The sequence below is a fragment of the Xyrauchen texanus genome, chromosome 26 (genome assembly GCF_025860055.1).
Source record: "Xyrauchen texanus isolate HMW12.3.18 chromosome 26, RBS_HiC_50CHRs, whole genome shotgun sequence".
Taxonomy (NCBI): Eukaryota; Metazoa; Chordata; class Actinopteri; order Cypriniformes; family Catostomidae; genus Xyrauchen; species Xyrauchen texanus.
The window spans coordinates 18526438-18660251 of record NC_068301.1 but is presented as its reverse complement, the minus strand read 5'-3'; the positions used below and the strand labels follow the sequence as shown (position 1 = coordinate 18660251).

The following is a 133814-nucleotide window of genomic DNA, read 5'->3' as shown; positions in this document are numbered from 1 at the left end:
ACATAAAATGAGCTATCATTTGAAAAATAGATTTGCATTTCCTGAAGGAATTAAAATTATCTTAGGTTTTAGGCTTTGGTTCTGTGCAAACAAAATGCCATTAGAGCCACTACAGAAGTCATTACACTCAGCACATGTCTTGTTTTCTTGTTTCAGCTATAAACATGAATCAACACAGTCAGTCACTGAGCAGTTTAAAGTGGTTTGGAAGCCATTTAAAGGAATAGTTCACCCAAAAATGGAACATAATTTCCTCACCCTTATGTTTGACTGATGGTTCATCTGACAGAGTTGTTGTGATTCCAATGGGTGCTCAGTCTGCAGTTTGTACTGCAGTGGAATCGAAAATCAATCTGCTAAGGAGTTTTCTGAGAGAAGCTTGCTGTTTTCAGAAACTGAAAATTAGATTTTCTGAGTGAGCTGTTTGATGTTGGGAAACATAAAAAATTATTATGTTTCTTTTGCCAATTTTAACTTATTTGCCTTGGATGTTCTAATAATTGTGAATCTCACTACTTAATCCTAAATGTCCCCAGAATGTGTCTGTAAAGTTTCAGCTCAAAATACCCTGATCATTTATTATACCATGTTGAAAATGTCAATTTTTGGGTGGGAATAAAAACTAGCTGTTTTTGAGTGTCTTTAAATGGAAATGAGCTGGTGCTCCCCGACCCATATCCGGAATAGGGTGGAGTTGTCAGTCATGTCCAATATGTCCACTGGCAGTGTCCATCAACAGTCCGCATACAGCTTTTACTTAGACAGTGCTTATGATTAATGGGATTAAAAAAAAAGGACTGGGTGGATTTTTATCATTATAGGGTGGTTGTGTACACACACTGCCAACACACATGTTCAAACACCATTTGAAAGTGAATTTTGCACAATAGGTCCCTATTATAACAGTCTACAATCATTCATGATGCACTGTATTTATTTGCATGAAATGAATGTCCAAATTTCAAAGATTATCTGGTGGATATGAGTAGATCTTTCTTCATGGCTCTCATTAATGCAACAGACAAAATTCTCATGCACCTATCTGTTCTGCCAGGCAGTGTCAAAACTCTTAGCCTGGATCTTTATCTGTGCTTAAATTAATTTTGTGAGAATGGATTTGTAAACATGTCCACATATCACATTAGTTATATTCTGTGGCCTCAAAACGAGTTTGGACACTTAAACCCCATTTAAAAATGTGTTATTTTCTTTGTATTTTATAACAAAATGGCAAACCAAATGGCATTTATTTTAAAGAGCCCATATTATGCTTATTTACAGGTTCATGATTTTATTTTGGGGGTCTACCAGAATAGGATTACATGCTTTAAAGTAAAAAAACCAAAAACATTATTGTTCTCATACTGTACATTTCTGGTAATCCTATTTTCATCCTCTGGCTAAAATGCTCTGATTTACCTCCTATCTTTTTAAAGCCCCCTTTCTGAAAAGCCCAGTCTGCTGTGATTGGTCAGCCATGTAGAGCATGTATCGGGAATGTAACGACCCTTACATAACTGAGTTTTTGGCTTCCTGAGCAGCTGTAAACACTATTGTAACTATGGAAGCAATAGTGTCAGATTTTGCTGTACCTGTTTGAGTCCGATTATGAAAGTTTGGAAACAAACTGGTCGACCCGAACCACCTTTGCAAGCATGACTTGAGCAGGACGTTTTACGGTGGTAAGTTTTACTTTTGTAGCTTTTTACAAGAACACTGTTGATTATTGTGAACCTAACAAAGCTTCAAATAAAAGACACATAGTGCATCTAAGTTGTTAATCTTTTGCTGGAATGGGTTTTTTCACCCGAGATATGAACGGGGAACAGATTCTTACTCCCGGTTGGACATTACCGGGGTATTTGAGAATTAGTGACCAAGTTAGCCGTGGACTACCGTGGATAGCGGCCATAACATTACAGCTTGTAATTATATAATTATATAAGACTTTTGAGATTGACCATTTTGTTACACAGTTTTAGGTAAAAGTCGGCCCACAGCAAAATAGTAAACCCTTACCAAAACAATAACATTACATAGCAGGTTAGCTGAGCACTACTGTGGATTGCAGACATAAAATTACCATTTGTAAAAATAAATCCATCACCACACTTGATCACTCTTCATGATAGTAAGAACGACAAATAATCTGCATAATTCTACACAATTGTAAAAGTTGGCCGCTGCTGATTAGCAAATCTATTTCAACACAATAACATTAGCTAGTAGGTTAGCAGAGGCCTACAGCTGTGAACTGTGTATACACCATAGCTACAACACAAAACTCTACTTTTGAACTCTTGGTAGCATATGAATCCACAAGTAATCAAGCATACTTACAGATTGTGATCCTGAAGTGCAAGATTGTACCAACAAAGTGGGAAATGCACAATCTTTCTGGAGTAACCATTTTGAAAATCCGGCATTGGTTGTGGTTGTACTGCTAAATAATTCAAATACATTTTAACCACTGATTCTTTAATTTGCCTGCATTTGGAAGTCCAAACAAATAGGTTTTGATTTTGTAGTGAGGAAAACAGCATCTTCTCAACATACCGAAAACACTAACCCAACTCATCCTGGCCTCGGCTATAACTATGATTGTTTGAAGGTGGGCCTTTGAACTTTGTGCTTTGTAACTTTGCAGACCTTTTACATGCACAAACAACTATATCACACTAAAGGAAGTGTAAAATCACAAAAAGCACAATAGGGCCTCTTTAAAAAAAAGATAGCACAAACACTACAAAACAGTAATTCAAACAGCTGACTTTTTGCCCGTCGTGTGTGCTGGCATGAACAGATAGCATGTGTTAGTGGATTGTGCTTTTGGGAATGAAGCGCTGATGTGCTGCAAAAATACTCTGAGCCAGAGGTCACCTGGAATTTCTCCAGGGCCTCAGCCAAGACATTTGGCATTTGTGTGAATCCTTCTCCACCCATCAGTTATTTATCCTGCTCCATTCTTCTCCCCCTCTGCCCTGCATACTGTATGATTTCTTACACAGTGACCTCTGCTGAAAGAAAGAGGAGGGTGACATGGACAAAAAATAAAGGTCAAGTTTTGTGGGATTGTTTTTATGTGAAATTCTAATAGAGAGTTCCCTACTGTATGTATAGAAGCATGCTTTATCTGCTTAATTTGCTATCATCAAAGTAAATGCATGCAATGAATCATGCTCCCAGAAGATATGATCAAAGACAGGGGCTTAGGCCAACTTACTACTGAACTCATAAGATATCAGAAAGAGGCTCTATGCTAGATACAAACATAAATGATGTTAAATGCTCTTTAAAATAATAATAATGATAAAAAAAATAAAAAATATAAAAAATAAAATTTTGTTTAAAATTATGTTCTGATATATATTCTGAAAATAAATTAAAGTACACTCTGATAAATGATGTAAGAATTGGCTAATTGGAGTGTTAAGTTCTGTATATATACTGTATATCAGCCAAAACATTTAAACCACCTGCCTAATATTGTGTAGATCCCCCTTGTGCTGCCAAAACAGCATCAACCTGCTTTTTCTTCTCACCACAATGGTACAGAGTGGTTATCTGAGTTACCATAGACTTATCAGTTCAAACCAGTCTGGCCATTGTCTGTTGACCCCTCATCATCAAGGCATTTCTGTCCACAGAACAGCCGCTCACTGGATGTTTTTTGTTTTTGGCACCATTCGGAGTAAATCATAGAGACTGATGTGCGTGAAAATCCCAGGAGATCAGCAGTTACAGAAATACTCAAACCACCTCATCTGACACCAACTATCATTCCACAGTCCAAATCACTGAGATCACATTTGTTCCCCCATTCTGATGGTTGATGTGAACATTAACTTAAGTTCCTGACCCATAGTTGCATGATTTTATGCACTGCATTGCTGCCAGACGATTGGCGGATTCGATAATCTCATGGATGATTGTTGGTGTCAGACGGGCTGATTTGAGTATTTCTGTAACTGCTGATCTTCAGGGATTTTCACACACAACATTTGTGACAAGGTTGTGGTATTTATAAGAAAGGGGCAGGGTTTAAGTGGACTAAATGATTGGAGAAGTCAGCATACGTCACCAGAGAAAAGAGTAATTTCACTGGAAGATCTAGTTATTACATTTTGATTAAAGATTACAAGGTCAAAAATAAATATGTAACCCCTTTAAATTTAGGTAGTTAACAGACTCTTAATTTGAAGGAAAAAGGTAGTAACTACTATTCTCCACTGGGGGGTGGGGGTTTCTTCGTGATGAGAGAAATAATAGGAAAAAAAACAAGAGAAAGAGCAGAGAAAGAAAAAGATGATTTAGAGTGTAAATATTTTAAAAGAGTGTGAGGAAAAAGTTCTTTTCTAGTGAAATCCGGTGAGTGTTTTGTTACTCCGTTGTTGCTCTGTAATCAGTCATGTTTGTTCAATTAATGTTTTATGGTAAGAAATATGATTGATAACTAACTGATGATGAGTAAATATTGAAATATGCTGTGACGAAGAGATGAAGGATAGTTTTGTTAGTAAACCAATCAGAGTTTAAATCCAATGTGATGTTAAAATCAACTGCGTCACACACAAATTAATGTGCATTGGTTAATGTGCACATGTAAACAGAGTCATTTGATGATAGTTTGATATTGTTAATTAACCCTGGGGATATATTGTTGTCAAAGAATCAGAGTATGTGATTTGATGAATATGTATGTTTGACATTCAGTGTTTGAGTCATACAATATTAATATGTCAGACATTGCTCTGTTTAGTATATTCTCCCAGGATTTTCTTTGTAAAACAAGTTAATGAGTTAATATGCAGTTGAAGAAAGAAAAGAGAAAGATCTGAAATTTCATGTGATTTATATCTGTTGTCAATTCAGATGAAGTGAATGTGAATGAGTGACAAGTTCTCTGCATTATGCAGGTTGTTTTTTCCCCCCTCTTTCTTCTTGTTTCCTGTTGATGTGTACTCCTTGAGTTGATCGTGGACGAGTGAACGGCGAGCCAACATTGTCTAGTTGATGTAACAACACGCCTTCCTCTGGAGCAAGCTCAGTATCCTTAATCTGTCATCAAACAGATAAGAGAATAGCACACACCATATACTTAAGATACTTGGAGTGAAATTGAGTTTAAAACTACCCGGGTAGTAAATCTTTCTTCTGTCACGTGACTACCTCTGCTTCTATTTTTTGACTTCAATATTTCTTTCCAACACAAGTGCCAACACAACGAAAATACTTTCTGAACTGTGTTTCGGGAACCATTTATTTAATTTATCATACTAAACAGGCCTGATTGTATTTTTTTTTTTAGTTTTATGGATTTGTATGTTTACAAATATTGAACTGTGGTGAAATTGCTGTCTCAAATCCTCCTTACGAACCTAAATGTTAACTATATTGTAATGCTACTGTGCCCATTCAACCTGATCAGTTAAGTCCTACACTAGAGTGATGCAATGTGTTACAAATAAATAAAGAAAACATGCATGGATGAATCGTTCACAATATGATCAATAAAATGCATTTAAAAAATAGATAATATACTTTCACATAATATAGAAAAAAAAATGTGTCTCTTTCTTCTGAGCTAGCATCTTTACTACTCCAACCACTGTGAAAACTTGGCAGTCCTATACTGCAGATGGTGTTAAACTTTGTATGACAAATTGCTTGTTATTTGTCTCATTTGTCTTATTTGTCTCACTTTGGATATAAGTGTTTGCTAAATGATTAAATTAAATGTATGTATACTGTGTATATTATACACTGTATATAAATATAGTATTCATATTTCTGTTATTATCACACCAGTTTAAGATAAAGTGTGTCTGAATCAGCCCATATTTATAAAAAATCTAATGCATAACAAATTTACACAAACAAAAAAATCTTTCTCAAACATTTTCATTATGATTTTATTGGTTATCTTTGATGCTTGGTTGCACTAGTACAGTGCTTTTTTAAGAAAATTATTAAGTATATTTGTCTTGCTTTTCAGAGAATTCTGAAAACTATTAAGGATTCTTGTGTCTTCGGTTGTTATTTCATAAGTTAAGGCCTAAAGCAAAGTTTATTTGTGTCTTTCTTCAGAACATTACCATATTTGATCATTTATCTGAGGAATATTTTATGGAAAAGACTCTTGTATCTTCTCAAACTTGGTCTTAGCCATTATTATAATTTTGCCTGCATGTTTAAGGGATATTTGGAGCTTCAAAGTCCTGGTCACCATTCACTTGCATTGCATGGACCTACATTGCTGAGATATTCTTCTAAAAAGTGTTCTGCAGAATAAAGACGCACATACACATCTGAGATGGCATGAGTGTGAGTAAATGATGAGAGGATTTTCATTTTTGGGTGAACTATTCATTTAATAGAAGTACATGTTGGTGGGTGTAATTGATACTTCATAAAACACCCTACTAACAACTTCCAGTATCAATGCAGAGACCTGACAGCCTGTCAGTTTTGTCACAGTGTATTTAAATGAAGTATAAAGCTCTGAAAACTTGCTGTACACCCTCTGTTGTGCGGAGTTCCTTTTCTACAGAGGCAAGAGATTTATCATGGAGATAAATGGAAATTTACTACACATTTTAAAACATTAAAAAAAAAATTATTTCCTTTGTGCTTCTGTTATTATATCTCACACACAAAAATCTAAATATATAATTCTATATTTCCAGGGGCATTCTTGGAAACTTTTACAGCAATTCTGCTTGTAGCTGGTCAGCTTGTGTGTGTTACCAGACTTTTTACAGCAGATCATGCTCCCATAATACCATCAGGCTGTAATAGCCTAAGGCAAACATGTGTCTGTGAATCTTATGAAATTTGTCAGGGATATGTCTAGGTCATATTTGACCTCCAATTAAATTTAATATCTCAACAGATTAAAGCAAAACATTAAAATAAATAATATACTGTATATTTTTTAATGACAATTTTTTAAATCGTTTATGCTAATAATTTTTGCAACTTTATTAAAATAATCCTAAACTTTCCCCACAAAAAAATGCAAGGTGGTGAGTTACCTGAGGTGACAATAACAATACCTTTTCTCAAATCAGAAGAACACAACAATAACTAACTTGGTGTCTCCACAGCTTAATTGTTAAAACATACATGTAAACTCACAAATTACCAACTATACCTTTAAGCAAGACTTCAGATGGATTCCTCTTCACACAAACACCAATAAATTGTAGAAAATTATGGCAGTGAAAGCTGGGGCCTTGGGGGCAAAAGAAAATTGACATTTAATAATGTTCTCAGCCTAATTTTGACTAATATTATTTCCCCTTCTGTCACTCACTCAACGTTGTGTCAATGTAGTGAGCTTTGAAGGCCAATGAGAATTTTCGAGTGGAATTTGCATGCCACTCCCCGGGACATATGGGTATAAAAGGATCTGGCTGCAACCACCCGTCCACTGACGGTCCATTCATCTCGAAGAAGTGTATGCTGTTGGATATATAGCGTATTCCGGCGGCTTTCTCTCATTCTGCACGATTAGTGCAGAGTACGCCCCTGGGCTAAAAAGAGTATATATATCTCTCCGCCTCTGACGGCCACGGGTGCTGCCTCACGTGTCTGGGCCGCGATCACACTGAGGATGGATGGTTTCATGGATGGTTCATGTTCTCCTTGTGAGAACATGACCATGGCAACATTGTGGTCATGGCTTTCCTTCCTCCGGGGGAAAGCCACTCTAGCCGCCCCCCACGCTGGGCCTTCTACCTATGGGAATGAGGCTGGCGCTGTAGGCAATTTGGGGATTCCAATGGGCGCGGTCTTGCTGGGTAAATCCCTGTGGACCTCCCATTCCCCAGCACACTCGTTTGCACCCGTTGAGTTCCGAGATGAGACCAGCTCGCCTCACAGCCAGCTTAACGGCTTTTTTGGGGCTCGCGAGCAGAGTCCTCGATTGCTGCATCGGAGAGCACTAGCAATGTCGGACACGACTGGGCTGCCAACATCGGGTCTGCCCACCCAGTCTGAGGCCGACACTGAGCTGATTGCCATGCTTGCCCGGGCCGCCGTGAGTGTTGGGTTTGACTGGAATCCTCAATCCTCCCATGAGCCCTCGCAGCTAGATAATTGGTTCCTGTGTTTGGGGCGCCACTCACTGCTCACTGTATCTGTGCCTGCAAAACGCAGCCACCTTGCGGGATCACCCTGATGGACCTCCTCTCTCAGGGACGGTGCACCATCTGGCTCCCACTCCCAGACCTCTGGAACCTCCATGTCTGGCCCTTGGATGGGACATGGATGATCTAAATGTCCTGAGTTCATTGATGTCATTAAATGAGTCTGCTTTTTTTGTTCCATCCGTTAATCCTGGTTGGAGGTTTCAGGAAATATTTTGTTATAAGTAGGGTTAAGTCCTACCTAAGTCCCTAGTTTAATTGTGCAATGCTCAAATATTTAGTAGTGCATAAAATGTGAATTAGAGCCCATTTACGCCACATCTACGCTAAGTTGTAACTTATGTATAGCTGGTGCAACAGGCCCCTGAGCTCTACCATTTCACAGTACATGAAGTGGAAAACCCACATTGACTCCATTGTGAAAATGGCCCAGCAGAGGTTGTACTTCCTTCGCCAGCTAAGGAAGTTCAACCTGCCACAGGCGCTGCTGATACAGTTGTACTCAGCAGTCATTGAGTCTGTCCTCTGCACTTCAATAACTATTTGGTTTGGTTCAGCTATGAAATTGGATTTCAAAAGACTACAAAGGACAGTTCTGACTGCTGAGAGGATTATTGGTTGTCCCTTCCCTCCCTTCAAGAACAGAACACTTCCAGATTGAGGAAAAAGGCTATAAAAAATCACTCTAGACCCCACTACCCCTACCCATTACCTTTTTGAACTGTTGCCTTCTGGCCGATGCTTCAGAGCTCTGAGCACCAGAACCGTCAGGTACAGGAACAGTATTTACCCTCAGGCTATCCATCTCATGAACAGTTAAAACTGCCCCATTGAGCAATAAATATGTGCAATTCACAGTCAAATCTTTTTTATATTTATCCAACACATCCAACCTCTTCTGACATTACATTCCCTTGCTTCTGTATATAACAGATTTGTATTTAGATTTGCACTATGTATGTGTATGTGTATATGTATGTATGTATATATATATATATATATGTAAACGTGTAGTCGTATTGTGAATTCTAGATATACTTTATATTAAAATGTTATTTTTATTTATAAATTTGTATTATTTTTATTATTATCTATGTCTTGTTGCTGCTTTGTATTGTTGTGCACTAGAAGCAGGGCTGGACTGGTAATCTGGCATACCAGGAATTTTCGCGGTGGGTTGACACTTTTGGGCCGATTCAGGGGCGGACTAACCATCGGAAGAACCGAGCGGGTGGGTCGGCCGCGAAACGGACCGAATGGGCCGTGATAAGCTAAAATTAGCTGCCGTGTTATGCAGAATGGACCACAAAATGGCGCTGCGATATTCAGAAAAGGACAGCAAGAACCTCTGCTGGTTAAGATGGTCTTTTTAGTACGATTGGTTGCAAAAAAAAAATATTGAACACCTCCACGTTATATAATGATACACGTTGCAGAACATAATGAGCTGTTGCTGTAAAGGTAACATGGTTGCACCCTTATCCAGCAAGACATTTTGGAGATATGGAGTTTGCAGAGCACAAAGACTGACTCCACAGCAATGTTCCTACATGTGGAACAAATATGTACTAAGTACTTCATCTGAGCAGATAAGCCAGAATTAGTAGGAATTAGTAGTAATACAGTGCACTATGGTTGAGATTTAGGCCTATATGATTCCTAAAGTTTTCATATTGCTGTTTTTTTTATGGACATGTCTGATTATTTTGGTTTTAAACAGAAATTTCATAATTTTAGATTTTTTTAGTTTAACTTTATTTTTCTGCTTTTATTACTTAAACAAATGTATTACATTCATCATATTGTTTTACTACTGTTCTGTACAGTAAATATTTTTAATTGGACAGATTCAATTGTTTGCATTCAATTTCTTTAGTACCTGTAGTTTGTATAAAAAATAAAAATAACAAAAAAGCAAAGTATAATTATATTTCTTGACCAAGTGTTCATGGCTATTTTATTTTAAATAAAAAATGTTTTAGGCAGTTGTTATGAATGATCCATTAGCCATTCATATTAACTCTTATGTCATCATATGATAACAGTGTACATGTTGAAAATGTACATAACAAATAATATAAAAATAAATACATATAAATCTCTTAATTAATAGTTTTTTTCTGTAAAAATGTTAAGTAAAATTTTATATTACCACTGTTTTATTAACCATTTTTATTTTCAGGGAGGGCTGTAACACAGTAAGTGTTTTTAGCATGTTTGTCTGTACAGTAATGTAGTTTGCTGTAGCCTACAATAAGCCAAACTTTCAGCTATTTCCTTCCCCTGTACTCTGAAAACACAGCAAGCTTGAAGCACCTAACACCTTTCACTCACAATTGCCAGTCATTAACACATAAAAGTTCCTCACAAGCAAGACTGCCATCAGTCGTCACAACCAGCAAAATGTCCTCTGTAAATTTCCGTCAAACTTTACAGATCCTTTTACATGTCCGCCGAATTGAGGTACGTGGCTTTTTATTTGGTTACATTACTTGGGATAATTTTTTCCCTAATACATCTGACAAACTTGAAGTTAAGAAAGAATATACTATTCCTGCATTTTCCCAGATTTGACTCTTTTCATGCAGTATAACGGATACCCAGATGTCACAGTGACAACTATTTTCAGGAACATGAAGTTGAGAATCATGTTCCATTCATTGCTACTTGAATCCTCTTATTTTGACATTGGGGATCTCCTCTCTTTTAGTTTTATGCTCAGCCACTGCAATTTGTGTTTAACTACATTTATGCAAACCATTAATGGAAAGTTATAATTGTATATCTTTGTTCCTACTGATTTAAGTGATTTTATTTTATATATTCCATGGGGCTTTAGGATTACACAGTTAGAATATCATGATACAATTAGTAGGTGTTTGTAATTCAACTTTAACTTGCTTTTTCTAAAACACAAAGAGATGAAAGAAATTCAAATGCAACATTGTGTTGCATAAAAACTCATGATTGTGTTTTATGTGGCATGTTATGTTAGTATGCATACAGTACCACAGTAGTGTTGTCAAGGGATACTATCATATTAATGTCAAAATACGTGACATCCGCAGTGTTGGTGCTGAATCAAAATGATGTATACAGGTGAATACAGGTAAAGTGGGATACTTTTTTTGATAATGTGTCATTGGTGTCATTTTAAAAATGATGCCAATTGGCTTATTCCATCAAACAATACCATTTTAAATAACTAAAGATATCAACTTCACGATATAAAAGAAAAGAAGAAGAATATTGAATACTACTCATTTAATTGTACCATTTTACCTGCATTCACTATTGTTGTCTGTACAGTTTGAAGATACTACATATCTCCAAAATAAAATGAATATAATACATGATTCACCATGGTTGCAAGGAACAACTCAAAATAAAGCAAATATTGGAGCATTATCAATATTACGAGCACTATTGTGAGAATCTATTAGAAGTCATTTAGGTGAACTAACAAAAAGACAGACCAAAGCGAAACAAATTCATAAAGTGATTGAAATGCTGATCAAATCACTGACTCTCATCTCTGGATCAATAGCAAATGAAACGTTGACAGTATAAAAATGGTTACAAAACAAAATAATTTTCAGAATGAAACTTGAGACATTTTCACAGTGTACACACAGTGTACACACTGCCTCAATGTACAAAAATAATAATTATAATAAATATATATATTTGGATGGCTAATTTTTTTTTAAGCAAATTAATTACAAAGCAGCATTGTTTGTTCCTGTGGCTGGCCAATTCAACATTGGCACACTAGCGCCCTCAACTGACAAACATTATGAATCATAGCCTCAATGATCCGCTTCAAATACAACACGATGAGAACGAGCAAAATGATTGATAGGTGAAAAGCTTCATTGTCCACATTCTGCGGTCACATTTTGTTTGCTGTTTACAAAGATTACAGCTATCACAGAGACTGGTGAGCTATCTCAGAACACTTATTTTATTAATATCTTTAAAGTTGCACTCAGCAATTCCTGAGAAACACTGTTGATATTCGAACTCAACTGCCAAAACAAACACACCCCTCCCTTCAGTACTTCTTTAGAAGCTCTGCCCCAAATTCATGCTCGCTAGACGGTTTTATACAGACCAGATCCGGACACTCACATTTCTCCTGCTATTAAATCTAACTTCACAACAACAGCATAAATAGGTTCTGTTAAACATAGCAAGAATTATGTTACCCACCTATTGAGAAGAAAAAGTTCAACTTCTGCATGTGTCTTCAAGCCTTTTACCTCTTTGAGGTCTCTCCATCACTGAAAAGCCTCGCCGGTGTTAATGCAGCTCCTAGCACTTGACTTATCATAATCCTTCTTTTTTAATTTATATTCGTCTGACCTTTTTCTCTTGGTCTGTTTCTCAGCCATTTGTCCTCCTTGGAGTTTAGAAAATTCACATCAGCCAGATTTGCCATCGCTCGTCTAATTAATTTCCCTCTCACTCTGCCCCCACCCCCTATCCTGTGCACGCACACGAACCACCCTGTTGCTGAATGGCTGGAGTAGTGTTGTGTGGATCGGTCTGTTACACTTTGTTTTTGTTCCATTTACAGAGCCAGGGCTGTGTACAAATACTAGATTTTATACTAGAATAGGCCCACCCACAGAACAGACAGCAAGCAGAATATGAGGAGATATTTGCAGAATTTTACAAAAAGTGTACTGGATAAGAATTACCGAATACTCCTTTAAGGGAGTAAGCCATTTTTTTTTTTTTTGCAAATTAATCGCAATTTATCACTTTTAAAAACATTTGCTGAGAAAGCCCCTAATATAACAATAATTTTATATATAATGTTGAAATAATTATAAATAGTTATATTTAAATAATTACAAATAATGTATATTTATAAGAGCTGTCGATCAATAAAAATGTAATCTAATTATTACATGGTGTGCCATTTAATTAATCGAATGAAAATACATCTTGAGATCCCTAAACTTGGATTTGCGCTCCATCAAGCTGTGTTTTGATCGCCATAACGCGTCCTAGTGTTGCGCTGTCTGGTGATGTGTTGATGAGGTAAGGTAAGCTGTGCCTTGCCTATACAGCTGAAAATTCGCTTACTGCCCCCTGGAGAAAACACGTGGTACTTCAAGCTTGAATTGCTCAGGAATCTTTCTTATTATGATCAGGGGACATAATTAAAGGTGCACTCAGTAACTTTTGTCTTTGTGTCATCTTGGACTTACAGTGACACCTAGCGGCTTGGTTGCAGCATCATTTAAAATAAGTAGTTTTCAGTTTCAGATGCCATTGTAGAAATGTAGTATTCACTGTCAGCCATGATTACTTTATTCGCTGAGTGAAAGTGTAAAATAACAGGACAGTAACTGAGATTATAGTATTCGGCTGGTCATGTGATTCTAACATGGCAGCCCCATGTGCGGACCCTCTCCATGTAGAATAAAACAACTTTTATAAATTTACTGATATGATTGGAGTCTTCATTTTAATGTGAGTGGTCATGATTTCCTACAAAATTACAATTCATGTCTTTAAGAGTTAAACTTTTTTATTGAGAAAAAGAAATACTGAATGCACTTTTTTTTTAGAAAAAGTTAATTGAACTGAACTAACATGTTTAATCGACAACCTTAATATATACATATATATATATATATATATATATATATATATATATATATATATATATATATATATATATATATATATATATATGCATACACTAGTGGCCAACAATATTGGCACACTTGGTAAATATGATCCTTTTGATTTTTGGTTTCTCCAAAACACATTGGTCACAATTATTAGCACCCCTAGAAATTATTATGAGTAAAATATATCTGAAGTATATAGCTTCTTCCTCTTCATATTTTCAAATTTTTTGTGCACCTGGGTGACTAGGAACATGAAATTGTTCAGCCATGACTTCCTGTTTCACAGGGGTATAAATATGAAGTAACACACAGGCCAAATTCCCTTAATCATCAGTCACAGTGGGTTAGATTAAAGAATATATTTCTGATGTGCAGCAAAAGGTTGTTGAGCTTCACAAAATGGGAAGTGGCCAATTTTTGTCTTTCTCTCTCTCTCTCTCTCGTCTTTGTAAGAACAGATGTATCACCATCCTAATATTTCACAATTTTGCGACTACTGCTAATGATGGAAAATTAAAAACAAGTGTCTGTTTATTGAAAGCAGTTTAATCTTATTAGTGTTTTATGAACTTGTAATAAGGTTACAGTTATAGCTTTTGAAATGGACAGAGAGAGGAGAGCACAACACGTGTTAGGAGCAAACAAAGGGCATTTGTCAGTCCTGCACCTGTAGAGACTGAAACTTAGTAGATGTGACACTGTGTATGCCGGAAATATCTTGAACTGCTGTTTGTGGTTCCACACCCCCCGGGCAGATCAAACCAGATCTTCGTCACAAGAGTCAATTAGACTGAATGTGGATAGTCATGATGTTAAGCCTTTCAAATTAAACTGACATGGCAACAAAATATGTCTCTTTTGCTTGAAATGTGTATGCGTTATTAGAGTGGTACAACACCATTTTGCTATTATGCTGTTTTTCTGAAAGGAAAGCTTAATATATTTAAATGGCAAAGAATATTTGGGATGATTCCTTGGGATTGCTCTAATGCATACTAATGTAAAAATATAAAAAAAATTTAAAGGGTCACAAAAAAATTGCTACAGTATAAGAAATCAAATTTAATTTTATGTACTGTACAAAAAAAATGTAGAGTCATGTGGATGAAAGATGTATTTGCATATATATATGGACACAGTTTCAAAAAGGTGAAATTTTGACAGAAACATAATGAGTATTTTTCTGAATGCAAAAATCTTTCAGTGCACAAGCAATAGACATTAAATACTGAAACAAGAAATAACCTTTTGACTTCAAATGTATAACTGTTGCTCATACAAGCTTAATGACTGACTGTATATACACAATGATAAATCAATATCACATTAGACTAACACAAGTACATGGTAAATACCACGTCCAGGATATTGACACCACTGAAATGACCCAACTGTCACAATTTCACCTCAAACCCCTTAAGACACAATACACAATTTACAACAGTTTCTTTGAAATAAAAATACAATGTTTTAATCCAATGTAACAAAAAATAAACATTTCATAGAGAGAGCTTGTGTTCAAAATGTCAGATGTAACTTTCAGCCTTTCTACCTTATTTAACAACTTCACATTATTAGAGAAAGTATATGTAATCATTTTGGGGAAAACATTCCTATAGTGTAAATAGGAATACATTTCCTTAGGAATAAATTAAGTAAATAATTTATTTATTTTGTCTCATGAAATCTTGAAACATAACATATTATATTCTAAATTAGCAATAATAAATACAAATTCAACTTTAATTAAAATTTTTAAAGCATATGTTCAATAAAATGTATATGTGCAGAGTTATAATGGGAATCTTGTGACATCCAATGCAAACTGACAGCTGCCTATCATATCATGCACCCTGGAGGCTATGTGATTTGCGCTTATTTAAGTGCCAAGTGGGCCTTGTTATCCTCACAGTTGTACAGACTCTACCCTTTTGAATATGTGGCAGATAAAAAAAATACTGTTGTGCACCTGTATTGTATCTGTTCTACAAAAATGCTGTTCTATATTTTCTCTTCAGAAAACACCAGCATGTGGGAATAAGAGTGTTTCTGAGGACAAAATGTTATGTTTTACATCTAGGCATTACAACATTGCTAGCACAGCTTGCTTTGATGTTAATGGCATTGCCAAACAAAATCCTTTCTTAAACTGAATTTAAGCTATAAATGTTACACATAATTAATTTTAATGCTGCTTTAAAGTGCTCATTTGTAATTTTATTTTCAGCTAAATCAGTCAAAACAACATAGTCTCATGACAACTAGTAATAACTTGTACAATATGGTGAAATCGTAAGATATCTAACAACTTTTATTCCCATAACCTCCTGAGACCCAGATGTGATTGCTGTGTATATGTTCCATTTCCGTTAACCCTTATGTGTCAATAAAAAAAATATCCTTAGAGGACAAAAATATCTGCGTCAAAAAACTGCCATAATAATATTATATATTAATATTATTTTAATTTATTCAATTGGCCTGTAGTGCTCTATAATAAAGAAAATAGGAAAAAATGATGGCGCCATCTGGACAAAGGTGAGTAAAAATACTCACCTTTGTCCAAATTTATGCCGTTGGCATTAACACAGCCAAATGTTTCGAAAAAACAGAAATGAAATAAACAAAAATGTCCCTAAGGTCGCACAAGGGTTAAAATTAACTAGTAACTAGCAGCACCTGACAACCATTAAAACAAAGCAATTTCTTATAATAGCAAATAGACTGACTAAAAATGTATGTCCTCATATGGGGACAGCAGGTCTATGATTTGAATTTTTTCATTAATACCAAGCAATAGAAATTCTGCTTTGTGTATCAAATTGTTTATTACATTTTCTCTACTCAGGCTGCAAAATATCAATGTTCTATCTCTACATTGTCAAACAAATAAGTGCCAGTGCTGTAGCATTTTAACAATCAGAAATGAACTTAATCAATTCTGAATCAAAGCAATGGTCAACATAGTCCAGTGACTGCCAAGTATGTTTAAATAAAAATTAGCTTCATCAATTCTGAATCTATGTACTGTTCAATGTAGTCCAATGATTGCCAACCATTTTGATCAGTTCAAATGTCTCTGAACCCCTAACCTGAATTAAAAAATTAATGCAATGGATTCCCAATGGTGATCACAGCCTCTAGGTCTTGTAATACCAAAAACTAAAGTCCCAATGTCCTTGTAGGAGGATAAAGTGATTAACAGTGTGCTGGCTTGTAATAAATCAATGAACTGTTCAAATTGACACATCAGATTAAACAACAGATGTTACTCTTTTAACACAAACAGATTTCTTGGGGAAAACATAATGAATTTTCTTACCAGATGCCCTTTTGTTTGGTCTGCTCCCATACAAGCATTTGACTGAAATTGCAACCATTTTGTTTTGTCATATGATTACAGGCTTTGATCATTTAACACTTAAATAAAAGCCTAGAGTCTCCTGACTTGCAGACAGTCAGTTTAAATTCATTTAAATGATGTATATAGCCTTGTGCGACCCCACGTACACATGCGCTATGCTACATTGTATTTTGGCATCACTACATGCAACACATAATTTAATTTAATTTAAAGTGACTGATCTCAGTTCAGGAGACTCTGGGCTGTCAGTAAAGGAGTAAACCTTCGATGGATGGACAAGATGGTACCGATCAGCAAAGTATGTCTTTGGGAGAAACACTATCAAACTACATATGGTTAGAGACCAATTAAGTTTTTATATAGAAACCTATTTGACAGATGCGGCAGCCTCCCCAAGAAAGCACCCCAAGCAAATGTTTGTAACATCCAGCAGATTATCCTCTGTATGAATATTGTATGAAGAAACATTTTCCCTGACAATATTTTAGCAATCATTTGCATCCAGTATTTCTGTCGCCTCTTTAGAATCAGAACTAGTGATGCCCGATTTACAAATGAATTAGTTATTTAAGTAGATTCCTTCAAAGAATAAGTCAAACGGTTTAGCAAAAAAAGAGTCGTTCAGACAGCTCATGCTCTGTATCATTTGGAGCGTTTCTCACTCAGAAATGAAATAAATAGAACAGAAAACAATCAAGTGGAATATTTACTGTCATGATACACAGAGCAGATGAGGAGGTAAACTTAACTGTTAAAACTTTATTAAGTGCACTGCATGTCTCACTACATCTCTCTCTCAGTAATGATGGAGCAACCACGGACACTGCTTTGTAACAACCAGAGCCCTTCTAACAAGGTGAACCTGAGAAGTTAGCAAAAACAAAATAAAATCACTTGGCCATGCCAGGTTTTGAACATATTTAGTGACCAAAGCTCAGCTCCCCTTGTCAATAATTTATTCTGCTTCTTCAGCACCAGCAATCAAAATTCGCTGGGGCAGCCCCTGCTATTTGAGTCAAAAATTTAGAGTCTCTAGTTTCATCTGATATGCCATTTTTTTAATTTGAGTGATTTATCACAAAACGCTATGCTGCTAAACACAATGTACACTAATGTGTACAATAGCACAAGGTTTTCATTAGAAATCCGATATTTACTGTGCATTTTCACATTGAGAAAAAAAAATTGCTTTCAGAGGTTTTATGTGGAGTTAGGATGAAAAAACTGTGCATTTTGAACTGTTCTGAGACCAGTGCAGACAGACAGCACACTGGAGATTAAGTCATTCACTAAATAGGGAGCATCCTACAGCTTTCATATGAAGGCAAGTGCATTCAGTCCAAACTTCCTATCAAAAGTTCAGTTTCAGGCTGCAGATGATGTTTGAAGCACTTAACGTGGTTGTCAGACATGGGATAATGGTAATCAGTACTTAGATTCAGAATTTATAATGTATATTTTTATTTTAACATGTTTGGCAGTGATTGGACAATGCAGGCCATTACTTGTATCAGAATTAATTGTGATAATTTCCGATTGGTAAAATGCTTCAGAACTGGGTATCACTTGTATGTTTGACAGTGCAAAAAGAGAATGTTGAGATTTGTTGCAAAAGTAGAAAAAATAACATTGTAACAAAAGTCAAATTAAGTCAAGTAATATTTATTTGTACAGTTTTATTTGTGCTTTTCCCAGCACACACTGTTTTAAAGCAGAAAATAAGCTGTGATGTCTGTAACGTCTTAAAAACATGAATTACCAACACTTCTGAATTTAAAAAATCTGACATTCTGTGGTTTGATATTATTAAATATTTTACAATTTAGTACCACTATACATATATGTGGACATAAATTTTTAGGAAAACTATTTCCTCTAGAATTAGTTTTTCATGTGTATGAGGTGTTTCAAGTTACAAATCAAAAAGGGAAATGGAAAATGCACACAGCATTCACGCACGGACCTTAAGAGAATCGGGTACAGGGAAACGTCTCGGTTACTGACGTAACCTCCGTTCCCTGATGGAGGGAACGAGACGTTGTGTCGATGAGTTGACACTAGGGGTCGCTGCTGTGGAGCCCAGACCTCTCTGATCTTGAGAAAATGCCAATGAGAATTGGTGTGTGGAATTTGCATGCCACTCTCCCGGAAATACAGGTATAAAAGGAGTGACGCTGCAAACACACATCAGGTATAGCACTGAGGAGCCGAGCCAAAGATCCGGTGCTTTCAGCGGTTGGTTCAGTGTTGTGGGCGAAGGGACACAATGTCTCGTTCCCTCCATCAGGGAATGGAGGTTACGTCAGTAACCGAGACGTTCCCCGTCTGTCACTCACTTGGCGTTGTGTCGATGAGTTGACACTAGGGGTCCCAATGGAAAACGCCACAAGAGCTGAACTGAGTGACGCAGACTGGCGGTGCGAGACGGGCAGACCTCTGTGTGCCTCGTAGCCAGCGCAGCAAGCCATCGCATAACTACCCCCAACACACTGGCAGTCATGAAGCGGTCTCCTGCACCTAGGGGAACGGCTAACTGCTCAGAAGTATAAGGACTGGCTAGCCCAGCCGGGGCCTTCTCTCTATTATTCTCCCCTGTAAATGGAACGAAATCGTTCGGCTGGGGGCCAAATATATGGTCCAAGCTGGGGTGTCCCTCCAAAGAGGAGGACACCGCAGAGACCACACCCGGCCCCGAGAGGGGGATTTTAGGTGGAATACAAACACGGTCCTACCAGTTAGGAGCAGAAGAAAATCATGTGGAGCGGCGTCGTGGTAGATCAAACCAAAGGGAGGAGGAGTTACTACAAAAACGGCGACCCAAGGCAGAGGGCCCTCTGTCCAAGGAAGATGCGGTTTACCGGCAGGGAAATCATTTTGCGGGATATACATCACACGGGGTTGCCCAAGGGGACAACCAGCACATGCGGAGCACTTACCTCAGTATGGGGGCCTAGTGACGCCCGTACCGGGGCGGCAGCGAGCCTCTCCGAAGACTCGACGGCAGCTAGGCTAGGGAGGAAGAACGTCCAGGGTTCGCACTTCCTGCGAACGCAAATAGGGAAAGAGCGCACGTCTTCGCCTCAAGGGAGGGGAAAGGCACAATGCACAAGCGATACACCCTGTTTGTGTCACCTGATAACACACGGGACGAAACTGGCTCAACCCTGAGGTTCTAGATCCTCGCAAAGGTGTTAGGGGTTGCCCAGCCTGCGGCCCTACATATGTCTGGCCCCTCCTCCTGGGGCAGCGCTTGCAAGTTCACCACCTTTTTTAGAAAGGAAACGTCAGTGAACAAAGTTGGATAATCAATCAATCAATGCAGTGCAAATGACTGATGTCAAAAAACTGTAACATGCCTATAAAAGCATCGCTTTAGCACCATCGAGTCATATTTTCTGTTCTTCAATGCAGGATCTCGTCTGGACTGTGTTGTACCAACGACTCAAATCGAAGCAAGGATAATTATTATTCTCCATTTTGAGTGACAACACAGCTCTGTTTCTACAGGTGGAACTGGATTTGTGAGCTATGCAGGCGCGACTGTCATTTCGCCAGTGTCTAGCGATGTTCAGAGTGTTCTCCCTGTGAGGACATTTCACAGGCTTTTGGGGGTCATGATCATGGCTTCCGCTGTCATTCCCCTGAGCATGTTGCATGCGAGAACTTTTCAGTGCTGAATGAACACCACAAAGGGACTTCAACCACTGACGCATACATTACGTCTCTACAAAGTGATGCATGGGTACAACCGAATTCTGTTAAAATGGAAACGGGCCCGCCTTTTTATGTAAAAAGGGGTATTCCATTGGGTGTTGCTGAAAAGTTATAAGGACAGATGCCTCCTCCATGGGTTGGGGCGCTGTATACATGGGTAGTCCAGCCTATAGGGTTTGGACTGTCCAGCGGAAATATTGGCACATGTCTGGAGATGTTCACGGTGCTGCTGACATTAAAGATTTTTCTCCTGGAGGGTCAGGGCATCATGGATGGTAGTGTCCTACATCAATCGCCAGGGAAGAGTGCATTCTCATGCCATGCTGAGACTGGCACGTCACTTTCTTCTGTGGGCATGTGACAATGTGCTGTCTCTAACAGCTGTGCATGTCCCGGGCTGGCTGAATTTGGGGGCGGATCTCCTGTCCAGACAGGGCTTGATGCCAGGAGAGGGGACCTGTTCGCTTCCAGCGAGACATCACACTGTCCCCTCTGGTTTTCCCTCTCTCCCCCTGGCACCACTGGGCATTGATGAGTTGATGCCTCAGAGGCCGACAATGTGTCTTTATATGTCCCCACGATTCAGTTTGCTGCACGCAGTTCAGCAGAGAGTTTGCGAGAATCGGGTTTGGCTTATGTTAGTGGGCCGTTTTGGCCATCTCAAGTATGGTTTTCAAATCTGTTCTCTCTCCTAGCAGCTGCATAGGCTTATGCCTTTCTGCAGAATATCTGACTCAATGGCGCAAAAGCACTTTTAAGCGCTATATAAATTGCCATGATTGCACAAGGGCTTCAGACCACGTGACACTCAGGGTGTGTCCCAATGCGATTACGCTGTGTCTCGTTCCCACTCAGGGAACCAGGATTATGTTTCATACAACCGAGACGTTTCTCTTTCTTCCGTATTAAAATCTGGTTTGGGTTAGGGGTTATATTAAGGAAAAATAGTAATAACATCATTCATTGATTCTCTATGGGAGTAGGAGCCAGTTATTTCTTACAGTTTCACCATTTCATACTAATTACTATGACTTGCCATAAGACTGGGTTGGTCAGTCCCACAAGTATTTTGTTACAAAATAAAGGCAAATCAAAAAAGGAGAATTGTTGGTTATTTAATAAAAAAATTTAATAAAAACAAAAATGTAACTGAATGGATTATATTTGCTGCATTCATCAACGGTGGATTTTGGTTGCCCAGAGGGAAAATGTACTTACTGGTAAAATATCACCCCAAAACAATGAATAGATGCCTCCAGACAAAAACAGACCTATTAAATAAAATCTGCACTCTGAAACATGAGAGGTTATTAAATATATTTTCATCTCTTTTTTTTATACTTTTGTTTTCAGAATAGATTTGTTATGCACAGGTCTATGACTCCACTTGAAAGCACTCCTAAAATTGTCCATTTTGCTTATCTTTTTCCTCCACACCCCCTTTGCAACACAGACAAGGCAAAAAAGTACAGCTGCAAAAACAATAAAGCGGTCAGGAGTTTCACGAGACAGATTAAAAGCTATTTTCAGTTGCAAAGTGACCGTCAGACAGATGTCTGCAACCTTGTTTGACACTTTAACCAACCAGAGAATGAACACGATTCAGGCACAGAACAGCTTTCCCTCCGATAGACATTGAAGTCTATCCTCAGTAGAATCATCTCCCAGGACATCAGAGAAACACTCCATATCCCACAATTCAAGAACGCCCTTTGATTTCTGCAAAGTAACTTTCATCGTTTGCGGCAAAATGGATGTGAAGGGGGCCTGAAACTAGCAGCTTTATTAGACATATTTTTAAAAATGGGTCCTGTGTCCATAGTTTTGTTTTCTTTTAGCTCCAACTCACAAAAGCAGAGCTGTAACAAAGATAAACAATGCATTGCGTAATCTCTCAACAGAAGATTCAAGACACAGGCTTTGATGTTCTGTTGACTCTTAAGTGCTGTCTGAGATGTGGGAGTTTGTGAGCGCTCAGTCAAAGTTGCTTCACCGTAGTCTACATTCTCCAGTTTTATAAAATCTCTTCCTTCCACGAATCTTTCAAACGTTCCTCAAACCTTTCAGGCATATGTCTCACCCATCTTGAGGGCCACTAGCTCTGAGTCTTCGGTTTGTTTACCATTTAAGTGTTCGCTGTTGCAGTCATGGTGGTACATGAAAGCAGGCACCTCAGTGATGGAAGTGGCGGTGTATGAGGTGGAACGCATGGAGCAGTGTTCACGTCTCCGCTGGCCCCACTGGGCTTTGTATTGCATCCACTGCCTCTTCAAAGCTGCCTGGACCTGCAATGGGACATGCCATGTAAAAGTTAGAGAAGTGACACTGCATATTTGAACAAGATAGTTAAAGTTTAAGACAAACTTTGATGTTGCTTGACAAAGCTTGTATAATTGATAGATCACAGGATTACCTGATGAATAATGTCAATCTATGGGATTTTGGTGATTTTGGATAATCTGCTAAGGGAAAACTGTTAGAAAATATATGATAACCCGAGTCAGAAGGACTGTGCCAAGTTTGGTGAATGTAGCTTAAAAGCTCCAGGACGAGTTACGGTCATACATTTTATCTTAGTTTAGTGATTAAAAAAAAAAAAAAGGATAACAGTATTTAGGTATTGTCACATAACACAATGACAAAACAAACTGCGAGTTTGCAGTGTTGGGTAAGTTACTCAAAATAAGTAATTCCCTAAAAATTTATTCAGATTACTTTACTGATTATTTCATCTAAAAAGTAATCACATTACTAATTATTTTACTTTTAAGTTACTTTCAACTGCAATAATGCTTTATATTACTTTCTTTTTACTAAAAAGTAATTAGATTACAGTAACTAATTACTTTGTAATCAGATAGACCAAACACTGGCTGAATTGCACCTTAAAAAAATCCTTTACAACATATTTGTATATTTTACATTATATTAAATGGATTTTAGGAATATTGGATTTACAGTATATCTTCCCTGCTGAAAAAAGGCTGGTTTATTGGTCTTAGCTAGTTTATGTTGGTCTGAAAAGTACCCAAAGACCAGCCTAATAAGCAGGGTTATAAATACAGCAGAAAACCAACATTAATATATGAACTGAGTTTAATGTGGTAATTACAGGTCAGGGTATTTTTAACTCAACAAAGAGGGATATTGGATCAGGCACGGATCTAGAGAAGATGGGTGCACAAGGGTGGGACATTAGACTCCAGAACAAATCATTGGGCTGAGGTAAACAAACACCACCACAAAGCAAATATTATTCTGTGTCAATACACCTTTTATCATCCCGAAACAGGATCTGTGCTTCAGACGCATCCAACAATATTTTGTAGACTTAACTCAACTTTATTTCTAAAGCACTTTCAAAACCACTACACGGACCAAACTGCTGTACAATGAAGTAATGTTAAAACAGTAGCAAATATAAACAAATACAACACCAGACAACAATTTACAAAACATTTTCAAATGCCAGAGATAACAAATAAATCTTAAGGGCCCTTTGGAAGGCACTTGATGTGGGGGAAGTCTTAATGGTCAGCAGTAGCTCATTCCAGAGCCTTGTAGCTGCCACCAAAAATGCCCATTCCCCTTTACATTTATGACGAAATCGAGGAACAGTGAGGCATAACTGATCATTCGAGCTAAATGACCTCTGAGATTGGTGCAGACTGATTAAATCTGAAATATACCCTGGTGCTAAGCCATGCAAAGTTTTAAATACAAATAACAGCACTTTATAATGGATTCTGTATTGTATTGGTAACCAATGTAATGAGGCTAGCACAGGTGTAATTTGATCTTGATTTGAATCATTTCTTGGTACCTGTTAAAAGACTTGCAGCTGAATTTTCACAAGCTGCAGGCGAGATAAGGAGGACTGACTCACACTCAAATACAATGCATTACAATAGTCCAAGCAAGATGATATAAAGGCATGCATAACTTCTCCAAGATTGACATTTTTGATATAGATCTGAGATGGAAAAAGCTGTTTTTCACAATAACATTTATTTTTCTATCAAATTCAGCTCTGAATCAAAAATGACACCCAGGTTTTTCACACCAGAAAGTTTTCTACCTGGCAGAAACCCAAGGATGTCATTAAAATCATCCCAACATCCCTTTTGACCAATGAGAATAAACTCAGTCTTATCCTCATTTAGAAAGTTTTTAGCCAAACAAAACTTAACATCAGCCAGACATTCATACAGAGACCTAATGGAAAGTTGGTCACTGTGTTTTAATGGCAAGTAGATTTGGGAATCATCAGCATACAGATGATAGCAGATGTCATGATTATCAACAATCCTTCCTAATGGAAGCATATATAGAGAGAACAAGACTAGGGGTACTAAAAAAAGTCACATCCAACTGGAGAAAGTTCAGTGAGATGGATCAACTCACCGACATTAAGCCATGTTTCAGTAACAAATAAAAAGTCTAACTCATGTGATAGAAAAACATAATTCAAGATAAAAGACTTGTTAGAAAGAGATCTTGCATTAACCAATGCCATTGTCACTGCAATAGAGTCAGGTGAAGGTTGAAGAGTGGTATTGTGTATGTTTGCCGGCTTTCCATCACCCAGGGAGTGAAGATTTTGGCAACTGACTCCTTGGTCTCCAAACTGCAGGCCTGCGACACTGACAATGATGGTGTCGGGAAGACGGACAAAAGGTATGAATATATCAGATCCAGCATCACTTCTGCGCTATTCGCCACAGAGATTTCAGACCCAGTGAATGGAATCCTCCGGTTCTTTTTTATCTCACCAGGGCTCCAGCACATTTTCCACGCGTCCTTCGGTGCTTCCTCCACAGGCACAAGCACCCAGTCAGATGACAAACTTTCGACAGAACAGATGGCACAAATTGAGGGTGCAATAGCCATTCCTATCTGGGATCACAGATCAGATATTTGCACACCATCGATAGGATATTCATCAAAGTCAATCAATCATACACCAGAGGAGAGCAGACCGAGCGGGTAATAAAAACACACAACAAAAACAAGAACAGGTAATAAAGACAAACAGCAATGGCTAGCCGACACACACAACCTGGCGCCATCTTGTTTTAGTTAACACAGTTAACACAGTAGACGCACACTGATGCTTATGTGAGTTGACTGCTCATGCATAAGCTTATAATTGACCCATTTTCCAGGCCCAGAAATAATTCAGCATGTTTAAAACATGACTTACACATAGGCGGATGAAAGCTACTAATTCATTCCATTCAAGTTTGTGCCAGGAACCCCATGCTGAGTATTCTAATGAAACTGTGTCTTCATTGTCTTGGTTTTGTTATGCGTAAGTGCTCCAAGTCTGTTTTCCTCAAGTCTGGTAAATGAATTTTGACGGGCTTGCCGGTACTTATTGCTGCTTTAAATTCTCAAACTTTCTCACACATTGAATGAGTCTGGCTTTTAAATGGAGGAGTTTGGTGAATGTAGAAAGGCACAGGAAGTAAGAAACTTCATGCGATCGATCGGATTGCATGTGGTACAAAGTTCTGTTAACTGTACTGTCACTCCCTTTTGTTCTCAGCAGCTTCCTTCATGCAGTACAAGTCAACAGACATGTAATGCACGATTCATGACAGAGCACGGAGTAAAGCAAAATCAATCATGTCTGAATCAATGTGTCACAAAACATGGCTAGGTATTTACCCAGAAACTGAATGCATGACTGTATACCAGCAACCAGCACACTGGTGTAGTGACAAAATGCCCAGTTATCCCAACGGTAATACAATACAATCCCAACAATCCTTCAGATGTTGGCTGATTTCTCTTATTGTATATTGTATATTGTATATACAACCCCAATTCCAAACATTGTGTCATAATAAGTGATTAGTAAATTAAATTCACCCTTAGCTATAATGAAGGCGATGTGAAGCAGGAGATGTTAAACAGGTGAGGCAATTGTGTCATAATACTGTATACTGTATAAAGAGCCTTCAAAAACAGCCTAGTCCTTCAAGAGCAAGGATCGTTCAAGACTTGTCTATTTGCCAACAGATGCTTCAGCAAATAATCAAGCGCTTTGTGAACAATGTCCCCAAAGACAAATTGGAAGGATTTGGGACATTTCACACTCTCCAGTGCACAATATAGTTAAAAGATTCAAGGAATCTGGTCAAATATTAGTGCATAAAGGGCAAATCGAAAACCACTTCTGAATGTGTGTTATCTCTGATCACTCAGACATCACTGTCTTAAAAGTCATTATTCACCTGTAATGATATCATGAACATGGGCTTGGAGCTTCAGGTCAACTGGGAAAAGAGGAAGCTCTCTCCGGTTCAGAGCATCTCCTTTCTTGGTTTGGAGTTAGACTCGGTCTCAATGTCTGTGTGCCTCACGACAGAGGGCAGTCAGTGCTTGCGTGCCTTCAATTTCATTGATTTACTTTAGTAAACCTTTGTTAGTCAACACCACTCACCGCTGCATCCACGGATGCAAGTTAAGACTTTACTATGCATAGAAGAAGCCCTACAATAACACTGTCTAGAAGCGCTGCCGACTTCTCTGGGCTCGGTCTTATCTTAAATGGAAAGTAGAAAAGCGGAACTGTGTTTTTTGGTCTGATGAGTCCACATTTCAAAAAGTTTTTGAAAAACACAGCTGTTGTGTTATCCGGGCCAAAGAGGAAAAGGGCCATCCAAGCTGTTATTAGCATCAGGTTCAAAAGCCAGTGTCTGTATGGGCCAGGGGTGTATCAGTGCCCATGGCATGGATAAATCGCACATCTGTGAGTACACATGAATTCAGAAAGATATGTACAAAGTTTGGAGTAACATATACTGCCATCCATCACCATCTTTTCCAAGGACGTCCCTGCATTTTCCAACTTAAAGCCACATACTGCCCGGATTACATGTGCATGACTGTGTAAGCAGAGAGTGCAGGCGCTAGATTGGCCTGCCTGCAGTTCTGATCTGTCTACAATTGAGAATGTGTGGTGCATTCTTAAGCACACCATCCTGCAACAAAGACTGTATAATGTTTGTTTGTGGGAAAATTCCACTTTCGAAACTTAACAAACTTGTGTCTTCAGTGCCCAAATGCTTAATAAGTGATTTTAGAAGAAATGGTGATGTTTCACAGTGGTAAACACTCGACTGTCCCAACTTTTTTGGAGCATGTTGCAATCATCTGATTAGAAATTACTGTAAATAAAAAAAACAACAACGAAATTCACAAGGAAAAATATCATATAATGTGTAGTTGTAGTGCTTTCAATATAGCAAAGGGTGAATATATTTTACAAATCACAAATTTTTATTTTAAATAGCATTTTTCATACTGTAACAACTTTTTGGAATTGGGTATAAGTTATTTTGGGTCCTGCTCCCTTGGGAAATGATCAAATAAAACGTACTTATGTTACGGCCTAAGAGCCTAACCTGAAAATTCTTAGACCTTTTTGAAAATAATTTTGTGTTGTAACACAATAAGCTGACAAAATACTTCAATAGATTCTTATGTTAATGGCCAAACACATTTATATAACACTAGACATTCTGGTGCCCTACATCCCCCACCACTGTCAAACAACTATGTAGCTTTTGTTGTGTATTCATGTATTAATTTTTTTTTATTATTATCATTGGGCTAAAAAGACAAACAAATTAATTGTGTTTTCATCTGAATGTATCAATTTGTCCCACACATACCTCTCCATTGAAAAAGCAGAATATAGTTGCCACCAGCAATCCCTTGCAAAAAAAAAAAGAAAATATAGAGGAATTAATATCATACATTTTTACCTAATTTCTGCATGTGGGAAGGGTTAATCACTTGGACTCACCTGGTAATGCATTAATATGTGCATGATGTAGTCGTATATCTCTCCTGCCAGCCGGTTCTCTGGCCGCCATGGGAAAATGACAAATTGAATGCCCAATAATGGCACCAAAATGAGGGTGGCCCTCACAGCCTTCATATACATGTTAGACTCAGCTCGGTGCGTATCTCTCAGCTTTGTTACCAAAACCCGCACAATATTTAACAGAAAGAATAGATTTACCTACAGTAGAAAAAAAATAAGAATTAGTTCTGATTTTCTCCAAATAGTTCTTAACTAACATGCTTTATTAAGATTTTAATTTCACACAAAATTAACTTAATAAAGCTTGATGAACTGTGAATAACAACTTTTAAATAGTCATTAATGTGATAATTCAATTAAAAAACGAAACAAAAAAACACTAATGAGATGTTAGAAAATGTTCTTTATTTGTTTTCCACTGCATTAAACAACTATTTTATTTTATTATTATTAAAAAAGCATTATTTAAAGATTATTTAAAACCTGGAATACAGCTTCTTTATAAGACACATTCATTTAGAAAATAATGGAATTGATTATTGCTTTTATTATTATTTTAAAAGGTTGCAGACTAAAAAATATAATGATGAAAAAAGATTGTTCAGAGCAAATCAAACATACAGTATACATTATATACATATATGCAAAACTCTATACATTTTTTGACTTACTAATAAAGCTGCCATAATGGGGCCATGAACCACATAGAGCAGATGGGTCTCTACACTCATCCAGCAGCTAGTGAAAAAACAAAATATATCCCATTTCAGACCCTCTGTCCACTGAACCTGGCCTGTCTACTGTATTTACTGCTAAAGATCACAAAACATTACTCACTTGTCATCAAAGTACTTTTTCCGTGCCACAGCATGGATTGATGCAGGCACCAAGGGGAAGCCTGTTCGAAGGAGAATTGAAACATTAGTAAAACATAATTTCTTTCTATTTTTTATACTAGAATGAATGCAAAATGAACAACAACACTTTATCTTGATTTATGGAAGTATTTAAAGCTAAAGGTTTTTTTTTTTTTCAGTGGGGGGGGGTTGATGTTAAAATACTTTCTCCTGTATCAGCTTAATATACTAAGAACTATAAGTAAGCTGTTTGATTTCCACAAAAAATTTTGCTCATCCCAACCAGCCCGACACACCATCATTGGCTCAACTACTGTCATCCGTTTTTGGGGCGCGACAATTGCTTCGTCCAACCATTGCAGATGGGAAAGTGCTTAGGAAACGTGTTTGAAAACGTCATGGTTACTGTTGTAACCTCCGTTTCCCGATGGAAGGAATGAGACGTTGTGTAGATTGTAGTGACACAAGGGGACTCTTCTGAGAGCCTCAAGTACCTCTGAACTTGAACTTGAGAAAAGGCCAATGTCAAGTTGACAGACAGAATTTGCATGCTCCGCCCCGGACATATGGGTATAAAGGGAATGGGCGAGCGAATGCCAGACAGGTTTTCACTGAGATAATTAGTTGAGAAGTGAAAATAAAGATAATTTGTTGCAATGTAACAAGACAGTTAGGGACTGACCTTCAATAAACCATCATAATAAAGCTGTCAATGTAAGCAATATAGTAAACTAGGATGAGGAATTATGCAGCTTTCATGTGGAGTCAGACATACAGTAATTACGAGTTCCATGCACATGAATGACCAATCAGAGTCATATTTATCAGTGGGAACTGGGGATTCTAGATTATTCCCGAGTTGGAAGGCGTGTGTTGACATGATGGAGAAAGATGATGGAAAGCAATGATTATACAAATATATTTAAACTTTAGTGTTTTATTTCAATAATATTAATTTATATATATATATATATATATATATATATATATATATATATATATATATATATATATATATATACAGTGAGGAAAATAAGTATTTGAACACCCTGCTATTTTGCAAGTTCTCCCACTTAGAAATCATGGAGGGTCTGAAATTGTCATCGTAGGTGCATGTCCACTGTGAGAGACATAATCTAAAAAAAATCCAGAAATCACAATGTATGATTTTTTAACTATTTATTTGTATGATACAGCTGCAAATAAGTATTTGAACACCTGAGAAAATCAATGTTAATATTTGGTACAGTAGCCTTTGTTTGCAATTACAGAGGTCAAACGTTTCCTGTAGTTTTTCACCAGGTTTGCACACACTGCAGGAGGGATTTTGGCCCACTCCTCCACACAGATCTTCTCTAGATCAGTCAGGTTTCTGGGCTGTCGCTGAGAAACACGGAGTTTGAGCTCCCTCCAAAGATTCTCTATTGGGTATAGGTCTGGAGACTGGCTAGGCCATGCCAGAACCTTGATATGCTTCTTACAGAGCCACTCCTTGGTTATCCTGGCTGTGTGCTTCGGGTCATTGTCATGTTGGAAGACCCAGCCTCGACCCATCTTCAATGCTCTAACTGAGGGAAGGAGGTTGTTCCCCAAAATCTCGCAATACATGGCCCCGGTCATCCTCTCCTTAATACAGTGCAGTCGCCCTGTCCCATGTGCAGAAAAACACCCCCAAAGCATGATGCTACCACCCCCATGCTTCACAGTAGGGATGGTGTTCTTGGGATGGTACTCATCATTCTTCTTCCTCCAAACACGGTTAGTGGAATTATGACCAATAAGTTCTATTTTGGTCTCATCTGACCACATGACTTTCTCCCATGACTCCTCTGGATCATCCAAATGGTCATTGGCAAACTTAAGACGGGCCTTGACATGTGCTGGTTTAAGCAGGGGAACCTTCCGTGCCATGCATGATTTCAAACCATGACGTCTTAGTGTATTACCAACAGTAACCTTGGAAACGGTGGTCCCAGCTCTTTTCAGGTCATAGACCAGCTCCTCCCGTGTAGTTCTGGGCTGATTTCTCACCTTTCTTAGGATCATTGAGACCCCACGAGGTGAGATCTTGCATGGAGCCCCAGTCCGAGGGAGACTGACAGTCATGTTTAGCTTCTTCCATTTTCTAATGATTGCTCCAACAGTGGACCTTTTTTCACCAAGCTGCTTGGCAATTTCCCCGTAGCCCTTTCCAGCCTTGTGGAGGTGTACAATTTTGTCTCTAGTGTCTTTGGACAGCTCTTTGGTCTTGGCCATGTTAGTAGTTGGATTCTTACTGATTGTATGGGGTGGACAGGTGTCTTTATGCAGCTAACGACCTCAAACAGGTGCATCTAATTTAGGATAATAAATGGAGTGGAGGTGGACATTTTAAAGGCAGACTAACAGGTCTTTGAGGGTCAGAATTCTAGCTGATAGACAGGTGTTCAAATACTTATTTGCAGCTGTATCATACAAATAAATAGTTAAAAAATCACACATTGTGATTTCTGGATTTTTTTTTTTAGATTATGTCTCTCACAGTGGACATGCACCTACGATGACAATTTCAGACCCCTCCATGTTTTCTAAGTGGGAGAACTTGCAAAATAGCAGGGTGTTCAAATACTTATTTTCCTCACTGTATATATGATATCTAATGACTTAACCTTCATCATGTGTTTTAATCAAATTATTAAATAATTTGTTAGATTCCATGCATTAATAAACGATATAGGTTGTGTAAAAGTAATGCAGGTGTATTCACTTACAGCATGCTTTTTCACTGGTACAACAGAAAAATTGCTTTTGCTGTCATTCTTTGCATACTTGTTTTAGTCAAACTTCTGTATTTTGTTTCTGACTTGTATGCTTGACATGAAATGGATAATGTTCAGCCAGCCTGTTGTGATAGCAAAATAAACCCTGACAGAATGATCAGGTGAACCCTGAAACGGTTTATTTTGTGATACCAACAGGTTGGCTGAACATCATCACACTTATTACACAGCTACTAACTAAATAAATAAATACATGGACATAAAATATTTATTTGCGTGTTATTATGTGAGAAGAAAGCAATCGCTAAACAGCTGAATTCCACCTCCGGTTTGCATCTGAATTCTGTTGGTGTTTATTTAGATTCCATCTAATTACTCATTGTCCAATTTATTACAAGACTACTTGCCAAATTAATAAATAAATGGACATAAAATATTGATTTCAGATTAAATTACACTGGTGGCCAAAAGTATGGAATAATATAAAAATTTTGCTGTTTTAATAGGAAACTGGTACTTTATTTCACCAAAGTGTCACTGAACTGATCACAAAGTATAGTCAGGACATAACTGATGTGAAAACCAGCACCATCACTATTTGAAAAAAGTAATTTTTGATCAAATCTAGACAGGCCCCATTTCCAGCATCCATCACTCTAACACCTTATCCTTGAGTAAGCATGCTAAAATGCTAATTTGGTACTAGAAAATCACTTGTCATTATATCACACTCTGCTGAAAGCTATTTGGTTGGTAAAATTAAGTTAGACATTGTCTTTGCATTTGTTTTTGACAAAGGACAAATGGCTTTAACAAGGACAGAAAGAGATGTGGAAGGCCAGATGTACAATTAAACAAGAGGATAAGAACATCAAAATATTAGAGTGGGCCAAGAAACACAGATAATTGGAAAAGAGTGTTATGAATCTTAACCCCCATTGAGATTTTGTGGGATCAGTTAGATTGTAAGGTGCGTGAGAAGTGCCCGACAAGACAGTCAAATCTATGGCAAGTGCTACAGGAAGTGTGGGGTGAAATGTCACCTGAGAATCTGGACAAACTGACAGCTAGAATGACAAAGCTGTCATTGCTGCACATGGAGGCCAGTGTAAGTAATTATGTGCAAAGAAAGCAATCGCTGAGCAGCTGAATTCTACCTCCGAATGCGTCAAAATTCTGTTGGTGTTATTTTGTAAATAATGACCATCTAACTGCTCATTATCCAGCTTTTTATAAGACTACAAAATGCTTCACTGTAACATCGATTTTTGCTTTTTTAAAGAAAAGGAGGTACCAGCCTAAATAATTTTTGTGGTAATCAACATTGTCACAGATGCTGTTGATTGAGATTAACTTGCACTGAACCCGGAATATTCCTTTAAACATAAAAACGCCACTAGATAGCAATTACACTAGATGGCCCAGAGAAATTGAAGAAATATATTGAAAAACTAAAACTAAAAAAATTATTATTTAAAAACACAAAAAAACAAGATTGAAAAACTAAATTGAAAGAACAAATGGAATAAATTAGAAATAAAAACTAAATTAACTACATTTGTTCTCTGTTTATTGTGCAAATGGACATGACTGCAAGCAAATGTATCAAATCAATTATAATAAAAGCAGAGGAAAAACTGGGAGCTGCATTCTGGTCAAGAGGGAAAAGTGTTGCAGGCAAAAACTTACCCCAGCCTAAAAGATAATACCAGTGCAAATGCTGCTCCTCTGCAAAAACGGCCACCACGATGAGAGTGTGCAGGTAAATCCCCTCACACAGCATCCAGAAATAGTTACAGCCCAGCATGTACATGTGGAAGAAGTGCAGCACCTTGCAACCAATCTGTAGAGGGGAAAATGTGAGGGAGAAAGAAGTTCTTTCAGACTGAAAACAGCCAAAAAAATTCTTCCATGAAAGATCAAATAACATATTAAGCAGGATGTTAGGGATAGACAGTGTCAGTCACCATTCACATTCATTGCATTTTCTTTTTTTTTTTTTTATTCAATTGAAAGTGATTGTGGCTTGAAATTACAATAGGTTTGTAAACTAAGCCTTTAAATCAGTCTTTTTTGTGTAGTGTCACTACTTCACAACTAAATCACTTTACATTTATGTTAACTTCCGTTTGTGCACTTTAACATGGCCCATTCATTCCTTTACTCTGAAAAACGTGAGCTGTCTGGGTCCTTTCTAAGTACATGTATGCTGATTTAATTAGAAAATGTTGGTAAAAATCCCAATCTCGACTTGCTGAGCCCTGGATCACACCACCAAACAACCCTTCCGTCTTCCAGATGAACTTTTTACCATATGTCCATTGCCTTACGCTCCCCTGCCTCATGCACCCACAGAACTGGCAATACTTCCACATACATGTTATTCTCTGCACATAACTTTCCATTAAAGTCAAGGCTCCTTCACAGATGTCGTTGATGTTTAAAGGCATTCTTGTACAACTCAGCAAAACTGATATCATAACACAGGGTTTAAGTCTAAACTAAAGAGGCTAAGCCCTGTCTGAAACCTATTCACCTTGAGACCTGAAAATGCATTCTCTACTGACTGTTTGAGCTAGACACCCTGGAGTTGGAAGGAAAGACAAAGGAGCTTGTTCACCCAGCTGAAAAATTAAACATAGAGAATGCAGCCCTCATTCACCCCCACCCCCAAAAGGAATGTGCATTTTACCAAGACATCTGCAATACTAAACTGCCCATGTAAAACAGACATCATTTGGCAAAGGCATCAGCAAGGCCAAATTTGTATCTACTTGTGAAACTTGAACATTGAACATATATAAACTTTGATTGACATTGAATGTGTCTTTTTTTAAATGGGAAGTTAATGGGATAATGCATCTCTCAGACACGAACCAATATGCTCATGTGAGTAAGAACAATCATTATCAACTTCCTAAAACTCCATGAATACGCCCCCGCTACACAGCAGTCCTTTCAAAACATTTAAATCAACGCATTCTCATCCAATTCAAATTAGAGCCATTACAAACCAGAGACCGTAGGGTGCAAACTCTCTGTGTGAGTGTGACTCAGTTTCATGATTTTTCCATATTTTCTGTATCACTTATGTACAATAACAAAAAGTTCATGTTTTTCTTGAAGCACATCACTGCACCGTATTTTACCAGTTTGTGTCCTGAAAAAAAAACACCTCTTAGATCATTCTGAGCATTCCTGTGTGGCAGATTTATGCATTTCTCCACAGAGAACAAAACCTGAAAATATCGTATTCCAAGCAGAAATACCATGCAATGAAAATAAAATGACAATTAAATAGTGCGAAATTATGTGATGTGCAATAAATATGTTTCTTTTGAAGTGTAAAATCCATAACTTATACATGCAAATGCATCATACACTACATAAAATCTCATTCGTAATATTTTTTTACGAAAATATAATACCTAAACAACACTTTAAACAAGAAAAAATTTGCTTCTCAACTATTTTACTTCTCAACTAAATGCATCTTCTTTTTTGGATGTTTAGATATTCGGAGTGATTATTCGCACTAGGTGTACATAACACCTGCCACACAGCGCAGCTATTGGCACTCCAATAGTCTGGTGGAAACACAGCAATTGAAGACAAACTACACCCACTAGTGTGCTTGCAGTGGCATGGGTGTAACAATGGTGTACAGTTTATGTGCATTTATTAATGCAGATGACCCGAGTTCTAATCTGCCTTTTGTCTCACTTTTTCCCATACTGTTTCCTGTTTCCACTCTTAATATTTCCTACAATAATACTATATTTAAAAAATATAAATAAAAATAAAGGTTGATTTCTTCACAGTGATTTGGTCACAGTGATGGTCTCAGAGAGTTGAGAGAAAGCTTTGATCTAGGTAAAATAAACCATGGGTTTACTATAGAAATAATGTTAGAACCATGTTCAGTGTATATAACTTAGTGATCTTCACAAAAATTCAAGAATGCATCACTAAAACATTACTCTAATATCTAAAACTCAGACTCTGATTATTTTTTTCCCCACCCTTTTCATAAATGGAAAACAGTGCTGGAAGTGAAAGTGTTGATGTGGGTGAAGGGGACGAACCGGATTTCTCTGCACCACTTTGGGGTTGTTGACCACAGTTATGAGGTTGACGATAGTGAAGGCTGAGTTGAGCACATATGAGAAGAATAAGTTCTTGTGCAGTGTGATTCTCTGACAGCTCAGACTCCTGTATGAAAGATAAAGAAATATTAATGACAGATCATTTATGACAGGCATTTTAGGTGCAAATATTTGAAGAGTAATCCATTTTGACATGTTATTTCAGGATGGGTTTGTGATAAATATTTTCAAAGATGGAATACTATGTTTATCTTTAGGTGCATGATGCATCTGCATCATTATAGATGTACAGTAGCTGTTCTTCTGTGAAGAACTGATTATAACTTTTTAGAAATTTCAAGCACTAAGCCCACAGAATAGAAAAAATAGCATGGTTTCTCGAATATTCCCCCATCTACCATTTGTTGGACAAACATATAGTCTCGCCCCAAAACTCATGGCCATTGGTTGAGCCAATGCTGCAATGTTGACAACAAAATCATTTAATGAATTACTTATATAGTTGTCAATGCATATTAACCTGGGATAGAAGGAAGGCTTTTTAACATTGAAAATATGACACACGTTCCCTTCAGTGGAACCACAGAAGCTACTGTAGAACCCCATGTTGCCTTTCAAGTGATAAATGTTTTTAAAAAATTCAGAATACAGCTTTGGATATAGTAATTTAAAAAAGCCACTTGTATCTCCACAATTCACTGTACAAAAAATGCCTTCAAAGTTTTAATGAAGTAAACAGTACAATAAATTATGAGCCACTTGAGGCAGTGATCTGGCTGCAGTTCAAATAATGTGATTGTCAGATGCTTGTCTGTTTTTATCATCTAGTGACTGTAAATAAAAGCTTCAATCTGTTTGCGAGGAATTATATTAGTGTTGAATTTATACGATATATACAATTAAGTAAAGTTCTCAAACTGGACTTCAGAGGTAGGATGCAATGATGAATAGGGAGCTGAAACTGCACATGAATTATATGGAATTAAGGGGACATTGTAGGCCAAAACAGATTTCTATAAAAATATCTTAAATTACACAAACATCATTATACAGACATCATTCTCTGAGGTCTGTTTAACCTGCACTGCTACAGTAAACATAATTCATGGCACACTGACCACTTTAGTAAAGCAATACGGTATATGTATTGGTGATTGTAGCTATGTGTTATTAATGTTTTGTGCAGTGTTGACATCTCCACCAAGAAAAAAAACCTTGTTTTATAATATTCTCTAACCCTAATTTCAAAAATGTATTTATTTATTTACTGCATAATTGCAAGTGCTAAATTCTGTTCTGTTATTAGTCAGGAGCTGTTATAATTTAAAGTGATAGTTCACTTTAAATTATATGCATGACTTTCTTCTGCAGAACACAAATGAATATTTTAGAAGAATATTTCAGCTCTGTAGGTCCTCACAATGCAAGTGAATGGTTACCAAATTTTAAAGCTTCTAAAGCATTTTATGTCACGGTTCTGGCATTTGTGCCGGCTCATACTGCTGTTCCACCTGTTCCACCGCTAGCTTTTGACTTTGCTCATCACTGCAACCGGTGCCGGGTGCACCTGTCCTTGTTTACAAACTTTGTTGTTAATAAACTCATTGACTGTTTCCCTCTGTGTTTGGGTCCATTTGTCTCCCCTAACCCTCTCACATTTTAAGCATATGTAGTGTAAAAGTAACCCATAAGACTCATTGGTTAAATCAATTTCCTCAGAAGTGATTGTGATATTTGTGGGTGAGAAACAGATAAATATTTAAGTAATTTTTTTTTTTTAATTCTCCTCCCTGCCCAGCAAGTGGCCACACAAATTGCCATAGACAAAAGAAGAAGAACGTGAAAGTGGGAATTGACTGTAAAAAAAAAGGACTTAAATATTGATCTGCTTCTCACATACACTTATCATAACTTCTGATGACATGGATTTAACCACTGGAGTCTTATGGATTACTTTTATGCTGCCTTTATATGCTTTTTGGACCTTCAAAATGTTGGTCACCATTCAGAGCTGAATTATTCTTCTAAAAATATTTGTTTGTGTTCAGTAGAAGAAAGAAAGTCACAGATCTGGGATAGCATGAGGGTGAGTAACTGATGAGACAATATTCAATTTTGGGTTACCTATCAGTTTAAGGCAAATTTCTGAAGTAAAATAAGCTCACACCTGTAACAACTATCTCTGTCTACAAACACAGGGTTTGTTAAACTTATTTTAAAACAGCCAGAGATCAAATGACATATTCTTAAACAAATGTCCTCAGAATCTTGTACAATCAGCCAGTCAAGAAAGTCAAGTCATTTTTATTTGTATTGCACCTTTCACAACACACGTCGTTTCAAAGCAGCTTTACAGGTAATAATGCATTAACAGAAAATTAAACCATAAAATCATAAAGTCTTCGAGTCATCATTGTGTAATTTAAATATGATTATGAAGAGTGTATAAAAATAAGTAATTAAACAATAATTGAATATTGAAACCCAGTGAGTAAGCCGAAGGTGACTGTGGCAAGAAACACAAAACTCCATAAGATGCTGATTAATGGAGAAAAATAACCTTAGGAGAAACCAGACTCACTGTGTGGGCCAGTACACCTCTGGCTAACAGCATGAATATAATGCCAATATTCCTTATTTATGGGCAGTGCAAGTCATGGTTTAAATTATTAAACTAAGTAAGTGTTAAGGGCCAGTGTTTAAACAAAAATTTTGAAAGAACTGTAAGATTTATAACTAATGTTTTTGAAGTTCATCTTGGATTAACTGCAGAAGTTCACATAGATGCATTGCCCTTTATTAGTTGGCTGATGAAGGCTTTTGTTGGCAATTAATTGATAGTCTATGTATTCCATTTCAAGAGTGTAGTCCATTATTAGACCGAGGTGATGCAGGGAGAGATCAGTGAGGTGCAGTTCAACCGGCCAGCAATGTCGGTGAGGTGTATCCTAAATCCAAGTTTCAGGCAATGGCATATGAAGTATCCCATGTCTTGTGGTTGGAGTTGGCATCAGTTCATCCTCTGAGGTCCATCATAATAGACTGAAGTGATGTCTGGCTGGAACCAGCTGCATTTTGTCATCATCACTCAGAGACACGTAGCAGTGGAGTCCGATACCAAGCAAGAATTAAGCTGGATCCGGCCGGTTCTGGTGACCTCAGGATAGGTTGAGACATGGAAACAAATAGAAAAATATTAGCGTAGATGGCATTACATTTTTTGCAGAGTTATAGATCATGATCAATGCTTCAGGTTCTGGCAGACCTAACTAATGCAGCCTAAATGTGTCGCGAATAATAAATTAGGTGTATGCCTGGCAAAATAGTCTTTAGTCCAGACTTAAACTATTCCATAGTTTAGGAGCCAAATAGAAAAAGGATCTAACTTTTGTGGATTTTGATATTCTAGGGACTATTAACAGGCTAGAGTTTTGTGATCATAATGAACGTGATGCAATATAGCTTGGTAGAAGTTCACTTAACCCTCTTGGGTCGACAGACACATTGGTGCGTCCTGCTGGATTTTTTCGTCATTACAGCGGAAACAACTAAAAATGCTCCGTAATTTTGGAGCATACAGATAAGTGTAAGACATCATTAGAGACTATAAAGGGTCTACTTTTATTTGTGTACACTCACAATAACATCAAAACCTTGTGCTTCTGTAAAATAAAGAAAATAAAAAGGGTGAGCTTTCAGCAGTCTCTGTGTTCACGAGCATATTTCTGACTTGTCTAAAGAAAAGATTAAAATGTCTATTTTTAAATAAAACAATTCAAATTTAAAACAAATATTCTCCTGCAAGGTAATAGGTATAAAACAAAGCAATGTACAATTTCTCCTGGCTCAGCTAATTATCCCTAATGTGATCACACCCACGAGCAGAGGGCGCTATTCATACGGTAAAGTGCTGAGATGATCAATGCAAATGGTAAACGCCCCCGACTGTGACTTAAAAACATCAAGTTCATTCACTTTTCTGCGCGTTTGGAAGATAGCACGATACACAGTTGAGGAAACTCCTGGATAGCGGCGAAGAGTTAAAATTTTCCTCAGGAGAAGAACGGGACTCCGATGAACGTTTGCATTTTGAAGAGTGACTTGATCCGGCCGAAGATACAATTTCAGATGTGTAAGTCATTTAGTTTCACTTACATTAGTTGACATGCTATTTTTAAAAACATGTACATATTTTACTAGTGGGACTGTTTCCAGACTTGCCAGCCAGGATTCAGAGTATTGAAATGTAATAAGCAAGTTTTAGTTACATTTAAATGTTATTTTGGCTAAAGCAGGTATTTAAATTTATGCTGTATGATATAAATATGATATGTAATATCCTAAAAATAATATGAATGTTTAGATTATATTTTAACTAGTGCTTATGCTGTCTCATTATCATCAACGAAGATTGTGCTTGCAAATATGTGTTCGGGTGTAAATGTGTCAAATGTGACGTAAATATGCCAATATTAGAAAATCAACATCTTATAATGATTTCTGAAGGATCATGTGACACTGAAGACTGCAGTAATGATGCTGAAAATTCATCTTCGATCACAAATTGCATTTTACAATATATTCAAATAGAAAACTGTTCTTTTAAATTGTAAAAAGAGTTCACAATATCAATGTTTTTACTGTATTTTGGATCAAATAATTGCAGCCTTGGTGAGCAGAAGAGACTTCTTTTAAACGGTAGTGTGGGTCTAAAATTAAGTAAAGTCTTTATGTAAAGAAAATGTACAGTCAGATTACTTCTTTTAACTTAAAACTTGATTTTGATCATTAAGTCTCCACACATTCATTCTCTTTCTATAACATTCTTCATTGATGGGCCCAGGGGAGGGTCTTGTGAATTACATTAATATTCATGTTAATTCATGCCTCCTCGCATATGACCTTTCTAAAACAAAAAGTGTGTTACAAAAGTTAAATGACTAAATTGTTTTGTATGAATGAGTGATCAGGATGGTTTTCACATCATTTTGTAGCAAAAATTCTAGGCTGCAAGATCCAGTTCTCATAAGTCTTGCGGATAAATGTTTAGAATGTGTTATATGGCCTTATTTCAATTACTTTAAATTTTAGTTTTTTCAAAAACCATGCATAAATGAAATTTTCTCAAAAATACAAACATGTACACACATGTTTCTCACATATTATTGTAGCCCAGTTTGTGCTGAATACAGTGTTTATCAGACTTTAGACATGAATATGTTTTTAAGCAACTGAAAAGAGCACAAATGCAGAGGCGTGTTGCAACATGATTTTTAGTGGGTGCATTACTGAGTGGAAAGAATCGATTGGAAACCCTAACAGGAACAGGAGAGTGGTGTTGCTTTGCTGAGCGAGAATGCCACCAAAACGTCACCCAAACACCCTGCTTCATTGGCTATTCAGCTGGAACCAAAGTTTTTGTGTTGCTCGATGTAGTATCTGCATCCGAAACAGTATCTACCGGCTTCTCTTTCTCACTGACCTCCACTAGTGTTTGGATGTGGTCTCTAACACATTAAACTTCTCTGTCAGCCTGACTAATTACTTTAATTTTTCACATGTGAATCCCTCACTGCTGACGAAAGAAGCTATAGTAAACAAGTGGTATTTAATGCAGGAAGCAATAATATGAGCGGATGCCATGACTTACCGCAATTGTTTGTTGTTGTTGGTTGTTCTTGAGCAGCGAGGGTTCGAGATCGCTGTGAATCCCTTGTGCAATTGTTATGGTTGTTCTTGATAAACTGTGCTTTGAGACTGATGCAATAATCCATGTAACACGAAGGAAAAAAGCTGTAAAATGCACGCAGTTTAATCGCGAAAAAATTGAAAGTGGATGTACGTGAAAAAATGGCAGATATTAAACATAAAAAGCTGAAAAGATAGATAAGTGATGCAAAAAAAAAAAAAGCTAGCCGGATACAAACACAGACTCGAGCTAAGAACCAGCAGCAACAGGAAGTGACTTCATGCTATTCATACTGTATGATTTCACTCAGTTTAACCTAAAATTTCCAGGAGAGATTAACCTGAGTGCAAAGCTGTACCTGGAGCAATAGAGGGATGGGGGTTAAATCTGAGCTCATTTTCCATAGCTATTTCCCATATTCCTAACCAAAAAATGTTGGCATCATTCGGAGGGCATAAATAAAAGCTTAGTGCAGCTGTATCTGCTGTCACATAGCTCTCTGAGTACCACATCTGGACTCAATAAGAAAACATTAAGTCTTTAAGATTTTAGGAGTTTAGACAGTAAATATCACAACCGTACCATAAAAACTAGCATTGCTATGCCACACTTCCAGATATTGTACTGAATTTTCTGAACACAATTTGTTTTACATGTGATGTGTCATGATGTTATTTGAGACATTGAAAACATTTACATTTGTCAGTATATGGAATAATATTTTAAACATTTTGGTCATACTAAGCAAAACTTGATCATATAAAATAGTCCTCCCTCTGAAACGTGTATACTACTGTAACTCAATTCAGTCTACAAAATTAAGCTATACACAGGTGCATCCAAATATTAAAATAACCAAGCTTTTTCTATTCTTTTTCTAAGAATTTTGTATCTTATTTAAGTATGTTAGATATTTTAATGGATATCTAGCATTGTCTGCCCAATATGAAGATAAATACACAGTCTAAAAGGTATGCTTTTACAGGAGTTGTGTTGCTCTGAATGTCTTGATAACAGACTTAATAATTTCTTCTTTACTGGTATTTACATGTATCATTTGAGCACTAATGTTAATATGAGGTTCAAATCCTAATCGTCTTGAGAGGTGCTTTAATGGATGCATTTCCTTATAACGTTGCAATTTTCAGTTAATTGTGTCATTCAAAGGTGGCAAAAAGCATCATGTATTTAAAGTGGAGATAGTGAGGTTGTACTTTATACCTACTCACTGTGTACAACAGTCATACTGTAAGCAATGTATAGAGCTTATGTGCTGTCAAATGTAAAAGACACTTTTTGGCCCCTACGTGTAACTGCCATGGAGTTGAATTTACCTCAGGGGATACCGAATAGAGTGAGGAAGAAAACCAAGACAGCATGAAATGAAACACAAAACCTGACAAACACTACTGATTTGGCTCAGAGCTTAGTGCAGCTCTGTCAGACAAATGGACACCAACGATTTCCAGTCAATAAAACACAATGATGAGAAATCATTCTTTTTGTGACACAGAAGCCAAATTAGCTGCCATTTTTGCCTGCTAATAGGAGTCCAGTTTGAACCATTGGGACTCATTAAAAGTACAGTTTTGTTAGTGTTGTTTACTGAGGCATCACTTGAGAAATCATCCTTTGTTTAAACATCCATTTAAAAAACACTTTTGCAAAATTGAGTAATGATCTCACTTTCTATTTCTATTGCTATTCTGCTCTCAAACATTATACTGAGTGGTTATCTGAGTAGCTGTATCCTTTCTGTCAGCTTGAACCAGTATAGACATTCTATATTGACCTCTCTCATCAACAAGGTTTTTCTGTCCGCAGAACTACAGGATGTTTTTGTTTTTGGAACCATTCTGAGTAAACGCTAGAGACTGTTGTGTGTGAAAATCCCAGAAGATCAGCAGTTTATACTCAAACCAGCCAGCCTAGCACCAACAATCATGTACTGGTCTAAATCACTAAGATCACATTTTTCCCCATACTGATGATTGATGTGAACATTAACTGAAGCTTCTGACCCATATCTGCATGATTTTATGCATTACTCTGCTCCCACACGATTGGCTGATTATATAATCACACGAATAAATATGTGAACAGGTGTTTCTAATAAAGTGCTCAGTGAGTGTATATAAATGATAGTATCCTCATTCCTGTACCAATTCTTCTGGCTCACTCCACCAACACCTTTAATTCTCTTAAATTCTAGAATGTATTATATAATATTAACTTCATTAAGTAAGTAGTCCAAGAGAAATTTAGAGCTTTGAATCAAATCTCATGCTCGAGTCCTCCATCGCAGACAGCAATGAAATTGTGAAACATTTTGTAGATCAATCCCTTTACTGCTATAATAGCTTTCGAGTAAATCTTTTGGGCTCAAAGCTGCTTTGCACATTGTTCAGCTGTGATTTTGGTTAATTTCTCCATGCAAGTCCCTGCTAGTATTAAATAGATGATGCTTATGTACCAGAATTTCAAAATAATCCCACAGGGTTTCAAATGGGACATAAATCTTTTTTGTTGTTGTTACTTAAGCTACCATGGTGCTGATTTTGCCTTGCTCAAGTCAAGTCATGTCAAATCAAGATTTATTTCTAGAGCACATTTAAAAGCAACAGAGTTGCACCAAAGTGCTATACGCTAAAAGCTAAAACATATCAAATAAAAAAAATACAGGAGCAAATACGAAAGTGACAACATTATTTAACAACCTGCGGCATACAAAATAAACAGAGCAATAAACAGAATACAGTCTGTGTAACTAAACCATAAAACACTTCAGCTAAGAATTATCAAAAGATAGAGAATACAGATAAGATTTAAGAACAGATTTAAAGCTAACTAGTGACCTCACAAGAAAGGGCAGGCAGTTCCAATGTTTGGGACTGCAGGGGAGAAGGCCTGACCACCATTAGCTTTGCAGCGACAACGAGGGATGGATAAGAGAAGTTGATAACACGATCTAAGCGTTGGGTTCAATCTCCAGTTGAAAGATAATCTTTCTCCCAAACTAAGTTTTCAGCAGATTGGTTCGGTTGTACAATGTCCCTGTATTCCCTGTATCTATTCTTTTATTTTAAAAACATGTCCATGCTCTTATTTATGTATATCAATTCGGGGGATGCCAGGCTGTGTTTAGGTTGTTTGGTGAAACTTCCTAGTAACTTCCTGGTAACTGAACCTAAAGGGCCCATCCAAAAAATTTAGAAGTTATTTTAACGATTCACAGGCAGAAGGCAAAACACTATTAAATTGAAAAAATGTATTTAGCATTTTCTGTGCATACAAACATGTCACAGAGATCTCAATTTCAATGTATAATTTGCAATTCAGTCAAATGAGAAGGTTAGATATGTTTTTTAGGCACTGTATATGATAATTCAATCAGTAAGCAAGGAAAAAATCCAACTCTTTCTGACTTAAGGGAAGTAATCACCCGATCCAGACTTCTATATAATGGGGTAACTCATTTAACTTCAGGTTGCAGGTGCAGTTTACATTTCTATGGGGCCAGGCCGGCGGTGGAACGCCACAGGTGCCCATCCATCTTTCCTATTCAGTTTGAATTGGCCACTGTGATGAATGGCCTAAGCAATAGCCTCTTGGTAAATCTATCTTTGAGAAGCTTAAATGAGGACTCTGTCAAATAAATAAATCTCAGATGCCAGCATTGCCTCACTGTCATCAACAGCTCTGACAAATGACAAACAGCTTGAGGGTAGACAACACACAGCCCTGCCAAAAACAGGTAAACTAACAGAGTGGCCCATCATCGAGAGGACTATTGATCATCCCGAAGTCACTGCTAGAATGTAGCAAAGATTTCAGGGCTTCTTTATTTGTATTTTATGTTTAGAGACAGTTAAGTTGGGGCATAAACTCACCTGAAATAAAAGAATATGGCCAGGGAGATGAGAAGAGATACTATAGACAGAGCATGGCCCACAATCGCCATGTAATACAATATATACGCCATCTGAAATGAGACAAATAAGTGTCAATCTCAAATACTTAAAAAAAAATGATATCAGCATATAGAGTAGGTTTAAAAGTCCACTTGTGAAAAGGCTTTGATACGTTCATTTATCTAAATATCGATTTTGAACAGTTTGTTGCATGCAAAGGAGGAAATCTCAGTATAGTAAGCAGATTTAACAGTTTCATTGAAAGTGTGTGTCTTATCTTGTTGTGCCTTTTTATATGAACTCAAGTCAATTCCAAATGGTCAGGAGTGAGCTGCAAAGTCTTATTTAATTGAGCTTGCCTGTGCTGACATGTTCTTTTGATTTGTTTATGTGTTTCCCAGTCCTTCTCTTTCTCTAACACCTCTATCCGTCCATCTCAGTTTGTAAAGCAGCAGCTGTACAGCACTGTAACCATTATATTATGAATAATCAGTGCCACTGTCTTCCAAAAAATCTGTTTGGCTAAACCGTAAACTGCTCTGTGTAGACATTCCACTGCTGTTCAGTCTAAAGGAAACACACATGATCCAAATATTCAAATCCAACATTCATTTCCTGAACAGCTGTCAAACAGTCTGAAGACCAGTTATAGTTAGCTGCTTCTATTTTTAAACTTGTTGGAACTACTGTATGTTGGAAAAATGATCACAGTTTCTGGCACTGTTATCTGTTTACCCAGATATACTCAATTAATTATTTGTCTTTTCCTTTCACAATATTTACAGTATGATACCCAACATTTAGAAAACTGTCTGGAGCTTTATGAAACTTATGGACAGGGAATAAAGTGTTTATATTGAAAATCTTTTTATATATATATATATATATATATATATATATATATATATATATATATATATATATATATATATATTTGCCCAATTAAAATCTCATTAAGAAATATAAAGAACACTATACAAAGAGAGCTACAACCTCCTACCTTGAGCTTGTCCTTGGTGTGAGCAATGCACAGGGTGTAGTTGGACCATGTCCTGTTAGTCTCTGGGTGCCTGAACCAATTTCCTGTCTCATCACAATACTTTGTGACCCTTTCTAAATAAACAAAGAGAAAGCTGTGATACAAATTTATATTTGAAGAAAGTAACCCTAGTGAAAGAAAGGCTCAGAGCTTTCAACTTGCTTCCGTGAAGTTTTAAAAAAGACAGCTGTCATGTGCTGTGGAAAACTCAGGAATATGTGTGCTGGATTCTTTTGTGGATTTTATCGTTTAAGAATTAGAGAGGTGTAGCCTTGTGGTTGACACTATGGATTAGAAATGGAAAGTTGTGCAAACTACCACCACTTTGCCCTTGAGGCACTTAAAGGACCCATGAAATCAATATTGGAGTTTTGTGGCTTTTTGTCCATGTCAATTAGCTTTGAGGCCATTTATATGCTAGTGTACACCTAAATGTTTACTAAATGAATTTTTACTAGAAATTGCTATTTTAAATGTATAGTCTTTCTTAGGGATTCTCTGTTTAGAAGTATACCATTATAAGTGTAATAAAAAAAAATTGTTAATTTTACCAGTAGAGTCAAAGTCAGGAAAGTAGTTGGGACAATTTTGAGATGTGTACATTCCTGCTGGAGTGTCATCCCAGCAAAGCCAACCATCCCAAGTCCGGTTACAATATGGACCTAAAGACAAGCACACTAGCAATTTAGGACCGTTTCCACCATGCAGTTGCTCATGGCACTATGTGTGATGAGCATCTGATAATTACATCTTAAACCTCCTCTGTGGCACTGTGTTTTCACACCTGATTTGTTATATGGCAGGTCTCTGTTCATTTTCTCAAAGCATTTATATTGACCATTGATTATCTTCTTCCTCTCCTCTGCTTTCTGAGTCACTACAGGGCTGACCTGACTCTCAGCTGTGGGATCCATCTCTGTCTCCAAAAAGCCATGAACTGGTAATGTCTGCCAGAAAAAAAGGTTGGGTTAGGGTTAGGTTTTGGGGTAAGGGTTGGGTTGGGTTAGGTTTATGATTAAGGGTAAGGTAAACAGTGTAAATACAGATGGAATTAAATGAAGGTATTTTAAATGTAAGTAAAAGGCAACAACACGTATGTACATAATAAGTACATTCAATTAAATGCTTAAAGGTGTTGTAACCGATTTTATCGTTCTGAAGCTTTCACTTGACTGAGACATAAGATTAGCCACGCCCCCCATTCCAAATCCCAGCTCAACAAAGATAATTTTGAGGCAAAAACTGAGCAAAACAGCAGCATTGTTTTGTTCTTGAGGCTGTCAAATTCAACAGTGGCACAATAGCATCCTCAACTGACAAATATTATGAATCATAGCCTCAATGATCTCCTTCAAATGAGAACGAGCAAAATGATTGACAGTTGAAAAGCGTCAATGTCCATGGTCCGCAAACACATTTTTGTTTGCCGTTTACAAAGCCTACGACTGTCACAGAGTCCAGTAAGATATCTCAGGACACTTATTTAATATATATCTTTAAAGGAGTAGGAACATTTGTTTGCATACTTTTCCATGAAAAGAAATCACTTGCAGCACCTTTAAGTACATAGTAGTTAAAGACACCAAATATAAAGTGGGTCCCATATTTTTTTCCATACAAAGAAAGTGAATGATGACTGAGCTTGTCATTAGAGCTAACATATCCTTTTGAGTTCCATGGATGAAGGAAAGTCATATGGGTTTGGAACAACATAAGGTGAGTAAATATTGTGGGGGGGTCTATTTTGGGTACACAATTTCATTAACATAAACCTATTACATAATTTGCTTTACCTTTACTTTTTCCTTTGAGAATGTGAGACAATGCGACCAGGTCTTATTGATGGATGAACTGTGCACCCAGCTACCAGATTCATCACAGTATTTGGTTACTTTTTCTGTAGGGAAAAAGACAGTCCAATGTGATTAACTGCAGCTCTTTGCCTCAGGAATCAATTAAGCTGTGTATCTGTACAAATAAAGAGTGTTGATTATTGGACAGACCAATCTCTATCAGAGAACAAATGAGAATATAAATCTGTCCACCTCAACAAACTACTGTTCTCTTATAGATCTCACTGCTTAGCCTTTTGACCTATAGACACTGGCGGCCAAAAGTTTGGAATAATGTATAGATTTTGCTCTTATGGAAGAAATTGGTACTTTTATTCACCAAAGTGTCATTCAACTGATCACAATGTATAGTCACAACATTAATAACGTGAAAAATTACACTACAATTTGGAAAAAAATTATCAGAACTTCAAAGAGTTCTCGTAAAAAAATCCTCCATGTGCAGCAATGAGAGCTTTACAGATTCTTGTTATTCTAGCTGTCAGTTTGTCCAGATACTCAGGTGACATTTCACCTCACACTACCTGAAGCACTTGCCATAGATGTGTCTGTATTGTTGGCCACTTCTCACGCACCTTACAGTCTAGCTGATCCCAAAAAAGCTCAATGGGGTTAAGATCCATAACACTCTTTTCCAATTATCTGTTGTCCAATGTCTGTTTCTAACCATCTTTGTTTCAAAAGTGGTTTCAAAAGTAGCTTTTCCTGTGCAATTCTTCCCATAAGGCTGCACCCCTGAGTCTTATCTTTAATGTTGTACATGAAACTGGTGTTGAGCAGGTAGAATTTGATGAAACTGTCAGCTGAGGACATGTGATGTGTCTATTTCTCAAACTAGAGACTCTGATGTTCTTATCCTCTTGTTTAGTTGTACATCTGACCTTCCACATCTCTTTCTGTCCTTGTTAGAGCCAATTGTCTTTTGTCTTTGAAGACTGTAGTTTACACTTTTGTATGACATCTTCAGTTTTTTGGCAATTTCAAGCATTATATAGCCTTCATTCCTCAAAACAATGAATGACTGATGAGTTTCTAGAGAAAGCTGTTTCTTTTTTCTTTTGACCTAATATTGACATTAAGACATGCCAGTCTATTGCATACTGTGGCAACTCAAAAGCAAACACAAAGACAATGTTAAGCTTCATTTAATGAACCAAATAGCTTTCAGATTTGTTTGATATAATGGCAAGTGATTTTCTAGTACCAAATTAGCATTTCATCATGATTACTCAAGGATAAGGTGTTGGATGGCTGCTTGAAATGGGGCCTGTCAAGATTTGATAAAAAATTATTTTTTTCAAATAGTGATGGTGCTGTTTTTTACATCAGTAATGTCCTGACAATACTTTGTGATCAGTTCAATGACATTTGGTGAATTAAAGTACCAATTTCTTTCCGAAACAGCAAAATCTGTACATTATTCCAAACTTTTGGCCGCTAGTGTTATTTCATTTTTTGTAGCAAAACATGTCGATGGATTTTTTCTTTTAAAATCAATATTAAAGTATTTCCCCTTTGATTTCTTTAAATGTTTAAGACTTGTTGGTAAACTTACGGACAGTTTTCTACTGAAAGAAGAGTAAGTGTTGTACAACTTAATGTTGATAGCATCAAACAGTTGAGGAGTAGATGAAAAACATTTCCAATTCAAATCTGGACTCTGACCAGGCCAAAACATGAGCCTGATGGACTTGTTCTCAAGCCACTTCTTGGTGGTCTTTGCAGTGTGGGCAGGAGCATTGTCTTGTTGAAAAATAACATTGTTCCTTTTTAGAAAACAACTTTTCAATTGTGGGAAGCAAGCCTTTCTGCAATATTCTCCTCTACTCCAAAACATTAATTGAATTTTCACAGTGAAGCAGCTCTCCAGTACTAGTAGCTGAAAAGGCTCCCCACACCTTAACATTTACATTTACATTTATTCATTTGGCAGACGCTTTTATCCAAAGCGACTTACAAAAGAGGAAAAACATAAGCGAATCATCTTAAGGAGACATTTGTACGAAAAGTGCCATATTACAAAGCTTTACTAGCATCAGAATAGCATTCAAAACAGATTTAAGTGCAACTTTTTTTTTAAATATCACATCTTCCTCCATGCTTCACTGTGGTAGAAATTCATTCACTATTGGATTTCTCACCAGATCTTCAAAGACACCTATCTGGAGCCTCACCATGCAACTCAAATCATGATACATCACTCCACACAACTCTGCTAAATCAATATGAATCAAACTTTCCATATTCTGCCAAAAACCTCATTCTGTCTTTTATGTTTTTCTGAGACAGCAATGGCTTTTTAACACATCTTCTAGACACAAAACCTGCATTAAATAACCTTCTGGTTTTTGTTCTTCTCAAAAGAGTCTTGTTTTCTGAGGTCTTGAATTCTGCTGACAGTTTTTGTAGACTTTTTCCTGTCTTTGAGAACTGTAAATTTCAGCAGGTGGTCATCCCTGCATCAAGAGACTTTGGGCCTTCCAGATCATTTCTTTCTGGAAATATCACCTGTTGTTTCAAAGCCTTGACCTATTTTCTTAATAGTTGATAGAGAAATAAGGATCTTCTCTGCCTTTAGGGTCTTGTAAACATCAGAATAGCTCCAGTTGGCCTGATGCAGACCAGCTTTGCAGTTTCTGACAGCAACGCCTCATTGATATTTAGCTTTTTTGGAGATTATCTCACATTTACCTTGAGACTCATAACACTGCATATTGTAGATCTCTCCCTGCTCTATCACTCCTAGTTCCATTTATGAGCTTGTTATCAGGCATTTGATGGGCTGCAGATCAAAGGGTATGGCAGAACACCAACTAATGACTATCCTTTAAAGAAAAGAAAAAAACATCCCAGAAGGTAATTTTGGAAAATGTTGTACACCCAGATATAGTTTAATCATTATCATGATTTAAATTTTACATATAAGAATACAATAAAAATGAATTTCCCTGTTTCCAGATTGTTCCCCATTGACTTACATAATATTTCTTTTTTCATACTATGGAAGCCAATGGTGCCCCACAACTGTTTGGTTACAAACATTCTTCAAAATATCTTCTTTTGTGTTCAGCAGAACAAAGAAATGTGTACAGGTTTGGAACAACTTCAGGGTGAGTAAATGATGACAGAAGTTTCATTTTTGGGTGAACTATCCATCCATCCATCCATCTTCAACCGCTTATCCGAAGTCGGGTCGCGGGGGCAGCTGCTCCAGCAGGGGGCCCCAAACTTCCCTATCCCGAGCCACATTAACCAACTCTGACTGGGGGACCCCGAGGCGTTCCCAGGCCAGTGTGGAGATGTAATCTCTCCACCTAGTCCTGGGTCTTCCCCGAGGCCTCCTCCCAGCTGGATGTGCCTGAAACACCTCCCTAGGGAGGCGGCCAGGGGGCATCCTTACCAGATGCCCAAACCACCTCAACTGACTCCTTTCAACGCAAAGGAGCAGCGGCTCTACTCCGAGCTCCTCACGGATGACTGAGCTCCTCACCCTATCTCTAAGGGAGAAGCCCGCCACCCTTCTGAGGAAGCCCATTTCGGCCGCTTGTACTCGCGACCTAGTTCTTTCGGTCATGACCCAACCTTCATGACCATGGGTGAGGGTAGGAACAAAAATTGACCGGTAGATCGAGAGCTTTGCCTTTCGGCTCAGCTCTCTTTTCGTGACAACGGTGCGATAGAGCGAGTGCAATACCACCCCCGCTGCCCCGATTCTTCGGCCAACCTCCCGCTCCATTGTCCCCTCACTCGAGAACAAGACCCCGAGGTACTTGAACTCCTTCACTTGGGGCAAAACTTAATTCCCTACCTGGAGTACGCACTCCATCGGTTTCCTGCTGAGAACCATGGCCTCAGATTTAGAGGTGCTAATCCTCATCCCAGCTGCTTCACACTCGACTGCCAAGCGATCCAGTGAGAGCTGAAGGTCACGGACCGATGATGACATGAAGACAACATCATCTGCAAAAAGCAGCGATGAGATCCCCAGCCCACCGAACCGCGACGCCTTCCCCACCTCGACTACGCTCGATATCCTGTCCATGAATATCACAAACAGGATTGGTGACAAAGCGCAGCCTTGGCGGAGACCAACCCCCACATGGAATGAACTCGACTTCGTGCCGAGGACCCGGACACAGCTCTCGCTTTGGACCCCCCCACCCCGTACTCCCGCAGCACCTCCCACAGTCTCTCCCGGGGGACCCGGTCATACGCCTTCTCCAGATCCACAAAACACATGTAGACCGGATGGGCATACTTTTTTTCATAAGGGCACACAAACCTCTCCACCACGATAAGGTGCTGGTTCCCGGAGAGGTGGGTGAACTATCCCTTTAAAATTTCCCATTTTGGATTTGGTCCTTTTTTTTTTTTTTTTTTTTTGCCCAGGAGTGTATATGTACATTACATGTATTGTACATATTACAATGTACCTATTATGATTATACTGTATGTACTATAATATGTCCATGTCCACATTTTATATAAATCACCCTTTCGCCTTACTAGTTTATTTTAAATGATCCTGTGGTGTGACAAATGAGTTTTTAAATGTACAAAGATTGCATTTAGTATTTCAACTAATACTAAGAAAAGTTATACACTAAAACTAATACATGAAAGTTCCATGCATAATAATTATAAAGGAATTTGCTGAGTTCTTAAAAAAATACAAATATTAGATCAACAGCATAGCAGAGAGCATGTAACATTCATATCAGCTTTTTAAAAGTATTTCATGTCAACTACTATTTTTTACCAGAAAAAAAAACTTTTAATAAACAATATTTGACACAAAATGTTTTACTTTGTATAGCAAAGATATTCGTTCTCTTAGAACAAAAAGTGATTCCCAAATAAAAGTAAAGAAACAAAGAAGGACAAAAAGAAACAGAAGGAATGACAGAAAGAAATACATACATTAGACAGATCAAGACATTCTTGCATCGCTGCCTGCACTTCTCTGTCAGCAAATAAATTCTGAATAAAATCTCATAAGAAACTTTCCAGACACTCTGATATTACCACCTCTGTTTCACATCTCTTCATGATAGAGTGCTGTCCATGCTTTGGAATTCCAACAGCAACATCTTTTGTTTATAAGGCAGACCGTAGACATGGAACAGATGTCATGCCTGCTGTAGTGTAGAACTGTATTGATTTGCAGGGTGAGGAGTGCTTTGATACTCACGTGTGACAAAACCAGATGTGATTATACTGTCTTACCTAAGGGGTCAAAGCTGGGGTAATCTGGGCAGTTTTGAGAGGCATAGGTTCCAGCTGGGGTTTTTTCCCAGCATAGCAAGCCGTCCCAGAATCTGCTGCAGAATGAACCTATAAAAATTTTATAGACATTTTGAAGTGGTAATAACATGGGAAAATATTTTTTTTATTGATGTTTAGTGATAAAAGAGATGTACCATGAAAACATACTGTAATCAGAACTTAAAAGTTCCTCCCCAGTGAAACAAAGTTCCTGGCTGTGTGTAGCACCTATTTCTTTGCATATCCTTCTGAAGGATTCTAATGTTAGAAAAGATTAGTCGAAGTTTATATTTAACAATGTCCCTGATTATTTTAGTCTGATATTAACAGTTTGAGTGGCACGTTTATTGGTTTTGTGAACCTGTCACAATGCAATGCAGGCTTTGCAAGAGGCAGCTATCGAAGGAAATGGAAATGAATAACTACTTTATATTAACCCTGTATATGACATACAGGGTTAATATACAGTAGTTATTAATTTCCATTTCCTATTTGAAGAGGGTGTTTGCATAGGAGACCTAAAGGCACATCAGAACAGCCTGTTTAATTCTAAGGGTCAGAGAACGGTGGAAAAACTTCATAAAGATTGAAATTAGGTCTAGATAAAAATATAGATATTCCGATGCATTGCAATCTTTTCTTAGACCCCAAGATAAATCTTTCACTTTATATGGCAACCCTCTTTAATGGAAGTAAATCACTTGCATGTGTGACTAAATCTTGTGCATAGACGAGATCCACGGGTTCATATGTCATTGAGTAATGTCTTTGTAATACCCTTTCTGTTCTTTACAGTCAGTTGTTGATTAAAACAACAACAGAAACATGAAATTCTAATCACACATGGATGATATTCAGAAATGCACGTCCTCTTGTTATATGTGCTTACTGGCTGATGCCGGTAGTCTTAAACAGACAGCATGTGTTCTACATATCAATGTAAATACTTAGGAAATAGTACAAATTATGAAGGTAAATAATACAAATTTATATTTAATATATACAAATATATCAAGTATACAACATAATATATGCAATTCAAGACATTAATTGATGGAATAGACTGAATTGTTTACATTTTTCAAAATCTAAAATCTGCACCACTAGCAACTCTAAATATAAAATGCAAATAAAACAACTAGGGCTGTCAATTAATTAAAATGTTTAATCAAATTCATTACATGATGTGCCAATTAATTAATCATATTAATTTCATATATCGATGTAAGAAAATAATTTATAATTCAGTATAAAATCATAAAAATAATTATAAATATATAATACATTATAATTCAAATACATTACATCACATAAATACAGTATATTGTGGCACAAAGTTAACATATTGTTTGTTTTATTTCTATATGAACATAACCCTATTATTGGCCTAATACAATCTGTGCTATTTTTATTTGTTGGTCTATGTACTCATACATCAGTTGGGTGCTTTTGGAGCATCTGTGGTCGTGTTATTTCTCACAAGTTTTCAGCACCTCTAGTCAAGAGAGGACACTATCTCAAGTTAAACATAATAAGAAACATTGAAAAATTGTCTCGAAATCCCTGTAGGCCTATTCTGTTTTTGAGCACAAAAGCACATCATTTGTGGAAAGCTGTGCTGTCTGCCCTTGTTGGTTTGACAAAGAGTGTTGCCTGTACAGCTGAAGCGCTGATTGCCCCCTACTGCCACAAACTCGCAAAAACATGGTACATCAAGCCTAAATTATACGATTTGGGAGCATAATTAATTGTGTAAATTTTTAAACATGTTATTTTTCATATAAATAATCACACCAAATTAATGCATTAAATCGACAGCCATAATAAAGACTAATTTCAAATTGGTTAATTACCAAACGTCAAAAGTGAATTACCACCATCATCTTTTCTACCTGTTTTATTATGGGGTCCATCACGGCTCAGAAGCTCCAGACATTTATACTGAGACTGAGTCATGATCTGCCTTTCTCCCTCCACTGCCATCATGACAGGCATAAGGGATAATTCTGTGGTGGGTTCTGCTTTCATCTCTGTTGTTCCAGCCACCTTAACACTCTGCAAAGTGAGATGAACTTGAGCTCAGCAGAGACACATGATCACACCAGAGTACTTTACTGAAATGAACTGGTACTTTCACCAAAAATGAAAAGGATTAAAACATTTTTATAACACTCTTTTTTACACTTCATGGGCACTTGAGATTTGAAAAGCATAGCGGAGTATAAGTTTAGCAAAGAGAACTGACCACAAACATATTTGTGCTCATATTGGTATTGTGTAGATAAGAAATCCTTCAATGAAGCTTTTCTAGAAAAAGGTTCAAGGGATAAAGCTTCATACACAAAGAACAAATTGATATCAAAATTCAAAGCACATCTCTAAGCATTGTGCCACTGTTATGAGTCATCTCATAATTCAATGGGAAGTCAAAGAGCCAATTCGAAAAGTGCTTTACTTTTTCCCCTTTTAGACACCTCACAGTTATGAAATCTACATTCATTTACCACTAAGTCCTTGATGGCTTTGTGGAAAGAGCTTTAGTTTGGCAGTTCCTCTCAAACCCACCATCTCATTATTGTCATCAGGAACATTATGTAAAAGTTTCTGTGGCAGGCTCTTCAGTGCTGTGCGTCTGTCTTACCTTGCACATCAGAACACATTTAACAACTTGAATGTTCATCTGTGAGGTTTCTGATGTCCCATGTAGCAGTTTAGCAGCCGTACATATGATGTCACTCCAAACATTGAAGTAAATGACGTCATACATACGACCACCAGGCCACCACCCATGCCACTCAGGAAAACCATTTGTCCTTCAATGGAAATTCAATGTCAAATATAGATGAAACCATGTTTCATAAATTACAGAGAACAGACATTGTGAAGAAAGCAGATTGGATGAATTTCTACACTATTCAAAGTAATTAGAATCATGTTAAATTAAACAACAAATTAGTCAATACTATCATCAACACTATATGGCTGGATTACATGTAATATAAATGTAACTTTATAATATCTTTTTAGAGGCGTTAAGGCAAATTCACACGCTTTGGCATCAGTACAGACCTGCTTTTAGTTTCTGTTACTGTACTGTTTGGTGTGGGCATCATCCATGTCAAACTTTAATTGCATGCTATTTCCATTACACTTTTAGATGCAATGAGCTATTTTGCAAGCTCATTAATATTCCTTTAAGTCGGATTTATGAGCAGTCATGTGAAAATAGCTTCGAGGTCAGAAATAAAGTGAGAAGACTTCATGTATTAACATGCAAATAAAATTAGGGAAGTGTGGTATTGCCTTGTTTGAAACTGCTTTACAGACTTTAGTGTTGCATGCAGAGGGCTTCATATGCTCCCATATCATTCTGACAAAGTGCCAGCTGCTCTGACTATTCCAGCAGTGTTGGAGCTCTGATGAGCCACTATTTCATGGCTGAAGAGTTCTTTGGGGTTCGGGTCACCTCCGCTTGTACTGTAATTACCAAACTGGATCAATTAGTGAGTAATGGACCTTTTTCTAGTGGCTGTTTTTTTTTTTTTTTTTGGAGGGGGGATCATCAAACCACAATTTACAAAAAACCAAGACATCTTTGGGGCCCTATAAAAGTTAGTGTCAAGGAGAAAAATTTTGCCATTTTGCAGTTCAAATGGGTTAAATGTCAAATTCTTCATTGATTTATAGATGATTTCATAATGAATTTACATAAATGTGATGTTACTGTCCATACTCACCGAAATAAATGATGTCAAAAGCCATAGGACCCCTTGCCAACCCATGCTCTCAGATCCTGACTTTATCTGTAAACACAAGACCATAAAGACCTGTCTGAGTATCCTACAGACTGAGAATGCGAGTAAATATACGAGTAAGATATATCAATGCCTGATTATTCCTCTGATGCTGACTGTTTACCAACATCACTGGCATGTCAAAACAGCTTTCATTAATCCTGACTGCCATGTAACAATTTATATACAAAGTTGTAGGTCAAATGAAATTGTGCAGATCGACCGAAGTCTGCCAACTTTTCAACAAACACTGTGTAATATTGCTGTTATCAGCCTTAGAGGATAAGCTCTCAGGAGTTCATGCAGACATTTTACCTCTGCTCTACTGTATTGACACATTTCTGACTGAAATTACAGAACTGAATGAATTAACTTTGGTTCCCTGAAAGGAGGGAACGAGACTCTGCGTCAGCAACTGACGCTGTGGGAGCTCCTCCTAGGGGTAGTGACCTTGAAACCCTATACCATTAACGAATTTTTATTGGCACACCATCCTATGCTTGCAGGATCAAGCCCACCATTCTCTGAATCTGCCGCAATGGCAGGGTTCTCCCCAGCTTGAACCTTGTCAAGTCTAAGAGAATGGATTGAATGTGTTCACCGCTCAGGTATGCTGACTACCGAGTATGGCTATCAAGTATCATTGCTAGGAAGGAAAATTGCTCAGTGGGCAATAACACTCTCTTTGTCCAGTTGAGCCTGAAGCCCATCTGATTTAAATGTGCCCATCTGTGCTTCCGATTAAACTAGCAGCAGCCAATCATTGAGGTAATTTAATACACATGCGCCACTCAGCTTCAGCGGAGCGAACGCCACAATGACACATTTCGTGAATGTGTGAGAAGCCAGGAAAAACTGGAATGGTTCGACAAATGTAACAGATCCATGCGCATCGATCATAGGGCACAGATCATCACAGGCGAACCGAAACTGGTGAAGACCCTGTGTATGAAGGAACAGACATCTGTGCTTGCATGCCTGTGCTTTCATGCCTGTGCCTCTGATTGAGATAGCAGCCACCAATCATTGAGGTAATATAATACACGGATGCCACTCAGCTTCAGCAGAGCGAGCGCTGCATTGACAAATTTCATGAATGTGCAAGGAGCCAGGAAAATCTGGAATGGTTCGACAAATGTGACAGAACCATGCGCATCGATCATAGGGCACAGATGATCACAGGCGAACCGAAACAGGCGAAGACACTGTGTATGAAGGAGCATGTTGTCCCTCCTTCATGTGGTCTCTCGGGGGGGCGCAGAAGGAGCAAAGTGGTAGGAAGGGGAACCGGCTACATCTTTCTCTATAAAAGTTGACCCCACAAGCACTGCTTCAGCATGAGCCCGGCCCAAGCATTAAAGACAGCACACGTGCTCGTCGGACAAAGGTATATATTGCTCATGAGGTCTAAAACCCTGGCAAAAGATTCCTGTTTTAAAAAAGATGTTTCAGCAAATGGCTCTTTAAGTATCTTTAATACATTCATAAGAAACACAATGTAAACAAACTTGCAAATACACAGAAGCGTTTTAAGGATATGCTTTATTTGCTGGAGCACGTAGGGAAAGAAGTTCTACTTGCTGACCAGGCAAAGTGTTGGTTTAAGGTTCCAGAGGATGAGAGATGTCTACGCGACCCTGAAAGGGGAAAATTCTGATGGTTTGGTGCTGGGCTCCTGCTTATATGCCCATGATGATACAAACAAAATGTGGTGCCCAAATGACACCAGCCAGTGATATAGGGTTTCAAAGTTACCGCACCTAGGAGGAGCTCCCACAGCGTCAGATACAGACTATGCATGAAGTTACCGACTTGAAAGGGAACTGAATAATGCCCACCACTCTCCTGTGTAACTGGGCTTCTTGTGTGACTGTTTGATCTCAACACCTCTTTGCAGATCACAGTGGGGTATCCTTATCCTTATATTTAGCTACTAAACCTCTGTATCCACTCAACTGTGTTGACATTACCTAATTTGAACAGTAGCCAAGACTCCACAGGCTGCCTTGATGTGTGTGTGTGTGTGTGAGCGTGTATTTATCACTTTGTGGGGACCAAATGTCCCCATAAGGATAGTAAAACCTGAAATTTTTGACCTTGTGGGGACATTTTGTCGGTCCCCATGAGGAAAACAGCTTATAAATCATACTAAATTATGTTTTTTGAAAATGTAAAAATGCAGAAAGTTTTCTGTGAGGGTTAGGTTTAGGGGTAGGGTTAGGTTTAGGGGATAGAATATAAAGTTTGTACAGTATAAAAACCATTATGTCTATGGAAAGTCCCCATAAAACATGGAAACACAACATGTGTGTGTGTGTGTGTGTGTGTGTGTGTGTGTGTGTGTGAGCGTGTATTTATCACTTTGTGGGGACCAAATGTCCCCATAAGGATAGTAAAACCCGAAATTTTTGACCTTGTGGGGACATTTTGTTGGTCCCCATGAGGAAAACAGCTTATAAATCATACTAAATTATGTTTTTTGAAAATGTAAAAATGCAGAATGTTTTCTGTGAGGGTTAGGTTTAGGGGTAGGGTTAGGTTTATGGGATAGAATATAAAGTTTGTACAGTATAAAAACCATTATGTCTATGGAAAGTCCCCATAAAACATGGAAACACAACATGTGTGTGTGTGTGTGTGTGTGTGTGTGTGTGTGTGTGTGTGTGTGTGTGTGTGTGTGTGTGTGTGTGTGTGTGTGTGTGTGTGTGTGTGTGTGTGGTATAAAGGCTGATTTATTGAGGTGCAGGGTGTATGTACTGCCTTAGGCCTCTCACAATGTTCAGTCACTACATATTTCACATACAGTGAAGACATTTGGCTCAATATTATTATTATTCTCTAAGAAACCAGCAGATTGATGACTACAACATTACTTTGGTAAACTGGCATTAAAGATCTGGTATTAAAAAAAATAAATGTTAATAACTAAAACAGATTATTCATGAAAGCTTTTTGAAGGATGCAAAATGGCTCTCCTTTACTCCCTTAAAAGCTTTCATAAATATTAATAATGTTTGTTTTGAGAAATGACTACTACATATTTTTTTGTTGTTGAAACTTTTTAATCCTTCAATGACTGCAAAATCCTCTCTGATGTGCTTTGTGGCATTTTAAAACTTCATTTAAGCCAAAAAAAGGATTGCTTGGTGATAAACCAATTAATCTTCTATATATCCAAGATGATTACTGAATAATTGATCCACACTACTTAATCTGATTTATCCTCCCATAATTCCTCTTAACTTTACTGTTAGAGTTTCTTATCCCAAATGTGGAGTGACAAAAATCATCACTCAAACAAAACAAAATGAAAAGTGGTGCAGCAAGAAAAGCGCTTTTGAAATTTGACCATGTCTCTGTATCAATTCCTCTAGACAAAAAAGACAGATTTTGGGGGAAGACAAATGACAGAGTGGTTTGCATCAATACCATCTCCCATTTACAAAAATAATTGTGTGTACGCCAAACTTGCAAAACCTTAAAGCCCAGAAAGTCAAGAACCTCTTGTAGTCAAGGGCCATTTTGGCTCAGTTGGTAATCCATCCCTGCTCTTTACTATGCATTAAGTAAAAACTATCGAGCCTTCTGAAGTACAGCTGAAACACATGGATGCTATACAATTAATTCAGCCCATATAGTTGAGTGTATTTTATTACATGTAGCACTAGATTCTGAATCATTAACCCAGGTAATTTTGTCAGTGAGCAAGATACCCCAGTACAGCAATAAGCCATTAGCTGCTTTTAATAGGTGTGGTATTTAAACAGCTCCGAAATGGACTGGAGTGATGTCAAATAAGAGGACAGGAAAATGCACTCAGAGAGATATCCATAATTCAGACACCACTTCAAATACTGTATCACGGAGGTGTGCTCAGCTTTTCTCCGATTACACATCAGATTAGACCCTAAAGGGGTCGGCAACCTTTTTAACATGGAGTACCATTTTTTATTTTCCTATTTAAAGGCTGTGCCGAAATCCTAAAACTTTATTTCCAGGTTTAATTTATATTTTGAACAGACTTCTCTTTTAATCTTTTAATGTAATTTTGAGTGTGACTATGCTTTAAGGAGAGTGTACCTGTATGCTGAGATGGAAATTTTCCTTATTACATGGCGTGTTGTTCTGAAAGCAAAAAGAAACGTAGGCTGTCATCCGCGCAACCTGACCAAAGGGTGCAAAGCGGGCGCGTTTACTCACGTAATTAACCGAAAGTGAAGTGCTGCTGGCTCGTGATATGTGAATGGCTAGTCTGTATACTGCAGTCTTGTCACATTTCACTTTTTGTTTAGTCTCCCATTCAGCTCCTGAAAACATGCTGCGTGATCATGTGGAAGGATTACATCAAGATGTAGATGGGAAAGCAGGTGAGAAATGTATATAAATAAAATAGTCTATTCTACTCTCGCCGTTGCTGATGTGCCAGTGATTACCCCTCCACACACCAGCATGCCATAGGTTGCTGACCCCTGCCCTAAAGGCTGCATGTTCTTAGCAGTAGTATGAATCAAGAGTAGACACTAGTGTTGCACAACTTCTGATTAATAGTCCACAAGTCGAGCTCATTAGTCGAGTTGAATTTTGACTAGTTGTAACGTCATCCTCATCCCACATACCCGTGTGTCAAGCTGTGACATAGCTAAAAGTGAATATAAGTATCTGAACATATTTTAGTGTAGCCTGGACTTGCTGACACTGCTGGCAGTTCCCCCTTCTCTTGCAGCTGCTTGTACAGATGATTACAGGAGGACACAGGATCTAGCGAGCAGGATGGTGATGCAATAAGTGAAGTCATTGTACTCCAACTTTAAGCATGAAAAGCCAGATTTCCAAACACATAAAGTTGCACTGATCATGTTGAAAATCACTAATTGGCACTAGCACTAGTATTTCTATTATATTAGTTTTTTATATTTGTTATATTTTTTATATAACACCCACTGGCAAGTTTCCGAAGCATAGGATAGCATTTATATTTATATCATTTATATTTATAACCAAAGTGATAACTGATTGGACAATTCAGTAATATTCATCAAGAAAGTGCAACCTGATTAGTCATTAAAACTATAACCCAACCCAAATGGGCTTGTTTTCAGAGAGTGAATTCCAATCGAAAGTGATCAATCCTATGGACAAAATGCCATTTTGAAAACATCCATAGAATGTATCTAGAAAATATGTATGTTTTGTCTTGTGGCACTGGCAAATATTTCACATGTTTGAAGTATAAACCAGCAAAAAAAGTGAGAAATCTACCAGTACCACAAGATATGAAGAATTTATTTTGATTTAAGTATGTTCAGATATTTTTAATTTTTTTGGAAAACAAGACCAAAATACAGATTAAGAATTTTTTTTAATTGTAATAATAATACATATTTCTGTAATTTTCTAATACAGTGTTGAATGACATTACGCATCCAGACTAAACATCCATTCCAGTGTGATTTTGAGACAAAACAGCGTAATCACTTCTCAGCCAGCACAGTTCTTTGCACTAAAAATGTTTGCAAGTAATTCACACCCTGTCAGAGAGATGCAACTGAATGGCATGTGGTGACAGACGATCAACATTATATGAGACGGCTAAGGTCTATGAGACCTTGTCCTCTGCTTCCCTCAGGATAGAAGATTGTTAAGAAAATGCCTCTGTCCGTCTTGATATTCTATCTGCATTCTGCACAATATAGCCTACCTCTTTACCTAGCTGGGTTGATACATTTGGTTTCCCATGTGTACTGTATATTGAGCTGCGATTATTTTACTGCAACCACTATCATCAAACAGACCCGGTCACGTCCTTGCATCTACCCGATTTAACCTCCATCTGCATATGTGTGGTTTCACTGAAGGGAAGCCACACACCTCTTATATATATACGTATATATATATATATATATATACGTATATATATATATATATATATATATATCCACTCCAAATCGAGCCCTTTGTTGTGACGAGGTGCATTAGCACTTAATCCATCTTGGCCATTGAAACTGGAGCCAGCCAAGTGCCACATGTGCTCCAGATGTTCTTGACACAAGCCTGACAGCATGAGCTTTCAGACTCTAGCTAGTTGGGAGCAGACTGCTGGCAATGATGTTAAAATAGAATAAATGAAAATGGAGCGACATAAACACAGCAAAAATAAATATATATTTTCTCAATCTGTATTTTTATCTTTGAAACAAGATTAATTCAATTAAGAAGCAAAATATTGTTTTATACAAATTGTTTTCAGAGAATATATCTTGAATTGTTCTTGAAAGTTCAACCAAAAATTTTATTTTTCTTGTTGTTTATTCACCGTTCTAAACATGTATGACTTTCTTCCATGGAGCACAAAAGTAGATTTTCAGCAGAAGGTTAGGGACTGACAGCCTTGGTCACCATTCACTTTCATTGTACGGAACAACGATGCAATGAAAGTGAATGGTGACCGAGGCTAATAGTATGCCTAACATTTACTTCTGTGTTCCACGAAAGAAAGAAAGTCATTAGTTGATTTGGAACAACATGATGACACAACTGAATTTTTTTGGTGAACTATCCCTGCCAGAAAGTTTGTTTTTATTACCCCTTTGGAAAATTGTTCTTTCTTGTTTTAAGCATAAACCTCACACAATCATGTTAGATTTATGCTAAATTGGACATGGGGCAAGAAAAATAAACTTACCTCAAGATATAATCTATGAAAACAAATTATAAAATTGTATGCAATTTTTTGCAGTAAGATTGTCAGCTCTTCAATGCAAAATAGCTTCTATTTATGGCTATAGTTTCCCTTCTGCGAGATACACAACACACCACTGACTAAGAGAACAAAGCACAGCCACTGCTTTGATAATGGATCTATAATCTTTTTGGCCTTTGTGGAGTCAAATAGAGTTCAAAGAAAAATGTCAAACAGAGTCTTTGCAGTCACAGTCTATCTCAGCCATAAGTCTCTCAATCATTCACAACTGAAAATTGGATTTGTACATTATTTTGCTCAGTATAGGTTGTAAAGATTGTACTACTAAATGCAATTATAAAACTCTGCCTTCAGTCTCTCATGCAATAATGTTTCCTCTGGGGATCTAAAGGTTTCTAGGTGTGCTTTCTTTAGTCTATTTTAAAAAGTGAACCTTCTAGATGTTTCTCAAATGATGGGTCACAACCAAACAAAGGACTGCAGGTCTGACAGGGTTGATGACAGTATGGGAAATAGCTAAGGGACAGTGGCTAAATGCAACTAACCGTATAATCATACATATCCCCGTGCGGCCCCATGCGCTACAAATGCGTGGACATTATATTTTGGCTTCGCTATATGCAACGCATAGTTTCATTTCATATAAACCGACTGATCTTAGTTAAGGAGACTCTAGGCTGTCAGTAAAGGGTTAAACCTTTGATGTCCGGAGTCATGTTACATAACCGCCTATCACAGCGGAGTTTGTCTTTGGGAGAAATTCCAACAAAACTACATCTGCTAAGAAATCTAATTAAGCTGTTACACTAAAACATGCTTGAGTCAAAAGATTTCATCCAATAAGCCATTTTTAAAATTTTTGTGATTTATCACGAAAAGGCAGCGGCTGATGCGGCCTGCTCCCATGGTAGTTACGTCACTTCCCCCCCTCAGGGATGTGGGGGATTATATGACGTCTTTTTGGGACATTGTGGGAGGTTATGTGCAGACTGATTCACCTACTATTATGCACAAAACAGCATTCTTGTGGGGGGGGAGTCCGCCCCTGATGGACAGTCCGCCCCCCCGGGAAAATGCCCGGTATGCCAGATTACCAGTCCAGCCCTTAGTGCACCTGCATCAGCAGGTCCCATAACAAGGTTCTATAGGAACCCCTAGTGCCACTACATCGACACAACGTTGAGTGAGTGACAGAAGGGGAATGTCTTGCTTACTGTCGTAACCTCCGTTCCCTGATGGAGAGAACGAGACGTTGTGTCCCTTTTGCCACAACGCTGTACTAGCCTCTGAAATGGCCGGACTTCGGCTGCTCAGCACAAAACCTGAATGAGAGCGGGCATTCCTTCTCCTTTTATACCCGTATGTCCATGGGAGTTGCATGCAAATTCCACTCGCCAGTTCTCATTGGCATTTTCTCAAAAGCATAGAGGTGTTCGGGGCTCTCAAGAGCAACCCCTAGTGTCACCTCCATCAGGAAAAGAAGGTTATGACAGTAACCAAGACGATTTTTTTTTTTGGCAAAGTAGAATTTTTTTTTTTTTAACAAGTCAAATCAAGTCAAATGATTTTTATTTGTATAGTTTTTTATTTGTGCTTTTCCCAAAACCTATTGTTTCAAAGCAGCTTTACAAATAATCAACTGTGATGACTTTTACTCAAAAACTTGAATCACCAACACTCCTAGAAACATAATAAACAATTTGATTAAAAATATCTGATTTCTACAGCTTGGTATTATTTATAATTTATAATTATTTATAATATGTGGACATTAATTTTTAGGAAAACTATTTGGTAACTAATGGTTTTATTTTATGAATTATTGGCTGCAGAGATTAATGTTATTTTTGTAATTATTTTTCTTTAATATTATATTAATACAATCAATATTAAATGAGTCAATATAAAATCTATGTTTGATTCTAAGCACATTTTGTTAACTGCTGTATGATAAACTATTGTGTAACTATGTTTGGTTACCATTTCATTTAAATGTAAAATCTAGGTTCTGAAGCAAAACCAGTTGAGAACCACAGTTCCAAAATTAACATCTGTTACATAAAATCTTTTCAAGTGCACTTCTATCCTTGTCTACGTTATGGTGTCTACGTTATGGTGTGCATGGTGAATGAATGCATGTCTCCTAAAATATTCTAGATTAAGACTGAGTCAAGCAGAAAGACTAGCACTATGGGAGGTGCAGGTATGAGCACACATCATTGTCTTAATCTCCAACTAAATGGGAAAAGGTGGCGGCGCCCTCCTCTTCAATACATGCCATTTGACCTTCCTCAGAGAGCCCTTGATTCTTATCACAGTGGCCTGGACTTCTCTGTTCACACCAGTAATCAACAACACCATAGAGAACAGACACCGCTATGAAGCTGCTGCTGCTACTCCAACCAAATGCCAGGCTCTGTCAAGCGGAGAAAATAAGAGTGGGCATGGAGCGCTGTTGCAGCATTAGGATGAATTTCAAGGCTTTCATTCATGATGTAACAGCTAAAGGATGGGCAAGGAGGAGGCGGGAATCGGCTGAACAATCAACATAAAATTTTAATGCATATATGAACTTAAACAAACATAAAAAGACACACATGCAACGTGGCCACGTGTGTGTGTGTCTCTCTGTCTCTCTTGAACTGGCGTTTCCGGCTGCCACTTATCTCATGCTTCCGCTGAGAAGCTGATTCAGCGCCGGCCGTGCTCCATCACGGTCCGGCCACGCCCTCCTCCTCATCACACTCCACCCCGGCCCGATTGAAGCCGTTGAAGTGTTTCAAAACTTTTTCAAACCAGTAGTGTATTTCCAAATATCATTTTCATCAGTTTATTTCTCGAGCATGTCATTATATATAAAAGCGCTCATTAATTCTGACCTAAGTTCGTGTTTAATAATTGCAATCAGCCGTTTTTGATCCTCGCTGTAAATTAAGCTGACTTATATATTTTTCTATTTTCCCCATATGTCACATATGGAGTAATCCATCCCTGTCTGAAAAGCTACACAAACAAATGAGAATTAAATTTTAATTTAATCTATGATCTGAGTGGAATAACCTCACATTTTTGACAGTTTTATTATTTTCACTGACATTTACCTTTTTCCATTTGATACAATAATTTTTATTTCTGATTCTTACAGATTTTTGCATAGATAAGCAAATGAGTGTTCAAGTCATGGAAGGAAAAACAAATGCCGCTTTATCTGGCACATCCCAATCTGTTTATGCCAGATTTTTATCATTCCTTTAATTTTACAATTCAACTGTCAAGAAAAAACCCTTCATCTTTTTGTTTCCATAGGTAGACAGAGAGAGGATATATTTTTAATGCCACCTTGAGTCATTCATAACACTGTTTTCTGATTTGCCTTAAAAATCATAAAAACGCATACAGATCACAAGAAAGACAAGCTATCCGTTTATTGCTCAGAAGGTCAAACATGTGTTCTTTAATAGCTTTTGAAACAGCACAGACTCTTTTGGCTCCAGGTGCTTAAACTAACGGCACGATATAGAGAAATATGGAACATGAGTAATATGGCTATGCTCCAAAGTCCTCTTAAGCAGTCCAGTTGATGGCAATGTAAATGGATTAGGCATGATGGGGCTTAAAAGACACTGTTGTGAAAGCACTGGTTGTATAAAGAACTTTTTGGAATAATCAGGAACGAAAACCCCAATAGTAAATCTGTACAGAAGCATATTTTTAGGTTAATGGAACAAAGATCAGCTCTATAAATCAGATAACAGGGCAAAATATGGCTTAACTATTCCAAATTTCACATTCTTTTCCTACATATTTTCCAAGCCTGGAAAATCATTACATGCAATGAGATGAACATTCTTAGCTTCTCAGGCTAAATTTCACATTTCACAATTTATATTCAATATTGTACCACCTCAAGATTTAAATCTAAGTAATGTACAATTACTGCCCACATTTAAGTCTAACACAGCCATAATCTTGTTTGTGAGTTTTCATTAAATGTCATACTGTAAGGTGCAAAAAATGCAATTTCTTATGCAAATTTCTAGGAAGCTGTCAAGCGTGCATTTTACAGATACAAATTGGATCTGTTGGCAGTAATCCATAGGAACTGAGTGTTCATTATTCCACGGCTCTGGCTTGTGTCAATCAATTCACAGCATTTATTTTTATCACAAAATTAATCAAAGCAGGCAATGCAAATTCTTAATTCTTTTCCTGGGACTTTAGATCTAGCTAAAAAAAGGACAATCAAATCCCTCATTTAGCAGATGTAAAAGAGGAGCGCTGAAAGAGAAGATTCTTTGCTTCATGCAACATTGAGAGACCTTAAATGTGACCATTTTTTTACCAGACAAGTAATCCTTTCCTTCAGAATGATAATAAAATATCAGTCCTTACAAACTCAGCATGTGTTATTTCCTTGATCTATATAATTAATATGATTTTAATGCAGTGCGTTTCGCAAAAGCATCATTAGACAACTATAGTTACAAGTTTCAACATTACCAGCATAGTTCAATGATTTGGTGATTCGTGAAACCGAAGTTCCAACAAACATTCGAAAACTGCATCGCAAGTGGTTCAAACTACAGCTCTTTACCTGTGGTTAGAAGCATAGTTCAATATTAGGTTGCTGTGTGGACATAATTTCACTTTGCTGAGGCTTCTTTATCTTTCATTCCATATATATATATATATATATATATATATATATATATATATATATATATATATATATATATATATCATTCTGTCAACACATTGAACACGTTTACATGCATTTAAGAAATGCTTATTCTGGGGGCCTGGGTAGCTCAGCAAGTATTGACGCTGACTACCACCCATGGAGTCACAAGTTTGAATCCAGGGTGTGCTGAGTGACTCCAGCCAGGTCTCCTAAGCAACCAAATTGGCCCTGTTGTTAGGGAGGGTAGAGTCACATGGGGTAACCTCCTCGTGGTCGAGATTAGGGGTTCTCGCTCTCAATGGGGCGTGTGGTAAATTGTGCATGGATTGCGGCGAGTAGCATGAGCCTCCACATGCTGGGAGTCTCCCCGGTGTCATGCATAACGAGAATCGTGATAAGATGTGCAGATTGACAATCTCAGAAGTGGAGGCAACTGAGACTTGTCTTCCGCCACCAGAATTGAGGTGAGTAACTGCGCAACCACAAGGACCTACTAAGTAGTGGGAATTGGGCATTCCAAACTAGGGAGAAAAGGGGATAAAAAGAAAAGAAAAAGAAATGCTTATTCTGGGGTTTTGCTGAAAGTGGCCTCCTTAAACGTCAAATGAAGGCTGTTAAGAGAAAGCGGACATGGCTTTTATGTGTTGATGTTAATGCATAAGTACCATTTATATATTTTTGAAGAGTGAGTATGTGTGTATGCGCTCAAGTGCATTGGGGGAACCCCGAAATCTGATGTAAAGGGAAACCCATCTATTGAAATGTATGTATCTACTGCACCTTTCCTGTCTTCAGAAGATTTCTCAAATTAAACGGCTTTCTGGTGTACGTGTAAATGAGCTATTATAATTTAATAATCACAGAAGTTATCAATCCACCCCTGCATAATGTCATTAACGACAGCTCTGTGTTTTTGAATCAAAGTGGTGTCTATCTATCTATCTATCTATCTATCTATCTATCTGTCTGTCTATCTGTCTGTCTGTCTGTCTGTCTGTCTGTCTGTCTCTCTATCTATCTATCTATCTATCTATCTATCTATCTATCTGTCTGTCTGTCTGTCTGTCTGTCTGTCTGTCTGTCTCTCTATCTATCTATCTATCTATCTATCTATCTATCTATCTATCTATCTAGTTAGCTAATTAGCTAGTTAGTTCAATATTTGAGAGTAAAAGCGAAATAGTGTTTAAAGAAGAGGTTTCCATGTGTACAATTTGGGTTGTGGGACAAGTCTCACTCAGGTTATTTAAAGACTTGTACTAAGATTGATTGTCTAACCTGAGAATTCAAAAAGTGACTTAGGTAAGGGCAAAAGAGAAAAGAGAGAGAGAGAAAGAAATCTTTATCACAGCACTTCTAAATTTGTCATTAAGTAAGCGAGTATTCTTACATGTTAAAACAGACAGTGAGAAATCTTCTAGCAAAATATTGTCTAGAAAATATTTAATCCTAAGATTTACCCTTTGATTTAATTTTTAATAATGTTTGTAAAAAAAATTGTCATATAACTATTATAATATAATAACACACACACACACACACACACATACTGTATATATGTATATACTGTGTTATTATATTATAATAGATATATTAAAATTTTATAGATGTGTGTGTGGTGTGTGTGTGTGTGTGTGTGTGTGTGTGTGTGTGTGTGTGTGTGTGTGTGTGTGTGTTATTATATTATAATAGTTATATAAAATTGTATATATTTAAGTAATATCACACGAGCAAGAGTGCGATATGGCCCTACATCAGCACTGCTGTGATTCGGCCGCACGTAGGTAATTACAGCAGTGCTGATGTAGGGCCATATAGCGTGATTGCGAGTGTCCAATCTTGTCCAATCAGATTTGTGGACCGGAACTAACTGTTGTATATATATATATATATATATATATATATATATATATATATATATATATATATATATATATACAACAGTTAGTTCCATATATATATCTGTTAGTCATGGTTTACATACAAACAGCGCTCCTTGATCGCTCGTATTACTACTACATTACTTAAGTTATGACATTGTTTTAAACAGCTTTAAATGAACAACTTCAGCATTAAGGCTCATTACAGCTGAGAGACACAACAGACTGATTGATTACAGAACTCTAGGCGCTTACCGCTTATCGAGATTCCACACTGGATACACACTGTTTAAAATGGTGGAGGACGTCGCTGTTTCTATAGTGAATAACTATTCGCGGCTACCACGAAATAGGGAGAAATACCCCTGTTTGGACTATTTTTTCACTGAGAAAGCTGACCTTCAGAGAGCTGACAGCATCTCTGCTTGGGAGTGGCAACAGGTGATTGCACACTCTCCGTCTCTCTCTCTCTTTCTCTCTTTCTCTCTCTCTCTCTCTCTCTCACACACACACACACACACACACACACACACACACACACACACACACACATATCCATCCTTGTTTATCCAATAACTTGTTAGAAACAGCACAAGCCATGATACTATTTCTGAAGTAAACATTTTTAATTACTACCGGATGCTTGGAAGCATCATTTGTTTTGAACCAGCAACGGCAGATTCTGATCCGTCACGTAAGAGTGTAGTTCCACAAATGCATTTTTTATGACCGTACTTGGTTTATCCAAATTTTTAAAAATGTACTTGTTCATTGAACTGTTGCATATAAGCAATATCACACTCGCAATTGTGCTATATGGCCCTAAATCAGCACTGCTGTGATTCGGAAGCAGGTAATCACAGCAGTGCTCTATTTAGGGCCATATAGCAGAATTGCTTGTGTGATATTACTATATATATATATATATATATATATATATATATATATATATATATATATATATATATATATATTGCACAATATGCAAAGTACACTCAGTATAATTCATCCTGTCATGCTGATTTTTTATCTCACGATTCATTTTTATTGTTTTTATTTTTTACAGCCAAAAATGAGTTTAAATATAACGCCTTCACAGCTGTGTCTTTCTTTCCCTGCTTAGAAAATGTGCTGCTTGTTCTCCAGAGAGTCTAAACACAACTGGCGGAAAAGCAAGAGTGGAAGAGCTTACACAAAATAGTGAAGACTGGATTGCCCCACTTTAACTTTTTTAGTGTGTAAATGGAAGCAAACGCATTTTATAGCACAGCTCAACCTTCTTCTATCAATTCCAAGAATAAAGAATAGGTTTATTAGTGTCTTGCCCTATTTTATTTAAATATTGAATAAATGCATTTGTGTCTGTCAATTTTAGGACATGTTGATAATGTACTATGCAGAATACATAAAAACTTTCAATCCTATTCAGTCACAATAAAAACGTACCATCCTGTTTTCCACTTAGGGATTGTCTCAGGGATAAATGGTAAGTTAAACATTTTGGTAAATATGCTTGGGAGAGACAAATCTGCCTTGGGACAGATCAGAGTTTACAGCATGTTCTTAAACACAGAGCTATGACCTGATGTCTCTGAAGCCCTCTGCAAAATGGAAACATGTAGTCTTTGGAAGTATTGGATTCTGCAGTGTTTCTAGGGATATTTGTTTTTCTTCACCATCGAGTAGAACACGATGTGATGAGATAAATGACATAAAGCTTGATAATAGCTTAAGAGCTGGTTTATATATGAATATGTTTATATTAAAAAAATTATAATTCTTGTAATTTTGACTTGTAGGTATAGGGCATAAAAAAACATGTAAGCACTGCAACTGCAAACCTGCTGCATTGTTGAAAAATATACTAAACAGATTTCATGAAAGCTTAAAAAGGGCACTGTAAAAGTAGGAAAGGTTAAAGTTAAAAAAAAAAAGATTTCTTCATGTAGTCTCTCCAATCAAGCAGCCATTAAAGAAGCCCTCTAGAGCCAAAATGTACACTACAGGAGACTATAATGTGTCGATTTTAGTAGGGACACACCAAATGACACAAATTATTAACCTAAAATGTGCTTTATGTGGTAACATCTAAATGAACTGCTTTGTTCAGTTAATTCATGTAAAAACAATATTATTTAACTGAATCAACTCGACTACATTAGCTTACAGCAACAAAACTCATTTAACGTTTAGATCATGTAGAAATAGCTCCTCAAGGTAACAACTGCAAATTATCACTTTTAACAGTGTATGTGGTTGATAAAGTAAACTAAATCTCATGCACAGTTAATGATGGCGTATAGGGTGCAAGTAGCCTTTCGACAGCGTTCCTTTTTCTTTCTTTTGCTCCCTGTGGTTATGATTCGCCTTAATGTTTCTTTAATAAATTTAATTTAATAATTACACACATTAAAAGGATTTCATGGTTACCCATTTCCTAAAACATTATATGAATTCCTCTGTCTGTCATGATTGTCAGCCATCACAAAGCAATTCAGCCTTTAAAAAAAAAAAGCTTTATGGAGTGCATTGCAAAATAAGCGTAGCAGACTTACAGTATCTCCACTGAGAGTGCAGCCAGTACAATATGTATTTGCAATATTTTGTCATATCTGAGTGTGTCCAGATGAGAAATATTATGGAAGCATATTAGTGCAGTCAAACACCATAGTATTTATAAAGGGATAGTTTACCCAATAATTAGTATTCCTTTATCATTTACTCACCCTCATGTCGTTCCAAACCAAATGACTTTCTTTTCTCCGTCTTTTTTCCTATAAAATTAAAGGAAATTGTGGCTGAGGCTGTCAGTCCTTAATATTCTGCCTAACACCCCTTTTGGAGGAACTATCCCTTTAACCGATTAAGCTCTGATGGTGTTTCAACGGCATGCCCAAAATTAAAAGCTTATAACTCGACAATAAAAAAAGGAGGGTCAAGTGTTTGGTGTCATTGTAAAGAAAACATTAAAAAAAAAATTATGATATAGATAATGATAAATGGCAAATCTATGATAAATTCTCAACAACAACAAAAACTTTTAACAAAAGAATTTGAGCTGAAACGTAACCTTTTTTTTAACTTATTTTTCTAATTTGGCATTATATACCTCAGGGTGTAAATAAGGTGGCTCCAAAAAACTGCTTTTGTTTTGTTCCCAATCAGGTTAACTGTGACAGAAAATGTTTGTGTTGATATTGAAAGTTAAAGCAATTGAAAGTTAAAGCATTACAACAATAATTTTTCCAAGTGTCCAAAAACGTCTCCAAGTGCCAGAAAGTCTCTCCAAACAAATTAAACATTATAATGTACATGTCAAGTCAAGACATAAGGAAGTCATTTTTATTTGTATAGTGCTTTTCAAAACACACATCATTTCAAAGCAGCTTTACAGGAAATCATACATAAAATGTTTTTTTTAAAATGTAATATCTATAAAGACTTAGAGTGATCATTGTGCAGTTTGATTAAATATGATTGTAAATTGTGTACTAAAATTAAATAATGAAATAACAATTGTATTAACACTGAAGGGTGAGGGTCAAAATCCCTTGGCTCTTCAGATATATCAATACATATATATATATATCCTTTTATATCAATATCTATCTGTATTCTGTTGCTTAACTTCTTTAATAAAGTGATGAATTAACTATATGCATGATCACATAATCAATTCTATTTTCTTATGCATAATTGAAATATACTTTGAATCATATGTGTGTTGAATGTTAATTAGTCTCTTTTAGGAACATTCCAGAGTCTCTCTGTCCTGCCCGTTGGCTGAAGGTCTTTTGGGGGATAAGCTTATTTGTGACGCTCTCCAGCCTCTCAGGGGAGGGGGTCAGGGGGAATGCGTTAAACATGTGTTCCAGATGTATTCTGTGTTTGATTGTTACCTTTCCATGACTAATTATATGGTTTAAAGTCCTATGTAATAATACCTGAATAGTAGAAGTGTGATTTTCTCTTATTATTTCTTTAGGGAAGAAATGTATGTTATTTCAACCCTCTCCTCTGCCCGAGGAGTGAATATTTTATCTCTCTGTTTTGGTTCAAATGGCCTGATAATGTGTGCTCTGGCTCTCTTGTGCCCAGAGAAGAACTGTCGTTAGTCAGTGTTTTGTGTGTGCATTTGACCTTCTACCCAGTTTTTGAACCCAGGGATGCACACCAGGCCGACTCGAAGACGCCCCGCGACCATCTGCGAGGTCACTTCAGATGTAAATCTCGGGCTCGGACGACAAGTGCGCTGATTAATGTTGATAGGCCGCATAGCTGTCTATATGTTGTGACTGTATGTTCTTTTAGCCAATCAGGAGTAAAATAATGGAATGTACGTCCTTGCAAATGGTATAATTGATGTAAGATTTTGTGTAAGGTACGAGTTGGCTTTCGATCTCCTCGTGAGACTTTGCCGCTGGCTCTACCAATTTCACTGCAGACTATACTTCAGTAAATTTTTGATTCTTTAATTGAACTTCTCGACTCCTGGTCTTCTTTCTCCATATCTGGTCCGGGTCATAACTGTTATACCCCTAACAACCCCTATGAGCAAACTAAAAGTGATTTTGTGCAGAGTTCTTTTGGAAAGCACAAAAGCACTGGTTGAGATGCAGACCAAAAATAATTTGTCAGATCCCGGAGCACTGGCATGAATTTTGAGAGATATTAATCCTTAGAGGAAGTAAGATGTGCAAAGCACCAAATTAAAATGAATCTCCATTATATTTAAGTGCACCATGTGACAGTTTAATCATACATAATTTGACAAAAACCCCCTTTTAAATCAGATTTATCACTGGATAATTAAGGCCAGCCAAGATAATCCAAACATGGTGAAAATTATTCTAATTTGGTCATCGTTTGAGAAACAGTCACTCTATGTACTGAAGGTATAGTCAATGCATTGGGGATAAAAGGTTTGCACAAATTACAGTCAAATTTGTTAGTAGAATCAAAATGACTGTGTCAGAAAGGTGAGTCATGTGGATGGACTGTGGTATTCATGCTCAGGAATGGATCTCTCCAGCTTTTTGCATGTGGTTTGAAAAATATGACAATATAATCTCCTTCTAACATTATCTTAACATTACAGTAGCTGTAAACACACTCTGCATCGAACCATACATTTCTTCATACTTAATGAAACGATTAATTTTACGTAACCCATCTAGCTTTATAAATCTCTACTTGCACTTTACCCTTCGCTAAGCCCCACCTTGAAAGCACTTCTGACCAATCCTATCTTAACAATTGTTGCTCCTCTGCCATTTCTCTTTTGCCTAAATACCTTTTAAACAATAAGAGCCTATGGGAGTAATGTGTGTTTGAGTGGTTTTAAGCCGGATTTTAAAGAAATTCCAAGAGTGACACGAGGTACCTCGTATTGGGAAACACGCTGAGCCCAAAAGAATCTGTGATACACGCAGTGATTTTTTTTCTTTCTTTTAAAAAAATCTTTAAATGGTTATGAAATGCTATTTTTTTTATAATTGTATTATCTTCACTGAGTTCATGAATAAAACTGTATACTCACAGTTTTGCAAGTCCAAGTGTTTTTAACTGTCCCATTCTTCAATAACAGTTCCTTTGCAAAGCTTGAATTGTATTATGACTGGTTCACAAGCAGTCCACGCTGATATGAAATGCACATGCACAGTTTATGGCACTGTGAAACATGACGCACACACATAGATGCATTGAGGCGCAGATTGCCAGAAAAACAACCAAACGGTCAAAGACGTCCAGCTAGTGCTTTTTTACATACACCAAGTATTAAAAATAGCGAAATTGAGCAGAGCAGCTAACTGAATCGCATCTCCTTTTCTGACTTGTAACTTGACACTGTGTCTTTTAAAAGTGCAGCAATAAATATAACAACGGTCAAAGACGTCTGTCTAATGCATGTTATATGAAACAACAACAACAACAAAAAACTTCAAAATTCCATTCGTTTCAAAATCAAAAACTAAACAAAATTAATTCTGCCCCGAACCCTGGCCCTTCAACTCAAAGGAAATATCTAAAAAAAGTTTTGTTCTTTGATTATTCGTTTTGTTCCAACAAACAAAAAAGCAAGAAATCAGCCCATCTGCCACCTCCATTGCTAATGGATACAAAATCAATACACAGCTTGAACATCTGACCTGCACATGTGGGTGGGTCTGAAACGCAACCGGCCAACCTGCGCTGTCATTTGTCCTGCCTCAATCAAACCCATCAGAACAAGAGCTCAACATGACACAGCTCTGCAGATGGATGGATTAATCGAATTTTCAATCAAGACTCCTCCAAACGTTCGACAGCCGCACATTCACTACAACTCTACTCTCCCACAAGAAGCAGAAAAACAATGGATCCATCCAACAGCCCACCAACTGAATGAAGCAACATACAGTATATAATGATATAGCCTGAATACAATAATAAAGTTTTGTGCTGCTAAGTATGACAAATTTGTCAAAATGATAATACAGGTGAAGTGGAACACGTAGGTTTTTGTATGTGATATTTCTTCATTTTCATCTCTAAGGTGTTCTGGAGTTCTTTAGTTCAGAGTTCTGCACATGACGGGTGAAGCACTAATATTTGATGAAACAGGTGAAAAAATATTTAAGTTGTCATTTGCAGGTCAGGCTGCAGGTCAAAAAAAGCCCATCTTTGTTGTCTAGGGTTTGGGTCCTTTTCTCTTCACGCTGTTAGTGAACCACGACAGGGGCCCCCTTACCCACATGTACCTCTATAAAATGTGCAAATAAACGTCTATTTATTTAAAAATTTCAATTTCAGAAGTACAAAACTGAAAGAACACAATTATTTTATTTTATTAAAATTACCAAATTAAGACATGGTACAGAACACTTGCTGTAAATAGTGGCATATGGTATTTGCACCCTTGTGTATAATAAAATATTATAATAAGTAGGTTATTGTGATGGAACTTAACTACATTGCTGGCAGTGGGAAGAAACGCACCTGATGTGTCACATAATGGTACCTTGTCACTGTTATCTTCAAATGCCGAGAGTGGTCTCTTCCGGTCCAAGAAACGTGTTACCGCGACCCTCGTTCTGCTGGCCCATGAGATGTCAGACCAGCAAAAGCGTGTGTGCTCCCGTCCACCACCTTCTCTGCACTGCCTAAACTTTAATGATCACAACGAAAATGCCACGTATATTTTCGGTGATATCACAGTCCCCTTAGACACTTTATTTAGACCTTTTGTGTTCATTTGAATTTAGCGTGAACTGTATGTCTTAGCTTACATAAATCGATAAGGGTAAAATACTGAGATTGGCAAAAAGTGGACTCAAATCCGGATCACCCACACATCTAACCAGCTGTTTTACTAATGTCATCACATCAGATCTTAGGCTGAAGGAAATTCACATACTTATCTCTCCATGTCTCTTCTTCAAAGCATATGCAATATTTGTAATTGTTTTGACAGGCTCCATCAGACTATTGGCATGCATATAGCTGGTCTGTGTGCCCAGTGCTATTTTCACTTATTGCAAATAATTATAATTGTAACAATTGTATAGTGTATTGCCATTACTGATTTAGCTCAACATTGCTAGCTATAGGTTTTTGTGATTTTTTTCTCACTTCAGTTTTCCGCTGACAACCTGGCTATTTTAGACATACCTTTATTAGATAGTTTAGGGATTGACTCACTAAACATTAGCGTTTTTCAATCAGTTTTCAATGAATGAAACGTGATTACCCACTACTGATCATGTCTCTTCTGTGCCATCTGATGCCACATGCTTTTTTTTCACACAATCTCAAAGGCAACATCTGTATTGTATTGTAAGGAGCAAATCCATTTGCCATTATATTTTACAATTTCAGCTGCTTTACAGTGAGCAGAGAACAACCGAGCGAGTGCACAAAGTTTAAAAACAGCATTAACAAGTAGGCTATTAATTCACTAATGGGAGTCTAATTATTTATAATGTATTGAAATGTGCAAATTTATGGTTATGTTTGGTAATTTACATCACAACATTTTACAATAATCTATACCCTGCCTTTTAAAATTGGAGGTACGGCATCATAGCAAGTTATTGCCGCGTTAAGTTGGTACGTTGCTAGACAAATTGATTGTCTGGCTGACCAACAAGCGACAACAGAGTTGCAACAAATATGCAGCTGCCAAAACGCCCAGAAGAATGTCAATGCTCCGAATTCAAAATGAGATCTATCTATCTGCAGAGCTGCATCATGCCGAACTCCCACCCTGATGGGCGTGATCGAGGCAGGACAAATGACAGTGCTGACCAATCTCCTTTAGGCCCACCCACATGTGCAAATCAAACACTCAAGCTGTATATCCACTCCACATCCATCAGCAATAAACACAAGAAATTAGCTCATCTCTTGATCCTCTACTTTCCAAACAAAACGAATAATCAAAAAACAAGCCGTTATTTCTTTTGCAATAAAAAAACCAAATTCAAAACACAACCATTTTTTTTGCCTTTTTAATTTCGATACAAATCCAAATGAATGCAACGTAGACTGACCTATTTTATAGTTTTCAATATGAATTTCATACATTTGAACTGTAGTCATGTGGCATTTAACAAAATCCCAGCAAAAGAAGAAATCCAATATTTTAATATTCAATATAGAATTAAATATTCTAACATTCAAAACGCAGAAATTCAGATCTCACAGAAAGTAGGCCAGAGGTCAAGCATCCATGTTCCACAGGGAAAAGTAGAGGATTTCAGAGAAGTCAAATGCAGCAATGGCAATTCCATCATTTGTAGTGAAAACGTAAAATTGAACATTATTCAAGTACCCATGACCAGTTTATATCTAACCATTTAAATGAAGTATTATATAGCCCTTTTCAAGGGCGGGTTTACGATTTCTTTGGCCCCAAGCAACTGACCAACCTGAGACCCCATTTTGAAAAATTTTGCTTAAAAAAATAACTATTTTTATTTTAAATCATAATTTTAAATTCTTCCTATCAGCTGTTGTGGCCAAGTACATTCAAAATGTTTAATAAAATAAAAATCTTGTTAAAGATAATCAATACATGTATGAAAACTAATTACACATGAAAACACAACAATGACTAAAGGTGGGGGCTTGGGTAGCTCAGCGAGAATTGACGCTGACTACCACCCCTGGAGTTATGATTTCGAATCCAGGGTGTGCTGAGTGACTCCAGACAGGTCTCCTAAGCAACCAAATTGACCCTGTTGTTAGGGACCCTGTTGCCTGATTAGGACCTACTAAAGCCCAAGAGTTAAATGGTGTATCTGTATAGTGTATAAGTATATATGGACCTGGAATCATACATTTCTAAATGCATCTAAATTGCTCTCATATGTGTGTAAAATAAAGCTTATAATTCTGTGCAAAAATTTGACATGCTCATATGTTGTCCCAGCCTCAGCAACAGAATGACTAAAAATGAAACCTGCAATGATGGTCTCTGCAAAGCTGTGACAAATAACCTCACTTTCATCTTGGGAAAGCAATTAAGATTGTTCTGTCTATTCAATGACTTATGCAAAGCAATCACGAAACACCACTGACGCAAAAGCAGCAGTGAATTGAGCAGACAGCCCCATGTGATGCCAAAACACTTCTATTACATACAACACACAGAGGCAGAGGGAGAGAGAGGGAGTGAGAGATCTCAGCTCTGAACCAGCCATGCATTGCCGGCTGTCACCCTCCGCTGCCTGCCTGCCTGCCGGTGCAGGGAGCCACTCAAGAAAATAGAGAGAACCAAATAGATTGCAAAAGAGCCCACTAGATAGAAGATGAAACAAAATTGCTATAAGAGAAATTTAGCATGTAAAATTTGTTAGTGGGATGACAACAAAATGGGAAAAAATAAAAGTAACACATGTAGAAATGAGAAAAGACATTATATACAAGACTTATTTTAGAAACCATTTTGCCCTATCCAATAAGCACTAGAGAGACAAATAGTTGAATTTAGATTTTTCTTTCTGTGACTAATCCTTGAGAAGCCATTCATGAAATGCAGACATTTTCAAGTACAAGAGAACAGAAAATTCCTCACTTACATCCAAGTGTAACAATTAGTGGTTTGTGGCAGATTAATATAGAAATCCTAAAATCAAATAATTTCAAACAAGCAAGATATTGAATATTTGATTGAAAAACTTTTCCTTCCGTTACAGTAAATGAACTAAATAATGGAAAAAATAGGCCATGTATCAAGTATTTACTCGTGAATAATAGTACAACTAAACTACTATTTATTTATTTATCAAATCACATTTAAGAATACAGACATATCAGGTCTTTCAGCAGAATTCTGTACTCAACTCAAATTTTTCAAAAGAATCTTTTTCGTATTCATAACATTTATTTGTGCTATTGTAAATTATATTGTGTATTTAAAAAACTAAATAAATGTCCCAAAACATACATAGCAGTCCTCTGAATGCCTCTTTATAGTAGAGAACTCTAGATCGCTTTATAGCAGTACATGATTGTACGTTAGCTCCACCTACTGATACCTCACAACTCACATGTAGAATTTCCCTGTATATCAAGAATAAGCATGATGGAACAATGAGTGTATTGTGCATTGCAACCTTGCAAAAGTTAAATAAAAATCTACCTTATGGACAAACATGTTATTCTGTTAAATTTACACAACATTTACAATGCAAAAGCTGCAACAGAAATCTGTAAAGATTTTTATATTTAATATTGACCTAAACCATCAACATGCTACTTAGTTTATTAATATAGTATAGAAAGATTATTAATATGGCCTACATCCTAAAGGAAGAAGCACAACCAAATAAATGGTAAGTATAACAATAATGCGCAATCAATATTCAAAATGTCCAGGAAACTTAATTACAGTCGATTACTGAAATGTATTATCCAGTCCTTACTTAGAGCTTATTTTATTACAAGAGGTACTTCACTTTCCATGAGAAGTAAACAATATTCAGTTACCCCTAATGCTCTCTGACCAAACACAACAAATGGGGTTTCAAATCAACCATAATTTTTGTTAACAAATTCAAACATCTACTTATAGCTAGCAATGTACTGTACAATTATACTACAGTGGAAGCCGCAATCAAATAGAATATTACTCTTCCATAGGTCAAGGGCAAGTATTGACCTTCAGGTAAATTATAATGTATTAAAAACTGCAAACATTTAGACATGGCCTAGAAAGTCAGAAATACACAGGAGAATAATGGATGAACCATTACCTGAATTTGGAACCAAGCTAAACAAGTGAATGTCCGTGGCCCCATGGACTGGGACTAGTACCTTCATTACATGGTCTCTATGGTAAATTGCTATCTGTGTTTGGTTTCCTTCGTCATGTGGGATGGTTTAAGTGCTATGATCTGTTTGAACTTGCCAAACTGATCATGAAGAAATCCCAAATGTGAAAGCATTCTTCGGACTCAGTCAGTATCTAAACTCCCTTCTGTCTCCTAACTGTCTCTGCTCTGAGTCCAGCTCAAATCAGTGCACTTAAAAGAGACATGCTTTTTCTTCAATTTGATTATATGAAAGACAAGCCCTTATCTCTTCAAATAAAAATAAGTCTTTGGGAGTTTTTATGATTTATTGCTTTTTTCTGTACATTTTTCAAGAGAATACTTGTAGTACACACTGCAGTGTTAGTTTCAAAAGGGTAAAAAGAACATAATGCGTCACAATTACCTCTAGACAGAAAAAACACTTTCTCTTTAAAGTTCTCGCTCTCTCTCTCTCTCTCTCTCTCTCTCTCTCTCTCTCTCTCTCTCTCTCTCTCTCTCTCTCTTTCTCACTTTACATTATGACCAAATTAACATCAGAAATAATTTCTTCCATCATTTTTCAGCTTTCCCAGATCCATCTCTTTCTCCTATCAGTGGTGTATACATCGACTCCAATTAATCCTTCTGCCATAAAGGAGATACCTAGAACTACTGTTTCCTGTACATAATTTATATAATCAGCCAAGGCTCTAAATAAGTGAGTGTGGTTACCATATTCATAATCAAAGAGGATTTAACTAGACCAGTATGTAGCATGGAACTGACAAAAATAGTTCAGTTTCAAGGTGACAGCAATCAGCATCCTGTCATTATCTAGCTGGATATCTGATAGTTCAAATAGATTAATAGTTCACTGTGAGGCGCACTCGTGTTATATAATTTCTAAAATAGAATAACTGATTTCAAATTAATCAAATTAAGTTATGAACCTATGATTTTCTGGAAATATTTGTAAAGTCAGAACCTTTTTTTTTTTTTTTTTTTTTTTTGTCTAAAAGTTCCAAGTGTAAGCCAATAAAGTATTTTGGAGCAATATATCAGTGTGCGGAAACGCACCATTTTTTCTTTGATGTTTGCATTGTGTCTTGCACCTGTGCCCAGCTGTGCATACCTTTTATTAATTTTTCAGAGCCATAAACTGACCGTTTATTTTGTGCAAATTTAGAACCACGTGACCTTTTATATTCGGGTTCTGATTCACTAGTAGCCTATATTCAATTCAGCTTCATTCACGTATTTAACAACTAAAACAAATGGAAATAGAAGCTCAGCTAAGCCTAAAGTACATCACGTAAAGGTCACAAATCATAAAAGAAAAAATAAATTATATACAAATTAAATACAATAGCGCGCGAAAGTGTTTATTCTGTCATAATATCTAAGTTCACATCTTACCGTTCAATGGAGAAGAATGTAAATCCTTCGAGCTCTTCACTTTCTCACACTGGAGATCTCAATGTGAATTCCATCGTCTGTGACTCTAATAAGTGTGATGCTTTCATTGCATGTAATGTTTTATTTCTTTCTGAGGAGAATATCCACTCGTTTAAAAAGACTCGTTAAAAAGACGTGCAATCAAAAACGTCACTGTTTTATGGCAACTGCACATTTTTATGAGCGGTTACGTTGTTTCAATTCAGCAGCCGGTAATCCAAGTGCATCTAACTGCTCCTCGTCTCGCGCATGAAGCAAGTGGGCTCCTCCTCGAATTACTGACAGCGGGCTCCATCACTCTTAAAGACACATTTAGGCTGTGCTCAAAACAGTTAGCTGCCTATCTTGGCAGCATTTTGGGGTTTTACCATGGGTGCATTGCTAGAATGCTGTCTAGGAAGGCAGCTCATTAGGGTGGTAACACTTTATATTACTGACACATTTACTGTAGGCTGCGTCTCAAAAACTTGTGAACTGCCTTCTTAGACAGCATTTTTGGGCATCACAGGTAAATTAAGAATGCCATTTTGGTAGGCAGCTCACTGGTTCTGAGACAGTAACACTTTATATTATTGGTTACATTTTAGGCTGTGCCTTAAAACCTAGTGAGCAATTTGGGGTTTCATTTAGGTGTATTCCTAGAATACTGTCTATGAAGACAGCTCACTATGTTCAGGGCCAGAAACATTTTATATTACTGATACTTTTTTAAGCTGTGTCTCAAAACCTAGTGAGCCGCCTACCTACACAGCATTATTTAGCATCATGGGTGCATTCCTAGAATACTGTCTAAGAAGGCAGCTCACTAGGTTCTGGGCCGGAAAGATTTGATATTACTGACTGGGCAACAATTTGATGTTTCATCATGTGTGCCTTTCTAGATTACTGTCTCGGTAGGCAGCTTACTAGGTTTTGAGTTGGTAACATTTTATATTACTGACACATTAACTGTTGACTGCGTCTCAAATCCTAGTAAGCTGCCCTCTCAGACAGCATTTTTGTGCATCATGGGTCCATTTAGAATGCACCGACAAATGCACACGGGAATCCACAGGCAACAGAGCTCCAGTCTACTTACTCCAGCACTGAATAAGATGATCAGGGTGAGAGCAAGATAAAGGGGAACGCACTTTATCAGAGACGCCAGTTCGGGAGAGAGAGAGAGAGAGAGAGAGAGAGAGAGAGAGAGAGAGAGAGAGAGAGAGAGAGAGAGACGCACTCGGCCACGCTTTGTGTGTGTGTGTGTGTGTGTGTGTGTGTTTGTGTGTGTTTGTTTATGTTGAGTTTTACTATTACATTTTATGTTGAATGTTATCCAAGATATAAAGAAGTTCTCTGACTCCGCGTTGGCCGTGCACCCTCACGGCTCGGCCACGCCCTCCTCCTCGTCACAATGTCACACCACCTTTAAGAAATAATTTAATATGTGACTTAGTACTAAAGATTCAAATGGTTGTGTTACTTAATGAAGTGTAGAAATTGCAATATAGTGTCTTTTTCCAGCTGAGGTATGAGTGCATTTTTTTATAATTTTACATCACGTTAATCTTAAAATTAACTGTAACAGCTGTTTAGCTGTGGCTCAAAACCTAGTGAGCTGCCTACCATGACAGCATTTGTGGGCATTATCATTAAGTTCTGAGTCAGTAACAGTTTATATAACTCAAATTTTTTTAAGCTGTGTCAAACACTTGTGAGCTGCCTACCTTTAGCACTCACTAGGCTCTGAGCCAGAAATGTTTTATATGTCTTTATTTAAAAAAATAAAATCAATTCCAAACATTTACACATTCATATTTCTTTATAAAATTGGGACCTACGCTGACCTACGCTGACCTACGCTTTTTTTTTGGTGATTGGATGTGCGTTCTTTTTTCTGTTATTTTATACTTTAAATTTCTGACAAATTTACTGTATGCTGTGCCTAAAAATCTAGTGAGTCACCAACCTACACAGCATTATTGGGCATCATGAACAGTTAAAAAATGCCAGGAATTTACAAGAGTTAACAGAAATTTCTGACAGTAAATTACTGTTTTCAATATTTTACAGTAAAATCTATGCAGGCTATGTCACTTTCTGTCACAACAAAACAAATTACTGTGAAAAACTACATCTGAATATCGCACTTCATTATGAGAAAATGCTGTATTGTTTGAAGTCACCATTATGGTGATTAGTGTTCCCTTTGGATGGGAACCTTATCTAATTTATTTCTAATTAAATTTCTACCAGTTGGTGTTATTGTGTATTCTGTATAAAACACAAATTATTGTACTTCAGTGTATGGAGAAAATAGGTAATTTAGTGGTTTACTTTATATCAGCCCATGAAGTATAAACTACACCACATAAGATGCATTTGAAAGTACAGAAACAGTATAATTTTAAATGAACAATGAGGAAACATTTTTTGCAAAGCTAGGCTATAATATGGTTGGTTTTATCACTAATTCAATTTTTATCATGTGTTGTCAATCAGTCACCAAGATAACAACACTCAGCATACAAAACTCAATGATGGTGACAATTAACAAACACTGTAGATAAAAATGTTTTAAGATTCAGATGATCTTTGTGATTCACAGCAATGCTACATTACAGTAATTTGTTGGTCCTGTTCACTGTGAAGTCACAGTATCCAGATGTCTAAAAAGTAGGCTCAAACCTAGTGAGCTGCCTACCTACAGAGCATAATACTTTGTATAGTGTCCATGTTACACATGTATCACATATATTATTATGAATCAAAATGTGTAATTATATAAATAATTAAATAAATAAATAAATTTAATTAAAATAATTAATTAATTAAATTGAAATCACATTAATGCTATGTAATTGCAAACAGACACTAGAAATAATTACCAATTAAGTGTGCAACAAGTTATTCATTATCTATGTAATTACACAGTGACTTAAACACTCATGCAAATTGTAACCAAATAGCCTCCAATCATAGTGTCTGTTGTAACTCTGAGATACGCAAAAGTAAACAATTAATCTGAAAGTTTCCCAAAAAAATAAACTGTTTTCTTGTGAGAAAAACAATATTGGGGTACACATTACTTAAAGAAAAATTATGTAACACTATACAATACGGTTGTATTTGTTAGCATTTTGTTAACATGTATTAATGTTAATTTCTACATGTACTAATGCATTTTTTACATAAAAAGTTGTATATGTTAACATTAATTAATGTATTATGAACTAACACAAACAAACAATGAACAATTGCATTTTCATAAATTAACATTATGCAACATTAATAAATGCTGTAAAATTGTATTGTTCATTTTTTGTTAATAATACCTAATACAGTGTCTTTTGTTCACAAATAGAACCTTATTGTAAAGAGCTAAAAAAAAAAAAAAAAAGTTAAATTGGACAAAAAAAGGGTTTAAAGATAATTTCATCGATGCTCAATTACTTGATTATGTTTATTATTGCTTTAAGATGCTTTATTTACTTGAGTCAAATGCCACAAAAGCTGGACTTTGCATGCAGAAAAGAATAAATCCCTTTTGGGTGACAACCATCAAATGTGATTCTCTCTTTCTCACCAGCATGTTGCTTATGAGTTTTGATACCGTCTCTCACAGTGTGTGAGCTAAAGAAAATTTAAAGGTTGCTGCTGTAGTTCAAGAAGCTGGAAAATTGATTTAAAAGTGACAGAGATTATTCCAAATGATGATATAGGTGAGAAAAATATCAGTGAGGCTGGGATGTCAATAAATCTAGAATTAAACTTGACTGATTTTGACAGCTTTCTGATCATTGACCTTAGGTCAAGATTACGTCCCTTAGTTATGAATTGACAAAAAAATCCCAATTGCGTCCACAATAATTGGGCCTAACTTCCGATATTTGAAAGAACTTTGTCAAATATGTGTTGAACTCATTTGAATTGATGGTTTGGTGTAGACACTTTATCTTGTATTGATCTGTCTTTAAAGCATGGCTTTATGTCATAAAACTATGAGATTCATGCACCATGACTCTTACGTGAACCAAACGCTTTCTCTCTCTCCATCTGTCCATGCATGCATTAACTCACACGCACATATTCACACACAGACCGGAAAAGATTTGACGAGCATGAAGAAGCATATTTATGACACATTAAATCTGTCAAAGAAGATATTCTTGTCATCTCTATGGCTCAGAAGGACTTAGACTGAACGTGGCCAATTAAAATGCAAAGAATAAAAGATTGCATGTGTGTGAGAGGTGTATCAATCCATATTTTTCTATCTTTGGAATTATCAAAATTTTTGCTGAACACAAAATATCCTTCTTCACTAAACACACAGTCATTGTATTTTAAAAGGATAGTTCATCCAAAAAAATGTCTTATCATTTGCTCACCATCATTCCATTCCATATGACTTTTTTCTTCTGCTGAACACAAACATGGATTTTTAGAACAATTTCTCAGCTATGTTGGTCCATACAATGCAAGCTAACAGGGCCCAAAACTTTGAATCTCAAAAAACCTAAAAAGACATCATAAAACTTCAGTGGTTAAATCCATGTCTTCTAAAGAAATATGACAGGTGTGGGTGAGAAACAGATAAAATTTTAAGTACTTTTTTACTGTAAATTCTCCTCCCTGCCCAGGAGGTGGCAATATGCACGAAGAATGTGAATCGACAAAAACAAAAGAAGAAGAATTATTCAGCGAGAAGAGAGCATATGAGGGTTTAAACAAAGTAAAACATAGACTTAAAATCAATCTGTTTCTCACCCACACCTATCATAAAGCTTTGTTGTCTGGCATTGTATGGACCTACAGAGCTGAAATATTTTTTGTTTGTGTTCAGCAGTTTGTTTGTGTTTACACATCTGGGATGGCATGAGGGTGAGTAAATCATGAGGTGAACTATCCCTTTAAAGGAGCATTTAGTAATTTTTGTGTATGTGTCACAAGGTTTAAGGCAGTAGCATTTGGCTTATTGACACCTACCGGTGTGGATGCAGCATCACGCAAAATAACGTTTTCAGTTACAGAAGCTATTAAAAAAATTTGCTGTTTGCAGTTCGCCAAGATTAATTTAATCCAAAGCATCCGATAATAGGCCAGATTTCAAAATACGTTAAATAAATTAGTTGTATTGAAGTGGTCATGTGATTTCAATATGTTGTTCCTCACGAGGTGACCTGCTCCATGTAAAATAAAATAGCTAATATCAGTAGCCGTCTTACTCTCATGTGAGTGTACAAGATTTTAAACAAATATTTAAAATAAAGTGAGTTTATTGAAAGCAGATGCCTAATGCCTAATTTGCAATTTAAACACTATGTTTTACGAATTTAGTGCGTTCTTATCATTATAACATAACAAAAGTTTTCCCTTGTTTTCTCATGTTTTTCTTCCGTATGCAGAAGAGATGTGTTTCACAGTACCGGCCTCATGTAAAGGTTAAACAGCAGGAAACACAAAAAGCTGTCCTTACTTGCCCTCACAGCCTCTATCAAAACCTGTTCATGCCTGAATGTAAACGCAGAGGAACTGTGACAACCATGTATATATTTTAAAAGATGTGGAAAACAGGCCATTGTCCAGAATATTATCCATGGTGAAATGTAGAAGAGGTCACATCATATTTGTTTCACAAGCAGCCATGTTCTCCATTGAACAATGATAATTCCATTAGGATTGAGTGTCTCTCTGCAGCACAAATGTGTCAGACAAACTCATGGTGACCCAGGAAGACCTCTGGATCACTGTGGTGGCAACATATTACAAAACATTGTGTTAGGAACCCCTCAGAGGCAGATGATGTGGAGATCATCCACATTTATTATTTAATCTGATCCTAATCATTATGGAGGCATGTTTTTAAATATACATTCCACCCATAATATCCTTTCTTTGCAGAGATTTGAAAAAATTTAATCTGAGTGTAGTCTCCATAACAAACCATTTGTGATAATTAGACAGAGTGCTCATCATCTTGTCTAACGCATGCTCAGGCAAACTTGGCATGTACATTTTAATTTGTAACGATGCCACCTTCACTCCCTGTGCCACTGAGCAAATACGAAACAGGCCATGCTGTGTGCCACAAACCCTCCCAAACCCAGTAGACATTCCCCTTCACCCAAAAACAACTTATTTTGCATGGGAAATTTTAAATCAGATTGAAGTGAAGATTTCAGTTCTTCTGACAGCTCTGAGCAATGGTGAGATGTGTTTCAGTAAATCAAACAATGGGAGCACTGATCAGTTAATTAAATATATCTTGTCTTTAAAATGCAGGGACATACACTCACTGAGCACTTTATTAGGAACACTATGGTACTAAAATGTGGCAACTTGGTCTTCTACTGTTGTATCCCATCCGCTTCAAGGTTTAACATGTTGTGCATTCTGAGATCCTATTCTGCTCACTACAATTGTACAGAGTGGTTATCTGAGTTAACTGTCAGCTTTCTGTCAGCTCGAACCTGTCTGGCCACTCACTTGATGTTTTTTGTTTTTGGCACCATTCTGAGTAAATTCTAGAGACTGTTCTGCGTGAAAATCCCAGGAGATCAGCAGTTACAGAAATACTCAAACCAGCCCGTCTGACACCAACAATCATGCCAAGGTTGAAATAACTGAGATTAAATGTTGATATGAATATTAACTGAACTCCTGATGTGTATCTGCATGATTTTATGCATTGCACTGTTGTCACACGATTGGTCGATTAGATAATCATATGAATAAATAGGTGTAGGTGTTCCTAGTAAAGTGTTCAGTGAGTGTATACTGTTGATAATTACTGCTTCAACATGTCTTTGATGAAAAGGTTAGATGATGTGATGCAATTGTAAGTATTTGTAAATATCCAAGTATGTTACACTTTGCATGTTTTGGACAGTTATGTTTCACAAAGTGAAATATCATACATACACAGCTTGCATTTTTATCTATTTTGACTATAACCCTTTTTTTCAGTGTGTATTTAAAAATATATGTTTTACAAGAACTAAAACGAAAAACACTTGGTTGAAATACTTGGTTGATTCAATGTCACTTAAGGGCCCCACCTTGAGTGACACTGAAACTTCAACCAACAAGTTACAAATGTGGTGTTCTGCCCTACTAAACATTTCTTGGGTTTTGTGATCTCCTCAGTATTCTGTCACTTTCAATTTAAACGTGTCTTTGAAGAGAAATGAAAGTTCCAGATTTCTGATTTACATAAATCACACCTTGCTGGTGGACTGATTTGAGCATTTATTTCCAGAGGGTACCCTGTCACCTCTCAGCAATCATAAATAAAATATCATTTTACTATGCATCAAATTCAGTTGTGCCAGTGTGCAACCTTCCAAACCTGCTGAGAGCCAACAAATCTCTTTTTAGTATAAAACTATTAACCTTTGCAGACTTTAGTACAGGAGATGCAGTCTCTGCTCAAAAAAAAAAAAAAACACACTTAAGATTGTCATCTAGCTCCCTATATAACTGACACGAATGCAAGAGGCTAACTGAGTGTCTGAGTTTTTGAAAATTGTTATTGGAAAAGAAACATCAGTTTAATTATTATAGTCTCTATTTAAGGTCTCCAACCTCAAGGGATGATGTTGCCTTAGTTTTCCCTTTAATTACAATGTCTTATTCGGACTGGACAATACTTGCTAAAATGTAATGGCAAAATGGCAAGATTTTCTGAACACAAACAAACAAGCAATACCACCTGTGTATGACAATCAGAAAATATGTAGCAGCCAGCATATTTTAAAGGAGAAAAAAATATTTTGCATTAAAGGTCTAAATGGAATCATTCACACCAAATTCATTTCTTAGAGGGTTATAATGGCAAAACATGAAACAATAAACAGAACTCCACCTTGTGGCTGTTTTAATCATTCTAAATCCGGGGCCATTGTTGAGTTATTGTGACTGGCACTTAAGATATTTGTAGGATATTAAGCTCCCAAACAAATTCATAATATGTCCGTTTTGTTTATCTTGCCATGAAATTATATTTTCCATGTGACAGATGCTTCACCTTATGTCTAATATCGATTTCAATTGTTTGTCTGGCCAAACAATTTCTCTTCTGTTCTTGATAGATAATTACACCAGAGGGTGCTATATAGACTTCTAAAATAATCCCAGATGGTAATAATTTAAGCTTAATTATATACATATTACTTTTCTGCTAGGCTCTTTAACAAATAGAGAATTTCACAACAATAAAGTGAAACAGTCATGTTTATTTATATATCAATTAATAATTGAATTTGATGATGGTGCCACTGCATTTTAGTGGCTACGAATGGATGTGCAAATGGAAATGTTAGTACATTTTAACCCTTGAATGCATGGCTGTTTCACCAAACATTACATTCTCAGGTCTTTTGTGACCAAGCATTAATATCTATACAGAAATGGATCAAAAAAATGCTAATTTTCAAAAGATTTTCAAGGCAGTTCAGAAAATAATAGAATAGAATCTGATATATTTTAATGTTTTCTTTTTTATATATCAAAGAGATGATGCAAAAAATAAAGAACAGTATTTATTACTTCCGTACTGAAATGTCATGAGATGCAACTGGTTGTCAAACACATACTGAGCTACACTTGAATTACACATTAGCTAGACATACAGTATATATCTCAGAAAGTTTGGAATAATGTACAGATTTTGCTGTTTCGAAAGGAAATTGGTACTTTATTTCACCAAAGTGTCATTGAACTGATCACAAAGTATAGTCAGGACATTACTGATGTAAAAAACAGCACCATCACTATTTGAAAAAAGTCATTTTTTTATACAAATCTAGACAGGCCCTATTTCCAACAGCCATCACTCCAGCACCATATCCTTGAGTAATCATCCTAAAATGCTAATTTGGTTCTAGAAAATCACTTGCAATTTTATCAAACACAGTTGAAAGCTATTTGTTTCGTTAAATGAAACATTGTCTTTGTGTTTGTTTTTGATTTGCCACAGTATGCAATAGACTGGCATGCCTTAAGGTCAATATTAGGTCAAAAATTGCGAGATCAAATAAAGATATCCTGCAGCTATAATTTAATGTGATGATGGTAATGTTAGTTCATACTGATGTGTGTTTAATGGTGTGTTTGCACGTGACAGATCAAATTTTATATATATATTATTCTGAATCAAGATTTAAAACATGAATTGGTAGTGATCATTAATACATCTAAAAATGTTACAAAAAAGATTTATACAAATTAAAGACTCGCAAATGCTTGTTAATTCTGGGTAATTTAAAGCCAGAAGTAGGTGTACATTGAAATGGGTCATGTTCTGTTTATTAATACAAAAGAATAACATAATTCCACACATTTATTTAAGAATGGAATTTGTATTTACATAAAATCTATATAAAAATGTCACCCAAGGTCAGTGAGAGCTGCATGATAAACCATGTAACTCACTCTAACAGACAATATTGCTTAAGCGCGACCAGCCATAAAGTCACCAAAGATTGAACACAGCACAATCATTTTTCATTCTTGTCCTTGTCACTTTAAGTGTCACTAGCATTTTGAAATGACTGTCATGTTACTTCTGCTAGACTTGAGATGATAGCAGCTGCCAGCCTTAGTTAATCAAGCATTCTGGTTAAAGAAAGAGCTCAAATGAGCTATCTGAAATGCAATGTCAGTAACATTATGCTATATCACTTTAAAAAAACAGTGTAAGACAAATACTTTTTTAATAATGCAAAAAAATGCACATGTGCAAAATCCATGGAAATATAAAACAAAAATGATTAACTAAGAACATTTAATATCATATGTACACAGAGTGATCAAATAATAATGGACACAGATGCCTATTTTGTTGAGAACATACTGCCTGTTTGAATAACCTCAACTTCTATAAACTACTGTAAAATAAGTGCAAGAATCTTTGTCAAATATGTGGCACATGACTTCATGAACAATTATTTGGCCTGTTGCACCCTTTTGGGCTGATGCATTGTGCGTTTTATGTACTTTTTATGAACTCTTATCATTGGTTTTTTCCAATGTTTAGCCCCTGAGGAAAACAAAACACATTGTTAGACATTAAAAATAATATTGTTCCACTGTATAAATGATAATCATTCTGTCATAGTAATTTCAAACTGAACCAAAGCAATCAAACATACCAGTGATACCGCACACATCCATGCAGTCTTGTTTGGACTTGAAGTTGTTGCTGCTTCTTCCACATCCCTTGTATATGAACTCCTGGCATGTCTTTGTGGCAGAGTTGTAGTAATACCTCGGTATGGAAGCTGAGCACTTCCCTGGGTCCAAAAAGTCTTGACAAATGACAGGGACTGCTGAAAAAGAAGACCACAAAAGAGTTGAGAGCCTTTAAGATAATTCTAAGAGTTATCTTAGATTTCTCCAATGTGTTGTAGGTGGAACCAGGGTCCATTAACTAAGCAAAGCAGGACACTGAAAAACATTTAGAGAAAATGGCCATTAAACAAGTTTGTTGTGTTGATGATTTGAAAAAATGAGAATACAAATGCCTTTATTTGTTCCGATGAATACAATTATTGGCTGAACAAGGACACAGGTCCCTTAATGTTCTCTGTTCTATGTCCCCCATTTTATAACATATCAATTTTCTCATTAAAATATTATCAAGTTTCAAAGCTACATTGCTAGTAGGCTCTCTTTAAAAAGACTTCTCCACCATCTCATCTTCAAATAAATCCTTTTTTTTTAAAGACCTGCTTAGATAAAAGGTTTTTATAAAACTAGTGTCTCTATGTACTTACTTTTTGGAGGAATGCAATATTCCACACATGCCTGAATGTTTTCAAAGTTGTTTGCATTGCCATGGCATCCACCAAAGTCGAAAGGTTCACACTGCATTGAGGTCATATTGAAGAAGTAGTTCTTAAAGATGGCACGACAGGGCCCCTCATCCTTTTGATAACGACAAATCTGGGGAATTTCTATAGTGTGTAAAAAAAAAAACGCTTAAGTTATTGTAATTGTATTTCACATCAATTGACTGATTGTATTTCAAATCATTTGGAAAAATTGCTATAGCAGTACATTAAAAAACTAAACCTAAACATTTTGATTTGTGTGGTAGCATCTAAATTTGGAGGTTTGATTCAAGTAAAAAATATTTATGAATATAAGTTAGTCCAACAAAACCAATTTTAAAGATCAGGTCAGGCAGTATACAGTAGCTCCTTAAGGAAGAAGTTCCAGGTGTTAAAAACACTTTTTACAGTATAGAATGATCAAATAAATGGTTATGTCCAGTAAAATATTATTATTTTAACCATAACTGCTCTTAGAACTCTATAACTATAACTATAAAAAGTTAAATTGTTTATTTAAATTCCATATATATTGTTTACGGAGCATTTAAGTATATGTTTGGTTCTGTAAAAAGTGGTAACCTGCAATTGTTACCTTAAGGAGCTGTTACTATATAACCCTTAATTGTTTAAGATTAGATTTGTTGTTATATCTTAATATAGTTAGGTTCATTCAGTGATGTTAAATAATGTATTATTTCAGTATAGAGAGTGTACATTTAAAATGAACCTACTTGGTATCCTGAAGCATGTTTTCCTGCATTCTATTAGGGATTTAAACCTGTTTAAATTTCCTGCACAACCGCTATAACTGAATTCCTCACACTGTTGGGTGATTGTATTGTAGTAATAACGCGTTATGGCGTCATCACACGGTCCTTCATCAACTTGCAACAGGCAAACCTCTGTGGGGAATAAATACGAATTACAAAAGTTGTGACATTCTCAAGCCATTAACATTAAGCTTAGTTATATAGCCTACAATATCATGCAAAACAATAGCATATTTTGTTTTTTTTCAAATGCAACTTTTAATTGTTTTAAGTCGAAAGTTTCGTCAAGAAAACGCATCTGTGCCATATTAACTACAGTGTTAGGAAGGAGACTGTTATCTTTACCTTTGGGTTGTTGACCGACGGCTCTCTGCAGTACAGTAATAATAAACAAAAGACTTATCAAAAGACTTCCAGACGAGTAAAGTGTCATTGTGTTGAACTTTGAAATCCAAACTCACGAGAAGCCCGATGTGTATCTGTTGATTTCTCACAATCGTTGCCCTTATAAATGGAGATTTCTTTCTTTTTTCTTTTTTTTTTTGTCGGGGTAGATTTGGAAGGGCGGGATGTGCTTAGTCATTTCCACGAGAAATCCGCACAGTTCGACAGCAAATTGCGTCTATTCCCAGAGTAGGAAATAAATCATAAATTCATATTTCACAACCTTATATTTGTATATCAGACTGCTTGGTACATAATTAGACCATTTAATACATAATAGACCTAAGAATAATTATAATAATAATATCCGAAAATCTTCTTAAAGGAATATTCCATGTTCGATACAAGTTAAGCTCAATCAACAGCATTTGTGGCATTTTGTTGATTACTACAAAAAAATATATTTAATCTTCTGGCCTTTTCTTTAAAAACAGCAAAAACTGAAGTTACAGCGAGACACTTACAATGGAAGTGAATGGGGCCAATTTTTGGAGGTTTTAATGGCAGAAATGTTAAGCTTATAATTTTATAAAAGCACTTAATTAAAGAAGCAATATACTTTGATATCAAGTGTTTAAAATGTGTACAGCAGTTCAAATTCAAAATGTTTGAGAGTTGTCTCCCCATCAGGCTCGAAGCTCACTTGGGTTGCCAGGTTGAAGACAGGCAACAGGAACGAGCAAACTGACAATGGCAAACGAGGAGCCTTACACTGTAAGTTGATCAGCTAATGTATATGTTTGTAATGATTTAATTGTTTACAAACAATTATAAACCAGCTCTGTCAATGTTAGCTAGATGTATTTCTAGATTCCATGGCTGCAGCATGCCGTATTTGCCTGCTAACTAGTTTATTATCTGGCAACCTGGGGTGTAGAAATACTATTGGTGAGTAGGTAGTGGGCGGGATCACACAGGCCAAAACATAAACAGAAATTCCGCCCAGAACGAACATTTCAAAGTAGAATATACAGAGTATAGCATTGTTTTGGGAGAAGCCATTATTTCAACCTAGCATGTTTCCTAAATCTCTGATAACATATTATGAAATGCTTTAGTACAGTAAATATATTAGCCTACATATTGCACCTTTAATTCTTCTGTTAAAACTCATTCGTTATTTGAGCTGTAAAGTTGTTTAAATTGTCATTTTTACAGTCGTTTTAGTTTTTTTTTTTTAAATGACATCATCATGGCAATGAAGTTGTAAAATTGGCTAAAACTTTACACAGAAAAAGTTATTAAGCAATTTTATTACACTAAAACCATTTATGAATAGGCCTATTGTTTACATCTTATGGCTATACTATACTATGGCTATCCAGCATAGAACACACCACTAATTAAGGATTGTGTGCAAGAAGAAAGCACTTGTTAATATACTGTTACTGTTCTCTTTGCCTTCAATCCACATGGTAAAAAAGTATCTTGAAAATATGCAGACCTATTTAAACCAAGCCAAGTGTTTCTGGTATGTCTACATCATTTCAACTTTGTCCTGGAAAGAGGAATCAAGTTCCATCAAGCTCTTATTGATTTAGTGGGTGCAGACAAGAGCATGTTTTCACAATAAGACCCCATTATCTCAAGCCGTTGGCTCTGAATTGTTTTTTTCCTTTTTTTACGAAGAGAGTTTTTTCACAGAGACACAACTGACTATCTATCCATTGACTACAGCAGATTACTTTAAAACCAATACTAATACTAGTAATTTCTAAATATGAATAAAGTAGTAAATACTAATAAAAATTAAGTAGTAAATTCTAATAAAATTAAATGACAAATTCTCTCCCAGGATTCCTTTAGCCAGGAGTTTTATTTTATTTATTTATTTTGCAGGTCATATTTTGCTGATATGTTCTGTGTCCCTTGACCTACTGTATACTGCCACCCCAGTGTCTATAAGTGAAAAAGGCTTCTCATTTCAATGTATTTTTCTTTGTAAAAATGTCAATGTATTTTTTTTTGTAAAGTAATTTGCTATATAAAATGTATATACTTTTTTTTTTTTATGTGTAATAGTTCATGAGAACAGTCTAACCACAATTTACTTTTCCTGCTGAACATGGAGAAGACTGTGGAAAGACTATGATATAATAAAAGTGCTTGCTTTCATAAGATTAAGAGATTACATTAATTATATCAGATTACTTTATAAACCGGATTGATGGAGAGGTGCAGAATCTATACTTTATAACTGAATCTCTCAAACATTAATAGCTAACCACATGTGATTGTTGAATGACTGTTTGATTTGATTTCACACAGGAAATGCCGGTTATAAATTTAGATGATCTGACAGACCTGGATAAGGCTATAATGGAAGTAACCCAGCACAAAGTTGAGGTGAAGCTTGAAAGGGCGAAGGTAAGCTTGTCAATTGATCACATATAATTTAACGCATGGCCAGATCGCACAAAATTAATCATATCAAAACTGGATGGTGAGCAATTTAATTCTGTACATGGCAATGGGACACTATAGTTTCTGACTGAAAATTTTTGAAACTCTCAGAAACATAATTGGGTCTGGTTTACAGTTTTGTGTGTGTGTGTGTGTGTGTGTGTGTGTGTGTGAGCGTGTATTTATCACTTTGTGGGGACCAAATGTCCCCATAAGGATAGTAAAACCCGAAATTTTTGAACTTGTGGGGACATTTTGTCGGACCCCATGAGGAAAACAGCTTATAAATCATACTAAATTATGTTTTTTGAAAATGTAAAAATGCAGAATGTTTTCTGTGAGGGTTAGGTTTAGGGGTAGGGTTAGGTTTAGAGGATAGAATATAAAGTTTGTACAGTATAAAAACCATTATGTCTATGGAAAGTCCCCATAAACATGGAAACACAACGTGTGTGTGTGTGTGTGTGTGTGTGTGTGTGTGTGTGTGTGTGTGTGTGTGTGTGTGTGTGTGTGTGTGTGTGTGTAAAATGTCTCTATCTCAGATTAGTGAAACGTACCATGGTAACCATAGAATGTTAACTGCCAAAACATTTGGTACTCCTATTCAATAATCATCAATGAATATGGGATCTCCTTCAAACATGTTAAAGGAATATTCCAGGTTCAATACAAGTTAAGCTCAATCGAAAAATTACCACAAAAAAATCTTTCCCCGAGGGGGGGAGGGGGGTAAACATGTGGAAAATACGTCACCTGCGTCAAGGGGAGGAGCTCTACAAACACAGCGACTGGGCAGAGAGAACTGTGCCCAAGGGAAACGTGGGTCTACCGAAGGGAGACTGTGCCGCGGAAAACACATCACCGACACCTGTGGAGCACGTACCCCAGTACAGGGGACATTAGCACACATACTGGGCCCGACTACGAATTTCTCTGCTGAATTCGTGAGCCAGAGGGCTAGGAGGAAGGACATCCAGGATTCACAGTCCGTGAACTCACATTGGAGAAAAGAGTGCACAACTTCACCTCCTGGAGGGGAAAGGTGCTATACACAAGCGGTACACCCGGCCAGCTGCCCCGCATTATGAAACTTACCTGTTCGTACCTGAAAGAACATGGGACAAAACCTGCTTAACCTAGAGATTGTAGAATCTCACGAAGGTATTGGGTGTTGCCCATCAAGGTGCCATTGGCCAGTGCCTACGAGGATGCCACACTCCTTGTAGATTGTGCTTGAACCCGCAAGGGGGCTGATCAAACATGAACCGTAGGAAGGGTCGGTGTCAAGGTAAAATCGAGACGTGAAAGTACGCGTCCTTCAGGTCTACTGCCGCGAACCAATCTTGATGCCAGATGCACGTCAAAATGGGCTTCTGCATCAGCATCTTGAATGGGAGTCTGTGCAAGGCCCGGTTCAGAACTTGCAGGTCCTAGCATTATCACAGGCTCTATCGCGCCCTTCTGCAGAAGGACTACGATCTCTGCATGTAGGACGGTGGCGTTCTTGCGCTTCACCGCCGTGAAGTGAACGCCGCGTAACCAAGATGGTCGTCTGCTGAATTGAATCACATAGCCGAGTCAGATGGTTGTGGCCATCACATGTGATGGGTTGTAAAGTGCTATCCACGCATCCAAACTCTGAGCAAGTGGCACTAATGTAAGGATCAAATCTGACATACCTGTGGGTGGGGCCTCGCAGCAGGGAGGAGCAGGGAATGGAGGGAGCGCTCGGTGTGTGGTTGCCGTGGAAACGTTGACCGTGTACACCGGCGGTGTGGCCCAAGGAGAGAGGAAACTGCTCTTTTTTTGACAATGTGGGTACTGAAGTCCGTCAGGGGTGTGGTAACATAAAATAAAAGATTCTTCTCCCTGCTCTCCACCAGGAGAAAGAGTGGTCTGTTCACCAGCTCCCGTGTTCCAGCAGTCATCTCCATCCAGCAGTCATCTCCATGGGGTAGCCCATCTCAGGGGCGCTTAGGAGCCCTCTTGGGGGTCTTAGCGGCGGGTCCTGTGGGGGGCTCTACGCTAGGGACGAGAGCTTGGCTCAGGATGGGATGGAGCCGCTTGGACCTGTGTCACCGCAGGGGGACGTCTTCGGCAAACAGATGGGTGCGCACTCTTGAACCACTTTAAGTGAAAGTGAAAGTGGAGATTTATAGTAAAAAAAGGATTGAAAAGGAGTTGTATGGATTACCTTTATGATGCTTTTTTGTGATTTTTGGCCTGAACATTTTCTTTAAGGAAAAGCAGACTGCTTTATTATATAAAAATGTATAAGGATTTTTCCCCTCAAACTGTATAGACTTGGCGGGGTTGCTAAACTTGGGAAAGGAAGTCCTGTCCTCTATTCCCAGTGGTTTCAAATGTGTCAGTATCATGTAATGGGGCAGTATGAGAAAGTGGAAAACAGAAAAAGAAACGGATAATGAGTACAATGCCCGAATGTGAATTTGAGGGACAGGTTTTTTTTTTTAAAGATATCACCAGAGAGTGCAACATTGAAAACAAGTTTGTTAGGAAGCTTTTGATTGCTCATGCTGAAAGTATTTTCAAATAAAATGCATTTCTTCTCAAGATGACCTCTTCATGATTCCAGTTAAATTCTTCTCAGTATTAATCTTGCGTAACACTTAAGTCATGTTAGATATGTTCAGGTTGAAATAATGAGTGTATCTTGTGTTTCGTGCACAAACTAGGGTTACCACTTCCGGAAACATCACTTACTCTGTTATTCTGGTTAATTGAATGGCCATGTCTCTTGTGTGCATAATGTGTTGACAAATCATTAATCTTAGTTTTGGATCTCACCAAACAATTCTCAAATCTGTACGTCAGGAGTAAGATGGAATGCATTAATAGTCACCTTGTGGGTACAGTCAGGGTGAGAACACCCTTCCTTTTTGGCGTATTTTTCCATCACTGTCCTTTTGGGTTTTGAGTTCATTTGAAAGAGGTGCTCAGAATGGGTATTTTCATGTTTCTTGTTATAGAACACAAAATAATGATTGAACGAGACTTCCAGACTATGTCTCATATATCTTAGATTTTTCCACTGAACTTGAAAATGGTGTAGTTTATAATGTTATGTCACTCATCTATCAGGAATGTATGTTTTTGTCCATGCTTTTATATAGTGAGACAAATGTACATGAGAATTGCTGGTAATGCTCAATACGTTTCACAATGGTTATGTTATTACAACACAGGATTCTCGAAGTGACTCAGAAGGAAGCTGTGTGCCTGGTCAGACATGTTTACTTTGGCTATTTTAGGGCTATTATACACTCACCTAAAGGATTATTAGGAACACCATACTAATACTGTGTTTGACCCCTTTCAGCCTTCAGAACTGCCTTAATTCTACGTGGCATTGATTCAACAAGGTGCTGAAAGCATTCTTTAGAAATGTTGGCCCATATTGATAGGATAGCATCTTGCAGTTGATGGAGATTTGTGGGATGCACATCCAGGGCACGAAGCTCCCTTTCCACCACATCCCAAAGATGCTCTATTGGGTTGAGATCTGGTGACTGTGGGGGCCATTTTAGTACAGTGAACTCATTGTCATGTTCAAGAAACCAATTTGAAATGATTCGAGATTTGTGACATGGTGCATTATCCTGCTGGAAGTAGCCATCAGAGGATGGGTACATGGTGGCCATAAAGGGATGGACATGGTCAGAAACAATGCTCAGGTAGGCCGTGGCATTTAAACGATGCCCAATTGGCACTAAGGGGCCTAAAGTGTGCCAAGAAAACATCCCCCACACCATTACACCACCACCACCAGCCTGCACAGTGGTAACAAGGCATGATGGATCCATGTTCTTATTCTGTGTACACCAAATTCTGACTCTACCATCTGAATGTCTCAACAGAAATCGAGACTCATCAGACCAGGCAACATTTTTCCAGTCTTCAACTGTCCAATTTTGGTGAGCTCTTGCAAATTGTAGCCTCTTTTTCCTATTTGTAGTGGAGATGAGTGGTACCTGGTGGGGTCTTCTGCTGTTGTAGCCCATCCGCCTCAAGGTTGTGCGTGTTGTGGCTTCACAAATGCTTTGCTGCATACCTCGGTTGTAACGAGTGGTTATTTCAGGCAAAGTTGCTCTTCTATCAGCTTGAATCAGTCGGCCCATTCTCCTCTGACCTCTAGCATCAACAAGGCATTTTCAGCCCTAGAAATGGTTGAGCGTGAAAATCCCAGTAACTGAGCAGATTGTGAAATACTCAGACCGGCCCGTCTGGCACCAACAACCAAAATTGCTTAAATCACCTTTCTTTCCCATTCTGACATTCAGTTTGGAGTTCAGGAGATTGTCTTGACCAGGACCACACCCCTAAATGCATTGAAGCAACTGCCATGTGATTGGTTGATTAGATAATTGCATTAATGAGAAATTGAACAGGTGTTCCTAATAATCCTTTAGGTGAGTGTATGTCCAAAATAACAACATTAAGGAAGCTTTTTATTTTTAGCCAAAAGAAAAGTTGTTTCAGAGGTGGCACAGGCAGGCCTAATTGCATTTTAAAAACAGATTATAAAGTCTGTACAAGCAGCTTTTTAATTTGGAATAACATCCCTGATGAATTGTGCACAGTAAGAACAAGAATGTGCATTATGAAAGTAAATAGGGTACATTTTGGTTTCATGTTAAATATGAAAAGGCTTTGCAGTGGGAAAATACTTGTTAGATATATTCCCTGATAGTGGGAATGTCTGTTTAGCATTTCATTAATCCAATTCCTCATTTTGTTTTGATGGGTCACTTTAACTTTATAAATTCTGAGTGGTTCTAAATGACCTATGAAATAAGGTGGAATAATTTTTTTTAAAGATTTGGGCGTTACTGGGTTAAGGTAACTATATAAGGCCAGAACATTTAGACCATGTCACAGTTTCTTTTGTTGTTCTAAAGCACTATATCCTGTGTGTCATGAATGTATTCTTTGCCTGCGAGTTTATTCCAAGATATCTTGCTTTGCTGGAATCAATTTTTAAACATTGTTATACACAATTCCCTTTCAAACGTATAAACATTGGCTACTTAGCCAGGTCACATTCAGATTTGTTTACATTACTCAATAAAGGTATACTGTTCTGTGTTTGAATGTGTTACAGATAATCAAGAGATCAACCCTTAAGTAGACAAATGGGAGGAAGAAGGGCAATTTCCTGCCCATAAGCTCTTCAAGATCCTGGGTAATGGCGGATTTTTGGGAGTCAACAAGCCCGTCGTTGAGCAGATCTTATACTTCAAACTTAGATTAAAACAGCAGCCTGAAAAAAAATGTGTGAATAATATCTGACCTCTTTCACAAGAAAAGTTTCTAGTTGAAGACATGAACTATAACTTTTTGTATGAGAAGGATAAATTTAATAACAGCAGAGTTCATTAAAGTTCTGAGTAGCCATCTTCACAAAAGAAGAGAAAAAGAAGGGATTGCAGGGTGCCCTTTAAGAGCCTTAAGACTTTGAGTACAGATGGATTCATATGAAAATAGTAACAATAACCAGCATTGAATATTACCAATAAAATATAAATGTATCTTCTGAACTACATATACAGATGTTCATTCCAACAAAAGATTTAATAAGCAGAAAAGAGGACTAGAAACTGATAAGAAATAGGACAAGAATTAGGAAGTTTATTTATTTATTTAATTGCAGCCTTATAATAAAATAATCATTTTCAGTTGGGCCACTTGGGGAAACGGCTATATAAATCTGTAGGTCAGAGGAGAGGGAACACCTGTATTAAGAAATGCTGACACCGACATTCTGAATTAGCAGGCTGGATTAAAACAGGGCTTGTGGAGGCTGTCCTAGACAGAATATTATTACTCAGGGCAGTGCCTATGTAATGTTGGAGTAACGAGGCAGACGAGGAGTTACGGATCCAAACGCAGCTGAGGCTTTATTTGAATAAACAGAAGAGAAACAAACAAACAACCCACGATGGGGAAATAAAGCATAAAACCGTTAACTAAAACACGAAGGATCAAACGGAGAACTTGGGCAGGGAACACATACCGGGTTTACACCAAACAACGATCGACAAAGACAGAACAAAGACACGGGGTATAAATACACAAACATAGGATAGGTGGCCAATGAAAGAACAGAACTCAAACAGGATAACAAGGTGATTAACAGAAACCAAAGGCAACTTAACAAGTGCAGGTGTAAACAATGAACATGAGCACGAACGCTAACAGAGGGTTATGGAATCAAATACGGGACTAAAGTGACAACTAAAAGAGATAAGGAAAACAAGAGGGCAACAGTGAAACAAGACAGGGTGGACTATGGAGTTAAATAAGGGAACAAAGTGAAAACTAAGTGAAAAAGTGACAAGATGGAAAACAAGAGGGCAACAGAGAGACAAGACAGGGTAATCATTACATAGCCCCCTTAAGGATCGGATTCCAGACGATCAAAACAACAAAAGACGAAAAAAGACCCACAAAGAAAAACCCAAATGAGGGCACCAGGGGCAAACAGACAGAGACAAGTGGGCACATGGGCGGACCAGGGGGGTACACTGGGCAGGCAGGAAGTCTCGCGGGGGCCATTAGGCAGTCCAGGGAGGTGGAGAGGGTAGATAGATAGACCATGGAGGCCGAGAGGGCAGGCAAGCAGTCTATGGGGGTGTGTCAAGGGACCAGGGTCAGGTGGCCGCAGAACAGAGGCCGGTTTAGATGGCCCGGGAGCTGGCCACTTGGCAAGGACAGGGACCGGGTCGGGGGCCTGGGAGGAGGCCACTGGGCAGGGACTGGGTCAGGAGGCCAGGGAAGAGGACTCAGGACAGGAACAGGGGCAGGAGGCCTGGGTGGAGGCCACAGGACGGGAACAGGGTCAGAAGCCCTGGGAGGAGGCCACAGGACAGGGACCGGGTCAGGAGGCCTGGGAGGAGGCCACAAGACAGAGGCCAGCTTCGGTGGCCTGGGAGGTGGTCGTGGGCCAATGGCCGGTTCAGGGGACCTGGGAGGTGTGGCCACTGGGGAGCTGGCGGAGCCACGTGAGGCGGAGCCAAGGAGGACCTCTGAGGCGGGGCAGTCGAAGACTTGGGTGGCGGCGCCGCAGGAGGCATAGGCAGGGCCGCAGGAGACCCTGGGGGCGGAGCAGAGGCAGGCAGAGCCATGGTGTACCCTGTGGGCAGAGCCGAAGAAGGCTTGGGAGGCGGCGCCGTGGAAGGCTGGAGGCAGAGCCGAGGGAGGCTCGGGAGGTGGAGCCGGGGGAGGCGATGGCGTAGAAGGCTCAGAAGGCGGAGCTGAGGGAGGCTCAGGAGGCGGAGCCGAAGGAGGTTCTAGAGGCGGAGCCCTAGAAGGCTCTGGAGGCTCTGGAGGCAGAGCCGTAGGAGGCTCGGGGGGCGAAGCCCTGGAAAGCTCAGGAGGCGGAGCAGAGGGAGGCTCTGGAGGCGGAGCTGAGGGCGGTGGCGCCGTAGACAGTTCTTGAGGCGGAGGCCTGGAAGGCTCCGGGGACGGAGCTGAGGAAGGCACAGGAGACGGAGCCAAGGAAGGCTCAGGAGACGGAGCCGCTGGAGGCGGAGCCGTAGGAGGCTCTGGAGGAGGCTCGGAAGGCAGAGCCGTGGATGGCTCGAGAGGCTTGAAGGGTAGAGCCCTGGAAGGCTCGAGAGGCTTGAGGGGCGGAGCCCTGGAAGGCTCGAGAGGCGGAGCCCTGGAAGGCTCGAGAGGCGGAGCCCTGGAAGGCTCGAGAGGCGGAGCCCTGGAAGGCTCGAGAGGCGGAGCCCTGGAAGGCTCGAGAGGCGGAGCCCTGGAAGGCTCGAGAGGCTTGAGGGGCGGAGCCCTGGGAGGCTCGAGGGGCGGAGCCCTGGGAGGCTCGAGGGGCGGAGCCCTGGGAGGCTCGAGGGGCTTGAGAGGCGGAGCCCTGGGAGGCTCGAGAGGCGGAACCCTGGGAGGCTCGAGAGGCGGAGCTCCGGAAGGCCCGAGAGGCTTGAGGGGCGGAGCCCTGGAAGGCTCGAGAGGCTTGAGGGGCGGAGCCCTGGAAGGCTCGAGAGGCGAAGCCGTAGGAGGCTCAAGAGGCTCTGGGGGCGGAACCGTCAGAGGCTTGAGTGGATCGAGAGGCGGAGCAATCGGAGGCTCTGGAGGCGAGCCGTAGGAGGCCCCGTAGGCGGAGTTGCAGGAGGCTCGAAAGGCTCTGGGGGTGGAGCCGTAGGAGGCTTAGGGGGCGGAGCCCTGGTAGGCTCGAGAGGTTCAGGAGGTGGAGCCCTGGGAGGCTCGAGAGGCTTGAGGGGCGGACCCCTGGTAGGTTCGAGAGGCGGAGCTCTGGAAAGCTCGGGTGGCTGAGCTCTGGAAAGCTCGGGTGGCTGAGCTCTGGAAAGCTCGGGTGGCTGAGCTCTGGAAAGCTCGGGTGGCTGAGCTCTGGAAAGCTCGGGTGGCTGAGCTCTGGAAAGCTCGGGTGGCTGAGCTCTGGAAAGCTTCGGGTGGCTGAGCTCTGGAAAGCTCGGGTGGCTGAGCTCTGGAAAGCTCGGGTGGCTGAGCTCTGGAAAGCTCGGGCGGCTGAGCTCTGGAAAGCTCGGGTGGCTGAGCTCTGGAAAGCTCGGGTGGCTGAGCTCTGGAAAGCTCGGGTGGCTGAGCTCTGGAAAGCTCGGGTGGCTGAGCTCTGGAAAGCTCGGGTGGCTGAGCTCTGGAAAGCTCGGAAACTCGGGTGGCTGAGCTCTGGAAAGCTCGGGAAACTCGGGTGGCTGAGCTCTGGAAAGCTCGGGAAACTCGGGTGGCTGAGCTCTGGAAAGCTCGGGAGGAGGAGCCCTGGAAGGCTCGAGAGGCGCTGGCTCTTGGACGGTCACGGCTACTGGCACTGGCTCTTGGACGGTCAAGGCTACTGGCACTGGCTCTTGGACGGTCGTGGCTTTGGGCACTGGCTCTTGGACGGTCGTGGCTTTGGGCACTGGCTCTTGGACGGTCGTGGCTTTGGGCACTGGCTCTTGGACGGTCGTGGCTTTGGGCACTGGCTCTTGGACGGTCGTGGCTTTGGGCACTGGCTCTTGGACAATCGGGGCCACAGGCGCCGGCTCAGGGACGGTCGAGGCTACAGGCGCTGGCTCAGGGACGGTCGAGGCTACAGGCGCTGGCTCAGGGACGGTCGAGGCTACAGGCGCTGGCTCAGGGACGGTCGAGGCTACAGGCGCTGGCTCAGGGACGGTCGAGGCTACAGGCGCTGGCTCAGGGACGGTCGAGGCTACAGGCGCTGGCTCAGGGACGGTCGAGGCTACAGGCGCTGGCTCATTGACATTTGGGGCTACAGGCTCTGGCTGGGTTACCGTGGTTGGCGAGGATTCGGGCTCGCTCACAGTGACATGCGGGTGCTCTAGCTCGCTCACCGTGACATGCGGGGGCTCTAGCTCGCTCACCGTGACATGCGGGGGCTCTAGCTCGCTCACCGTGACATGCGGGGGCTCTAGCTCGCTCACCGTGACATGCGGGGGCTCAGGCTCGCAGACCGGGGCTGGCGCGGGCCGGGAGGCGGAAGACCGTCTTCTTTCCCTCCTCCGGGCAGATGCAGTGGGCCGCGCTGGCTCATGGAAGGCGACTGGCGTGGGGGCAGGCTCGCTGACAGGTGGGGCTGGTGTGACAGGGTGCGGTGAGCTGCACGCTAGTAGGGTCATCTCCAGGTAGTCGCAGAGAGTGCTGCCGGGCGTTGCCTGTGGCACCTGCTCCCTCAGCGAGGGATTTAAGCTATCCCTGAAGAAGACCATCAGCGCAGAGTCCGGGAAGTCAGTAGCGTTGGCCAGGAGGAGGAAGTAGCGAGCGTGGTCTACGAGCGGGTAGTGCTCTTGCTGCAAATTGAGCAGCAGACATTTGGCTCGGATAGCTGCTGGATCCATGTGCGGTCGATCGTTCTATAATGTTGGAGTAACGAGGCAGACGAGGAGTTACGGATCCAAACGCAGCTGAGGCTTTATTTGAATAAACAGAAGAGAAACACAAACAAACAACCCACGATGGGGAAATAAAGCATAAAACCGTTAACTAAAACACGAAGGATCAAACGGAGAACTTGGGCAGGGAACACATACCGGGTTTACACCAAACAACGATCGACAAAGACAGAACAAAGACACGGGGTATAAATACACAAACATAGGATAGGTGGCCAATGAAAGAACAGAACTCAAACAGGATAACAAGGTGATTAACAGAAACCAAAGGCAACTTAACAGGTGCAGGTGTAAACAATGAACATGAGCACGAACGCTAACAGAGGGTTATGGAATCAAATACGGGACTAAAGTGACAACTAAAAGAGATAAGGAAAACAAGAGGGCAACAGTGAAACAAGACAGGGTGGACTATGGAGTTAAATAAGGGAACAAAGTGAAAACTAAGTGAAAAAGTGACAAGATGGAAAACAAGAGGGCAACAGAGAGACAAGACAGGGTAATCATTACAGCCTAACACCATATGATAAATGCAGCACTTGATACTCCTGTAAGTCTTTAAACAGTGACATAAAATCTATTCAGTTGAATTGCCTACTGTGGACTAAGATCTTTTTCTCCAGCTATTTTTGCTCTCTATTTTTTAATCTCTGTCATGTGTATTCACTCTATGAAGTTTTTTGTAGCTATTTTTGTGTGTTTGATCAAATTCAACATCACCAGGGATTGCATGGGGGGGTACAATTATTTATCCTTGTTCCTTTCTTACTCAGGCCGGGGCAACATCCGGCCAGCCTCCTCCCTCCCAACTCCTGCGAGAGCACCGCCCAACCCCATGTCAGATGCATCCATCTGCAGAATAAGACGGTTTTATCTGGGCGCTTGCGCGTTGCCAGGGTTACAGCTGGCCCGAAGTTAACTTCCGGTCTGTGTTTGTTTATCGGTAACAAAGTATGGCGCCGACTACAAACGCAGTTAAAATTAAGGTGATGAGTAGACTGAAGTTGGGCTCAGGTTGTTGTGCTGTGGGATGCAACCTGACCTCTGGAACAAATACCTTATCGAAAATAAAAATGTTTCGGTTTCCTAAAAACGAAGGGAGATGGCGAGCATGGATCACCGCTGTGCGAAGAGAGGCTTGGCAGCCAGGCAAGAATTCAAGGATCTGTAGCACTCACTTCGTTACAGGTAACAAATTCATGATAAGCAACAGATAATAGCTAGCTGACCAGTAACAAGCCTGCAATAGTTATGTATTAACTAAATTGATTACTACACACGTAGCTAACATTGTATACAATAATTTTACACAGTAACGTTAGCCCAATGTTGTAGTTGATACGCTTTAGATATGATTTAAACTAGCGTTATGATACCTGATATCTATCAAACATAAGAGCCACAATGTTTTTCCATCAATGCTTTACAAATAACCTACATTATTTAACTAACAGTCGCCTTTGGCTTGTTCCCTGGGGACATAAATACAATAATGCTGAATAAAGCTCTTCTAATGAAGCTTTAAATGAAGTACTAAATATGGACTTTTACTACATTTTCACTGATATATTTTATCTGTTAAGCAGCTTTAAAACGATGTGCATTGTGAAATAAATTTGACTTTGACCTAATTTCATTGTACTAGTAGGCTACTAATATTTTTTTAAATCAATAAGTTGTAATCAATATCATGGAAATGCACATGAAACCAGAAAAGTTATGGATTATACCAAGCATGTATGTATGATGCTTAGCAAGGTGCAATACTGTCAACACAAACTGTTTCTGTCTTTATTTTAGGTGTGCCATCAGTGGACCCATGCCATCCAGATTATGTTCCATCAATTTTCAGCTCATAAAAACACCATTGATGGTTCACAGAAGTTGGAGCGATACCAGAGGAGACAGAGGAGACCATCTGTGGTTGAGTCTATGGATTCACCTTCCTTAGAGGTCACCCATGCTGACCCTGAAGAAGGATACACTGCTGTGGGTACAGATCTGTCAATGGCAGACATTGACCAGCTACAAAATGAAAATGTTGAATTAAAAAGAAAAATGGCTTCACTGGAGAAGAAACTGGAATCTCAAGAAAAACGACTACAAGATCATATGTTTGGCAGTCCGTCCGATTTTATTTTAAATGATAACAAGCACACTCATTTTTACACTGGTCTACCATCTGCTTCTGTGTTCTTCACCCTCCTCACTTACCTGACAACAACATGTAACGCATCATCAACCATACTTACCCTTCCCGAGCAGTTTCTTGTGGTCCTGATGAAGCTTCGCCTGCTAGCTAATGTAATTTGCTTGTTTCTTTTACTGTCTATGAACTCTGTTGTTATTGATTCTACCGGAAGTTACGTTTTGGCCACTAAAGCGCGCATGCGCAGTAACGTTTGTTTATGTTGTTGCCAGTGGGTTCAAATGTGTCAGAATCATGTAATGGGTCAGTATGAGAAAGTGGGAAAAAGAAACAGATAATGAGTACAATGCCCGAATGTGAATTTGAGGGACAGGTTTTTTTTTTTAAAGATATCACCAGAGAGTGCAACATTGAAAACAAGTTTGTTAGGAAGCTTTTGATTGCTCATGCTGAAAGTATTTTCAAATAAAATGCATTTCTTCTCAAGATGACCTCTTCATGATTCCAGTTAAATTCTTCTCAGTATTAATCTTGCGTAACACTTAAGTCATGTTAGATATGTTCAGGTTGAAATAATGAGTGTATCTTGTGTTTCGTGCACAAACTAGGGTTACCACTTCCGGAAACATCACTTACTCTGTTATTCTGGTTAATTGAATGGCCATGTCTCTTGTGTGCATAATGTGTTGACAAATCATTAATCTTAGTTTTGGATCTCACCAAACAATTCTCAAATCTGTACGTCAGGAGTAAGATGGAATGCATTAATAGTCACCTTGTGGGTACAGTCAGGGTGAGAACACCCTTCCTTTTTGGCGTATTTTTCCATCACTGTCCTTTTGGGTTTTGAGTTCATTTGAAAGAGGTGCTCAGAATGGGTATTTTCATGTTTCTTGTTATAGAACACAAAATAATGATTGAACGAGACTTCCAGACTATGTCTCATATATCTTAGATTTTTCCACTGAACTTGAAAATGGTGTAGTTTATAATGTTATGTCACTCATCTATCAGGAATGTATGTTTTTGTCCATGCTTTTATATAGTGAGACAAATGTACATGAGAATTGCTGGTAATGCTCAATACGTTTCACAATGGTTATGTTATTACAACACAGGATTCTCGAAGTGACTCAGAAGGAAGCTGTGTGCCTGGTCAGACATGTTTACTTTGGCTATTTTAGGGCTATTATACACTCACCTAAAGGATTATTAGGAACACCATACTAATACTGTGTTTGACCCCCTTTCGCCTTCAGAACTGCCTTAATTCTACGTGGCATTGATTCAACAAGGTGCTGAAAGCATTCTTTAGAAATGTTGGCCCATATTGATAGGATAGCATCTTGCAGTTGATGGAGATTTGTGGGATGCACATCCAGGGCACGAAGCTCCCTTTCCACCACATCCCAAAGATGCTCTATTGGGTTGAGATCTGGTGACTGTGGGGGCCATTTTAGTACAGTGAACTCATTGTCATGTTCAAGAAACCAATTTGAAATGATTCGAGATTTGTGACATGGTGCATTATCCTGCTGGAAGTAGCCATCAGAGGATGGGTACATGGTGGCCATAAAGGGATGGACATGGTCAGAAACAATGCTCAGGTAGGCCGTGGCATTTAAACGATGCCCAATTGGCACTAAGGGGCCTAAAGTGTGCCAAGAAAACATCCCCCACACCATTACACCACCACCACCAGCCTGCACAGTGGTAACAAGGCATGATGGATCCATGTTCTTATTCTGTGTACACCAAATTCTGACTCTACCATCTGAATGTCTCAACAGAAATCGAGACTCATCAGACCAGGCAACATTTTTCCAGTCTTCAACTGTCCAATTTTGGTGAGCTCTTGCAAATTGTAGCCTCTTTTTCCTATTTGTAGTGGAGATGAGTGGTACCTGGTGGGGTCTTCTGCTGTTGTAGCCCATCCGCCTCAAGGTTGTGCGTGTTGTGGCTTCACAAATGCTTTGCTGCATACCTCGGTTGTAACGAGTGGTTATTTCAGGCAAAGTTGCTCTTCTATCAGCTTGAATCAGTCGGCCCATTCTCCTCTGACCTCTAGCATCAACAAGGCATTTTCGCCCTAGAAATGGTTGAGCGTGAAAATCCCAGTAACTGAGCAGATTGTGAAATACTCAGACCGGCCCGTCTGGCACCAACAACCAAAATTGCTTAAATCACCTTTCTTTCCCATTCTGACATTCAGTTTGGAGTTCAGGAGATTGTCTTGACCAGGACCACACCCCTAAATGCATTGAAGCAACTGCCATGTGATTGGTTGATTAGATAATTGCATTAATGAGAAATTGAACAGGTGTTCCTAATAATCCTTTAGGTGAGTGTATGTCCAAAATAACAACATTAAGGAAGCTTTTTTATTTTTAGCCAAAAGAAAAGTTGTTTCAGAGGTGGCACAGGCAGGCCTAATTGCATTTTAAAAACAGATTATAAAGTCTGTACAAGCAGCTTTTTAATTTGGAATAACATCCCCTGATGAATTGTGCACAGTAAGAACAAGAATGTGCATTATGAAAGTAAATAGGGTACATTTTGGTTTCATGTTAAATATGAAAAGGCTTTGCAGTGGGAAAATACTTGTTAGATATATTCCCTGATAGTGGGAATGTCTGTTTAGCATTTCATTAATCCAATTCCTCATTTTGTTTTGATGGGTCACTTTAACTTTATAAATTCTGAGTGGTTCTAAATGACCTATGAAATAAGGTGGAATAATTTTTTTTAAAGATTTGGGCGTTACTGGGTTAAGGTAACTATATAAGGCCAGAACATTTAGACCATGTCACAGTTTCTTTTGTTGTTCTAAAGCACTATATCCTGTGTGTCATGAATGTATTCTTTGCCTGCGAGTTTATTCCAAGATATCTTGCTTTGCTGGAATCAATTTTTAAACATTGTTATACACAATTCCCTTTCAAACGTATAAACATTGGCTACTTAGCCAGGTCACATTCAGATTTGTTTACATTACTCAATAAAGGTATACTGTTCTGTGTTTGAATGTGTTACAGATAATCAAGAGATCAACCCTTAAGTAGACAAATGGGAGGAAGAAGGGCAATTTCCTGCCCATAAGCTCTTCAAGATCCTGGGTAATGGCGGATTTTTGGGAGTCAACAAGCCCGTCGTTGAGCAGATCTTATACTTCAAACTTAGATTAAAACAGCAGCCTGAAAAAAAAATGTGTGAATAATATCTGACCTCTTTCACAAGAAAAGTTTCTAGTTGAAGACATGAACTATAACTTTTTGTATGAGAAGGATAAATTTAATAACAGCAGAGTTCATTAAAGTTCTGAGTAGCCATCTTCACAAAAGAAGAGAAAAAGAAGGGATTGCAGGGTGCCCTTTAAGAGCCTTAAGACTTTGAGTACAGATGGATTCATATGAAAATAGTAACAATAACCAGCATTGAATATTACCAATAAAATATAAATGTATCTTCTGAACTACATATACAGATGTTCATTCCAACAAAAGATTTAATAAGCAGAAAAGAGGACTAGAAACTGATAAGAAATAGGACAAGAATTAGGAAGTTTATTTATTTATTTAATTGCAGCCTTATAATAAAATAATCATTTTCAGTTGGGCCACTTGGGGAAACGGCTATATAAATCTGTAGGTCAGAGGAGAGGGACCACCTGTATTAAGAAATGCTGACACCGACATTCTGAATTAGCAGGCTGGATTAAAACAGGGCTTGTGGAGGCTGTCCTAGACAGAATATTATTACTCAGGGCAGTGCCTATGTAATGTTGGAGTAACGAGGCAGACGAGGAGTTACGGATCCAAACGCAGCTGAGGCTTTATTTGAATAAACAGAAGAGAAACAAACAAACAACCCACGATGGGGAAATAAAGCATAAAACCGTTAACTAAAACACGAAGGATCAAACGGAGAACTTGGGCAGGGAACACATACCGGGTTTACACCAAACAACGATCGACAAAGACAGAACAAAGACACGGGGTATAAATACACAAACATAGGATAGGTGGCCAATGAAAGAACAGAACTCAAACAGGATAACAAGGTGATTAACAGAAACCAAAGGCAACTTAACAAGTGCAGGTGTAAACAATGAACATGAGCACGAACGCTAACAGAGGGTTATGGAATCAAATACGGGACTAAAGTGACAACTAAAAGAGATAAGGAAAACAAGAGGGCAACAGTGAAACAAGACAGGGTGGACTATGGAGTTAAATAAGGGAACAAAGTGAAAACTAAGTGAAAAAGTGACAAGATGGAAAACAAGAGGGCAACAGAGAGACAAGACAGGGTAATCATTACAGCCTAACACCATATGATAAATGCAGCACTTGATACTCCTGTAAGTCTTTAAACAGTGACATAAAATCTATTCAGTTGAATTGCCTACTGTGGACTAAGATCTTTTTCTCCAGCTATTTTTGCTCTCTATTTTTTAATCTCTGTCATGTGTATTCACTCTATGAAGTTTTTTGTAGCTATTTTTGTGTGTTTGATCAAATTCAACATCACCAGGGATTGCATGGGGGGTACAATTATTTATCCTTGTTCCTTTCTTACTCAGGCCGGGGCAACATCCGGCCAGCCTCCTCCCCTCCCAACTCCTGCGAGAGCACCGCCCAACCCCATGTCAGATGCATCCATCTGCAGAATAAGACGGTTTTATCTGGACGCACGCGCGTTGCCAGGGTTACGCGCTGGCCCGAAGTTAACTTCCGGTCTGTGTTTGTTTATCGGTAACAAAGTATGGCGCCGACTACAAACGCAGTTAAAATTAAGGTGATGAGTAGACTGAAGTTGGGCTCAGGTTGTTGTGCTGTGGGATGCAACCTGACCTCTGGAACAAATACCTTATCGAAAATAAAAATGTTTCGGTTTCCTAAAAACGAAGGGAGATGGCGAGCATGGATCACCGCTGTGCGAAGAGAGGCTTGGCAGCCAGGCAAGAATTCAAGGATCTGTAGCACTCACTTCGTTACAGGTAACAAACTCATGATAAGCAACAGATAATAGCTAGCTGACCAGTAACAAGCCTGCAATAGTTATGTATTAACTAAATTGATTACTACACACGTAGCTAACATTGTATACAATAATTTTACACAGTAACGTTAGCCCAATGTTGTAGTTGATACGCTTTAGATATGATTTAAACTAGCGTTATGATACCTGATATCTATCAAACATAAGAGCCACAATGTTTTTCCATCAATGCTTTACAAATAACCTACATTATTTAACTAACAGTCAGCCTTTGGCTTGTTCCCTGGGGACATAAATACAATAATGCTGAATAAAGCTCTTCTAATGAAGCTTTAAATGAAGTACTAAATATGGACTTTTACTACATTTTCACTGATATATTTTATCTGTTAAGCAGCTTTAAAACGATGTGCATTGTGAAATAAATTTGACTTTGACCTAATTTCATTGTACTAGTAGGCTACTAATATTTTTTAAATCAATAAGTTGTAATCAATATCATGGAAATGCACATGAAACCAGAAAAGTTATGGATTATACCAAGCATGTATGTATGATGCTTAGCAAGGTGCAATACTGTCAACACAAACTGTTTCTGTCTTTATTTTAGGTGTGCCATCAGTGGACCCATGCCATCCAGATTATGTTCCATCAATTTTCGCTCATAAAAACACCATTGATGGTTCACAGAAGTTGGAGCGATACCAGAGGAGACAGAGGAGACCATCTGTGGTTGAGTCTATGGATTCACCTTCCTTAGAGGTCACCCATGCTGACCCTGAAGAAGGATACACTGCTGTGGGTACAGATCTGTCAATGGCAGACATTGACCAGCTACAAAATGAAAATGTTGAATTAAAAAGAAAAATGGCTTCACTGGAGAAGAAACTGGAATCTCAAGAAAAGCGACTACAAGATCATATGTTTGGCAGTCCGTCCGATTTTATTTTAAATGATAACAAGCACACTCATTTTTACACTGGTCTACCATCTGCTTCTGTGTTCTTCACCCTCCTCACTTACCTGACAACAACATGTAACGCATCATCAACCATACTTACCCTTCCCGAGCAGTTTCTTGTGGTCCTGATGAAGCTTCGCCTGCTAGCTAATGTAATTTGCTTGTTTCTTTTACTGTCTATGAACTCTGTTGTTATTGATTCTACCGGAAGTTACGTTTTGGCCACTAAAGCGCGCATGCGCAGTAACGTTTGTTTATGTTGTTGCCGTTGAAACCGCCTGTAAGTCAGGTTTATTTAACAGTTGCCCCCCCACAATGTGTGGACTTTACCTTAAGGAAAGCCTGTCGGCACGACTCTGTCTGCTGGACCGGATTGGGAGCTCCATTTTTAGTAAGGTCAGTCAAAGCTGGTGACATCAGAATAACTAGGCACAAACCTCCGGTAGTAGCCAGTCAGCCCCAAAAACTGCCTTACCACCTTTTTGATCTTGGGTTTTGGGCAAGCTGCAATCACTGCAGTTTTATTAACCTGTGGATGCATCTGCCCGTGACCCAAGTGTTATCCCAGATATGTAACTTCCACCCTCCCAATTGCACACTCCTTTGGGATGGCCGTGAGTCCCGCCTGCCGCAGCATTCTCAGGACAGCCCTCAGATTTTGCATATGCCGCCTTCAGTCATTACTATAAATGATGATATCATCTATATATGCATCGGCAGTCTGAGGATCTTGTCCATGAGGTGCTGAAATCTGTCCAGGGCTCCAAACAAACCGAACGGAAGCGTCACAAATTGGTGTAATCCGAATGGTGTGGAAAAAGCAATTTTTCAGGATATTGGAGTTAAAGGGATCTGCCAATAACCCATTGTTAAATCCAGCATTGAGTAAATCTGATCGAGTAACTCGTCAATTCGTGGCATTGGAAAAGCATAAAATTTGGACACTGCCTTCACTTTCCTGTAGTCAACATAGAACCAGAACGAGCCATCACTCTTCGGTACCAGAACTACCGGGCCGGCCCAATCGCTGGGTAACTCTTGTATTAAACCCATTTCCAGCATTGCCTCTATTTCTACCTGAATAATATTTTTTTTGTGTTCAGGAAGACGATAGGGGCGGCTACGAACCACCACCCCCAGGGTGGTCTCAATATGGTGCTCTATGAGGTTCATGCGACCGGGAAGATGTGAAAACATGTCTGTGAAATCAGCTTGCATCCGGGCAATGTCTGTAAGTTGCAACAGTGAGAGGTGGTCTCCATAGGAGACCGGGGTGAATTAATTTGTTTTGGGAGTCAACTCTGGACCGAGCTGGATCTACCATCGACAAGGCTACAGGTACCGCCTCCCTCCATGGATTGAGGTGGTAGATTTGATGTGCCCCTCCCCTATCCGTTCAGCTAACCCCATAATCGAGATCTCCAACTCATCGTGTGACCTTAAAGGGTCCTTGCCACTTGGTGAGTAATCTGGAGCATGAAGTGGGCAGCAATACAAGCACTTTATCTCCCTGTGCAAATTCCCATAGACGAGTGCCCCTGTCGTATAGTCGGTGTTGATGTTCTTGCGCTTGGAGGAAATTCTCCTGTGTTACCTGCCCCAAAGTGTGGAGCTTTGATATAAGATCAAGAACATATTGAATTAGTTTTTTGCTATTCGAAGTCCCTTCTTCCCAAGCTTCCTGTATGACATTGAACACACCTCGCGACCAACGCCCATACAGTATGTCAAATGGGAAAAACCCTGTGGAGGCTTGCAGGACCTCTCGTACTGCCAACAGCAGGGGTTTGAGCCACTTATCCCAATTCTATCCCTATTGTCTTCGTGTACGAAATACGAATCATGTTTTTCAAGGTCTTATTAAATCGTTCAACCAACCCGTCAGTTTGTGGGTGATAAATTCTTGTGCCAATTTATTTAATACCTAATAATTCATACAGATCGCGTAGTGTACGTGACATGAATGTTGTGCCTTGGTCATTGAGGATTTCTTTTGGGATCCCCACTCAGGAGATAATTCTGAAGAGTGCGTCCACAAAACTGTGTGCTGAAATGTCGCGTAGGGGCACTTCTTCCGGATATCTCATCCACCATTACAATGCTGGCGTGCAGTCCGCTCTAATGGCCTGAAGAGTTCCATGCCAATTCTCAAAGAGGACCTCGATCAACAGCAGAGGGTGCATGGTTCTTTTTGGGTGGCCGTTGGATACACCAACTGGCACACCATTTGCGTACGTCGGCGTGAATGCCCGTCGGAAAAAACGGGCCATTATACGATTCAAAGTCTTTTCATGACCTAAATGTCCAGCCATTTTGTTATAGTAGTATATAGTGAGCCGCCTAGAAGAGTGTTTCCCGGCAGCTCTTTGGTACTAATAGCTGAGTTGTATTTTCTTTGGTCTGAGTGTCCTGCATCACTCGATACAACCGCTCTTTAATAATAGAAAAGAATGGATATGTGAGCTGGAGCTGGAGCTGCTGACCATCAATCACTTTCACTTGGTCAAAAGCGTGCTTGAGGGACTCATTATGCAACTACTCTAGAGGGAAATCCCCCTCAGGGAAGCCCCTGAGTATGGGAATTCTCCGACTGTGTCATCCTGACTCGGAGCAGAAGTCGACAGCCCTGGCACCACCTCTCTAGCCATAGTGTCACACACCGCTACAGCACTTTGCAGGACCCATCCACACACATTACCCTCAATACATTTTTAAAATCAAGCCAATTGGTTCCCAGAATTAGTGGATGGGTGAGGCGGGAATTAACCGCAGCCCTTAATCGTATATTAATGGTAACCACTGGATACTTGTGAATGTCACCATGCACACAACTCACCCTCACCTGTTTATTCTTACCCAGTGCTCCGCCTTGCACCAAGTGCTGGTGGATAGAGGTTTGGGAACAACCAAAATCCACCAAAGCTTCAGATGGGTGTAGTTAAGGAGGCTGGCGGCAGGAAGTTGCTATGCTGCTAGCTGCGCCTCCCCAGAGAGTAAGGGTATTAGGCGGGCCGCCCTCTGGTCAGGAGGCCACTTCCATACTTCGGTTGTCCTCTCGAACAGGTCGAGAAAGGCCTCCAGATCATTATTTGGCCCCATTATCATCAGGACCACAGGTGGGGTGTGCTCCGGGGAGGTCACAATGCCAGCCCCCTTTCTGGTGATCAGGTTCCGGAGCACCTGTCGGTCCTCCGCTTGTACCTGGAGCATGACTTGGAAGTGCTGTTCCTGCTCCAGGCGTACCTCCATGAGGGCTTGATGTTGGTTCTGCTGGATGCTGGCGAGGGTCCTGAAGATTTCACACAGTGATGAGGACTCCATAACGGCGTTCTCCTCCAAAGCTGGGTTTTGGTTTCACTGTGATAAAGTTAAGTTCAGGGGAAATGGAGGAGTCAGGAGACAGTGAACAGTTGAGTGTTTATTCACATACACTTTAGCTTCACATACACAATGAAAATGTATCTTAGTGGCCAACTCAATATAGGGCTTTGAATGAACACACTCTCTGCCTTTAGTTGCCGGTCTTTCCTCCACTTTTGCTCTGAGCCACTCTCTCTGTCCTCTGAAGATCTTATCAGGTCTCCCTCTCCTGCAGACAGACACATGACCATGCTCCCCATAACACAGTATATGTATATTTATATATATATATATATATATATACTGTATGTACATTCACCGACTATATATATATATATATATATATATATATATATATATATATATATATATATATATATATATATACACACTCACCAACCACCTTATTATGTACACCGGTACACCTACTTATTCATGTGATTATCTAATCAGCCAATCATGTGGCAGCAGTGTGATCCATAAAATCATGCATATATGGGTTAGGAGGTTCAGTTAATGTTCACTTCAGCCATCACAATGGGGAAATGTGATCTCAGTGACTTCGATCATTGCATGATTGTTGGTGCTAGAAGAATGAGCTACAACAGCAGAACACCATGTCAGGTTCCACATCTGTCAGTTAAGAACTGAAAGCCATCAGCTCGAACCAGTCTCAAAGTTAAAATATGGTTTCTATAGTAAAAACCATCCCCTATCATTAAATGGGAAAAATATTCTACAAAAGTGATTGGTTACTGAGCCTGTCAGTCACGAACATTTCTCCTTTTTGTGTTCCAAAACAGAAGAAAGAACGTCATGCATGTTTGGAACTACATGAGATGAGTTAATGATGACCCATTTTCATTTTTATGAACGTTTCCTTTAAATTTGGAAATTAGAATCTTAAAATGTAATGGAAAAGTCACAGAAATTTCTGTATTGAATAATATATTTTGTCAAGCTATGTTGGGCTTTAATATGTTTCATTAGACTAGAAATAGTTTTTTGTGAGCGTAATCTACAAAGTGATTTAAAAAAATCCTTATCCAGTATTCACACGACTGTAGAAATCAATGAAATGTATTGGTCAAAAGGTGTTGAAATTCTGTATTAGGTTTGGATTTTGATTATTTTAATTATTAAATAAAATAAAAATAGACACATTTTATTCTGATTTATAAGAGGTTTGGTGGTTTCAACCTCTGCCTTTAGCAATCACAGCTTTTACAACTTGGCTGCAACTAAACAATATTAGAGAACACTGGTGTAACAACTCCTGTCAACCTCAACACAGATAAGGCACTAAGGCTCCTTTCTTATCCAAACCGTCCAGTCCTCTGACATTTACTCAAGTAATGAAATATGTGGACCCTTGTGAGATTACACTACTGAGAGAATCATTCTCCACACATCTTTAATGTTGGCCATGGCACAACTGCATACCTCCCATTAACTAACATCTCCCTAAAGCTCTGTGATGATTGTTGGCACTTGACATTAAACATCCTATTTCCTTTTTTTTTTTTCAACTGGATATCATAGTATTTCATGATAAATAAACTGTATATCTGACTATTACACAGTATTCGTAAAACATTTTAGCTAGTACAGTGGTTTGCATCTAACTCCGACCAAGTGACATGAATTTCTGCCAAATAACCATACAGTTAATAACATCAATAAAAAAAGAAATGGAAAAAAAGGTACTCTCTTCTTTAAGTCTATTAACTTTACTATTGAAACTATGCACGTTTATATGGTTAGTTGCATTTTATTATTTGTATTTAGCATTGTATTTTCCCTGCTTTAAAAAAGAGAAACAGACCTGTGACCCACCTGTTAAGATGCCCTGTTTTAGTATGTGGATCAGAGTACATCAGTAGAAAAGATTTGGGATTTGTGATTGGCTCACACATTCTCCACTTAAGACTATTTTATGGTCTTCAGGATCATGTTCTATAGGGTTTATCTCACCTAGCAATGAACACTATCACATTGTATTGGACTCATTCTCTGGTTTTATTAAGAGTTATCTGTCTAGCTGTTTGTTTTACCTCTCTGCTGTTAAGCTATTCCTGTTCAGCTGTATCTGTTTCCTCTGCTCTCTGGCTTCTCCTTTCCTTATTTTGCTACAGCAAATCTATCCCATAACCATCCCAGGGCCTTATGAAAGAATACAACAGCCTATATTGTTGGGGACAGTTGAGTGTAGAGTTCATGACTGTCATTACAGGACTTCTTTATTATTCTTATTGCTTCAGCCAAACACAATCCTCTACTTATTTTCAAAATATTTTGTCATCTAAATGACATAGAACATGGAACAGCATGAATAAATGCATGACAAGACTATCCTCGGAAACTTTTATTCTTTATTCGCCTACTCAAGGTCATATGAAATAGCTTATATGGAGTTTGCGTTACACATAAGAGTTATTTATAATAGTGGCTAAATGGACCACAGGGATGTGAAAAGGACATCTCAAGTTTTGCATAAATTACTGGAAAAATTTAGACGACTCTTGCATGATGAATATTTGATCAGTGTATCAATACTGAGGTTTTTATTCTTCACCCAAAAATTAAGATTTTGTTATAATTTACTTACCCTTGTGTCATTCCAAACCTGTATGACTTACTTTCTTCTGTAGTACAAAAAAGGAAATAATTAGCATGAGTAGCACCATAAGATGATCATTAAAGTTAACTCATGCACTATTTAAGTCTTCTGAAACCATGACAGCTTTGTGTGTAGAACAGACTTGGATACGTCATTATGCAGACAAAACAAACTTGCTGGACAGCCTTGGTCATCATTCACATTCATTGTACTAAAATGAGCAGATTTGACATTCTGCAATAAATAAAAAAGTTTGAATTCGGAAGAAAAAAAAGCCATACAAGATTTGAAAGGCAACTTAAATCATGATCATTAACAAGATGATCTGTTTGCTGGACAGATCCAGCCAGAGGTTTGGGGCTAGACTTCAGCTACAGTGTTGCTTAAGAACTGGGAAACATCAACTGTGGAGGAATTCCCATGGCCATTGGAGTTCAAAGTGACATAGCTACACCTGCACTCGCAAGGTAATAGACTCCATGCACGGTCACTTCTACATTATGTAAGCAGGGGTGCATTTAAATCCGGTGCATAGCTGGAAGCTATTTATTCCTATGCTGACAAAATGCAGTTAAGATGACATGTTCTGCTGATGACACTGAACAATGTCCATCACACCTTGAGACACAGTGGTGTTGCTTTATCTAGTAAAAAGGAGAAGGGCTTTAACAACGTATATTTCAAGTTATATTGACAACTATGAGGGTGCATATTCACAAGCCTTTGCTGACATGGACTGGCTTAGCAAAGTCCCCGTTTCTGACTGTATATACTTATACATGTTGTTAATGTTTTTCATTTTCCTAGATAAAGTATATGCAAGATGTTTTAATTAATATTTCAGTCCCTCTTATCAGTAAAATGGCAGTGGATATCGCCTTACTTTAAAGCTTTAAAAGCTCCCAAATGTATCATAAAAGTAGTCTGTGTGAGTTCCTGTGTCATGTGACTTGTGTCTCATATTCCAAGTCTTCTGAAGGCATATAGCAGGTTTTGATGAAAAACAAGTCATTTTTCAGTGAAAATCTTGACTGATAAATTACTTATCCTAGATTGTTTCTCACCAAAACTTATTGTATGTCTTCAGAAGACTTGGAGTATGACACAAAATCTCATGGGCTACTTTATGATACTTTTGGGTTCTTTAAGCTTTAAAGTGAGTCACTGTCTACTGCCATTGTATTGAGAAGATGGAGTGTGAGCTTCATCAAAACATCTTTTGTGTTTCAAATAAGAAAGAAAATGTCAATCGGGTTTGAAACAATGGAAAGGTGAATAAATTGTGACACAATATTAATTTTCGAGTGAGCTATTCCTTAAAATAACTGGTTAAATCTCCTATCATCGAATGGGCACTAGAGTGGCTATTTTTCACATTTGACATATTCTGACACCTGCAGGTTGTTCTAAAGTCATCAAGTTGATAATCATGCACTGTGTTCACTCTCTGGAAACACTCATTTTAGCTGTGCATATTCGTTTTAGCTCTTTGGATTAAGAAAATCAGGTTTTACAATTAATACCCTTTGTGATTATGCTGTGTTGAACAGTTTGTCTGAAATTGCCTTTGCTGGTAATTAAAAGTAAATCTCTACTATAACACATGCTGCCTTATGAGATTTCAACTGATTAATTTACAGTTGGTATGACACTGACGAAATGACTGCTGGATAACTGTGAGGATGTGACTGTAACCTTTGCGCTATTGTAGGTTTGGCTCTGCAGAACTCAAAAGAGAGTTTCTGCTGCCCACCATAATGGGAGACAAAGTGGCCTGCCTCGGGGTGAGTGAAGCAGAGGCTGGCTCTGATGTTGCAACTAAGTTTTTGTCTGAAGCAGATACCGTATCAAAAAGAAAAGACACATTGCCAAGGGTGTCTTTAAAAGAAGATGTAAACATCACAAGAGGCAAATCTAAATATAATAACTTTTTTAAATAAAGTCTTTAAAGTATTTTAGGCCATGTAGTTGCCATGCTGAGCTTACAGACACATTTTTCATGTGTTTTGTAATGAAGTAAAAGCCAGTTAGTCACTCTGAGCCTTATTACTCTAGCCCTTAATAAAAAGGGTACTCTTTCTGCCAGTGGCTTAGCTACAACAGGGTTATTAGAGTTGCAAATGAGTTCCGAACTTGTTTTCAGGGTGAAATCAGAGTCAGGGTCCCCACGGTCATGGAAAACCTGGAAATATCAGTGAATTTACAAAACAAATGAAATTTTATGCCTGGAAAATCAAGGAAATTTCCATAGTGAATATATCTTTTTCTAGTTTTACTCTGCTCTAAAATATATAATCAGATATTGTTCTTTGTGAGGGAGTAAAACTTACCCAAAAGCAGCTAATAACATCAGTCTGTCCGTTATTGGAGATATTTGTGCACTCACTGATAATTATAATTATTTAAGGATGTTAAATCAAAAGATTGTCACCTGACAAGCATTGGGTGTAACTGATTACAAAGTAATTACTTATTTCAAAAAGTCATGTAACAAAAAATGTGTAACTCCTGTAATCAGATTAGTTACTGACTTTCAGTTAAGTTAATTATTTTAATGTACATTACTTGGGTTACACATATTTATAAAATAGTATTGTTTATGTATAATACATGAAAAACATGAATTATTTTGATATGTACTTCTGTATGCATTTCTGTGATAACTGAAGGGTGTGTGCCCCTTAATGTCATTGTCGGGAGAAAAGTGTAGTTCTGAGTGTATAACTTGAGTGCGACATTGAAATCTAAACATTATTTTGAATTTGTTGGCTGGAAAAGTGTTTTAGAGAGTAACTTAATAAGTTACTTAGAAAGTAATTAGTAATCGATTACATTTTTAGTAAAAAAAGAAAAAAATTATATGTAGTGGATTATTTATTTCTTGAGTAACTTTCCTAAGAATATACCTGACATACGAAATCTTCCCACTAAAATTATTTCTAAAAGAATCCTTATCTAATTCACCCTTAAATGCATGGGAATTTCACCAAATACTCTTTTTTTTTTTTTTTTTTTTTGTCTTTAGAGACCTGGCACGTATATCTATCATAAATTGATCTACAAAATGCCCAGATAGTCAAATTCTCAAAATATAAGAGAATTAGAAAATGCTCAAATAAAAATATTTTGATATAGTTTGATATTTTATATTTCATAGATCAAAGAGGTAGTAACGCAACAAATCAGAACAAATCTACAACAGGATTCATTATTTTTACGCTGAAAGTTCATGAGACTAGATCAGCCATATCACCCTGTAGCTCAAGACTGGTTGCCCACTGAAGCAAAGGAGGGTTAAGCCTGGCCAGTACCTGGATGGGAGACCTCCTGGGGAAAATTAAGGTTGCTGCTGGAAGAGGTATTAGTGAGGCCAGCAGGGTCGTATTCACCCTGCAGTCTGTGTGGGTCCTACTGCCCCAGTATAGTGACGTGAGACATTAGAGGTGTTAAACAGAGGTCCTTACTCTATGTGGTCATTACAAATCCCAGGGCACTTCTTGTAGAGTAGGGGTATAACCCTGGGTCCTGGCCAAATTCCACCCATTGGCCCTTCTCAATCATGGCCTCCTAATAATCCCCATCCATTATTTGGCTCTATCACTCTACTCTCTCCTCTCCACAAATAGCTGGTGTGTGGTGACCGTACTGGCACACTATGGCTGCCGTTGCATCATCCAGATGGATGTGCTATATAAATGAAACATTCATTCATAAAGACATGAGGTATACATTTTAGGTTTAATCAACTTTAAAAGTCATTGAAAAGAAATTCATAGGACGAAAAGTGTGGGAAAGCTGGGAGCTAGATTTTTTTGTTTTAAAGAAATTGTGTCCAGTTTGAGAAATATACTCTCTCCTCCAGGCTAAAGCTGTGTGCAAAGAAGATGAATATGTAATTGATGGGGGAAAGATGTGGACCACTAATGGCACCCAAGCAGACTGGATGTGCCTCCTGGCCAACACAAGAACAAATCCCTAATCTGTTTACCCATGAATCTACCTGGTAAGACTGTATACAAAGCTAAAAACAAAACCTTCTAAACTGTGGAATTTTTTAAAAAGTGGTCATTTATTAGCTAAAAGGAAACATGTCAATTTTTGCCCTATGTTTGCAGGAGTTCATATTGCATGCAAGATAGATAAAATGGGGATGCATTCCTCAGATGTAGCAGAGGTGTTTTTCGATGATGTGCGGATGGCTTTTAAAAATGTCATAGGGCAGGAGGGAATGGGCTTCATGTACCAGATGATCCACTCTGGGGGGGTGGCCAATAGTAAGTAATCCTTTCTGCCTCCCACACATAATATTGCACGTCAAACATTTCTCGAGTTTAGGGATTGGCAAGGGCATGACGTCAGCATGTCAATGTTAGTGTTGCAAGAGTGCGTATAGTGAAGCCAAGTTACTTTTCTCAGGGAAAGTGTATGTGCGTGTGTCTGTGCACGCACGCATGTTTAATAAATATCTGGCATTTCCTCTGAGTATTATATATATATATATATATTTTTTTTAATTACATTTTTTCCATTTTATTTCAAATTTGTCCTTCTAGTTTAGCTTTTGTTAGTTTTTACTCAATGACTTTTAGTTCAGTGTTTTTTAGTTTGTTTTTGTTTTATTTTTCAGTATATTTTTTTATTTTAGATTTAGTATTTAAGGACTGGTAAATTTAATGCGTCAACTGATTTAATTTAACATGTTTAACACTTACATTTCTGTAGACATATAGCTATCTAGTGGTATGTTTCTTGTCATAAAGGTTTAAAATGTATTTACATTGTATTAAAAACTAAAAATGTAAGTAATTGTCTTTAAATTTGACTTTAGTTTAACATTTATTTTATTTTCAGTTTTTCCAATTATGTAATTCTGAAAATATTTTAATTTATTTTATTATCAATAAAAACAATGGTTTTTATAGACATGTTTTGAAATGACCAGCCAACACATTTCTGCCTGCTTCCTGTCTAGATACTGTCAGGATTGACAATCCTTTAAACATTTCCTCTATCATATAATTTGTTGAAGACACACTGGAATCTTTCCCTTTGGTATAATAAATTGAAATGCCTTGACATTTTCATACTTTCAATAATTATTCCAAGTCCTAACAATGATGGAGAAAGTTGTCCAAGAGTCCATTAATTACACCAGGCAGAGGAAGATCTTCAATCAGGCAATTCTGTACCACCAGTCAGTTGACTTCAGGCTAGCCGAGCTAGAGACAGAGATTGAGCTGTTGCGCTCCCTTTTGCATCGCGCCACAGGTTAGTTCATCTCTTTCCTGAATTATTTCAGAATGATTTCATATGCCAGTTATCCGTGATGGGGAGCAATGCAATTTCATGGGTTTGGATCTGGCGACCCAAAGTCTCAGAGCAGCTGACTGCAAGGCTAACAATTGCCAAATCAATAATGGAATGAAATGGAGTAAACACTAGCTTGCAGTCATTCCCTCTTGCCTATTAACTTGACACCTCTGTCAAGTTGTGAAATTAAAATTTCAAGCAGTCCAGAAACCTCTGAACATATGCCACAATAAACTGAATGTTAAATGCCTGTGATGTTTAATAAATTTTTGTGTACTGACATTAGCTCTGTACATTAAAGTAAATGATGTAACAAAGTTGGCATCGATGGCCAAGCTGAAGGCAGGAAGACTGGCTTGTGAGCTCGGCGACAGCTGCCTGCAGTACTGGGGTGGCATGGGCTTTACCAGTGATGTCGAAGTCAGCAGGTTCTACGGGTCAGATTCTCTCGTTCACTAATGTCTGTACTGAGGGGAACATGCATGCTTTTGCCCTCAATCCTTAATCATTGGCTCCCAGAGCTGCAGTGACACCTAGTGATGTGACTTATAAAAGTAACAGGTTTGGACTTGCATGTGTCTTTCAGGGTTCCTCCACCTTTTTTCCAATTAATTTCCATGACGTTTTTTTAGACATTTGTATTTACTGGATATGGATTTCTAACATTCTATAAAGATTGCACTCAGGAAAAACAACTACTAGCTGATAGCATTTTTTTTTTTTTTTTTTTAAAGAGTTAATGGAACAAAATTTGCATTTACTATAGAAATTTCCATCACTTCATTTTTTCAAATATTTTTAACAATCATTTTATAGAGATCACACTCAACAAAAACAATTTCAAACCCAACTTAATATTTTAGAGCGGAGAGAAAAATGTGCATGCCTTTTTAAGATATTTTGTATTTCCAGAACTTTACAAGGTCTGGAAATCACCCTTTTAAAAGTTTTTATGATTCAGGAAAACCTGATCTTTGAAGACCAATAATTCAAAAATAATTATTTTCAGGATTAATTCATTTTGGGCAAAAGTGCACTTAAAAGGGAATTTTTAATCTAAAATGAAATGCATCAATAAGTTTAAAAGCTTTTATAGTATTTTTTCACATGGAGCATTTATGACTTGCAGCCAATTTATTGTTATTATACTCCTTCATAACAGTGCATATTGTTGCCTTAACAGAGACATAGTTGACGAAAACCTGTGTTTGTGTAAATTGTAAAATAGAACTAAGTGAACTCTGAATATAGCTGTACATGTCTAATTTTGTTAATATGCATAAAAAACATTAAAGGAGTCAAGACATGCTTTTTTTTTTTTTTTTTTACATGTTCCTTGAGGTTTAGTAAAGTTAAACACAAAATCAGTCATATAAGACATAAGACAGTCATATATTTGCAAAACATGATCATTTTCCACCCTCATTGTGATCCCAATTTAATAAGTTAATGAAAACAGGACTCAAGCTTTTGGCAACATAAGGAAATGTTTATGTAAATATTCTCTCATAAATGTACATGTATGTACAAATTAGTCTCTAAAAATGAAACCATGCATTATCTTAACCATAGAAGGAAAAAAGGGCTTCAACTAGAACATCTAAAAATTATGTAATACATATCTGAAATATACAGTGGCAAGACAAAATTATGTGAACTTTGGAATTACCTGCTAATGTAAAAAATCATCTTAAAATCTGGTTTGATCATCTAAATTACAATAATGAACAAACACAATCTTATTTAACTAATAACACAAATTATTGTATTGTTCTTATACATATTGAATATATCATTCAAACATTCCCAGTGTAGGTTGGAAAAAGTATGTGAACCCCTAGGCTAATGATGTCAACAAAAGCTAAAGCTGGAAAGGTTATTTTGTCCACCATTAGACACATTGTCTATAAATGTATAGTTTAGTACTGTGTCTGGCTACTCTTCCTAGAAGTGGCCGTCCAACCAAGATGACTGAAAGGGCACACCACAGAATGCTCAATGGAGGTAAAAAAAAGAACCCTAGAGTGACAGCTAAAAACTTGAAGGAATCATTGGAACTGGTTATCATGATTCTACTATACAGAAAACATTAAACAGGTAAGCAGCTGCTTCACGAAAGAAGCAGCTGCTTTGCAACAAAAACATTGCTGCGCACCTTAAATTTGCCAAACAACACCTTGACACTACAAAGCTACTTGGAGAATGTTTTGTGTACTGATGAAACTATGGCTGAATTGTTTGGGAAGAACATGCAGTACTACGTATGGCTTAAAAAAAAAAGGTGCTGCATGCCAACATGAAAACATCACCGCAATGAAGTACAGTGGAGCATCATGATTTGGTGCTGCTTTACTGCTTCGGGGCCTGGACCACTTGCCATCATAGAGAAAAATTAATTCCAAGTTAATTAAGATATCTTACAGGATAATGTCAGGGTGGAAGCTCAGTAGAAGTGGGGTGATGCAGCAGGACAAGGACCCTAAACATTGAAGTAAATCCACAAAAGAATGGCTTCAAAAAAAAGAAAATTAACTTTTTGGAGTGGCTCAGTCAGAGCCCAGACCTTAACCCAATAGAGATACTGGGAAATGACCTCAAGAGAGCCCTTCATGACAGACATCCAAAGAATATGATTGAGCTGAGGCAGTTCTGTATGAAAGAACTGTCTAAAATGAATTGTGAATGTTATTGCTGCCAAAGGAGGACCGATCAGTCATTAAATCCAAGGTTTCACTTACTTTTTCCACAGCACTTGAATGTTCAATGAGATGTGTTTAACAAAGACATTAAAGACTATAATTGTTTGTGTGTTGTTAGTTTAAGCACATTGTTGTTTGTATATACTTCAATATATAGTCATACTTTGTCTATGTGACTTTGATGAAAATTAAATCACAATTTACGACAAATTAATGCAGAAAACCAGAAAGAGTTCACATACTATTTCTTGCCACTGTATAGGATTTTGGGGTGATTTCAGATTATTATACAGTATATTATTTGCACATAAACTCACATACAATATCTCAGCATGGTTTTCACAATCTTACGTTCAGACCTTTTAACACTATATATATACGGTTTACACTACCCAACTTCAGTTAAAATTTAAAATGGTTTCAAAGTGCTTATGTAATAATAATGGTTGATATAGCCTTTTAATTTATTAAAACTGTATGCGCACAAACTTGTAGGCGAGTAATCCCATTAAACAGGCCAGTATAACTAAATAAAATGAGAAGGGATGGAGAATACTAATTATGCCATATTCTTCAACAGTATTTGTCAAGTTACCTTTGTATTATCCTTACAATAGGGTGTCACTAATTTTGGTGGGTTAGGACAGGTTTAAGCCATATTGCGCATTGTCTCTCAATAGTTCTGTCTATTGTCCAATGGAGAGCACCCTCACACTCCTTAATTATCTCAGTCGTCATCACTGCAAAAGATTCTCATCCTCTAGCCCAAATGAGCATGGCAAGTAAGGAAGAATGATCCTCAAGGTCCTGTATCTCATCAGTTCTGAGATCACCTCAGTTTAATCACCCAGTACAGGACAACAAAAACAAACAGGGCAAAGAGCAGCATGTAGCAATACACCTTGGTTTGGCTTCCTCTGGAAAGGAGCTTCAATCTACCCATGGTGGCTCCCAAAAGACCTCCAGTTGAATCAAAGTCTGAGTCCTTGAGGGGACACAAACATGAGATGTTAAAGCTATTCGGGTGAGTATTTTAATTAGAAGACTTAAATGAAGTGTCTCATGTCTGCGCCGCTAGCGTCGCCATAAGGAATTGCAAAAATAAACATTGGTTTCCTGAAAACTCCTCCTGTCTTCCGTTGGTTGTTTTGATAGCGTTACAGACTGGGAGGGGTTCTGAGGAATCATCCTACGAGTATCACCTTTAATAGTTAAGATTCTGACCAACTTAATTTCTAACCACTTACCATTTCTCCCAACAAATTATTCTGGTATTTGACTTCATTTCCGATGTCAATTGATAGCTGTAAAAGAAATATAAAGTAGCCAATTTTAAACTTTGGGATTTTTTTTTTAACTTTTAGGAACAAACTTGGTTAGAACTTGTTTATGTACTTAAGGAACATTGAGAAAACAAGTTTTTAATGTCAAGCATCACTCACATGTTTGAGTGCTTTTACTTTAGCACTCAGTCCCTCCTGTAGATGTTCATTCTCCTCCTCGTACACGCTGTATCCGCTTGCAACGTAATTCCCTTGAGGGCCCCCCTCACCTATAGAAATACAATAAACAACACTATTTTCACCATTCATACTCTGACAGTCTACCTTAAATGTCTCTATATACTTATAGAACCTGATCGACTATCTAATTATTATTATTGACCGTTGTCACACAGGTAGAGTCAGTGTTTTGTAGTGAGCCTCGTATTTTAGATTTACAGATTTATCTAGAATTTCCTCATGTCATAACGCAGGATTTGGTCATTGAATGTAAAGTCTAATATCGGCTAACGAGCTACTGAGTAATCTTGATTTGAAAAAAATAGCTTAGCTTTAGCTTTTTCAGACATATTAACGTGGAGATATGCTTACCCAAACCTGCACGCCTCATTATCAACCCAGGAATCTTTTTAACAATATGATTATGATAAACGACCACCGTAGTTTAAGCGTAATAGAACAAATGTCTGTCTGCTTATCCTTCTATTTAGAGTCGCTGTACTTTCGCCTTCCTACTCAACAAGCGCCACGACATCCTACGGAAGCCGTGGAGGATTACGTCATAAGTGAAGTTAGAAGTGTTTCTGGGTAGTGACGTTTTTGCAGTGAGAATGCCTGAAAACCAACCAACGAACAGCCAGTAACAGCTCTGATGTTAAATTGTTCCTTTCAAACTCCTGTTGTGTTGCCTTTTTAGTTTGTCATATATTTGTCCCACATTTTCTTATATGTCATATGCTGCACTAGAAATAACGGACATAGTAGTATAGGTCAGTTGACATAGCGCCAAGATACGGCGTTAAAGGGAAAGTTCACCTAAAAATGAAAATTCTCATAATTTACTCACCCTCATGCCATCCCAGATGTGTATGATTTTATTTATTCTGCTGAAAACAAACGAAGATTTTTAGAAGAATATCTCAGCTCTGTAGGTCCTTTCAATACAATTTAATAGAACAATTTTACCAAAACTTTGAAGCTAAAAAAAGCACATAAAGGCAGCATAAATGTAGTCTATAAGACTAAATATGTATCTTCATAAGCAATATGATTAGTGTGGATGAGAATCAGATCAATATTTTAGTAATTTTTACTATCAGTTTCCACTTTCACATTCTTCTTCTTTTGTTTGTGTGCATATTGCCTCCTGATCTGAAGACATAGATGTAACCACTGGAGTTGTATGGATCACTTTCATGCTGCATTTATGTGCTTTTGGAGCTTCAAAATGTTGATACTCATTCACTTGCACTATATGACCTACAGAGCTGAATTATTCTTCTAAAAATCTTTGTGTTCAGCAGAAGAAAGAAACTCATACACATCTGGCATGATGAGCAAATGATAAGAGAATTAAAATTTTTTGGGTGAACTATCCCTTTAATATTTACGTGAACGGATAAGGGAAATTCTACATTTTGGTCATAATGTCTTCTCTTTTTCTCACAATTTTCAATCAAATTTTAGCTTTATTGCAGTTTACTGAAATAAGCCTACAGTGTTAGAAATTATTTGTTTTTAAAGTGCAAATATGTAGTCTCTACATTAATTTCAGGCCATAAATTACATGTTTAATAATTATGCAAGAAATTCAAAAATAGCTTTAAATATAGCATATCATACACACATATTCTCAGGTCAACACAAATACAGTACACAAAGCTTATACATAAAAAGTCGAAAATAAACATAATAATATGGTGGTCGCTAAAGTTTGTGAATGTGCAAGGAGGGCTAGATTGATACATTTTCTAATCTTATGTCGGTATAGTTACATTTTATTGTTCCCAAAGTATGCTTGAAGAATTATAACAAATCACGCATGTCAACATACATGATGAAACTGCAGTATATGTCTTAATTCCACAGTGATTAAGACTTGTGGAGGAATACACTCT

The 133814-nt window shown here is 38.0% G+C and overlaps 4 protein-coding genes across 5 annotated transcripts; 1 reads left to right on the top strand and 3 right to left on the bottom strand.

Annotated features, from left to right (window-relative positions):
- Nucleotides 1-19865: 19865 nt before the first annotated feature.
- LOC127619750 (calcitonin gene-related peptide type 1 receptor-like) lies at nt 19866-82519 on the bottom strand. The gene is made up of 16 exons (XM_052092729.1): nt 82485-82519; nt 57930-57995; nt 56085-56247; nt 54154-54261; nt 48868-48971; nt 47859-48021; nt 47626-47736; nt 47036-47148; nt 46015-46106; nt 36415-36541; nt 34019-34172; nt 29551-29611; nt 29385-29451; nt 28693-28911; nt 28559-28600; nt 19866-23161 (listed from the first exon to the last, which is right to left on the bottom strand). Exons 2-16 carry the CDS (start codon nt 57972-57974, stop codon nt 22940-22942), a joined length of 1791 nt encoding a protein of 596 aa, XP_051948689.1. The 5' UTR covers nt 57975-57995; nt 82485-82519; the 3' UTR covers nt 19866-22939.
- A 9700-nt stretch (nt 82520-92219) lies between these two features.
- Nucleotides 92220-96084, bottom strand: LOC127619756 (tissue factor pathway inhibitor 2-like). 2 transcript variants are annotated; one of them, XM_052092738.1, is made up of 5 exons: nt 95911-96084; nt 95527-95697; nt 94736-94915; nt 94112-94285; nt 92220-93999 (listed from the first exon to the last, which is right to left on the bottom strand). In XM_052092738.1, exons 1-5 carry the CDS (start codon nt 95996-95998, stop codon nt 93905-93907), a joined length of 708 nt encoding a protein of 235 aa, XP_051948698.1. In that variant the 5' UTR covers nt 95999-96084; the 3' UTR covers nt 92220-93904. The 2 variants fall into 2 exon arrangements, with proteins under 2 accessions (XP_051948698.1, XP_051948697.1); XM_052092737.1 differs by having other exon boundaries at nt 92225-93999; nt 94112-94288; nt 95911-96081.
- Nucleotides 96085-99147: 3063 nt separating this feature from the next.
- zgc:85777 (uncharacterized protein LOC405871 homolog) lies at nt 99148-128174 on the top strand. The gene is given in 12 exon segments (XM_052092332.1): nt 99148-99299; nt 100296-100521; nt 110115-110307; nt 113499-113614; nt 120968-120977; nt 122758-122872; nt 124117-124226; nt 126263-126361; nt 126364-126408; nt 126521-126679; nt 127512-127673; nt 128002-128174. Coding segments are annotated over 12 exon segments (1560 nt in total).
- Nucleotides 128175-129066: 892 nt separating this feature from the next.
- bet1 (Bet1 golgi vesicular membrane trafficking protein) lies at nt 129067-132450 on the bottom strand. The gene is made up of 4 exons (XM_052092742.1): nt 132289-132450; nt 131857-131966; nt 131662-131718; nt 129067-131399 (listed from the first exon to the last, which is right to left on the bottom strand). The coding sequence occupies exons 1-4, from the start codon at nt 132305-132307 to the stop codon at nt 131244-131246; spliced, it is 342 nt and encodes a 113-aa protein (XP_051948702.1). The 5' UTR covers nt 132308-132450; the 3' UTR covers nt 129067-131243.
- Between the last annotated feature and the right edge of the window lie 1364 nt (nt 132451-133814).

Excerpts from the sequence above, each read along its gene's own strand:
- bet1 (XM_052092742.1), bottom strand. Across the intron at positions 131,719-131,856 it reads AAGTAAAAGCACTCAAACAT|CTATCAATTGACATCGGAAA; the intron begins GTGAGTGATGCT and ends TTTCTTTTACAG. Across the intron at positions 131,400-131,661 it reads ATAATTTGTTGGGAGAAATG|GACTCAGACTTTGATTCAAC; the intron begins GTAAGTGGTTAG and ends TGTCCCCTCAAG.
- LOC127619750 (XM_052092729.1), bottom strand. The coding sequence starts at position 57,974 with ATGGGTTGGCAAGGGGTCCTATGGCTTTTGACATCATTTATTTCG. Across the intron at positions 56,248-57,929 it reads TTTTGACATCATTTATTTCG|AGTGTTAAGGTGGCTGGAAC; the intron begins GTGAGTATGGAC and ends CTCACTTTGCAG. Across the intron at positions 36,542-46,014 it reads GCCATATTCTTTTATTTCAG|GAGTCTGAGCTGTCAGAGAA; the intron begins GTGAGTTTATGC and ends TCTTTCATACAG.
- LOC127619756 (XM_052092737.1), bottom strand. The coding sequence starts at position 95,998 with ATGACACTTTACTCGTCTGGAAGTCTTTTGATAAGTCTTTTGTTTATT. Across the intron at positions 95,698-95,910 it reads CGTCGGTCAACAACCCAAAG|AGGTTTGCCTGTTGCAAGTT; the intron begins GTAAAGATAACA and ends TATTCCCCACAG. Across the intron at positions 94,000-94,111 it reads GGATGTGTGCGGTATCACTG|GGGCTAAACATTGGAAAAAA; the intron begins GTATGTTTGATT and ends TGTTTTCCTCAG.